General features: G+C 50.1%; 2 protein-coding genes across 8 annotated transcripts; one reads left to right on the top strand and one right to left on the bottom strand.

The window, feature by feature from the left end:
• Positions 1-36,199: 36,199 nt before the first annotated feature.
• Positions 36,200-69,529, bottom strand: DCAKD (dephospho-CoA kinase domain containing). Of its 7 annotated transcripts, none has more exons than XM_055101781.3 (6): positions 69,308-69,529; positions 52,981-53,254; positions 47,648-47,873; positions 47,061-47,264; positions 42,959-43,046; positions 36,200-37,582 (listed from the first exon to the last, which is right to left on the bottom strand). In XM_055101781.3, the coding sequence occupies exons 3-6, from the start codon at positions 47,757-47,759 to the stop codon at positions 37,291-37,293; spliced, it is 696 nt and encodes a 231-aa protein (XP_054957756.2). In that variant the 5' UTR covers positions 47,760-47,873; positions 52,981-53,254; positions 69,308-69,529; the 3' UTR covers positions 36,200-37,290. The 7 variants fall into 7 exon arrangements, with proteins under 7 accessions (XP_054957756.2, XP_054957754.2, XP_054957757.2 ...); XM_055101779.3 differs by lacking the exon at positions 69,308-69,529 and adding an exon at positions 60,159-60,303; XM_055101782.3 differs by lacking the exon at positions 69,308-69,529 and adding an exon at positions 60,159-60,290 and having other exon boundaries at positions 52,981-53,114.
• A 160-nt stretch (positions 69,530-69,689) lies between these two features.
• Positions 69,690-114,425, top strand: NMT1 (N-myristoyltransferase 1). Its single transcript, XM_014341982.5, has 12 exons — positions 69,690-69,880; positions 90,016-90,124; positions 94,902-95,046; positions 102,086-102,204; positions 104,602-104,693; positions 105,538-105,654; positions 106,792-106,962; positions 107,815-107,923; positions 111,348-111,518; positions 112,106-112,273; positions 113,296-113,433; positions 114,056-114,425. Exons 1-12 carry the CDS (start codon positions 69,750-69,752, stop codon positions 114,074-114,076), a joined length of 1,491 nt encoding a protein of 496 aa, XP_014197468.1. The 5' UTR covers positions 69,690-69,749; the 3' UTR covers positions 114,077-114,425.
• The last annotated feature ends 775 nt before the right edge of the window (positions 114,426-115,200 follow it).

Below are 115,200 nucleotides of genomic sequence, written 5' to 3'. Positions count from 1 at the left end.
CGCAGGGGAATGTTTAAGACTCGCTGTCCCCCGAAAGCCTCATTTGAATTTCTAAAGTCTTCAGTCGGCTTCTCCAATGGGGCAGCTGGGTGAGGAAAACGCAGCAGCCGCTTAGAGGGGATTCATTTCCTGTCTGGGTCTCCGCCGCCGCCGCCGTAGATGGGGGAGCTGAACTGACGGAAAGGACTGCTGGCTGCCTGGAAGCTGGGGGGCAGAGGACAGGGAGGCCTTGGCCTGCGTCTGTCCTCTGGTTGGGGCGGGAGGGGGTGCATGCCTGGCTCATGCTCACGTGGGTGAATCTGTGCATTCACTCGGGGGCCTCCATCCTCCATCCTTGTAGCCCAGGTTCTTCCTCGAGGGCCCAGATCAGGGGCCCCTCCAAGGGACCTCTCAGCCCGGGAGCTACTCTATGGGATCCCCCTGCCTAGGGACCCCTCCGCTGGGTCTCTACGCCCAGGGGCCCCCAAACAGTATCTCTCAGAGGCCCAGGCCACCGATCCCTGGGGATGGGGCCTCCTCCCTGGCTGGACCCCCTCACTCCAGGGCAGCCCCCATCCCAGGCCCCCGTGGGAGTCTCTAATTAAAGGGCCGGCACGCCCCTTGGGGACTCATTAGGCCCACTGTGCAGAGAACATTTAATCATTGCTCAGAGCATCGATTGGAAAATCAATTTCTTTGTCTCTCCGCACGCGGCGCTGGAGAAGTGGGGGGAGCGCTGACCTCCTTCTGCTGCCATGTAAAGTGCTGCACATTTAATCAGGGAACAGAAATCAATTAGCCACTTACGAGGCTGGCTTTAGTTACCGAGTCGGCAGGGCCTGCGCTGCAGTTTGACGCTGACAGAAGCGAATCTCAACGCGCTGGGCTGGTCAGCGCCGGCCCGTCCCCACAGCTGTCCAGGGCCCTCGGCTTCTCTTTCCCACGCACTAGCACCTGCCATCTAGAAAGGCCCCCTAGACCCGCCCCACAGAACCCCCGGGAAGGCTCCCAACCCCCCAGCCTCCCTCACTAACCTCCTTTCCTGTGCTCAGTTCTGCCAACCCTGAGAAGCCACCTGGAGACTCAGATGCAAATCTCAGCTGTGCTGCAGAACGCGGAGACGGGTGCCTGTAGTCCCAGCACTTTAGGAGGCCAAGCCTGGCGGATTGCTTGAGGTTAGGAGTTCGAGACCAGCCTTGCCAACATGGTGAAACCCCGTCTCTACAAATAATAAATACAAAAATTAGCCGAGTGTGGTGATGCACACCTGTAATCTCAGCGACTCGGGAAGCTGAGGCACGAGAATCGCTTGAACACAGGAAGTGAGGTTGCAGTGAGCCGGGATCACGCCATTGCATTCCAGCCTGGGCAACAGAGCGAGACTCTGTCTCAAAAAAAAAAAAAAAAAAAAAAATTATATGGACATGGTGTTGCACACTTGTAGTCCCAGATACTGGGGGAGGAGGGATTGCTGAGCTCAGGAGGTCCAGACTGCAGTGAGCCATCATTGAGCCACTGCACTCCAGTCTAGGCAGCAAAGCAAAACCCTGTCTCAAAAATTAATTAAATTACACAAAATAAACACAGACCTCAGCTTTGCTTCCTACTGGCTTCCATGATATCAGTGAAGTTTTGAACTGGACTCTCAAGCACACTTTGCTCATCAAATGGGAATAGTAATAGTTACCTACCTTACCAGCGTGTTCTGGAAATTCAATGTGATCATCTTTATGAAGCTACTACCAAATCGAGCTCAACTGAAGAGAACTTTGAACTCACATCAGCGGGACGGTGCCCTTGCCACCCCACAGTCAGCGAGGGCAGATGAGGGGACAGTGTGTGGGAGTGGGAAGGGGGACCTCTGGCCACTGCTCTCCTTCAGGACAAGGACAGGTGGGCCCAGTGTCCCCCTTTGCCCACTCTCGTTTCCCTACTGCCTCCTGGGGGTTGGGCCGGAAGCCCCTTTGCACCTACTCTCCACCTCCTATTTGTGCACCCCCTATAGCCACGCATGCTGGCTGCTCCCTCACCTGTGACTGTGCACCCCCCCCCAGGCTTTCCAGTGATGTCTCACGCACCCAGAGTTACATACACCCAATTACACAGAGTTGGACGCGGTCTGCACGGCCCATTGCACACAGTTTCGCAGTTTCTCCCACAGTCACAGTCCCAGCTTCCTGGTGCTCACACGCAGCTTCACACACAAGCACCCTCACCCAGTGCCACCCGCATGGGCTCACCCGTGGGCCCCCACCCCACAGAGTTGCACATTGGTGGCACACACGCACGCACACACACACGCACTCACACTGGTTCCGTAATAATATTAGACATGCCATTTCTTTTGCATGACAGTTCCAGTGGAGATGCTCAGAGCTGTCACTTGGATGAAAAATAATGCATAATCCTCATCTTCCTTCCTTCCCTTCCTTTTCTTTCTTCCCTGTTTAATGAGCTCCTAAAAATATTCCTTGCCGTCTCGCCGAGGCTGTGGGCTAAGTATGAGTCGGGCCTCCCCCTCCAACTGTCACCATCCTCGTTGCCTCCCTCAGCCCCCTGAGTGGGATGGGGGGTGAAGCGGTACAGTGAGTCCTGGTGGTTGGTCCAGTGGAGGTCAGGCCAAGGGGCTCTCACCCAGGCCTCCCGAAGATCTCAGAGTCCCACTTGTCCCCTCTCTTGGCTAGCCCACTTGAGCAGGGGATGAGAGAAACAGAGAGACATGGGGGAAGAAAGATAGGCAGGAATCTCCTTTCGGTACCTGACCACTCTCAGCTACCCCTCTGCAGCGCCTGAGCAACTGCACAAGACCAAACTTACCTATCACCCCTTCTACCCCAAGAAGAAAAGGTCCCTCTCCACCCCCTTGCACACCTGGTTCATCCTCCCTCCCAGAACTCAAAGTGAAGGGGAATGGGAAAGACAGTCAGAGCCCCCTCTGACCCCCAGCTTCTCCCAGCACCTTATCTTGGCTCTGTTGGGAAAACTGCAATGCTCAGTTTCCTCCAGTTCATCCTTTAAGCCCCAGATCAAAGTCAACTCCTCCCTGAAGCCTTCCTGATTCACACAGAAGGAGGTATTTGTTCACTGCAGATATCAACACACTTTAATAATAATAAATTTACCAGCCAGGCACGGTGGCTCATGCCTGTAATCCCAGAACTTTGGGAGGCCAAGAAGGGCAGATCACCTGAGGTCAGGAGGTCAAGACCAGCCTGGCCAACATGGTGAAACCCTGTCTCTACGAAAAATACAAAAGTAGCCAGGAGTGGTGGTGCACCCCTGTAGTCCCAGCTACTCGGGAGGGGGAGGTGGAGGTGGAAGCAGGAGAGTCGCTTGAACCCCGGAGGCAGAGGTTGCGGTGAGCCAAGATAGTGCCACTACACTCCAGCCTGGGCGACAGAGCAAGACTCCCTCTCAAAATAAATAATACATAAATAAATAAATTTGCCGAGGAAAGCTATTGTGTGTGGTACCTGGTGGGAACTCCTGTGTGTCGTTTCCTTATTTACGTGAGTCACTCTCACCGGATCTGAGTCCCTCCCAGCTGGGGACCTCACTAGGCCACCTAGCTCTGGCTAAGTGAGAGCTCATATTCCCCGAGCGGTTGGAGGGACAGATGGATGGATTCATGGACAGATGGATGGGAGATGGTGTAGGAGGAGGAGTTCAGGGTCCCGAGTCAGAGGCCTGAATGTTCACCCAGTTCCCGCCAACATTCACTGAGACTTGGGAAAGGCAAAGCTCTCTCTAGGCCTTGGTTTCTCCATCTGTAAAATGAGAGAGCTGGGTCAGGTGGTGTCTGAGAGCTCGGAGGTCTCTTGCAGCTCAGGTAATCTTCATTCTGTGATTCTCTACAGTGTCAAGCAGAGTAAGCCTTTCTAATGCTTTTCACATCCCGCCTTACTGGCTGCAAGGGGCTGGGTGGTATGACGAACAGGACAAGGAGCTCTCTGCACAGCTATCTGGAGCTGTGTTTTCCCAGCCTGTCCTTTGTCTCCTACTTCTTCCATTTTTTTGTTCTAGTCTCCTTAATTCCACTTTTATGACTTCCTTTCATTCTGTTCCTTTTCTTGCTTTTTCTGGGCCCGCATCCTACCCATTAGTAGCTCATAGTGAGCAGCCCCCTCCACCTCCTTTCCTCTGCCTCCCTCTCCCAGCTCCACCTGCTTCAGAAGCCCCCTCCCTGTGGCCTCCCCATCTCATCCCAGCAGCTCCAGTCCCGAAAGGTTAAGCTAATAGAAACTCCTTCCCCATCAGCTGCTCTTGTTTGCTCTACATAATTGCAGGAGAGGGGGGCTGAGATGGGAGGGCCCTCTCAGTGGTTACGAGGTATAGGGATGGGGCTGTGCAGCCTTGTCCCTGGGAAGCGGGGCTGGGGGAAGGTGGTACTTACAGAAATGCAGTGGTAGGCTGTGTGGGAGCTGATCCAATGGGACAAGAATTGGGCAGGCCAGCTGCAGCATAGATGCCTAGAGAAGGGGGAGTGGAGTCCAGAGAGGGGCTACAAAGGAGGAAAATAATCATGACAGTGGCCATAAGTGGCATTTGTCAAGCACGTACTATTTGCCAGGCACTGTATCCAGCACTTTACTGGCGTTGTCTCACTGAATCTTCCCAACAGTCCCAGGAGGCAGGTTCAGCTCTTGTGAACATTATTTTTTTTCTTGCGCCCATTTTACAGGAAACTGAAGCTCCAGGAGGCTAAATCATTGTCTGAAGTCATGTGTTGCTAAATGGCAGAGCCTCAAGCAGAGACTGCTGTCAATCACTCCTGCTCAGAGACGGTCAGGGCTTGCAGGGACCTGGGAGGCCATTGGGTCCAACCCATTCATTGTCCAGAGGGACAGAGGGAGATAGACTTGTCTAAATTCACACAGCAAGTTGTTGACACAACTACGCAGAGAATCCAGGCCTGATACAGAAGGAGTTGTTCATCTTCTGAGCCTAAGTCCCCCTGGAGACTTCCTGTGGATGGGTGCTTGGGTGAAGGGTGGTGATGTAGACAAGGCCAGCCCCAGCTGGAGAAGGCCATGTTGTGCGTGGTGTGTGCACAGTAGAGGGGAGGCCCACCTGGAGAGCTCCACCTGTCTGCCAGGGAGCAGCAGCCCTGGCCTTTTGCTGGGTTGAGTATCTCCAGTAATTCAACAGGAGCCTAGGGGAGCCCAGAGCAGCACACATGGAAGGTGGGGCAGGCTGTGTCACAGTCAGTGGGAGTGAATTTAGGTCAGCCCTGGGAAGTTGGATCAGGAAGTCAGTATGCCTGGGTCTCAGTCCATCACAGCTGCAGACTTGGGGCTGTGCTGGCCTCCACATTCCTGCCTCTCATCTCAGGTCCTGTCTCACTGGCACATCTGCTCCAATCAGGACAGCTTACCTCTTGTTTTCCTCCAAGCAATGGACACTCTCAAGGCAGGTACTTCCTCCCACTTTAGATTTGAGGGCTTCCCAAAGCAAGGACTCTTATCACACTGGAGCTTCGAGGACAGGGATTGAGTCTCCTCCATCAGAGTGGACATTCACCTAAGGCTGAGATTGTGTCTCCCCCATCAGAGGCCCCCTCCAGCCTCTACCCCTGTGATCTAATGGTCACAGCAGCTCCAGCATTGGCTCCATCCTGAAACATCCACCCCACCCCCACCCCATCCCCATCTCACAGCAATGAGTTACCCTGTCCCTTCCCGGCTCCTGCCTGGGGACCCATGAGACTTTCCTTGCAGTGATGTGCTATCAGATGGGTTCAGCTCTGACCAAGCGGCCCCCTTCCCTCTGCCTGGACCCTTAGCAATGGTCGTCAGAGCAGCTACCCTCTGTCACTTCGTGGTGAGCATCCATAAGCCCTTGGCAGGGTATGACCCTTTCCCACCACTCACACCACCAATGGGACCCTCACAACTATATAGTGGCAGGGCTGGGGGAGAGGGGTGCCTCAAAGGCCATCTTTCTTGAGAGGGGGTGTCTTCTAGGCTCTGCTGGGACACACTGCCTCTTGAAGTAGGGAAGCTCTCTCTTATGGAGAATGACGTGCTTTTGGAGAAACTATCCTCAGAGGAAGCCAAAATCCATCTCCCTGTGACTGTCCCATGGAAACCCAATGCTCCCGCTCATCTGCCTGCAACTCTGCAGCTTGCCCAGTGCTGGGTTACTCCCATATCTGCAGCTCACCGCGTGCCCGGGTGCAGGCCCCCAGCTCCCACCAGCACTGCAGGGGGCAGCTGTGAAGGGCCTGGCGGATGAGCAGGCAATCTCATTTGTATTCTGAGTGGCCAGGCTGTGCCATGGCTTTCTCCAAGAGAACCCTATCCTCTCCCTCAGCTCCGTCTTTCAAAACTTCTCCAAGCAGCATCAATAATGGGAATCGATTCATCAATGAGCATCCTGGCCTCTCAGGCCCCATCCCCACTGCGGAGCTTTGCTGCATCCCTAAGTACTTCAGCTTCTTGCCCACTCCATCCCCCATGTCCCATGTAGCACTTCTAGGGACCTGGCCCTGCCTTCCAGCCTGCCAGGATCCCAGGAGACCAAGCCTCCACCTCTGCCTCTGGACAGCTTTACTTTGGCTGAGCAAGGAGGATAGCCTGGGCCTAGAGGAAGACACGAGGGCAGGGAACCTGGGGCTGAGCTCAGAGCTGCTTGAGCCCTTCAGGCCCCATTCAGAGTGGGAGAGGGGGTGTCATGCCTTAGAGATGTGGGGACTGACCCCCTTATCCCAGCCTCCAAACACTGACGACCCAACATCAACCTCTTAACACTACCTAGCCAAGACTGATCATCCACCAAAGTACTGACCACCCACTGACCCAACCCAGCCTCCTAACACTGATGGCCCAGGCCCAGCCAACTGTCTAATGTCTCCCCAACCACCCACTGATCAGCTGGATGGTCCAACAGTACTATGGATGCACAACCAGAACCAACTGCCTGTCATGACCACCCATCACCGAGATCGCTACAATCAACATCCAATAATGACCTTCACTACAGACCTACCCTAATGGACCACCCCAAATTACCTGTCCGTAACCACTCTCCACTGCCCATCTATCCAACAAGGATCCCCCAATCACTGATCATCATGTCACTTCCTGCTGGACCCTTGTATGTCACCAGCAACTCTTCAGATGGCTGCTGGCTACAGCTAGATTTCCCTGGCACTGGCTGGAACTAATCTGAACCTCCTCCAGCTCCTAGGACTTGTCCAGTTGGCCAGTGGTGACGCTGCTGGGTGTCTAGACCTGTCCCTCTCCTTCTCACCAGGCCCTATCGACTCCTACCAGCCAGTACTGCCCAGCTGCACTAGAGTTGGGATGGGAAGAATTTTCTTCACTGCAGAGGAAGGAGGAGAGAGGGGAGGCTGAGGAGGCCCAGAAGGGCAGAGGCTGGGAGCAAGGGGAGGAGGGAACAAGGAGTTAAGAAATGGCCAGGGCAGGTCAGGCACGGTGGCTCATGCCTGTAATCCCAGCACTTTGGGAGGCCGAAGTGGGAGGATCACTTGAGGTCAGGAGTTCGAGACCAGCCTGGCCAACGTGGTAAAACCCTGTCTCTACTAAAAACACAAAAATTAGCTGGGTGTGGTGGCGTATGCCTGTAATCTCAGCTACTCAGGAGGCTGAGGCTGGAGAATTGCTTGAACCTGGGAGGTGGAGGTTGCAATGATCTGAGATCGTGCCATTGCACTCCAGCCTGGGCGACAAGAGCGAAACTCCATCTCAAAAAGAAAGAAAGAAAGGAAGGAAGGAAGGAAGGAAGGAGGGAGGGAGGGAGGGAGGGAGGGAGGGAGGGAGGGAAGGAAGGAAGGAAGGAAAGAAGGAAGGAAGGAAGGAAGGATGGAAGGAAGGAAGGAAGGAAGGGCGGGTCAGGGCAGAAAGGAGGCTGAGAGGTGGGAAGGGGGTGCAGTTCTCAGCATGTCGACCGTGCCTGCTGCCTCGGCCCCTCCTGACCTCCTGGCTGCCCTTGCTTGATGGAAAGCTTCACAGAGACTTGGAGACTCAAGCAGAGCAACAGCTCCTGATCCCCCTTCATCAGGGACTGAGGACCAGGGCCATTCATTAGATGAAGGAGCAGCTGCTCTGGGCCCAGGGACCGAGTGGCAGGAAATCACTCTGTCTCTGGAAGCTGTGGCCTGGCCCCGGCCTCCCAGGTTGGGAGGCTGTCTGTCCACCCTTGTGCTCTGTGGGGCCCACCTGGGGATCTGCATGTGCTAACTGTAATCCCTGCCTGCTGCCAACCTTGGAGCCAGGCCCAGGAGATTCCATATGCCCGAGGAGAAACCGGCTCCTGGACTGACTCTGACTTGCCATGGTCATGTCCCTTCCCCAGGCCTCAGTTTCCCCATCATTCAATGAGGACACTCAGTTCTTTCTCTGAGGAAGGAAGCTGTCTCTGGCTGCCCTGAGGGGGGATCTCTGGGCTCTCTTCATCCTCTCGTGGGCACCACAATAGGCCCCCTGGACTTGTCTGGAGCTGAAACAAGGCTGAGCCCAGTGGCAATGACTTCTGGATTCTGGGTCCTTTATCTGGTCTCTAGCCCCGCTTTGGGAACCCAGGGAGAGTCACCGTCTGCTCGGGTGCTGGACTCACATCACCGGCTGAAGCCGGCGGGGCTCAGGAGCTGGAAGGCTGCTCAGGGCTGCTGGCTCAAGACAGAGGGCGAATGTGGGAAGCACAAAGGGCTTGGGGAGCTGAGTAAATTGGAGATGGGGGAGATGGAAGGCAGGCCAAACATCAAGATACCCACCCTGCTTCCACTGGCCACCTCCAGATGATACGGTGGAAACTCGTAGAGTGATGCAAGGACTGTCCTCTGTCATGAGAACGTTCTGAGTTGGTGGGAAGGAGACAAGATGTCCCAGTGGTTCCTCCCGGCTGCCGGCATCTCTGAGGCTCGGAGTCTAATGCTGACCAGGCAGCAGCTGCCTGCTCTGCTGTTTCCTGCAGGGATGGGGACAAGGGAGATGGATAAGATGTGGCTCCTGATGGATGGGTCCTTTCTACCCAGTGGAGGAGATGGGACTGTTGTCCAAGAAATCACAGGAGTGCAGCATTCATTGAGCCTCTACGTGTAGATACACACACACACACACACACACACACTCAAAGATGGCAGGAGTGAGGTTGCTTGGTATAAACCACAGGAGTTTAAGGAAGGAAGAACTCAGGAGGCTTCAGACAGCTCGGAAGCCTTCAGCAGGAGGCAGGAGTTAGTCTGGGTCTTCAGGACTCCTGGGACACGGCTTCATGGAGAAGAGGGAAGTCATTCCAGGCAGAGGGAACAGCCCGTGCAAAGGCACAGAGAGGGGATGGTGGGAACACGGGCAACAGAACCAACTCGCAGGAGTCAAGGGAGCAGGCAGGATATGGAAGAAGCTGAGGAGGAGTGGTGGTTAGGGGACCTCTCGAATGCCCTTTTATTTTATTTTTACATTTTATTGTTTTGAGATGGAGTCTCCCTTTGTCGCCCAGGCTAGAGTGCAGTGGCGCGATTTCGGCTCACTTCAGCCTCCGCCTCCTGGGTTCAGGAGATTCTCCTGCATCAGCCTCCCGAGTAGCTGGGACTAAGCACGCACCACCATGCCTGGTTAATTTTTATATTTCTAGTAGTGACGGGGTTTCACGATGTTAGTCAGGCTGGTCTCGAACTGCTGACCTCAAATGATCCACCTGCCTCAGCCTCCCAAAGTGCTGGGATTACATGCGTGAGTCATCGCGCCTGGCCTCAAATGCTCTTTTAAGGCATGAAGATTCTTTTCTGATCCCCACATACGAGCATATGGTATGATTGGTTGTGTATGCTAAGGGAGAGATAGGGCAAGATGTTTGAAATACGGGCCATTTTAGAAAAGCAGGCAATTTTGGCAGTGGAACCTTTTACTTTTGCATTTTCCCAGCCCTTCCTAACTTGCAGGTCATACCAGGTGGAGCTGGGGGCCATCTTCCAGGAACGTGCATCCCTAGAGGTGGATAGAGGAGGGGTACCATTTCCACAGGACACAGCCAAGGACCTCGTACCTACATGAGGCGCAGGGCCCTGGGTATCCTGCTTCCTGACTTTGCCTGCCTGCCCTAAACTAAGCTGCCCTTCCCACTTTAGTTCAAAACCAATCCTGTTCTTGCTGGTCCCAGGCCTCCTCTGAACAGGATGGAAATCAATGAACAATTTGCTGCTATTTGTAGATCTCATTTCCCTGCTGGTCCCCCAACCCTGGATGATCCTGACCAAGTTCAGCCCTGCCCACGCTACTCAGTCAGATGCACTGGCACTGTGCCCATCCACTCGGAGCCCAGTGCTCAGTACTGGGGCTGGCCCAGGGGAGCCGCAGCCCAGAGGCCCCTGCAGGGGGCAGGGCTTATCCTTTAGCTGGGACTAGAGGGTATGGATCCCTGAGAGCCTAGAGGAGATAAGGACAAAGCACAGACTCAGGAATCTGAACTGTTAAGAAAACCCTCCAAGGGATTCAAGGGAAGCTGGTGCAAGAATTGCTGGGAAATGAACAGCACTGGCTACTGTCAGCTTCCCTTCCACCTGCCAGCTGTGTGACTTTACTTACCTTCTCTGTGCCTCAGCATCCTCACCTGTGAAATGATGGCACGAAGAGCTCTGGCCTCGTTGAGCCTCTGCCTGGAGGGTTAACAGAGGAAACATAGGCATAGGGCTTAACTCAAAGCCGAGCACTTAACAGGCATTCGTCAATGATTGACAGCAGCAAGTGAGACCAAGGGCCAGGAGCACCAGCACACTGGCCTTCTGCCTAGCCAGCCAGCCCCTCCTGGACACCCTTAGGGTCCCTGGGTGGGTAAGCTTGGTAACCTGTCCTAGAGCAGTGTGCCCATGCTGCACCCAAGGCCCATATTTGTCCCCTGGGTGATGAGCGGGAGAGGCTCCCAGGAGGATGAGCAGGGGTAGGCTTGGCCTCGTGGAGGGAAACAAAACTTTGACTCCCTAGGAGTTCCTGATCTGCCAGTCAGGATGATGCTGTTGAGGAAGCTGTAAGGTGTCGCCTTTAGGAGGGGTCAGGGAGGGGTCCCAGCAGGAGGCTAGACACTTCCAGGAGTGGTCAGTCCCTCAGGTTAGAGGGAAAGCCATACAGAGCCTGGGGTGGTGGGGGCCAGTAAGGCAGAGGGGAGCTGGATGCTTCCTTCCCACTGGGGGTGGGTAGTCAATTCCAAAGAACCACAACCCTTTCTCTTCTTTGATATCTCTCTCTCTCTTTGTTGCCTTGCCTGTATGTATGGTAAAGCTTTCTCTTCTTCAAAGGGGCCCCAGGTGCCCAAGACTCCCTTCCCACTACCTTGAGACACACACAGGGCGTAACAGTTACAAATGTGGAGTTCAGCTCAGCTTGCTTGGTTTCTTTTTTCAACTTTATTGAAGTATAATTTACATACAATAAAATGTACACATTTTAAGTGTTCAGTTTGATGAGTTTTGACAAATTTATAGACACATATAACTACCACTACAATGAAGATATAGGGCATTTGCATCATCCCAAAAAGCTCCCCTGTGCCTCTTCCCCGTAGTTCCCCACCCTTCCCCCAGCCCCCGGCAACCACTGATCTGCTTTCTGTCACTATAGATTAGATTTGTCTTTTCTGGATTTTCATATAAATGGAATTATGTAATATGTACTCTTGGTTTCTGGCTGCTTTAACTGAGCAGAATGTTGATGAGATTCACCCTTGTTTTTATGGTGGTACTTTATTCTTTTTGTTGCTCAGAAGTATCCCATTGTTTGCACATACAACAATCTGGCCACTTGCTGATGGACATTTGTCTTGTTTCCAGGGTTTCAGTTGCTGTGAATGAAGCTACCATGAGCATGTGTGTACACACAAGTCTTTCAGTAAACATATATTTTCATTTTTCTTGGTTAAACACCTGAGAGTAGGATAACCGAATCTTGTGGTTATTGTATGCTTAACTTTTCAAGAAACTGACAAACTGTTTTCTGAAGTAGTTGCACCATTGTACATTTCCATTATCAGCATGTGAGAGTTCCAGTTGCTCCACAAGCTCATCAACACTTACCATGGTCAGTCTTCCAATGGCTGTGCAGTGTATGTAATTGTGGTTTTAATTTGCATTTCCCTGATAATGAATAATACTGAATTTTTTTCATGCACATATTGGCCATTCTATCTCTTCTTTTGACCCTTTTACAATGGGATTGTTTGTCTTCTTCCTATTGAATTGTAAGAGTTTGCTGGATACAAGTTCTTTGTCAGATATATGTATTGCAAATATTTTCTCCCAGGATATGGCTTGTCTTATTTTCTTAGTTGTTTATATCTTGATTCTAGGCTGGGCACGGTGGCTCATGTCTGTAATCCCAGCAAATTAGGAGGCCAAAATGGGTGGATCACCTGAGGTCAGGAGTTCGAGACCAGCCTGGCCCAACATGGTGAAACCCCGTCTCTACTAAAAATACAAAAGTTAGCCGGGCATGGTGGCGCATGCCTGTAATCCCAGCTACTCAGGAGGCTGAGGAGTAGAATTACTTGAGCCCGGGAGGTAGAGTTAGCAGTGAGCCAAGATCGCACCACTGCACTCCAGCCTGGGTAACAAGAGTGAGACTGTCTCAAAAAAAAAGAAAGAAAAAAAAAAAAAATCTTGATTCTATTAGTTCCATGTTGTGCACTCTTGAACAAGTTACTTAGTCTTTCTGACCCTTCATTTCCTTATCAATAAAATGGGTCTAAAAGTACCTAGCATATAGAAGTGTTGTGACATTTAACTCAATTAATATATGTAAAATACCTAAACCCAGAGAAGGTCCTCAACTCGTAGTGGTCATTACTGCTATTATTAGGCTGGTGCAAAAGTAATTTGCTATTAGTTTCAATGACAAAAACTGCAATAACTTTTGCACCAACCTAATATTTTCAGGCAGTTAATGGCTTCTCTTTCCCCTCTCCTGGATCTGGCCCTGATAGGTTGATATTTCTTTTCTGTCCATCTAGCTCCTGAGGATCCCATGGGCAGGCAAGGCAGGGACAGGATGGAAATAGGATGATGACTTAAGTCATCCTGTGCCTATCCTGCCCAGACACACAAATTTGGGAACCACAAGGTACTGAGCCCAGGGGCCCACCATCCTGGAGCCTCAGAGAGAAGGAAAAAGTCTCTGGGACCCCATAGCTCCTACTTGTGGACCCATGCACATTCACAATTCCTTAGTCACAAAGTCTACACAAACATATGTATGCCACCCCATCACACTCTGCCTGGCACCTGCACAAACTCAGACACTTACATGGGAAGAGAAATGCAGCCATCACTCTACTCCCCAACCCCCACTGCCACTGGTCAGGAAGAGCCAGCTTACTGGCCAGACCATGCATAATTCAGAGGTTTGGCCCAAAATAGTTCTATCAGGCCCAGCTTCTCCAGTGGGGGCTAGGGGAGGAGCAGGAGCAGCAAAGGGAGTGGAGAGAGACATCTCAACTTGGAGAAGATCCTAGAGTCTGCCTCCCGCCCTAGGTGCCTGGGCAGAGCCTGGGGGCCAGGGGAACTTCAGAGCAGCCTGAAGCACTCACTTCCCAAGTTCCCTCTCCCCGCCACACATCCCCAAATCCTCCCACCCTGGGGAGACAGGGTCACCCGCAGGCAGCTGGGAGTGCCAACACCTGGCCATTCACACCTGCTGGGGCCTGGAGTCCCCACCTGTGTGTGTCAGGCTCCCCAGCACCTCCCCAGGGCCCAGGCTGAGAGGGACACTGCTGAGTTCTCAGGCATCTTTGTCCCAGGTCTCCTGTCTTCACTTCACCAATCAATCAGTTGATACGTCCACAAATATTTACTGAGCACATGCCCGGGCAAAGCTGGGTCCTAGGACTTCAGAGGGCACCTGGCTGTGCATGGAGAGGCTCAGAACTTGCCAAGGAGGCAGGAAATCCACAGAAAGGACAAAGACTGGGTCAGAGAGGGACAGGCCATGGAGCTAGGGATGCAGGCAGGGAAAGGCTTCCAGCTGAAAGCCTGACTTGAGCTGGGCCTGCCCAGGTGAAGGCCTGGATTCAGAGAGATGGAAAGGCAGGTGGGAGGGACAGGGTCGGCTGGATGGGGGCAGAGGGTCCGAGGCTATCTGGATGTTAGTAAGAAGACTGGCTGATGGAACTGGAGTCATGTGAAGAAGTCATGGGGCAGGACTGGCATGGCCTTCAACCTTTGGTAGTTCAACAAGGATGGGGACTGCACCATATACAACTCCTGGGGGTTTCCCAAGATTCTCCAACGTGATGTTAAGTGCTTTGCTTTGGAGTCAGCCTACTGGGATTCAAATCCCAAAATCACTATGTCATTGCCCCATGACTTTGGGCAAGTGACTTAAGGTGTGTTTCCTTATGTGTTAAATGGGGGTAATAACAGTTTGTACCAGCCGGGTGCAATGGCTTACACCTGTAATTCCAGCACTTTGGGAGGCTGAGGTGGGTGGATCACTTGAGGTCAGAAGTTCAAGACCAGCCTGGCCAACATGGTGAAACCCTGACTCACCAAAAATTAGCCGCGTGTGGTGGCACACGCCTGTAATTCCAGCTACTCGGGAGGCTGAGAGGCTGAGGCAAGAGAATCACTTGAACCGGGGAGGTGGAGGTTGTAGTGAGCCGAGATCGGGCCACTACACGCCAGCCTGGGTGACAAAGCTAGACTCCGTCTCAAAAAAAAAAAAAAAAAAAAAAAAAAAAAAGTCTGCACCTCTTGGCCCTGTCGAAGAGATTAAATAAGAAGTGGACATATATTGGGAGGCTGAGGTGGGCAGATCACCTGAGATCAAGGGTTCGAGCCAACATGGAGAAACCCCATCTCTACTAAAAATACAAAAAAATTAGCCGGGCCTGGTGGCAGATGCCTGTAATCTCAGCTACTCAGGAGGCCGAGGCAGGAGAATTGCTTGAACCCGGGAGATGGAGGTTGCGGTGAGTTGAGATCGTGCCACTGCACTCTGGCCTGGGCAAAAGAGTGAGAGGTCGTCTCAAAAAAATTAATAAATAAAAAGAAGTGCACAAATAGTGCTCGGCTTGCCTCCCACGTTCTTCCCACCTGCGTGGAGACAGACGCAGCAGCACAGAGTGTCTTCAGGACCTGGGTGGCTGACCAGGAGAGAGTGTTACTGCCCAACAGTGAAAAGATGGTGTTGGTGGGCCGGGTGCAGTGGCTCATGCCTGTAATCCCAGCACTTAGGGAAGCTGAGGCGGCGGGTGGATCATGTGAGGCCAGGAGTTTGAGACCAGCCTGGCCAACATGGCGAAACCCCGTCTCTACCTAAAAATACAAAAATTAGCTGAGTTTGGTGGCGCGCACCTGTAGTCCCAGCTACTCAGGAGGCTGAGACACAGGAATCGCTTGATCCCGTGAGGCGGAGGTTGCAGTGAGCTGAGACCACGCCACTGCCCTCCAGCCTGGGCGACAGAATGAGACTCCATCTCAAAAAAAAAAAAAAGAGAGAGAGATGGTGCTGGTGGACAGAAAGCAAGAGGGCCTTCTGACGGAGGAGGTCTTTGAGCTGTGATTTGAGACAAGGTGCCTGATCCAGAACTAGAGGCAATGTGAACTGGTGGGCCCAGTGATATGGGGGCCATGTAATCCGTGGAACACCACACTTTCCATGACACCCTGGGAGTCACAGGAGGGTTTTGGTTTTGCTTTCCTGTGTTTTTTCCCTGCACAGAGTGTGCATGAGGGTTGCTTTGACTCTATGTTCTGAAAGGCTCCTTTTCTCCTCTCCAGCTCGGGCTCCATCCATCTCTTTGGGCCTCTGGCTCAGTCTCTCCATCACTCTGCCTCCACCTCTTTTGGTCTTACTAATTTTGTCTTTCCCTGAGCCCCTTTCTCCCTCTCTTCCTGGTTCCAAGCCTCTCACAGGCTCTGATTCCATCTTCCCCACCTCTCCTTCGCACTCTCTCTCTCTCTCTCTCTCTCTGTCTCTCTCTCTCTCTCTCTCTCTGTCGTCTCTCCAGGGACCTTCGTAAAACTCTGCACTCTCTTCCTGGAGACTGGGGGCAGCTGGGGAGTGGGGATCGGAGTCCCTGCCTCTAGGGGGCCCATGCCCCAGGCCCAGCTCTGTTGATTAGGGCTTTTTTCAGAGGACTGGAGACATCAATGACTGTTACAAGCTTCACCAATGCTGCTAATATTAGCCCAGGAAGGCAGCTCACTGATGGATTAGGAGAAATTAAGAATTCAAATTCTGTAATTCGAATTGGAGGGCTGCTGCTTGCTGACAGCTAATACTTACCCAGAAATTAATGAGTGAAGGAGGGATGGCAGCACTGGTTTTCTTCTTTGACAATACAATTTTCCCCCGTGATCCACACCTTTGAAACCCCCATCTCCAGGCAGGCACTCGCCTGAAGGGCCGGGGTCCTGTTTGTCTCAGATCTTATTTGTGGATCCCAGAAATTCTCGGGAAGTGGCCTTCTCATTCCCAGCTGAGCCCTCTGCATCTGCCTGCTGGTGCCTCAGCATGAGGCCGGCTGGCTCTGGGAGAGGCAAGGTGAAGCTGGAGAAAGGACAGGGTCAGGGCACCGGCAGAGCTTGCTTTCAGTCCCCTCCTGGCTGCGTGTGACCCTGACAAAGGTCTGAACCTGTCTGTAAAATGGAAATTATAATTTCCCGCATTAGGGGATGTTGGAGGCACAGAGGCAAGCATCTCACAGCTACCTTCCTTCCTCTCTCACTGCTTCCCTTTCTCCCTGGGCATTTCTGCTGTTTGGTCCCTCAGAATACCCACCAACCTCCTCTCAGCCAAACCACACTGAGACCTCCTTGAAACTGCCTCCTCCAGGAAGTCTGCCTGGGCTTCGTTCTGTTGAGATTGACTGGCTCCTGAGTGCTCACAGCCTCATTTCTGAACCATCTCTCCTGCTGTCTCAGAGTTTTAGATGATTTCTAAGAAGAGAGTGTCCTGTCTCCCAAACCAGATTGTTATTCTCCTGGAGGTGGCACTGGCCCTGTGCCTCAAACGCTCAATACCTGGCAAATGAATTGAACCAACACCTTCTGTCCTCTTTGAGCCTGCCTCACTGTCCCTTCACCCATGCCCAGTGATGCTTGTTGATGGCCGGTGGGTGCTGGGGCTGGGGTCTGGCCAGTCTTCCCTGCAGTCCTAGTGCCCATGTCTTGGGTGGGGGAGAGGGGTGGGGGGGGAGACACATTCCTGCTGTGAGTAGTACATTCTCCAAAATGGCACCTTTAAGGCATTTTATATATATATATATATATGTTCTCAGTCTGTTGCCCAGGCTGGAGTGTAGTGGTGCCATCACAGCTCATTGCAGCCTTGATCTCCCAGGCTCAAGCAATCCTCCTACTTTAGCCTCCTGAGTAGCTGAGACTATAGGCATGGCTGTACCCAGCTAAATTTTTTTTTCATTTTTTTTTTTTTTTGAGATGGAGTCTTGCTCTGTCACCCAGGATGGTGTGCGGTGGTGAGATATCGGCTCACTGCAACTTGAACTCCTGCCTCAGCCTCCTGAGTAGCTGGGACTACAGGCACGCGCCACCACACCCGGCTAATTTTTGTATTTTTAGTAGAGACGGGGTTTCACCATATTGGCCAGGCTGCTCTCGAACTCCTGACCTCGTGATCTGCCTGCCTCGGCCTCCCAGGCTGCTGGGATCACAAGCATGAGCCACCGCGCCCAGCCACCCAGCTAAATTTTTAAATGTTTTAACTTTTTGTAGAGACTAGGTCTCCTAACACTGCCCAGGCTGGTCTCAAACTCCTGGGAACAAGTGATCCATCAGCCTCAGCCTCCCAAAGTGCTGAGATTACAGGCATGAGCCACCTAAGCGATTTTTTAAAAAAAGTGTTGACTGAGGCAGGAGGATCACTTACGCCCAGGAGTTTGAAGTTACAGTGAGCAATGACTGGGCTACTGCACTCCAGCCTGGGTGACAGAGCAAGACCCTATCTCTAAAAAAATAAGAAATATTTAAAAAGCATTGGCTGGGCACTGTGGCTTATACTTGTAATCCCAGCATTTTGGAAGGCTAAGGTGGGAGGATCACTTGAGCTCAGGAGGTCAAGACTAGCCTGGGCAACATAGTAAGACCCCATTTCTACAAAAAATTTAAAATATTAGCCAGGCATGGTGGTGTGCACCTGTAGTTTCAGCTTCTCAGGAGGCTGAGGCAGGAGAATTGCTTAAACCCAGGAGGTAGAGGCTGCAGTGAACTATGATGGAGCCAATGCACCCAAGCCTGGGTAACACAGCAAGACCTCATTTCTAAACAAAATAAACAATTTTTTAAGAAGTGTTGACATGGTGTTTGTTAAGGTGTGGAGAAAAGGAGTTACAGAGAGCCCTGAGAAAGCCAGACCTCAAGACCATGAAGATGCGTCCTTCCTCCTGGCCCCTCAACCTTTCAGCACACCCCTCCCCTCTCCTTCTGCCCCAATCCCAGGCCCACTCTCGCTCCTGGCACCTGGCTGAGCTCTGGCTCGGGGTGGGGAGGGACATCCTTAGCTGCCAGGCAGATGGGCTGTACAAGGCTCAGCGCCTACAAGCCCCTGCAGAATTGACCACCAAAGAGTTGGTGCTGGACTTCTCTAGCCTCATGGAGAGCCAGAGCACAGGGAGAACCAGTGCAAATGGCTTCCTTCGTTCCTGGGAGGGGTCTTGGGGGTCACCTAGGACCCTCTCTTTGACAGATGGGAAAACCAAAGCTCAGAAAGGTTAGCATATGTTCAAACACCAGTCATCTGTCTAGCAGGGAGAAAGGGTGATCCCAGGAGCAGATAAATCCAAATCCCTTTCAAAGGCCCTCCTGGATCCTGGAAAATCAAATGTTCTTTCCAACTCTGCTTCCTTGGGCTAGTGTTTGAGCAAAAGTCTATTCCAGGTGGGCTGGGACTGGGGGCAGAGGAGGGAAGGAAATTGGCAGGAAAGTAGTTTTCTAAGTGGCTGATGGCTGCTTTGGGCAGGAGACAGGCTGCTAGGAACCTGTTCCCTCCAACCCCCTCCAACCCCCTCCACAACCCACTTGCCTGGGAAGCCTTTCCCCCCACACCCATTTTCTCTTTCCGGCTGAGGCTTACCCTCCATCTACGATGAACGTGGGGGGCCTGGGGAGAGGTAGGGGGCTGGGAAGGAGTCCTGTCTGCCTTTCGAACCTCATGGGCAGGTGGGGCTCCCCTGCCTGACATTCCTATGCTGCTCCCGCCCCCGCGTGGCTCCTCTGATGCCCAAATCGCCTTTTCCCAGATCCAATTAAAACAGCGTTTGGAGCAAGGTTGAAATAATCACATAATAATTTTCTCCAGTAAAGTTACTGGCTGGAGCCCGATTTGAAAGCTGAGCTGGTAATTGAATCTGAGGGGCAGCGACAGAAGAGGAGCTGGGGGGAGTGGTGGAGACTCCTTGTGGGGCCCAGAGGCTCCCGGCTGTGATTACCCCTCCCACCGCTGGTAATAGGTGTTGCAACCCCCTCCTACTGTCCATCTCCATTTCACTCCCTCCCTCTAGTAACAGATGTCTCTTGGGGCTACAGAACTCCCAGACTTCAACAGGAGAACAGGCCCAGAGCCCATGCCATCAGACTTTCTCGGTTCACAGGCCAGACTGGGGAGGCCACATGCCCACAGTCACCCAGAGAGGTCAAGCAAAGCCAGGACTCCAACCCAGGTCTCGGACCCTCCAGCCACTGTTTTTTTTGTTTTTTTTGTTTTTTTTGACAGAATTTTGCTCTGTCGCCCAGGCTGGAGTGCAGTGGCACGATCTCAGCCCACTACAACCTCTGCTTCCCGGGTTCAAGCGATTCTCCTGCCTCAGCCTCCCAAGTAGTTGGAATTACAGGCGCATGCCACCACACCCAGCTAATTTTTGTATTTTTAGTAGAGACGGGGTTCCACCATGTTGACCAGGCTTGTCTCAAACTCCTGATCTCAGGTGATCCACCTGCCTCAGCCTCCCAAAGTGCTGGGATCACAGGTGTGAGCCACTGTGCCTGACCCAGCCACTGCTTTAATCTCCACTTCAGGTTTCCTGACTCCCAGGCCCTCCCCACTCTCTCCTGCTCTGCCCATCTTCCTCCACCATCTCCCAGGATTTCCTGGTCCCACCCTAACCTCTCTCCAGCAGGGAGGGGAAGTGACTATCTGCATGATCTCTGGGCCAGTGGGCTGTGCAGCAGGGGCTCCCTACACATCAACAGCTGACATGCCCAGACTGGGCAGCCCTGCTTGGTCCTCCACCATGTCCTTCCTCTCAGCATTTGACTGGGGGCTGAGACTATCTGCCATGTGTGGCTCATTCATTTCTTCCCTCCTCCCTTTCTTTCCTCCACTCTAAATATTCTTTATGTCCCTACTGCCTGTGAGGCCCTGAGCAGGATCCTCCCGCAATCGGGAGGTATAGACAGAGCAGCAGCTGTGCTCACAGGCCCGTGGCAGAGGTGAGCAAGTTAACACAACAAGAGGGGGCCCTCACCTGCAGCTGGGGGACGGGGCATCCTGGCTGAAGTGACCTCTAAGCTGACATCTCAAAGCTGAAGAGAAGTGCGTGACTCAAGACAAATGCAAAGGCTGGGAAGCAGGAAACGCCCAGGTGTGATCTTGGGCAAGTTGAGGTCTCAGTTTCCTCATCTCTAGAATGAACTCCTGGCTCAGTTTGCCTCGTGAGATTCTGGGGAAGAACGAACATTGAGGTGTCTGTAAGATGGAAAATCCCACTTAACTGATGATCGTTTTTTGTTTTTTTTGAGACAAGATTCTACCCTTGTCAAGGCTGGAGTGCAGTGGTGTAATCACAGCTCACTGCAGCCTCGAACTTCTGGGCTCAAGCAATCCTCCTGCCTCAGCTTCCCCAGTAGCTGGGATTACAAACGTGAGCAACCTTACCTGGCTAATTTTCTTTCTTAAAATTTTGTGTAGACAGGGGTCTTGCTACGTTGCCTGGGCTGGTCTCAAACTACTGGCCTCAAGTGATCCTCCCACCTCAGCCTCCCAAGGTTGAGGATTAAGGCGTGATTAAGTGCTGGAATTACAGGAGTGACCCATTGTGCCCAGCCAATGATTGTTGCTAATGGAGGGCATTTGTCCCCTATCCCAGACAAGGGACAGAGTCTGGGGGCGGGGTGGGTCAGTGGTCGGGGTGGTGAGGGAGGCCGGAGGTGGGAGGAATGGGAATCGAGGACTTGCTCTGCAGAGTCCTTGTGGCTATTCGAGACTGGAAGCCAGCAGCTGGATGGGGGCGTTTTCTCACCACATGGCTGGGAGTTGTGGGGATGGAAGAAACCATAGGGTTTGGCCGGGTGCGGTGGTTCACACCTGTAATCCTAGCACTTTGGGAGGCTGAGGCAGGTGGATCACCTGAGGTCATGAGTTGGAGACCAGCCTGGCCAACATGGTGAAACCCCGTCTCTACTAAAAATAAAAACCAGCTGGGCGTGGTGGCGCGTGCCTGTAATCCCAGCTACTCGGGAGGCTGAGGCAGGAGGATCGCTTGAACCTGGGAGATGGAGGTTGCAGTAAGCCAAGATCGCAGCATTGCACTCCAGCCTGGGCGACAGAGCAAAGAAACCACAGGGTTGGTGGCTGCTGGCAGGGCTAAGTCTGGTTCCTCTGGCCAGTGCCCAGCTTCCCCACGCTCACTATCCTCTGGGCCTGGGGCACGCTAAGCCCCAGGAGTCAAGGTGGGACTCTGAAGGGATCTACTCCCCTCCCTGCACCTCTCAGCCAATCAATGTCTGCTCTGCCCTCCCTGACTTCAGCAGAGTTGGTGCCAGATCCTGGAACTCACTGATTGGTTGAGGGAGCAACCCCTCTGCCCACCCCTCACCATGGAGGCTCTTGGAGAGACCTAGCCATGGGCAAGCTTTGTGCCCTGCAAATGGCTCAGTGGTACCAACCACTGAGCTGCCTGACCCTGGGCCCTCATAAGACCATGTCTGCAGCCTCAGTGGCCTTCTGGGCACGGCTGGCCTCCTGGTCAGCAGCTGTAGGGGTGAGTCACGGCTCTCATTAGAGCTTAATTAATCAATTGAGCTAATCAGACAGCTGTGATGTGCTGTGGTTGCAGATGGGGGGGAGAGGGAGAGAGTTGGAGCGTGAGGGACTGGTAAGGCGAGCTGGGGCTGGCAGGGCCTGGAGTGGTGGCAGGGCCTGGAGTGGCAACAGAGCCTGGTGGGTTGGCAAGGGAGGAGGGCGCTGGAAAGGAGGATGAATGATCCTGACAAAGGCCCGTGATAGGCTGCTCTGAAAGGTGACCTTGGCAAGGTGCCAGAGACCGAGGCTGGGGGAGGAGGAAGCAGTACCTCTCCCACCTCCAGCTTCCTCTCTCATTTTTTATCTTGTTAAGTGTGTCTCCAAAGCTTTTTGAAATCCTCCACTGAATGGGATGGTAAAAGGAGACAAAGACAAAAAAAGGTAGGTCCTCACATTCCCAGTGATCCCAGTCTGATGGGGGAGGCCAGAGGTCTACTGGCAGCACAGACAGAGACCCAGACTAAGAGATGGAGACAGAGACACGATGTCTCTCCAGGTGAGCTGCTCAGGCTTGGACATCTGGACTGGGTGGATGGGGAGGAGCCAGAGGGACCAGAGCCAAGGGTAGGCGGGAGTCCAGTAAGAATATTGGGAGGAGGGGAGCGCCTGAGCGGGTTTTACAATGTGATGTGCAAAATCTTGTTTCATCTATTTTTTTCTCACATCTGACCTTGGTGTTACCTTGGGGTGGGGAGCGAGCAGGGCAGGAAGTGCAATGGTGGGAAATGGATTCCGAGAGGACTCATGGACAGCCGGGATAGCTCTGCCCTCCAGGGGCTTCCATTTCCAGAGGCTTACCGGGAGTCTGAGGCTGTGAGAGAGAAAGATCCAGGGCCTGGGACATGCAAGGGGCTACGGGAGATGGATCAGAGGAGGGCAAGCATTTCTGATGAGGCTACCTGGCAAGGATTCCTCCCAGAAGAGGTGGCATTTGAGCCAGGTCTTTCAGAATGGATGGATTTCAATCAGCAGAATTGGGTGTGGAGAGGAAGAAGGATGTTGCAGGAGGAGAAACGGCCCAGGCAAAGGCAGAGAGGCTGGACAGCCTTAGGCAGGGCCAGTTGGCACAGCAAGTTGGGCCGGAAACAAGGTTACTGTTTGTGTCAGGTGGAAAGAGCTTGATGGTGAAGGGCTCTTGGAATCCCAAACCAAGGAGTTTGAAAGGGAATTTGGTAGACACTAGGAATCACTGTAAGTCTCTAACTGGGAAGAATAGGCTGAAAGTAGCTGTACAGAGAGGATGTCTATGGAAACAGTTCTTTGTAGGATGGAACCAAGAAGGAAGAAACCTGAAACAAGAAGAAAGAAATGGCAGGTGTGGTGACTCACACCTGTCATCCCAGCACTTTGGGAGGCTGAGGTAGGCAGATCACGAGGTCAGGAGTTCAAGACCAGCCTGGCCAACATAGCGAAACCCTGTCTCTACTAAAAATACAAAAATTAGCCGGGCATGGTGGCACATGCCTGTAGTCCCAGCTACTCGGGAGGCCGAGGCAGGAGAATCGCTTGAACCTGGGAGGTGGAGGTTGTGGTGGCCAAGATTATGCCACTGCGCTCTAGCCTGGGCAACAGAGTAAGACTCTATCTCAAAAAAAAAAAAAAAAAAAAAAAAAAGAAGAAGAAGAAGAAAGAAAGAAAGGCCGGGCGCGGTGGCTCATGCCTGTAATCCCAGCATTTTGGGAGGCCAAGGCGGGCGGATCACTTGAGGTTGGGAGTTCGAGACCAGCCTGACCAACATGGAGAAACCCTGTCTCTACTAAAAAATACAAAAGTAGGCAAGCATGGTGGTGCATGCCTGTAATCCCAGCTACTCAGGAGGCTGAGGCAGGAGGATCGCTTGAACCTGGGAGGGGGGAGGTTGCAGTGAGCCGAGATTGTGCCATTGCACTCCAGCCTGGGCAACAAGAGCAAAACTCCGTTTCAAAAAAAAAAGAAAGGCCAAGTGCAGTGGCTCACACCTGTCATCACAACACTTTGGGAGGCAGAGGTGGGAGAATTACTTGAGGCCAGGAGTCCAAGGTCAGCCTGGGCAACATTGAGAAGCCCCATCTGCAAAAAAAAAGAAAAAAAATTAGCTCGCTGTGCTAATGCACTACAGGTGCATGCACCTGTAGTCCTAGTTACTTGCGAGGCTGAGGAGGGAGGATCACTTGAGTCCAGCAGTTGTAGACTGCAGTGAGCTATGACCATGCCACTGTACTCCATCCTGGGTGACAGAGCAAGACCCTGTGTAAAAATAAATACATAAATAAGTAAAAGAAGAGGCTGGGCCAGGTGGCTCACACCTATAATCCCAGCACTTTGTGAGGCTGATGCAGGCAGATCACTTGAGCCCAGGAGTTTGAGACCAGCCTGGGTAACGTGGCAAAATCTGGTCTCTACCAAAAATACAAAAAATTAGCTGGATGTGGTGTTGCGTGCCTAGGGTCCCAGCTACTTGGGAGGCTGAGGTGGAAGGATCTCTTGAGCCCAGGATGTTGAGGCTGCCATGAGCCATGTTTGTGCCACTGCACTCCAGCCTGGGTGACTGAGGGAGATCCTGTCTAAAAATAAATAAATAAATAAATAAATAAATAAATAAATAAATAAATAAATTTAAATCCCAGATCTATCCCTTAGTTGCAGTCTGCAAAAGAAATAACTGAGGGGCTGGGCACCTCAAAGTGTAATCCTAGCACTTTGGGAGGCTGAGGCAGGTTGATCACCTGAGGTCAGGAGTTCAAGACCAGCCTGGCCAACATGGCAAAACCCCGTCTCTACTAAAAATACAAAAATTAGCCGGGTATGGTGGTTTGACTATAATCCAGCTTCTCCGGAGGCTGAGGCAGGAGAATCGCTTGAATTCTGGGGGCGGAGGTTGCAGTGAGCCAAGATTGCGCCACTTCACTCCAGCCTGGAAAGAGTGAAACTCAAAAACAAAAACAAAAAAAAAGATATAACTGAGGGCTCACTGTGGCTCTCGGGACCTGGCAGGTGGGCTGGGGGCTTGGTCCTGGGGTAGCCTGGTGCTTCTCTCCACACTCCTCCCCAGGCAGGGCAATTGTGCAGCTAGGACAGGGAAGACCAGTGGGAAGTAGGGGCTGGGACCACTTGGGCACAAGATCAGCTGGCCCAGGTGTGAGATTCAGGTTTCCAGGTCCCCTTCCCTGGCTCCCAGCATCAGCAGAAAATGTCAGACTAGACCCACGAGGGCCTCCCAGCCAGCACTCGGCTGCCTTTGCATTGCCCTGAAATAGCCCTGTCCACTCCTTCCCACAAACCCTCGCGCCTAGAGCAGCTGAGAAGGAGGTCCTGGGTATCCTGGCCCCACCCCAGCGTGTCCAGCTCACCCACTGCTGGATGTGCTGTGTGGCTCTCAGAAAATCACACCCTTTCTGGGCCGCCCATCCTACCCTCTTTCTCCAGCCTCCCACTGAAGTTGGAGGGCCCCTGCAGACCCTGGGAGCACAGCCAGCAATAGCCAACCAAGGGAGGGGCGGCCTCAAAAGGGGCTCCCTCCCTCCCTCCTCACTTTCTCTTTTCCTCGCGCACGTTCATGGCTTACAAGCATACTGTCTTTGTATAAGAAACCTTTTTACAGCCTTTAAAGCAGGGTTGATCACAGCTATTCCCATTTGAGTGATGGTGCAGTTCCAAGAGGGGCCTTACCTTAGATGCTACAGCCAGAAGACTGGGCACTGACTGGGAATGAGAAGTTCCCAAGCCCAGCTGTCAGGCTCTTCCCTCCAAACCAGCTGCTCTAGTTGCCAGGAGACTCTGGAAAGGAGAGCTCAGTGTCTGCCCCAGCCCGGCCCCTATCCTGGCGAAGTGGCCATTAGTCTGCCTCCCCCAGAGAGCCCCTGCTGGGGCACTGTAATGCCTCAGAGGCCAGAAAGTTGCTCCCACCCCCAGCAAAAGGGGGGCTCTGCCTTGTATTTCTCAGGGGCTCACTTCACCTTCTGCCTCCAGAGGTCCCTCCTCACTATCACGGGGAGGGGGCAGGGGTCGGGGCAGAAGCTCCTATCCTGTGGGCTTCTCATTCCAGATCTGTGCTGGCCCAGTGCGGTAGCTCCCGCCACATGTGGCTTCAGGGCACCTGGAATGTGGCTAGTGCCACATGCTGAAATGATATTTTAGATATATTGGGTTAAGTTAAAAAATATTATTTGAGGCCGGGCGCAGTGGCTCACACCTGTAATCTCAGCATTTTGGGAGGCCAAGGTGGGTGGATCACCTGAGGTCAGGAGTTTGAGATCAGCCTGACCAACATGAAGAAACCCCATCTCTACTAAAAATAGAAAATTAGCCAGGCATGGTGGTGCATGCCTGTAATCCCAGCTACTCGGGAAGCTGAGGCAGGAGAATCACTTGAACCTGGGAGGTGGAGATTCCAGTGAGCCAAAACTGCACCATTGCACTCCAGCCTGGACAACAAGAATGAAACTGTCTCAAAAAATATATATAATATATAATATTATATATAATATATAATATTATATATTATATATAATATATAATATTATATATTATATATAATATATAATATTATATATTATATATTATATATAATATATAATATTATATATAATATATAATATTATATATAATATATTATATTATATTAATTATATGTAATATTATATATAATATATAATATTATATTAATTATATGTAATATTATATATAATATTATATATAATATATAATATATAATATATATTATATAATATTATATATAATATATTATATAAAATATATATTATATATTATATAAAATATATAATATATTATATAATATATATTATATATTATATAATATATATATTATATAATATATATTATATAATATATATTATATATAATATTATATAATATATATTATATATTATATATTATATATTATATTATATAATATATATTATATTATATATATTATATTATTGTATATTATATATTATATTATATATTGTATATATTATATATTATATTATATATTGTATATATTATATATTATATTATATATTGTATATATAATATACTATATATAATATGTAATATACAATATTATATATATTATATAATATTATATATTATATATAATATTATATTATATATAATATTATATATTATATATAATATTATATATTATATATAATATTATATTATATATTATATATTATATATAATATTATATATTATATATATTATATATTATATATATTATATAATATATAATATTATATATAATATTATATATTATATAATATATAATATATATAATATATATTATATATATTTAATTTGAATTAATTTGAAGTGTTTCTTTTTACCTTTTTTTTTTTTTTTTTTTTAGACAGGGTCTCACTCTGTTGCCTAGAGTGCAGCAGTGCAATCACAGCTCACTGCAGCTTCGACCTCCTAGGCTCAAGTGATCCTCTCAGCTCAGCCTCTCATGTAGCTGAGACTACGGTATGTGCCACCACTCCTGGCTACTTTTTTTGTAGACGTGACATATCCCTATGTTGCCCAGGCTGGTCTTGAACTGATCCTCCTGCCTCAGCCTCCCAAAGTGTTGGGATTACAGGCGTGAACACCGTGCCTGGCCTGTTTTTACTTTTTTAAATGTGACTATTAGAACATTTAACAGTACATTGGCCGGGTGCGGTGCTTCACGCCTGTAATCCCAGCACTTTGGGAGGCCGAGGCAGGCGGATCATGAGGTCAAGAGATGGAGACCATTCTGGCCAACATGGTGAAACCCCGTCTCTACTAAAAGTTCAAAAATAAGCAGAGCGTGGCAGTGCTCGCCTGTAGTCCCAGCTACTCAGAAGGCTGAGGCAGGAGAATTGCTTGAACCCGGGAGGCAGAGGTTGCAGTGAGCCGAGATCACACCACTGCACTCCAGCCTGGCAACAGAGCGAGACTCCGTCTCAAAAAAAAAAACAAAAACAGTACATTGGCCTGGCATGGTGGCTCATGCCTGTAATCCCAGCACTTTGGGAGGCCAAGGTGGGTGGATCACCTGAGGTTGGGAGTTCGAGACCAGCCTGACCAATATGGAGAAACCCCATCTCTATGAAAAATACAAAATTAGCTGGGCGTGGTGGCGTATGCCTGTAATCCCAGCTACTTGGGAGGCTGAGGCAGGAGAATTACTTGAACCCAGGAGGCAGAGGTGTGGTGAGTGGAGGTTGCGCCATTGTACTCCAGCCTGGGCAACAAGAGCGAAACTCCGTCAACAACAACAACAACAACAACAACAACAACAACAATAAAAGAACATTTAACAGTACATATATGGGCTGGGTGCAGGGGCTCATTCCTGTAATCTCAACACTTTGGGAGACTGAGGTGGGAGGATCACTTGAGGCCAGGAATTTGAAACCAGTCCGGGCAACATAGTGAGAGCCCCATCTCTACAAAAAATACAAACAAATAAACAAGCAAAAAATCCCCCAAAACTAGCCAGGTGCTCAGGAGGCTAAGCTGAGAGGATTGTTTGAGCCCAGGAGGTTGAGGCTGTAATAAGCTATGATTGTGCCGCTGCACTGCAGCCTGGGCCACAGAGGGAGACCTTGTCTCTTAAACAAATTAGTTGAAAAAAATTTTTTTAAGTGTATATGTGGCTTACAGTATATTTCTAGTGGGCAGGGCTCCCCAGATAGCAATAGCCCCTCAGCCCTGTCCAGTGTTTTGTATAATCTCTTTTAAAAACTCTGAGACCAGTGGGGTGAGGGCCACCTGCCTCTATTTTACAGACAGGGAAGGTGAGACTCTATGAGGTCAGATGACTTGGTCAAGGTCATATAGCCAGGAAGGGGTGGAGGCCCAGGTTTTCCTGACTCTAGATCTGAGACAATCCAGAGAGACGTCCCTGCTTCCCCATGGGCATTGACCCACACTGGATCACTCACTACACCCAGCCCCTCCTGCAGCCACTGCCCCCTCCCCACACTCCAGGAATCTTCCACTAGAAACAGCCCCCTGACAAATCCCATTAAGACAAATGCCTCTTGGGCCTCTGTTGAAGCCGAAGTCTGATTTGAGTTAGACTCTGGCCTACGATTCCCCGTCAAAGCTGCTGCCTTCACCCTGCAACTAAAGCCATGGCTCCTTTGTACCTGCTGCCACTCACACACATCAGGGTAGAAGAAGCAATGGCCACTGCTCCCTGGGACATGCCCATTTCTCTCCCACCCATACTCCTCCACCTGGGTTCCGCCTTATCTAGCTACTCCTTGAAGATGGGCATATTCAGTGATTCTAGGGGACTGTTTCTTTAATTTCCCCCCCGTCTGTCCCTGGAACGTGATAAAAATACCCAGCATTGATCTTTTTTTCTTCCCTTTCTGCCAGGATAATGTTTACCCAGGTGTCAATCAGGAGAAGAATTTGGCTTCCTAATTTCTCTTCTCCTCCCTGGGGGCCGCACATCTCCCCGCCTCGCATGGACACTGAGCTGGAATCAAGGTTACTAATAATCCCCCAGCACACACAGACACCGAAAGCACATATATTAAAGTCACATATTGATTTATATTTTCGGGTCCCTCTGCCTTTCTGCCCAGCCTCAGCCTTTCTCTTTGCCAAGGAGAAAAAAGAATTACACAGCTATATTTTTCGCCAAGATGTTTAGTGTAAAGAGCATTGTGTCTGAAGGTAATTCCCGCTCTCCCACCCTCTTTGCGGGTATTTTAAAAAAATAGTGTGGCATTGCCTATCCATATGCATTTATCTTTTTGCTGTTCGTTCTTTCAATTTTCCCTGAGGGTACCAAAGAGAGATTTAAGGTAGACTGTCAGAAGGTCTTCCTGGCTTGACAAATGGTGGGCTGCCATCTCCAAAGAGGCTGGTTGTTTCGCCAGCAGAGATAATCCTATTGCAGGTAGGGGTGGAGTGGGTAAGAGTGAGTGTAGAAGGCAGGGCAATGGATTCAGCAGCCTCTAGAGGTCACCCCAGGCTGGGTGGGGTGACTCATGCCTGTAATCCCAGCATTTTGGGAGGTCGAGGCGGGAGCATCACTTGAGGCCAGGAGTTTGAAACCAGCCTGGGCAACATGGTAAGACCCTGTCTCTAAAAAAAAAAAAAAAGAAAAAAATTAGCCACGCATGGTGGTGCACATCTGTAATCCTAGCTATTCGGGAGAGTCACCTGGGCCTAGAAGTTCAAGGTTACAGTGAGCTATGATGGCTCTGCTGCACTCTCATTTGGGCTACAGTGAAACCCTGTCTCTAAAAAAATAAAAAATAATAATAAAAGGCCGGGCACAGTGGCTCACACCTGTAATCCCAGCATTTTGGGAGGTCGAGGTGGGCAGATCACGAGGTCAGGAGATCAAGACTATCTTGGCCAACATGGTGAAACCCTGTTTCTACTAAAATACAAAAAATTAGCCAGGCGTGGTGGTGCACACCTGTAGTCCCAGCTATTCTGGAGGCTGAGGCAGGGGAATCGCTTGAACCCAGGAGGCAGAGGTTGCAGTGAGCCGAGATCGCACCACTGCACTCCAGCCTGGTGACAGGGCAAGACTCTGCCTCAAAATAAATACATAAATAAATAAATAATAATAAAAGAGATTACCCACCAGTTCAAATAGCACCTCATAATTACTGGCTGTGGTCCCATTTCACAGGTGGGAAAATCAAGGAGTGAGTTTGCTTCCCATTGGCAGGGAACTGAGGCTCTGGATTCCATATCAACCTTGCCTTTCCACCTGGATTCAGGATTTGATGGGAAAATAACTTTCCTCCAGGTGGGGCTGACTCCTGCACTGAGACCCTGGGGGCGGGACAGCTGGGGGGTAGTGCTGGCAGAGGAGGAGCCTCATTCTTTAAAAAGGGCTCTCAAAGCACTAAGCCTGAGGCTCACAATCTTCCCCTAACCTCTCCTCCCACCCAGAGGCCCTGTCACTCTGGCAGAGCAGACAGTTAAAAATGTCAGGCTAGGCATTTGACTCCAGTTCCCTCGGGGGCTCTTGGGATGGGAGCAGTGTTGAGCATGGGAAAGGAGACTCCCACACAAACTTGGCCCCATCTTCTTCATGCTGGTTGTGAGTTTCCTCCCCTCTCCCATACTTCATTTGCTCCTCACAAATGCTCTGGGAGGTAGAGGGTGTCAGCCGCATTTTACACATGGGAAAACTGAAGTTAAGTACTTGACTAGCAACATGTAGCCAGGAGAAGGCAAAGCCTCAACTACAGCCCAGCTGTCCTGATTCCCCCCTGCCACAAGGCTGGCCTCCTGGTACTCAGCTTGGCAAGGGTCAGGAGCCCTTGGTGACCTTTTTCAGATCCCTCCGGCCTCCTTGCCTGGCTGCGGCCTTGGGATCATGGCTCTCTCACTCTCCACCCCTGGTGCTGGAAAAGCGGCTTCTCTTTTGGTTGTGCCCAGATGCACTTGGGCTGGGGGTCAGGACTTTCCCTGATGGAGTTTGAACAGGGTCCTGGGGCCTGTCCAGCCCCTGCCAGAGACTCTGGGGATGCTGGCTGTCTGCTGCTTTCCCTTTGGTATTTTTCAGTGGCTTGGTTGAGTCGCCTCGAACTCACTGTCTCTCATTTCATTCTAGAGCCTATTTTAACCCCTAGCAGGGTGAGAACTAATATCTGTGGAAAGTCACTGTGTGCCAGCCCTGGGCAGGGTGCTGTCCCTCCATGCTGTTGACCCCACAAGGTGAAGGTTGAGCCCCCATGTTATGGGGGACTCCGAGGCTCAGGGAGCATAAGTAACTTCCCCAAGGTCACCCAGCGGGTAAGGGGAGTTCCTATGACGGGGCCTGGTCTTCCTGACCCCAAGTCCTTGCTTTGAGCTCGCTCCACCCATCTGCTGTCTCCGTCAGACAAGCCAGGTCGGGGCAGGGGCCAGACAGCGCAGGGCGCAGAGGGAATCAGCAACAAGGACCCTCCCGGGGAACTTTTCCCATTGAAAATCTGTTCCCTCGCGGCCACGGGTGATGTATGGCTGGAGCTGATGAAAAACGTGCAGTGGAATGGAGGAGGGCGGCGAGGGCGGCGAGGGCGGCGCGGGCGGCCCGGGCGGGGGCAGCGTGGCATTGAGATTCTGCGGGGCGCGGGGGGCGGCGAGGGCCCTGACACTGGCGGGGTAATTGATCTGGAGGTGCCAATTTGCAGCAACTAAATATTTGGTTTCTGCCTTTGCCCGCTCCGCGCTCTGCTCAAACAAACTTCAATTAAAAGCGAAAAGCGAGGGGTGGGGAGGCGGCTCGCCCGGGTCCCTGCGGCCCGATCGATGGCGCGGAGCCCGCGGGCTGGCGAGCGCGGCGCGCCGGGCGGGGACACGGCGGACGTGGGCCGGGCGGGCGCCCTCTTCCGGATCGCCGAGCACCGGGCGCCCGGCCCGCGGGAGGCAGCGCCCGAGGGTGGGATGGCGGAGGCGGTGCTAGGAGCCCGGGAGCCGCGGCTTTAGCTCAGCTCAGCTGAGCGGAGGGGTGGCCACCGTGTGCCAAGCGGGGGTCACACACAGGGCCAACCCCAACACCTCCACCGCGGAGTGTGAGCCTGTGTACTAGGCTAGAGAACCCGGGGAAGGAGACGTCGCGGGGCGCTGACCCTGTTCTCCCTATGCACCTCTCCAAACAAACTTTGAAGATGACCTTGTTGTTCGGTGCAATCACTCAGGTCTTTCCTGAGCGCCACTGGGTGCTGGGTGCACTGGGCTCCAAAGCCAGTCTCCTCTTCCATGTCTGTCCACCCCTTTACTCTTGGATTGGCAAAAGAGCTGCCAGTGAATCCATCCCAGGACCCAACCTTGGAGGGGTCTGAAGGGGAGGGCTTGGAATTGGGAGAAGAGCAGTGAGATCCTGGGGGGTTGGAGAGGGGTCCTGGGAGGTGGCCACAGCTTGGAGCAGAGGAGGAGATCATTGGGTCACAGTTGCCTTTTTTGGGGTTCAAGACAAACAGCAACAATAGTCATTCACTGGGTGAAGTTAGCCCACAGGGAAGTTTCTCTTCCTCAAGAATCTTCCAGTCCTTTGAGGGTAGAGGGGAAGGGCTGGGAAGAAGAGCTCACCACTGTGCGACAGGCAGAGCATCTCTGGTCAGCCGGGTAGGGCAGCCTGGGGCACAGGAACAGTTCTGGGAGAGATGTGATGGGAGGAGGTGGGGCTGGCAAAGAGGCATCCAGGTCGGCATAGAAGGCAGAGGTAGATTCAGATCCAAGGAAAGAGGAGGGGAGCTGGGGTCCTTTCATCTGAGTGAAATTTTCTTGAGGGCGAGGCAGGAGCTGAGGCAGAGGAGCTGGGAAGGTGAGGGAGGGGGCCCTTGGCCTTTCCCACATTTCTGTGCCCCACCTTCCGGTGTGGAAGACTTACTCCTTCACCAGATGAGGCTGCTGCTAGTTCACTCAGCTGTGGGCTGTGGCCCCTTTCCTCCCCCCTCCCTGTCGACCCCTTCCCCTGTCCTCCTAGGTACCCCTTGGCCCACAGCGGGCTGTTAGAGCACAGGTCTTGCTTGTGTGGACCCTAGCCTCCAGGCCCTCAGATGCCCACTCCTTGGTGCATAGGGCTCTGGGAGAGGGTGGTCCTGCTATCTCGGCTTCTATCCCTTTTGACACTAAGATGCCTCGCTTTCCGGACCCTCAACCACACTCAACTCCCAGCTCTGTCTCTCTTAGTGGCTTGGGGCACCAATCTCCCCATCACACAGAAGTTGGATCCAGAGCTCCGCATGAGGCTGAGGATGAGCCTAGGGCTGGCCTGCCCCTAGGAGCCTCCCCCACCCCCCACCCCTCAGGGGTGGGGGGCTGCAGCACTCCCAGCCTTCTGCCTGAAGCCCGTTCCCAGCCTGCAAGCTGGGCGCCTGCTCCCTTGAATTCCCTCCCTCCCTCTCCCTTCCAGAGCGCTGAGCTGTGGAGCAGAATGATTTCCTGTAATTGGCCAGCAATCCGGCCGCCCGACTTGTTCTATCGACATGCTGGTTAGCTGGAAATTGTATTGGAATCTAAGTGACTGGGAGCGGAGGGGAAGGTGGGGAGCAAAGAGAGGCGGTTTGGGTCCCAGCTGGGTGCAGCCTCAGCTCTGCAGGTGGGATGAGGAACCACCAGCCATGTCTCTCCTGGAAGGAGCAGGAAAGCAACCTATAGCACCACATCACCTCCTTCCTTTTGCTCCTTCTCTCCCACCATGTCCGGGGGTCTCCCTGCCTACTCCTATATGCCCCCATGGCCTGAAGTCATCACTGCCATCGCATTCCCCCTCCTGCTCTGAGACTGTTTCCTTCTGACCTAAAGTGCCTTGGTGAGAACTAGGGGCGCTCAGCAGCGCGCCTATCCTGCTCCCATTCAATTTCTAGCCATGGAGGCTCATCATGGAAGGTCCTAAACCTTTCCCTGCCTCTGCCCTGCCCCCCATGAGGAGAGAGAGAGAATGAACATTTGAAGAAGAGTTGTCAATTACTAAAGAGCCAAAGTGTATAATGGGGGCAGTGCAGATAGCCGGAGGAGCACTGTACTGGGAGTCAAGAAGCTTGGTGGTTATACCTGTTGGCTACTTAGGCCCCTTGGCTCAACCTCTGAGCCTCTGTAAAATTCTGGACCTGTCTGCCTCACACAGCTGGGAGATTTCAAGGGGATAACTGGAACGTGCTTTGTAAACTGTGAAACTGCGAATGACCCTCGGGCCAGTCGGGCCTGGGGGTGGGGGTGTTTTAGAGGCCTGCCTGCGCCCTTCGTCCCCCGCCCAGAAGGCGTGTGCGTCTTCACCCTCGCTGGTGTCTTATTGCTCCGCTCCGGGTGCTAAGGCCCAAAGTGAGGGAACGGAACGCGGAGGCTGCAGGGTCCCGTCGCCGTCGCGGTGGGTGGGCAGGGGACACGCCCTTTGGCACCCAGGGCCCGCAGCCCAGGCTCAGAGGACGTGGGCGAACAACGCACCTTTTGAGTTAGCGCTCAGGGTCAGGCAGAGCCTCCGCGCCCACCTGGCCCGCGCTCCCGCGGCAGCTGCTCGGCAGGAGTCTGAGGCCGCCCGCGGCCTGGGAGGAGGAAGATTAGGCCGCTCGGCGAGCGCCCGCCGCGGAGGCCCGGCCCAGCCCGGGAGGGTGCTGCCACCTGCCGGCCGAACGGCAGGCCGCCGGCTCGGGCGCGGGCCTGGGTCCCGGAGGCCCGACCTCTGCAGTTGCTGAGCGGCCTCAACTTCAAGTCCCCTTCGGAGAAAGTAGTCCTTCTTTTAAGGCCGTCTTGGACCCCCAAGGCCGGGAAGGGGATCCTGGGGCAAGGAGGCAAAAGGAGCTGGAGAGGGAGCTCTGGCGAGGCCCGGGCAGGGCAGGGCTGAATTCGAGGTTTCTCCACACCTGCCATGCTCTGACATTCCTGCTTCAAACCCAGCTCACTGGGTCAGGGAAGAAGTTAATTCTCTGGAACTTTACAGTTTGCTAAGGGTTTTCAGTGTCCTCCACTATGAAGCCTAACGATGTATGAGTAGAAACTAAAGGCAGGAAGTCACATGGCAAGCGGAGCCGGAATGCGAGCCCAAGGCCCAACCCCAGGCTCCAGCTCCTCCTGACAAGAGGCTCAGGGCACAGGAGAGAGTTCAGAAGCCTGGCTCTGCAACCTGGACCAAATCCATCTTTCTGAGCCTGGGATGGAAATAATCAGTGTTATGTTAACTATAGGGTCTTACACATCCAGCAGTGCCTGGCATGCTGCCAATACTAGGAAGTGCCATTTCCTCAATTATTGGGGTGATAGGGCACTGTGGGGGTCCATACCTTCCCTCTCCTTTCCCCGTCCTGGCGGATCGCACCAAACCGAGGAAGTGGCAGGCTCCTGCCACCCTCATCCTGCCTGGCCACCCACCCGGCAGCCCACCACTGCCTTACCCGGCCCTTCTTTGCCCCTTAGGGGTTTGCAGCAAGTTAATGAGCTAGACTCAGCACAAGCGGCTCTGGGAAAGGGGGCACTAAGTATGGCCACCACAGCGTTTGCATCCGTCACACTCATTTCTAGCCTTAATAGGCTTCTGGCTGCAGGATCAACCCATCAGCAAGTCTGCAGGCCCTGGCAGGGAAGGCTTATGTCTGCGCTGGTCTAATTGGGTTGGGGAAGGCAGATGGGGAGGCGGGGCAAGAAGGTGTGACGCTGCCTCAGCCCTCTACCCACCTCCCACAAAGGTGCCTCGGGCCTGGCTGCAGTCCTCCTGGGACCCAGGGAGAAGCCTGATGGCAAGTGTACCTTCTGGGGCCCTCACCTCCCCCTGAGCTCCGGGAGGACTCCAGCCCAGTGTGGGAAGAAGCCAAGTCTGGGAATCTTGGTTGGTCTGGGGCATTTCAGATCAACACACTTTATTAAACACCAACAGCGGGCCAGGCTCTGCACTAAGAACACAGAGATGAATAAGACACTGTCCCTGTCCCTAGAGGGCTTACAGTCTAGTAGGAAAAACCAGGCAAGTTTCAGCTAATTACTGTACTGTTGGATTAAGGTAAAATGTTGAGGGGGAGTTGGTATCCTAGACCACCTAACCCAGCCTGGGGCTTTAGACAGTGCCTGAACTGAGAGCTAGTTGTAGGTTAAAAAAAAAAAAAAAAAAGGAAGAAGAAATAAAAGAAAATAAAAGGTATCCCAGGCCAGGAGCAGCAGGTTGAAGGCACAGAGGCAAGAAACAGCAAGGATGGTGTACACGGAATACCAAGAGGTCCAGGCGGGAAGTAGGGGTGGCAGGCAATAAGCAGGATGTGGGAGCACTACACAAACCCTACGTGGGGAGAGGGGTCTCCCAGAAGAGGCTGGTCCTGCCTGGCTACAGCGTTACCCACGAGAGAATCCTTGCTGCTTGCTGGCAGCAAGCCATACTGGGGTCCTGGGCCTTCAGTATCAAAAATCTCAACCTAGGGGAGGGCCTTGTTGACTCTGTTTGAACATGGAAACCCTTGGTCCAACATGATTTCCCGTGGTCCACTGAGGAGGTTTAGGCCATAATGGGGTAGGTGCTTAGAGAGGATTCAAGCCCAGTGAACCCTTGGCCTCCCAGCTCTGAGGAGGGCCACAGAGCCAGTATTCCCTACCCCCACCCACAGAAATGTATAGCAGTCTCTGACTGTTGCTTTCACACACCATCACGGTTGCTGTTCTGTAGGTGCTGCTCAGGGAAGGTGGGAAGGACAGCAGGCTATTTCTTGACCTCAAATAGGATACACTCCACAGACGGGATGGCCTGGCACAGAGGCCCAGCCCTGATTCGGAGAGTCCGTGTTTTTGTGTGTGTGTGTGTGTGTGTGTGTGTGTGTGTGTGTGTGTGTGTGTGTGTGTGTGGAGGGGGCTGAGAGGAAACAGGATGTGTTACCTGGCTTCAGCCTCCAAGGAGATAGATGGAGGCCTGGGGCTCCCTGCCTTGAGTGCCCCACTAGGCGTAAGGCAGAAGGTAGCGGGTGAGCAGGTAGAGGAGGCTGGCAATGGCAGCGAGCCCTGTGAGGACCCCAAGCCTCAGCGGCAGGTACTCCAGGGAGCGCTCCAGCTCAGCGTGCAAGAGGATGACCTGGCGTTTGGTGACACTCCACTCGCCCGAGTTGTCTAGGACATGGCGGGCCATGCGGGCCTTGTCTGTCAGGGGCAGCTGGGCATTGATGCGGGCCTCTGCGTCCTTGCGGTTCAGGCTGTTCCGCCGCATCAGTCGTGCCAGCTGTGTGTCCCGGTCGCTAAGGATAGGGCAAAAGGGCACTGTAGGTCCTGCCTCCCTCTCACCCCAAGTTACAGGGATAGGCAGCCCTGCCAGGCCCAGCCCGAAACAGAGAGCATGGGGACTGGATCTTCCCTCCAACCCTACCCTGCTCTGGGCTACTTAGGGTCCCACAGCCAGGGAGGGAGGCTTGGAAGCTCACTGGCTGCCTCCCACCCCACTCCACTCACTGTGAGGAACCCAGAGCTCTATGGGCTACGAAAGCCCCTTAATACAAACAAGGGGGGAACTTTGGCCACAGCTCTTTTTTTTTTTTTTTTTTTTTTTTGCCATCTGGGGTCTCTTTGCTTTGCTACTAGACCTGACATTCCCCAGTCATAAGGTGGGAAGATTTCATCACCTGGAACCAGCTACATCCTGGATCCCTGGATGGGTGACCTTTACTGAAAGGCCTATGCCTATGAGCTAGATGCTTCCTGCAGTTCCCCTGGGGGCCTGGGCCTTCAGTATCAAAAATATCTCCTTGGGCCATCACAGAGACCCCCTCTCCTTGCTGCTATACCCCTCCCCTGAACATTTAGAGTAAAAGGATTGTGCTAAGATGGTATCTCTTGTGCTTAATGCCACTGATGATGTGGGACAGACAAGCCCAAGGTGCTTCAAAGAGGATCAAGGACATGAGAACTGGTCCCCCTTAGTTGTGGGACAGGATTCAGCACTGCAGATTAGGTCGGACAATATCAAGTCTCCCAACTCCAAGAGAAATTCAAAGAATACCTCCTTCACCCACCCTGAGGTCACCATCTGGGTCCTTCCTCAGGAAACTTCCTCTCTTGCCTTGGGCTACAGTCAGTCCTCTGGAGCGGGGTTACCTCTAACACCCCTCTAGCTCTAAGAGCTACTTCAGCCCCTCAGTGAGGACAAGAGCACAAGGGGTTGCAGCAGCTGTTTTCTACCATTTGGGGTCTTTCTGCCTTGTCACGAGGCCTGAGTTTTCCCAGTTATAAAATGGAAGGGTTTGATCACTACATTTTGGTTCCTTCTTTTTTTTTTTTTTCCTGAGACAGTCTCGCTCTGTCGCCCAGGCTGGAGTGCAGTGGCGTGATCTTGGCTCACTGCAACCTCTACCCTCCAGGTTCAAATGATTCTCCTGCCTCAGCCTCCTGAGTAGCTGGGATTACTGGCATGCGCCACCAAGCTCAGCTAATTTTTGTATTATTATGATTATTATTTTTTGAGACGGAGTCTCGCTTGCCCAGGCTGGAGTGAAGTGGCACAATCTCTGCTCACTGTAGCCTCTGTCTCTTGGGATCAAGAGGTCTTCCTGCCTCAGCCTCCCAAGTAGCTGGGATTACAGGCGTGCAACACCATGCCCAGCTAATTTTTGTATTTTTAGTAGAGACGGGATTTCACCATGTTGGCCAGGCTGGTCTTGAACTCCTGACCTCAGGTGATCCACCCGCCTTGGCCTCCCAAAGTGCTGGGATTACAGGCATAAGCCACCGAGCCTGGACTTTTTTTTTTTTTTTTTTCTTTTTTTGAGATGGAGTCTTGCTCTTTCACCTAGGCTGGAGCGCAGTGGTGCGATCTCGGCTCACTGCAACCTCCGCCTCCCAGGTTCACGCCATTCTCCTGCCTCAGCCTCCCAAGTAACTGGGACTATAGGCGCCCGCCACCACACCTGGCTAATTTTTTGATTTTTAGTAGAGATGGGGTTTCACCATGTTAGCCAGGATGGTCTCGGTCTCCTGACCTTGTGATCTGCCTGCCTCGGCCTCCCAAAGTGCTGGATTACAGGTGTGAGCCACCGCGCCTGGCTTTTTTATTTTTAAATAAATATAGAGACGAGGTCTTGCTGTGTTGCCTACACTGGTCTCAAACTCCTGGGCTTAAGTGATCCTCCTACCTTGGCAGTTTGGTCCCTTCTTAGGGATTCTGGGAAGCAGACCAAGGGAGGCCAAAAACAAATGCAGCCACTTGCCATGAAAATGAATTATACGAGCTATAGATTTCCTCTGTTATGGGGTCAGTGTACTGTGGCCATTGTGGGGCCAATACCCACCTCGCTGAGAACAAGGACTAAATCCAGCCTTCATCAGGGAGACCACATATCTGTGGGTGGGAGAATCTAGTGTGAGATTAGAGATGGCCTGGGGCTCCCAGTAGGTGCACATCCTCCTGAAGGTGTGGCCCAGACCACAGAGCCTCCTGGATGTGGGGCAGCACCTCCGACAACCCTTCCTGGGGCTCAGAAATGGTCCCATTCTAGTTAGTCTAAGACTTGGTACAATTTGTTGTAATAGGATTTTTACCCACTTATTCCACAATTGACAAATTTTTCAAAAACATGAAATTGGCTGGGCACAGTGGCTCATGCCTATAATCCCAGCACTTTGGTAGGCCGAGGAGGAGGATCATTGAGCCCAGGAGCTTGAGACCAGCCTGGGCCACACAGCAAGACCCAATCTCTACAAAAAATAAAAAAATTAGTCAGATGTGATGCTGCATGCCTGCAATCCCAGCTACTCAAGAGGCTGAGGTGGAAGACTGCTTGAGCCCAGGAGTTTGAGGCTATAGTAAGCTGTGATTGTGCCACTGCACTCTAGCCTGAGTGACAAAGTGACACCCTGTCTCAAAAAAAAGAAACCAGCATGAAATCATGTTTCGGTATAATCACACTTCAGGAGATGTCCTAAGTAATTTCAAATGCACCAGGGGTAGTCTTTCAGTTAAAGAAATCCACAAGGGAGTCCTTATTTTTGTAAAGCCTAGATCCCTTTGGTGAAAAGCATCACCACCTCTCTGGCATCTCTCAAGAGTTATACACCCACACCCACTGAAAGCAGGGCATGAGTGGCACCCAGGACTCTGGCAAAGGCTCCTCTGGCCGGTGAGTGGGGCTGAAGGTCTCCTGGAGAGCACACACAATCAACAAAGCCCCACTCACCCACCAAAACCCATGGCCACCTCTGCTCTCGGCAAACAGACCAACGTCAAAGAACAGCACAGGAAGGGCCAGGCGCAGTGGCTCATGCCTGTAATCCCAGCACTTTGGGAGGCCGAGACAGGTAGATCACAAGGTCAGGAGTTCAAGACCAGCCTGACCAACATGGTGAAACCCTGTCTCTACTAAAAATACAAAACTTAGCCGGGCATGGTGGCGTGCGCCTGTAATCCCAGCTAATCAGGAGGCTGAGGCAGGAGAATCACTTGAACCTGGGAGGCAGAGGTTGCAGTGAGCTGAGATCGCGCCACTGTACTCCACCTTGGGTGACAGAGTGAGACTCCATCTCAATTAAAAAAAAAAAAAAAGCAAAGCACAGGAAGGACCAATGGCCAGAGGTGGGCGCGGAGTCATCTGGCGAATGCACATGCAGTTGTCGGCCCCTGCTGTCTTCTCATCTACACTCTAAGATCCTTTTTTTTTTTTTGAGATGGAGTCTCGCTCTGTCGCCCAGGCTGGAGTGCAGTGGTGCGATCTCAGCTCACTCCAAGCTCCGCCTCCCAGGTTCACACCATTCTCCTGTCTCAGCCTCCCGAGTAGCTGGGACTACAGGCGCCCACCATCATGCCCAGCTAATTTTTTTTGTATTTTTAGTAGAGACAGGGTTTAACCGTGTTAGCCAGGATGGTCGCGATCTTCTGACCTCATGATCCGCCCACCTCGGCCTCCCAAAGTGCTGGGATTACAGGTATGAGCCACCACGCCCGGCCTTTTTTTTTTTTTTTGAGACGGAGTTTCATTCTTGTTGCCCAGGCTGGAGTGCAATGGTACGATCTTGGCTCATTGCAACCTCTGCCTCCTGGGTTCAAGCGATTCTCCTGCCTCAGCCTCCCAAGTAGCTGGGATTACAGGCATGCACCACCATGCCTGGCTAATTTTTGTATTTTTAGTAGAGATGGGGTTTCTCCATGTTGGTCACACCGCTCTCGAACTCCTGACCTCAGGTGATCCACCTGCCTCGGCCTCCCAAAGTGCTGGGATTATAGGCACGAGCCACTGCACCCAGCCTTTTTTTTGAGATGGAGTTTTGCTCACTCTTGTCGCCCAGGCTGGAGTGCAATGGTGCAATCTCTGCTCACTGCAACTTCCACCTCCTGGGTTCAAGCGATTCTCTGGCCTCAGCCTCCCAAGCGGCTGAGATTACAGGTGCCCGCCACAACACCCGGCTAGTTTTTATATTTTTAGTAGAGATGGGGTTTCACCATGTTGGCCAGGCTGGTCTCGAACTCCTGACCTCAGGTAATCCACCCACCTCGGCCTCCCAAAGTGCTGGGATTACAGGCGTGAGCCACTGCACCCGGCCTCTAAGATCCTTTAAAAAAAATGTTTTTATCCCTAAATACAAAGCTCCAATCGTGCTACTAAGGCAAAGAGAATTCCAGGTCTTCGTGGGGTTTGCCTGACCTTAGTTAGCCTCACAAACAGGGAATGAAGAACCCAAAGAGGCTGCAGGTTTACTCACATAAGGCAGCACGGCCCAGTGCGGGAGCTGAGAGGATGCCTGCGTCCCTGCACTGGGCTCAAGGGATTCAGACTGGGCTTTAAACAACAGCCCATGGGGACCCAGGGGGAAAGGCAGGGGGATTTTCAGGGCACTGAGCACTCCAGGCTCCGCCTCCAGCGTGCTGGGAGCCTCCAATGCCTTAGGCCCTTGAGGGCCAACCTATGCCCAAAATACCAGCAGAGCCAAGTGCCCACCTATGTGTCTGCTGTACTTGTGGGTGGCATCCGGGAAGCTTCTGGGTAGCAGAGATACCCTGCGGACTCATCTACTCTCACCCCACTGGAATAGGGACTCATTTTCCCCCCACAGGTTGATTCTCCTGTTTGTCAAACCTGGATTCTGGTTGGCTCCATGTCCTGGGGAATTCTGAGAACAAAGTGCCTTCCTTAGCTGGGCTGACAGTCCCTTCCACGAAACCTTCTGTTCGTAACAGGTGTTGCCAAAGGGTGACCCTGGACACATTCTGTAACTGCCCCCTCTTTAATTTTATCTTCAGTAATAGGAATATCAACACCTGTCCTGACCACCTCCCACTGAGAGGTAAACTGTGCAAAGTAATAAAGGTGCTACAGGAGGAAGAAGGAGCCACTGAGTGACAGTGGCCCAGGGCGAGGCCAGGCATCTGGGCTGAAGTGCCTGCAATGGTCAGCAGGGGGAGCGCTCCCCAAACACTAGAGAAGCCCGCAGGCTGTCCCTTCCCACACCTGCCCCCAGGACTATCCGCGTCAGGCACAAAGGTTGGCTTCTACAGACCCTGAGCACTGCTGCCCAAACCCCCATGCCTCTTGGCCACCCCGTGGGGAAAGGGCAAAGTGCAAAATGATGTGGGCTGTTTCCCAGATACCCCCATGGTCCTCCCTTCCAGCCAGGGCATGCTACACACTCACCAGTATACTACCACGGTGTGCTTCATGTACTTGAGCAACTTCTTGGTCTCAAACAGCAGGGGGATATCCAGAATCACGTAGCGGTATCCTGGGGAGAGGTTGGAAATCCCCCAAGTTCAATTCTGCAAGCGCACACTGAGGACTGATGATATGCTGGGCCCCACCGTCCAGAGCGCCCAGCAGAGGGGCAGGCCTTCCAAGGACACACATACCCTGCACACTGGCCGGTTCCAATGCCGTGCAGAACAGAAGGCTGCAGAAAATCATTTCTGGATAGCTGATCAGGGAAGACCTTGTAGAAGGGCTGGCACTTGTGCTGGCCTTGAAAAGTGGGGGGCAGGTCTTTTGATACTTGAAAATGAGAAGGTGAAGGTGAGGATTCCACGAATGAGAACCACCACAGCACAGGGAGAGGGAGGCTCTACTGTGCGGGCTGAAGCAGAGGCCTCAGGCCGTGCCGTGTGAGGCAAGGAGGTGATCAGGGCAGGCACTAAGGGTTTAGTTCACCTTGATCTTAAATCTCAAGTTGTTATTTCTCAGAAACAAACAAACAAACAAAACAACCAAAAGATAGGTTCTCCCCAAAGAGCCAGGTGCAGGCCCAGCCCTGCTGACAAGAGCCAAGGTGGGCTGTCTCTACCAACTCTCCATGAGAGGCTCACGTGGGGGCGGCAGCAGCAGAAAGAAGCTGCTTCTCCCATCAGAGGCAGACCTACAGCCAGGGTAAGGCCTGGATCTGGAGGCAGAGGGGGCAGTTATGCCTAAAACTGTATTACACTCCTGCAGTGTAAAAGGCACTGGCTGGACCTCCCACCACAAGCCAAGGCCAGTCAAGGGCAGCACCCCCACCAACTGTGAGTGAGCACATCCGTAGGCTGCTGTGGGCTACACGCTCCTCGTTCTTTTTAGGTCAGTGACCCCTGTGCATGTGTACAAAGCTGGGAGGGCTCCAGGAGAGCAAGAAGGGTAAGAGACAGGAAAATGCTTCTCTGCCCAGAGACCCCTGGCCTGGCTGGGGCAGGAGACTGCACCCCTGGAGCATCCCACTCCAAACACTTCCAAGCACAGAACCAGACACACATCACACCAATTCCAGGGGTGTCACGGGAAACTTGCACTCAAAGTGATGCAGGGACAATGGCGGTGGGGGGTTGGCAATCTCAGCTGCTTGGTTTCCTGTTCCCCAAGACCTGCTGCTCAGGAAGCCCAAGAGAAGCCCACAGTTGAACAAGGGAGTTAAAACCATGGGCTCTGATGACACACCTTGGTTGGTAGCCCCCCCACTTCCCCACCATGTGACCTTGGGCCCCCTTTTGTGTAAACCTCATCTGTGTAAATGAGTAAAAAGAATACCTACTTCACAGGATGATGGTAAAGATGAAATGAGCCTTGAAAATATGTGAACCATGCAGTACTACTCCTTCACCAGTCCCTCGCTAGGTGCCCCAAAATGATAGTTACTGTTGCAGGGGGAGGCCAACAGTGTGGTGCGCCTCCCTAACTTGGAGCAGAAGCCAAGACTAGATCCTCTCCGGGCCTCTTATCTCTCTTTCCTGTTCAGCTCCCATCACTTCCTCTCCCCTTGCTGTCCTTTCTCCGGCCCCTCTGGGGAGTACGTGGTCAGCTATTTGGTTCACCAGCAAAGGGCTATTCAGCTGTCACATCCCTCCTGTCTGATAAGCTCTGCAAACCATCCTGACTCTATTAAGACATCCGTCTGCCTACACAGAGAAGTCCCCAACAGCTGGTGATCTTATCTGACGTTTGATTATACCAACTTTGACAGTTGTATTTGTTATACTCATCAGGGAAAAACTGGGACTGTGGAAGCCACAGCTGTCGTCCCCATTTTTCACCTTATCGAGCTCAAAAGGGCTCTCTGGCTTTTATTTAAGTGGTGGTGGTTGGGGAGGCGGGAGGCTGGGTGGATGACACAGTGAAAGAGCTTTGGAGCTGGTGACATTATCCGATGTTTAATTTCAGAAGGGGAGAGCCACTGCCGCCTCGAAGCCCTGCAGATATACCGGTAACTGGCATGGGAGAGAATGCAGAAAGGGCAGGAATGAAAGGCAGATGACTTCACTCTGGGTGGGGGACGGGAAGGACACTGGCACAACATAGGAGGCAGCACAAAGAGTCCAGAGGGAGGACTCTTCTTGAGGGAGGCAGGGAGGAGGCCTGCGGCGTGGTGCTGAGATGGAGCGCACACGCTGGTTCAGCAGAGAAGATGCGGGAGCCAGCTCCAGCCCGGATGGGAGGGGGTTGGGGTCAGCATCATGGATGTCTGTCGAGTCATCCCTCTTTTGGAGGGAGGTATTGGCCACAGGGGGATGAGGGTGGGGGGAGGTTGCTCACTCAAGGCATGACAGAATAAGGGGCTTGGCCATGGTCACAGTGTAAAAGGCTCCCCAAGCCAGGCACAGTGGCTCACGCTTGTATTCCCAGCACTTTGGGAGGGCGAGGCAGGCATATCATGAGGTCAGGAGTTTGAGACCAGCCTGGCCAATATAGTGAAACCCGATCTCTACTAAAAATACAAAAGTTAGCCAGGTTTGGTGGCATGTTCCTGTAGTCCCAGCTACTCGGGAGGCTGAGGGCAGAAGAATCGCTTGAACCCGGGAAGGGAGGTTGCAGTGAGCCAAGATCGCTCCACTGCACTCCAGCCTGGGTGACAGAGCGAGACTCCATCTCAAAAAAAAAAAGGCTCCCCTATACCCTCGTGGAAGGAGAGTCTCAGTGTAGTGACTGAGAGTGGGGTGACAGGCAACCAGGCCTTCAACTGGGAGGCCCAGGCTGGAGGCCACATGTGCCAAAGGCTGGCATGCAAATCTCCAGCAGCCCTAGGCCAGCCTCTTGCCAGATCCCAAGCCACCGCCCTCTGTTCTCCCTCCCACTTCTGGTGACTGACCCCAACCTGTAAAGTAAGCATCAGGCCACCCCTGTGCAATGCTGTCCTGAAGAACATGGCTTAGGCCAGGTGTGGTGGCTCATGCCTGTAATCCCAGCACTTTGGGAGGACAAGGTGGGAGGATTGCTTGAGGCCAGGAGTTTGAGACCACTTTGGCCAGCATAGTGAGACCCCATCTCTAAAAATAAAATAAAATAAAATAAAATAAAAAAGAACAGGGCTTGAACCATGGCATATAGCTTGGAAGAAGGTTCTTGCCAACTGGCCCCAGGCCTCTGATTTCAAATACTCCCCTTCCCCTACCCACCCTGGCCATCTTGGTCCCTTCCCAATTTCCAGTCTACAAACTTGCTTTCCCAAATGGCTCAGCCAGAACCAAACCTGCCCCTGACTGCAGTTTACATGTGTGATTAACTGACAGTCACTGACCTGGACCCTCAGTCTTCCTAACATGCTCACGTTGGATTTTTTCTTTTTTTTGAGACGGAGTCTTGCTCTGTTGCCCAGACAGTCTGAGTATAGGGTGCAATCTTGGTTCACTGCAACCTCCACCTCCCAGGTTAAAGCGATTCTCCCGCCTCAGCCTCCCGAGTAGCTGGGATTACAGGTGCACACCACCATGCCCAGCTAATTTTTGTATTTTTAGTAGGGACGGGGTTTCACCATGTTGGCCAGGCTGGTCTCAAACTCCTGACCTCAAGTGATCTGCCTGCCTCGGCCTCCCAAAGTGCTGGGATTACAGGCATGAGCCACTGTGCCCAGCCTCATGTTGGATTATTATCCCCGCTGCACAGATGAAAAAATGAGCTGAGGGCGAGATCACTCAATGAAGTCACACAGCTAGAAAGTCAGGGTTGGGATTTGAACTCAGATCTATGGCTCCATTATTCACCAGCTCTTATTACTCCCATCCCTACTAGAAAAACCAACTTACTTCCTGGGCTCATGGCTCGAAAGCCTCATGTGTCTCTTCTCGTTAAACTGTCAGCCTCCTTAAGAGCTGAGGGAACGTGCTTCTTTCCTCTGGGGCTGGTACGGGGCTCTGCGTGGAGGGGATGCCAGTAAGCAGTATGAACTCATCAGCTGGGATAACCAGCTCCCCTACCCTGGCCAAACTTTCTGCAGAGGAGAAGGGCCCTGGCCCTGGAAGGAGAGGGTGTTGCCCCCAACCCTGCCCCAGGCCCTGGCACTTACCCCGGAGGAAGTACTTGAACGTCTCCTTCATCATCTCCTTGCGGATCTCGGGGTGGGTGATGGCGTTGAGCAGTTGCCGCCGGTCAGGCTGGTTAAAGATCAGGTCCCCCAGGACCTTGCGATTTATGTCGCCGTTCTCCAGCAAGACCTCAGTGCCGAAGACCTCTACGATGCGCCGGTGGGCAGGGTATCCTGGCTGCACGACTGTGGCAGGAGGAAGAAGCTAGGTCACTCCCTGAAGCCTCAGGGCCAGTCAGAGGACCTCAGTGACCAGGGGCAAAATGATGGGGGAACTCGGGTGCTTCTTTCAGGTGGAGCAAAAGCAAAATGAGGGTAGAGAAAGCAGTGAAGGAAAAGAGCAGAGTGTACAGGATCCCTTGTGCTGGTAATGGGGTACAGCTGGGGGGTTTCTAAAAAGAGAAAATAGAAGAGCAGAGAAGGCAAGCACGGGGCAGAGACAGAAGTCAGACCAGGGTCAACAGGAGCCTTCCCCTCCTCTGAGACTTATAAAAAAAGGAGGCATGGCAGAAGGCCGGAAGCGCGGGGAGCTGCTGTGCACGGCCCCCCAACCTGCCCCTCCAACTCACCGTGCCGGGCCATCACGTCCACGTCAATCACCGCACAGCCCAGCTGCTGGAACACCTGGATCACTGAGCTCTTGCCTGAGGCAATGCCCCCTGTCAGGCCCACCAGAAACATCTTCCACGAAAGAGAGCTGTCCGCGAGACTACGGAGCCAGGAGCTACAGAATCACTGGAGAGCAGGGCAAGTGTGGCCGATGGGGGCGGTCCACCAGAGGAGTGCCAGAAGGACCTGCTTGGGAGAGGCCAGCGGGACTGATCAGTTTGGGCCAAAATAATTGGGAGAGAGGAGGCAAAGGAAGTAAAGGGAGACAGCTTGGCTGGGGAGGGACATGCCCTGAGCTTGGGGTGCTCTGGGGCCATCTGGAGAGGAGAAACCCTCCAGGAAAGGCCTCCAGTATTTTAAAAACACTCGCAAAGAAGGCAAATGTGGCCAGGAGTGGTGGCTCACACCTGTAATCCCAGCACTTTGGGAGGCCAAGGTGGGTGGATCACCTGAGGTCAGGAGTTTGAGACCAGCCTGGCCAACATGGTGAAACCCCATCTCTACTAAAAATACAAAAATTAGCTGGGCGTGGTGGCGTGCACCTAGAATTCCAGTTACTCAGAAGGCTGTGGCAGGAGGATCGCTTGAACCTGGGAGGTGGAGGTTGCGGTAAGCTGAGATCCCACCACTGCACTGCAGCCTGGGTGACAGAGCCAGATTCCTTCTAAAAAAAAAAAAAAAAAAAAAAAAAAGCAAACGAACACTATAAATTCAGCAATCAAAAGCTGAACAGGCAGGGCAAGGTCAGGTGCTGTTAGGCAGCATGCTTCCTGGACGAGGCAGGATCCCCTTGGAGGCCAACTTCCTAGAGGAAGGAGACACCTGTCTCTCTGTGGTGGACCCACAGCACTCTTCAGATGCCCACTGGTCCCCCTGGCCTTTACTTTCTAGTCTAGGAGACCGAGGCTCAAAGGAAAGAAATGGCCTGCCTGCAGCCATCCACGGAAGTTGCAAGAGAGACCACAAATAGAGTCCAGGTGCCTGGGCCCTCTTTTGCCCCAAGGCCTCCTCCCCACAGAAGGTCCCATGGATCACTTCCCCTTGAACGCCAGCACTAGGACTGCCTGGGTAGCTGATATAGATGGAGACGCACAATCCTCTTGGCCCAGATGGGGAACTGAGCCGCAAGCAGTGGCTCGGCAGCCACTAAGCCCGAGGTTTAGAAAAGTACCACTCTTGCCAAGAAGGAATGTGAGGGAAAGGCCAGGAGGCTGGGCGATGCTGGTGGTGTGACTTTGAGCTGGCGTCGTGGTTTGTGGCGTCCTCAGACCAAGCAGCGGCAGCACGGCACAAAGGTTGGGGCATGGCTTCTTCACACCCAGCTCCTCCACTCACATGTGCTGCAACCCCGGGCAAGCTGCTTGCCTCCCTGAACCTCAGTTTTCTCATCCATAAAATGAGGTTTAGGATCATAAGACTGCCTTGGCTGGGCATAGTGGCTCACGCCTGTAATCCCAGCACTTTGGGAGGCCGAGGCAGGCAGATCATGAGGTGAGGAGATCGAGACCATCCTGGCTAACACGGTAAAACCCTGTCTCTACTAAAAATACAAAAAATTAGCCAGGCCTGGTGGCGGGCGCCTGCAGTCCCAGCTACTCGGGAGGCTGAGGCAGGAGAATCGCTTGAACCCAGGAGGCGGAGGTTGCAGTGAGCGGAGATTGCGCCCCTGCACCCCAGCCTGGGTGACAGAGCGAGACTCCGTCTCAGAGAAAAAAAAAAAAGAAAAAGAAAATGCATCTGCAGTCCATGGTATGTTGCTTGATAAATGGTAAATATCCCAAAAATGGAAGTGAGGATAGTGATACAGGGTGAAAAGTAGGAGTTACAGTTCCACTGCAAGGCATAGAAAGGAAAAAAAAAAAAAGACTTTCATGAAATCATGTCCCTATTCCTCCAACCTCAGACTATCACACCATAAACTTTTAAAGAGTCATGGTGCATTTTCTGGAGTAAATGAGGTTACCATGTCTTGGACTTTGTTCCCAGGCTGGAAGTAATTAAATCAAAGGCCAGGTCTCTCCCGCCCTTCCTTCAGCCTCAAATCACTTCTCCAGGACTGTAAAATCTGCCATAGGACTTTTTTTGTTGCCGTTAAGCAGCAGATTTACTGTCCTAATTACACTTTGCTTGAGCTTACACTGAAATGAGTTTGCCTCCCGTGAGGACACACCAAATGACAGGGGAGGCAGCTGCTTGGATGTGGCTGAGTTGGTGCCTGGCTTGGGGCAGCAGGGGACCAACCTAGAAATTGAAATCTGCCACTGCTCATTCTCACCCCGGAAAGCCAGAGGTGGAGAGAGGAAACTATCCACCACGGAGTCATCATCCAAATGGAGAGACCTAGCTACATTATTCAACTATTTAACAATCATTTCTAGGCCACGCACGGTGTTCACACCTGTAATCCCAGTGCTTTGGGAGGTTGAGGCAGGAGGATTGCCTGAGACCAGGAGTTCGAGGCCAGCCTGGGCAATACAGCAAGGCTCTCTCTCTATTAAAAAAAATAATAATTTCTCCTCCATCTCTCTGAGGCTGGTGATCTCCCTCTAGGTCACAAAAAGGACAGGGTTCAGTTGTAAAAACAAACAAACAAAACAAACAAACAAACAAAATGTCAGCCACTCAGCTGAAGCTTTGAAATAGAAAATCTAGAAAGAACTTTTTTTTTTTTTTTGAGATGGAATTTCACTCTTGTCGTTGCCCAGGCTAGAGTGCAATGGCGCATCTCAGCTCACTGCAACCTCCGCCTCTCAGGTTCAAGCGATTCTCCTGCCTCAGACTCCCAAGTAGTTGGGATCGCATGCAGCCGTCACCATGCCCAGCTAATTTTTGTATTTTTAGTAGACATGGGGTTTTGCCAGGTTGGCCATGGCTGGTCTCGAACTCCTGACCTCAGGTGATCCACCCACCTCAGCCTCCCAAAGTACTGGGATTACAGGCGTAAACCACCACACCAAGCTTCAAGAGCTTTTTTTTTTTTTTTTGAGACAGAGTCTCGCTCTGTTGCCCAGGCTGGAGTGCAGTGGTGTGATCTCGGCTCACTGCAAGCTCTGCCTCCTGGGTTCACGCCATTCTCCTGCCTCAAACTCCCAAATGGCTGGGATTACAGGTGCCCACCACCACGCCCAGCTAATTTTTTTGTATTTTTAGTAGAGATGGGGTTTCACCATGTTGGCCAGGCTGGTCTCAAACTCCTGACCTCAGGTGATCCACCCACCTTGGCCTCCCAAAGTGCTGGGATTACAGGTGTGAGCCACCTTCTTCCCTTGGGACAGCTCAGGACTTATGTTGGAGGCAAATTCTGTTCCTTCTCATCTCCCATTCAACAGCCCCGCCCCTGCGTGTGCCAGGCCAGGACCTGGCTCCCTCGGCTTGCAGCCCCTGTCCTCCTCCCCTTGCCGCCTCTCAGGATTTCACACTGGGGCCGCCTGACTAGCCAGACAGAACTGCTTTCCTAAGGGGGTGTATCTGTTTTGCACCAATGATCAATATAATCATTCATGAAAACGAGTCATTTCCTGCCTTGGGACCCAATTATTTCTCGAGGAACCAGTGGTTGCAAAAATATATTGTTTTCCAGTTAACTATTAAGTGCTATTTTTATATACGGCTTCCCCACTCCTAATCTTTCATTATTGGTGAGAGGTTGCTGTTTAAACCTTCAAGTCCAAGTTCTCTTCGTGGGCTAGGCCCATTAAGCCGCCACCTCCTCCAGGCTGCCAGTTACCTGGAGAGAGCCACAAGGAAAGGAGCTGGCGTCTGCCTCCCTCTGCGTCCTCCCTGCTCCCTTTGCCAACACCAAGGGAGGGGACAGGTCTCTCTTCTCTACTTGAGCACTCTCTAAGCACAAACCATCACTCCAGCTTTCATGAATGAGCAGGGAGGCTGTTTGGACTGGACTACTTTGTTGCCATTTATGCAAAAAAAGGATCACAGGGACTGCACATTCTCAGAGGGTTCAGAGTCAAAGGGACCTTGGTTGGGATTAGCTCTGTCCCTTAACTAGCTGTATGGCTGTAGGCAATTTAATTCAGCATCCTGAGCTTCTCTTTCCTTGAGTATAAAATAGGATTTGCGCTTGAACCTGGGAGGCAGAGGTTGCAGTGAGCTGAGATCGCGCCACTGCACTCCAGCCTGGGTGACAGAGTGAGACTCTGTCTCCAAAAAAAAAAAGATTTGTAATGACTACTCATGGGGTCGTGTCAGGATTAAATGAGGTGACAACATAGGTCACAGTCACCTCATCTTCCCCAACTCAGTGTGTGACATGTCACAGCCACTGCAGTCTACTCCATTTGTAGTGTGATGGGTTACTTAAGGGTGTATGTATGTCCGCCACTTGAACCCTGCAGGCTGGGCGGTAAGCCAAGGCCATGGTGCCCAGCTGAGGAGCACGTGTCCCTGAGAACCCAAACATCCTAGGGCATAGCTGGGCACATACCAAGGAAAATAGTCTCATCACACACACAGGAGGCAAAGAGCCAGAAAATTAGCTTAAAGGCAGCCTGGAGACGGGAGGCGGCACGGATGCCCAGAGCTGTCCTGCTGCCACCGAGGAGTGCCCTCCATTTAAGTCCTAATACGTTCACCTACTCACCAAGCTGGACTTGTTCGAATCATTCTTTGGTCTCTCGGCTCCCTCCAGATTTGGGGGAATGTTTTTCTATACAATTCTGGGTTTTTCTCGTAACTCCGTTTCCCTAAACAGTACCTCCCTCCTCCCTCCTTCCACTTGTATAGGCCAAAAGCCTCGGAATCCTCCTGGCCTCTCTCACACCCTCCATCCAACCCGCAGTGCCCGGCCAGCACTACCTCCCACCTGCACAGCCCACAAGGAGCCCCCGGTGCATGAGCGCCACCATGTCGCTGCTGAACCCCGGCAGCAGCCTCTGAGCCATTTCCTGCTGCACCTTTGCTCCAAAGTTAGGAACAAACTTTGTTTGCTCCTAACAAAGCAGCTAGTGTGATCCTTTGAAATGCAAGTCAGATCATGTCAGGCCTCTGCTCACAGCCGTCTAACAGTTCCCATCTCAGTGGGTACAAGCCAAGTCCATGGAGAGTCCTACAGAAGCCTCATGAAAGAGGCCATCTATGTCCTCCCAGCATCTCCAACCACTCCCCCCTACATCTCTGCCCTCAGGCCTGTGTCCCAATGTCCCCACAGTCCCAGACAAGGCTCTTCCCCAGAGGGCTGCCCCATTCACTCCCTTCTCTGCCCAATCGTCCCCCCATCAGAGACTGTCAGGTCCTGTCCCGCTGAACCCAACCCCCGTCTGGAACTGGCTGGAATCACCTTAAAAGCTGTGGCAAGCGGCTGGGTGCGGTGGCTGACGCCTGTAATCCCAACACTTTCGGAGGCTGAGGCAGGCGGGTCACCTGAGGTCAGGAGTTCGGGACCAGCCTGGCCAACATAGCAAAATCCTGTCTCTACTAAAAATACAAAAATTAGCCAGGTGTGGTGGCACGTGCCTGTAGTCCCAGCTACTCAGGAGGCTGAGGCAGGACAATCACTTGAACCTAGAAGGCAGAGGTTGCAGTGAGCCGAGATTGCGCCATTGCACTCTAGCCTGGGAAACAGAGAGAGACTCCATCAATAAATAAATAAATAAATAAATAAATAAATAAATAAATAAAAGCTGTGGCAGAAGAGTTCCCACAAGGGAATGCCCTAAACTGTCCCAAGACAAGGCCAGTTGGGATTCTAAAGAAAGAACCACTAATCGCCAGGGTGATCAGTCCAAAGCATTTATAAGCATTCATTAGGGGAACTTCCTTACAGAGTGGGCTGCACCACTGCTCTCAATGGACAGCGAGAGAAATGAGGTGTTCTACCTAGGTATGTCGACAGCAAGAGGGTCAGGGCATGGAGTTTATATGAAGGTTTAAGGAATTTGGCTCAGGGCCAGGGCCAGTTTCTTTCAGTATTTTGGGCAACAACCTAGATACCTTTATCTAGATACCTAGATATCTATAGGCACCTTTATCTAGGTATCTAGATATCTATAGGCACCTTTATCTAGGTATCTAGATATCTATAGGCACCTTTATCTAGGTATCTAGGTGCCTGGGAATGTTCAAGGACCCAGTTTGGATTCAACCCTGCAGCTAGCTGGATCACAGCCTAGTCAGGACACGGACAGAAAGCAGGGGAACTGGGGACCTTACAGAGAAACTGTCCCCAAATATATAAAACAGCACCCCTGCTTTATCCTGTAGCCTCCTTTTCTTCACAGCGCTGACCAACGTGTCACCACCCAACACATTACTTGGCTTTGTGTTGATATCTTGCAATCTGCCTCTCTCTAAATCTGGGTACTGCTGTATCCAAGGTGCCAAAAACAGGGCCTGACAAGTAGGCCCTTAAAAGATACTTGTTAGCCAGGCACAGTGGCTCACATCTGTAATCCCAGCACTTTGGGAGGCCGAGGCAGATGGATCACTTGAGGTCAGGAGTTCAAGACCATCCTGGCCAATATGGTGAAACCCTGTCTCTATTAAAAATACAAAAGTTAGCCGGGCGTGGTGGCGTGTGCCTGTAGTCCCAGCTACTTGGGAAGCTGAAGAAGGAGAATCACTTGAACCCGGGAGGGGGAGGTTGCAGTGAGCAGAGATCGCACCACTGCGCACCAGCCTGAGCAACAGAGCAAGACTCTGTCTCAAAAAAAAAAAAAAAGATACTTGTTGAATTAATACATAAACCATGCAGCAAAATATTCAGCTCATGGGCAAGCTGGAACTCAACATTAACTTTTTTTGTTTTTGTTTTTGAGACGGAGCCTTGCTCTGTTGCCCAGGCTGGAATGCAATGGTGCGGTTTTGGCTTACTGCAACCTCTACCTCCTGGGTTAAAGCGATTCTCCTGCCCCAGCCTCCCGAGTAGCTGGATTACAGCTACTGCCACCAAGCCCAGCTAATTTTTTTTGTATTTTTAGTAGAGATGGGATTTCACCACGTTGGCCAGGCTGGTTTCGAACTCCTGACCTCAAGTGATCCGCTTGCCTCGGCCTCCCAAAGTGCTAGGATTACAGGCGTGAGCCACTGTGCCTGGCAACATCAACTATTCTAAAATGAGAATCACAAAACCTTTCCACATTACTTCCCACCTCCACATTCCTGGACTGACAATATATTGGGCTAAAAGATGAGGAAAATGTGGGAGAGAGTGCCTAGGAAGGTGAGTTTCCCAGCAGGCGGAACTAGAGTGTAAGAGCAGCACTTTCTCAAAGTGAGGAAATGGAAGTTAAAAGAAGTTCTGGCTGGGCACGGCGGCTCACGCCTGCCTGTAATCCCAGCACTTTGGGAGGCCAAGGAGGGCTGATCACGAGGTCAGGAATTTGAGACCAGCCTGGCCAATATGGTGAAACCCCATCTCTACTAAAAATACAAAAATTAGCCAGGCGTGGTGGTGCGTGCCTGTAGTCCCAGCTACTCGGGAGGCTGAGGAAGAAGAATCGCTTAAACCTGGGAGGTGGAGGTTGCAGTGAGCCGAGATCGTGCCATTGCATTCCAGCCTGGGCGACAGAGCGAGATTCCATCTCAAAAAAAAAAAAAAAAAGCAGCTCTATGTTTGCCCACAGTAGTGCCAGGTGGCCTACACACAGGAGAATGAGAACACTTAGGTGATGCGTGAAGATTTTGTGAGAGGCACAAAGGTAGAGTTTCAGCGTCATAAATTTCCAACTCAATTCCCACTGGCTCTCCTACCCAGCTCCTCCTTCACACTCACCCATCTCCCATGTTTCAGAGAAAGGCATAACCATCCACCCATGCTAAATCATACTGAGGTGAGGTGCACGGTCCCACAGGGTGAAAATCCCCTGGGCACCAGAAAGGGCAATTCAAAAGGTCAGTATTCATGCTAAGAAAGTGACTGCCTACAGTGACTAAGGAACAAATCCTTGCATGAGTCAGGTGGTTTCTAAACCTTGGCCTTCAAGAAAGTTAAAGGAGGACCTAAAAGAACTGTGGACTGACAGATTATTAATAATTGAATGTGATTTTTCGGCCCATAATTCAGAAGGTGTTCAAAGAACTGAGTGATATTGCTGAAAAAAAAAAGCCTTCAACTCCTGTGTATTTAATTTACATGAAGAAACTTTTTCAATGGTTACAGCCAAAGAAAAAAAAAAAGCACTCTGCTCACTCTAGTAAATATACAAATAAACATGGATAGATACATGAGGTTTAAAAAGCTCCACCCAGCTTATTTTTTTCGAGGCAGAGTCTTACTCCATTGTCTAGGCTGGAATGCAGTGGTGTGATCACAGCTCAGTGAAGTTTCAACCCTCCTGGGCTCAGGTGATCCTGCCACTTCAGCCTCCCAAGTAGCTGGGACTACAGGCATGCACCAACATGCTCGGCTAATTTTTAAAAATTTTTTGTAGAGATGAGGTTTTGCTGGGTTGCCCTGGCTAGTCTCTTTTTTTTTTTTTTTTTTGAGATGGAGTCTCACCCTGTTGCCCAGGCTGGAATGCAGTGGCGCGATCTTGGCTCACTGCAACCTCCAGCTCCCGGTTCAAATGATTCTCCTGCCTCAGCCTCCCCAGTAGCTGGGATTACAGGCGCATGCCACCACACCCAGCTAATTTTTGTATCTTTAGTACAGACGGGGTTTCGCCATGTTGGTCAGGCTGGTCTTGAACTTGTGACCTTGTGATCCGCCCACCTTGGCCTCCCAAAGTGCTGGGATTACAGGCGTGAGCCACCGCGTCTGGCCCCTGGCTAGTCTCAAACACCTGAGCTCAAGTAATCTGCCTGCTTTGGCCTCCCAAAATGTTGAGACTACAAGCATAAGCCACCACGCCCGGCCCACTTAGCTTATTAAGAGAAATACTCAAATAAAACTTTGTTAACGTTGTTTTTATCAATTGTGTATTTTATAATTGTGACAACTCAATCCAAAAGAAACATTTAATACTCATGATAACACAATTTTTAAAAAGTTTTAATTTTGTATGTATTTTTGTTACAGAGAAATATGATGATAAACCAAAGGCTTTCAGGCATAAAATGTATTATTACATGGTCAGGCACAGTATCTCATGCATATAATCCCAGCACTTTGGGAAGTCAAGGCAGGAGGATCACTTGAGCCCAGGAGTTCAAGACCAGCCTGGGCAACATAGTGAGACTCTGTCTCTACAAAAAAATGAAAAAAAAAAAAAAATTAGCTGGAATCCCAGCACTCTGGGAGGCAGATCACTTGAGGCCAGGAGTTTGAGACCAGCCTGCCTGGCCAATATGGCGAAAGCCCATCTCTACTAATAATACAAAAATTAGGCCAGGCGTGGTGGCTCATGCCTGTAATCCCAGCACTTTGGGAGGCCGAGGAGGGCGGATCACGAGGTCAGGAGTTTGAGACCTGCCTGGCTAATATGGTGAAACCCCGTCTCTACTAAAAATACAAAAATAGCCAGGCATGGTGGTACATGCCCATAGTCCCAGCTACTCAGGAGGCTGAGGCAGAAGAATCGCTTGAAACTGGGAGGAAGAGGTTGCAGTAAGCCGAGATCGTGCCACTGCACTCCAGCCTGGGTGACAGAGTGAGACTCCATCTCAAAGAAAAACAAAACAAAAATTAGTCAGGTGTGGTGGCATGCACCTGTAATCCCAGCTACTCAGGAGGCTGAGGCTTGAGAAGCATTTGAACCTAGGAGGTAGAGGCTGCAGTGAGCCAAGACTGCGCCACTGCACTCCAGCCTGGGTGACAGAGTGAGACAGACTCTGTCTCAAAAAGAAAGAAAGAACCATAAAAATAGCCAACCAGCAGCCCTCAGGGCTGTTCTGCCTATGGTGTAGCCATTCTTTATTCCATTATTTTCCTAATAATCTTGCTTTCATTTGGAAAAAAAAAATTGGCTGAGCATGGTGGCGAAAGCCTGCAGTCCCAGCTACTGGGGAAGCTAAGGTGGGAGTATTGCTTGAGCCCAAGAGGTCAAGGCTGCAGTGAGCTGTGATCCCGCCACTGCACTACAGCCTGGGTGACAGAGACCCTGTCTCAAAAAAACAAAAACTATTACATTAGAAAAAACTTCTGTGAGGAAACAAAGTGGAAATATGAGTTCAAGAAGGAAAAAGGGCCAAGCATGGTGGCTTACACCTCTAATCCCAGCACTTTTGGAGGCTGAGATGCAAGGATCACTTGAGACCAGGAGTCAGCCGGGGCAACATAGCAAGACCTCGTCTCTACTAAAAATAAAAAGAAAAATCAGCCATATGTGGTGACAGACACCTGTACTCTTAGTTACTTTGGTGGCTAAGGTGGGAGGATTGAGCTCAGCAGGTCAAGGGTGCAGTAACCAGTGACTGCCACTGCACTCCAGCTTGAGCAACAGAGCAAGATCCCATCTCGGAAAAAAAAAAGGAAAAAAAGAACGATTTGAAATTTCGATGGTTAAATAAAAAGTGGTTCTTTTCTTTTTTTTTTTCAAAAGACGAGGGAAATCAAATCAAATGGTACATATTTAGACTTCACTGCAGGTTTAAATGAGGATTTTAACAGCTTTATTTTAAAATATCAACATTCACAATTAACCAGAACTTTTATCCTCTGTAATCTTCAAAATAAAAATGTGAAAGTTTCAATCTAAAGCTATCAATCTAAAACTGTGCCAGCAGGTAATTTTCTTTTTCTTTTCCATTTTTTTTTTTTTTTTTTGAAACAGAGTCTTGCTCTTGTCACCCAGGCTGGAGTGCAGTGGCATGATCTCAGCTCACTGCAACCTCTGCTTCCTGAGTTCAAGTGATTCTCCTACCTCGACCTCCTGAGTAGCTGGGATTGCAGGCACCCGCCACCACACCCAGCTAACTTTTTTGTATTTTTAGTAGAGATGGAGTTTCACCATGTTGGCCAGGCTGGTCTCAAACTCCTGACCTCAGGTGATCTGCCTGCCTCAGCCTCCCAAAATACTGGGATTACCAGGCGTGAGCCACCGCGCTCGGCCTCCCAGCAGGTAATTTTTTCTTTCTTTCTTTTTTTTTTGAGAAGGAGTCTCACTCTCTTGCCCAGGCTGGAGTGCAGTGGCACGATCTCGGCTCACTGCAACCTCAGCCTCCCGGGTTCAAGCGATTTTTCTGCCTCAGCCTCCCGAGTAGCTGGGACTACAGGCATGCACCACCATGTCCGGCTAATTTTTTTGCATTTTTAGTTGACACGGGGGTTTCACCATGTTGACCAGGCTGGTCTCGAACTCCTAACCTCGGGTGATCCACCCTCCTCAACCTACCAAAGCGCTGGGATTACAGGCGTGAGCCACCGTGCCCGGCCCAGCGGGTAATTTTCAAAACAAAGCTAAGCTCGTGGCTTGCCTGCCTTCAGCTATCAGCCCTCTTCTTCTCTCCTTAAGGTACAGGCACCAAGAGGGGCTCAGAGACCCTTTAAACGTTATTTACCAAGGGGACAGATTCAGACCTTGGTGAAGACAAGGATTTGGTGGGAATTTAGGGCCCTGCTGAGACAAAAACCACCCGAACCCGTCTGTCCACTTTCTATCCATCTACCAGATCTCTAGCATTTCACCCCTTTCCCCAGGCCTTTGCCAGCACTGTGCCACACCAACTCAATCTTAATTTATTCAGGTAAAATGAGCACTCTCCCTCCTGCAAAAACAAACACGTTTAAGACATAAAACACATTCAAAGGCTTCCATTTCCTCACCGTTAGAATTGAGACTTAATGTCAAAGTTCACTCGGGTAGTTTGAATCATTTTCCCACAACTAAGGGAGAGTGAAAAATCTTTGAAAACTCTGTAAGCAAACACCTGAAATGCCAACGCCTCCTTTGCGGAGCTGGGGAAGGAAGAGACGGGTGGCCGGATGGCCTCCCTCACTAGTTGGTGGGCGTGAGATCCACGCCGCCCCAGTCCCGGGGGCCTTCACTAAAACCTTAACTGTCTGGCCTCCCAGGGGAGAGGGAAGCGGAGGAGAGGGGTCTGAAAATCGGAGATGATCACTCAGCTCAACAGTAAAGCACTTTATACCCACCCTATGGGACAGATACTGTAGCTTTATTCCCATTTTTCAGATGAGCAAACTTGGGATCGGAAAGATACCCCAAGGTCACACAACTGAAGTGGCAGAAGCTAGATTCAAGAATCAATCGGCCCGCAAAGTTCTAAAGGGCAGTGGCTTTGGTCTGATCCTGAGTTTGAATCCACAATCTCCAGCCCTTTCTAGCTGTAAACCTTCCTGCGCGTCCTCAGCCGTAAAACAGAGGAAATAACACCTTGCTTGGCAGGGTTGCTGTCAAGACAATGGGCCGTGGATATAAAAGCACTTGCCTTAGTGCTGGCCGCATACGATGCACTCAATACATCGTAACTCAGGCTTTCAAAAGAGGCCCGTACGCCCCACTAGGCCGCGAAATTGGGGCGCCCGGGGCGGTGGCAGCCCCGCGTAGCAGCCGCGGCCAGGGCCCGCCCCCTCCCCGGGGCCCGGCCGGCTCTCACCGGCCCGCGCGGCGCGCTACGTACCCAGCGCCTCCGACCTGGCCCAGGCCTCCGCCTCTAGCCCAATCTCCGCAACGCTTACAGGCCGGCTCAGCGGGCGAGGCGGGACCTCGGGAGCGCGCGCCTGCGGACCGGACGTCCGGCCAGCAGGCGGGACCGGGAGAGGTTGGACGGGCGGGGCCGGGAGAGGTTGGGCGGGGCCGGGAGAGGTTGGGCGGGGCCGGGAGAGGTTGGGCGGGGCCGGGAGAGGTTGGGCGGGCGGGCGGACGGACGCGGGAGAGGTTGGGCGGGCGGGCGGACGGACGCGGGAGAGGTTGGGCGGGCGGACGGACGCGGGAGAGGTTGGGCGGACGGACGCGGGAGAGGTTGGGCGGGGAGAGCTCGGCCCCGGAGCACGGCACAGAGGTCCCCCCCAACCCCCGACCCGGAGCCATAAATTTTCCTTTCCCCGGAGCCGGGAAGGAGAGGGAGAGAGAGGAGAGGGGCAAAACTGCAGGGTCCTAACTTAGGATATAAAGCTCGGCCACTCACTACTTGTGCAGCCTTGGCAGTGGTGATCATGAGCACTTTCCACCTGCCAGGTCCTAAGAGCACTTTGTGGGATTATCTCAGCCCGCACAGTCCGCAGGGTGGATACTATCATCATCCCCATTTTACACAACAGGAAACTATGTTTAGCGGTTAATCCATTTGCCCTCTCATACAAAGTCATGTGATTGCAGAGCCCGCATCCTGTCCATACAAGCCTAGCAAGCCACTCAGCCTCTCATCCTGTCTCCTCTCAAAGTGGGGATAATCGCAGCCGTGCAGTGTTGTTGAAAGAATACATAAAAGCCGGGCACGGTGGCTCACACCTGTAATCTCAGCACTTTGGGAGGATCACTTGAGCCCAGGAGTTCGAGACCAGCCTAAACAAGAGTGAGACTAACCCCCGATCTCTACAAAAAAAAACCAAACAAACAAACTAGCCAGGCATGGTGACAGTGTGGTCTCAGCTACTCGGGAGGCTGAGGCAGGAGGATGGCTTGAGCCCAGGAGGTCAAGGCTGCAGAGAGCCATGATGGTACCACAGCACTCCAGCCTGGGCAACAAAACGAGACCTTGCCTCAAAAAAAATAAAGCATCTAGGCCGGGCGCTGTGGCTCACGCCTGTAATCCCAGCACTTTGGGAGGCCAAGGCGGGTGGATCAACTGAGGTCAGGAGTTTGAGACCAGCCTGGCCAACATGGCAAAATCCCGTCTCTACTAAAAATACAAAATTAGCCGGGCGTGGTGGTGAATGCCTGTAATCCCAGCTACACGGGAGGCTGAGGCAGGAGGACTGCTTGAACCCAGGAGGTGGAGGTTGCAGTGAGCCCAAGATCCGGTCACTGCACTCCAGCCTGGGAGACTACAGCAAGACTCTGTCTCCAGTTAAAAAAAAAAACAACAACAACAAAAAAACTAGTTATCTAGTTATGCCTCACATATAGCAGGAAGTTGTTTTTGTTTTTTTTTTTTTTGGTTGGTTGGTTTTTTTGTTTGTTTGTTTGTTTTCTGAGACAGAGTTTCGCTCTATTGCCCAGGCTGGGGTGCAGTGGCGGGATCTTGGCTCACTGCAGCCTCTGCCTCCCAGGTTCAAGCGATTCTCCTGCCACAGCTTCCCGAGTAGCTGGGACTAGAGGTGTGCGCCACCACATCCAGCTAATTTGTTTTGCTTTTGAGATGGAGTTTTGCTCTTGTTGCCCAGGCTGGAGTGCAGTGGCATGATCTCGGCTCACCGCAACCTCTACCTCCCAGGTTCAAGCGATTCTCCTGCCTCAGCCTCCCAAGTAGCTAGGATTACAGGCATGTACCACCACACTCGGCTAATTTTGTATTTTTAGTAGAGATGGGGTTTCACCACGTTGGCCGGGCTGGTCTGGAACTCCTGACCTAGGTGATCCACCCACCTCGGCCTCCCAAAGTGCTAGGATTACAGGCGTCAGCCACCATGCCCAGCACATCTGGCTAATTTTTGTATTTCTAGTAGAGATGGGGTTTGGCATGTTAGCCAGGCTGGTCTCAAACTCCTGACCTCAGGTGATCCACCCACCTCGGCCTCCCAAAGTGCTGGGATTATAGACATGAGCCACGGTGCCTCACCAGCAGGAAGTTTTTAATTAACACCTACCCTGTCTCCCTTCCCTTTCCTTAAACTGTATCTCTATTCTCTACTTCCTTTCAGGTAGGAATCTTGCCTATCTACTACTACAATACCCAGTGCCCTGCACAGTAGGGATTCAGTATATTGAGGAATTAAGTAATTTAACATCTTTCTCAGATCACCTGAGTCCCTGAAAGCTTTCTTCCTGACTTCAACAGTCAAGGAGACCTACTGCCATCACCCAATAAATAGGATTCCATCTTGTGTCCAAAAGGGCCATTTGGTCCAAACACCCTGCCAGTATTTGAATCTCTTCCACATTATCTCTGCCATGTATACATGTACATGTCCCATGTTGGGGAACTCACTGCCACTCAAGACAGTTTTATTTATTTATTTTTTTTGAGACAGAGTCTGGCTCTGTTGCCTAGGCTGGAGTACAATGGCGTGATCTCAGCTCACTGCAACCTCCGCCTCCCGGGTTGAAGTGATTCTCCTGCCTCAGCTTCCCTAGTAGCTGGGATTACAGGTGCCTGCCACCATGCCAGGCTAATTTTTACATTTTTAGTAGAGATGGGGTTTCACCATGCTGGCCATGCTGGTCTCGAACTCCCGACCTCAGGCGATCTGCCTGCCTCAGCCTCCCAAAGTGCTGGGATTACAGGTGTGAGCCACCACACCTGGCTGACAGTTGTTATTTTTTCAAGTCCAGTCTTGGCAGTTAGAAAGTTCTTTCTTAGGCAGTATCTCTCCTAGTTTTAAACCGTGGGGCCATACAGAACAAATCTAATTCTATTTTATAGAGCCAGATTTAATGGCTCAATTCCCTTCCTTGATCAAAAATGTATAGCTAACCTAATCCCGTGGTTCTCACCCTTTTCCCTACTCCTGACACATCCAAGGGATACCCAGACTCCCACCAGTAATCATGGCTGGCCAAGACAGGGATAGGAACAGGCCTGGCCTGTCCCCCCAAATTATCTGGATCTTCCTGGGACACAGTGTTAGGAAACCCTCCAGATGACCCTACTTTTCTCAGATACTGCCTTACAGTGTTATAACTATTCATGTACAAGTGAGAGCCTTGTCTTCCAAGGAGGTATCCTTGTGGTCCAATTTGCCAAAAGCAGCTGCACCTCTGCCCCAGGAAGATCCCATAGGAAAGGGTGAAGGGCTGCTACAGGGCCTTCAACCCAGGCACCTCCTCCATAATGAAACTTGGGCTTTGGAGTTTCCATGTGATGCCATCAAGGGCTTTTTCAGCTCAAATATATGTCTTTCATGATTCAGGATGGCAATAAGAAACTTTGAGCTGGCTGTAGCTACTTACACAATCTCATTTCATCCTGAGAGTGGCCTGCATCTCAGTCACCTCTGTGTCCTTAGCATTTAGCATGATGCCTGGAATACAGTTCTGCTTCTCATTTTGTTTGATGAACAACCCTGAGTCCATTAGAGATGACTCCTTTGGCTCCTGGTTTTAAATTTATTTTCTGTACGTTTATTTATTTATTTATTTATTTATTTATTTATTTATTTATTTTTGAGACAGGGTCTCACTCTGTTACCCAGGTTAGTGCAGTGGCACGATCTTGGCTCACTGCGACCTCTGCCTCCCAGGCTCAAGTGATCCTCCCATCTCAGCCTCCCACTGAATAGCTGGAACCACAGGCACACACTCCTCACTTTCTAAGCTCCAGTCCTAAGTCATATCATTCTCATTGCCATACCTCAAAAGCACCCAAGTCTCAGGCACCTGGACTTTCTACCTAGAAGATCCACCCCAGTTTGTTTACTGTCCTGATGAACATTCAGCTAAGCCATCATGTCCCCCCAGGATCTCCTGCCCCGGGTTAAGGCTCCTGCCTCTGGACAGCCTGTGCTCCCCACTTTCTTAGGCACTGTGCTAGAACTGTTCTACCCCTGACTCTCCAGTTCCTGCCATAGAGGCTGACAAGTCATCAGTGTTCCCGAGGTTGGAATAAATGAATCACAATCTATCTCATGGCTTCGTAGGTCCACCAGAAGAAAGGTTATCTCTGGCCAGGCACAGTGGCTCACACCTGTACTCCCAGCACTTTGGGAGGCCAAGGCGGGGGATCACCTGAGGTCAGGAGTTTGAGACTAGCCTGGCCAACATGGTGAAACCCCTTCTCTACTAAAAATACAAAAAATTAGCCAGGCATGGTGGCTCGCACCTGTAATCCCAGCTACTCAGGAGGCTGAGGCAGGAGAATCGCTTGAACTCAGGAGGCAGAGGTTGCAGTGAGCAGAGATCGCACCATTGCACTCCAGCCTAGGCAACAAGAGCAAAGCTCTGTCTCAAAAAAAAAAAAAAGGAGGTTATCTCTGACATGCTGGAAGTACAGCAAAGGCCTTGATCTGTGATGGACATCATGAAGAAAGCTTTTCTTTGGTTATCATAGTAGTAATGCTGACTTCCTGGGAAGGGAAATAATAATTAAGTGGGTATTAATTCTGTCCTAGACACTTTTAGGGCTCTCTATGTAAGTCTTATTTTATAGATAATGACATCAAAGCTCAGAGGTTAAGTGACTTGCCTAAGGTCATTCATTGAGTCAGAGGCAGAGCCAGGATTTAGAACCCAGGGAGTCACACTCTGCCTGCACTCTTTTTTATATATATATTTTTTTCCCAAGACAGAGTCTTGCTCTGTCACCCAGGTTGGAGTGCAATGGTGCGATCTCGGCTCACTGCAACCTCCACTTCCCGGGTTCAAGCAATTCTCCCTGCCTCAGCCTCCCGAGTAGCTGGGATTACAGGCGTCCACCACTGTGCCCAGCTAAATTTTATATTTTTAGTAGAGACGGGGTTTCACCATGTTGGCCAGGCTGGTCTCAAACTCCTGACCTCAGGTGATCCGCCTGCCTTGGCCTCCCAAAGTGCTGGGATTATAGGCATGAGCCACCGTGCCTGGCCCTTTTTCCTTTGAGACAGAGCCTCGCTCTGTCGCCCAGGCTGGAGTGCGGTGGCGTGATCTCCGCTCACTGCAAGCTCCGCCTCCCTGGTTTACACCATTCTCCTGCCTCAGCCTACCAAGTAGCTGGGACTACAGACGCCCGCCACCACGTCTGGCTAATTTTTTGTATTTTCAGTAGAGACAGGGTTTCACCATGTTAGCCAGGATGGTCTCGATCCCCTGACCTCATGATCTGCCCGCCTTGGCCTCCCAAAGTGCTGGGATTACAGGCGTGAGCCACTGCGCCTGGCCCTTTTTTCCTATTTATATAGAGATGGGGCCTTGCCATGTTGTCCAGGCTGGAGTGCAGTGGCATGATCCTGGATTCCAGCGATCCTCCCACCTCAGCCTCCCAAGTAGCTAGAACCATAGGTGCATGCCACAATGCCACGCTAATTTTTGTATTTTTTTTAGAGACAGGGTCCTCTATGTTGCCCAGGCGGGTCTCACACTCCTGGGCTCAAGTGATCCACCCATCTCAGCCTCCCAAAGTGTTGGGATTACAGGCATGAGCCACCTCACCCAGCTATATTTCTGCATAACTCCATAAGGCAGAACCGGGCCAGCTTTTCACAAACCAAAATTGTTTCAAAGTGGAAAGCTCTCGGCTGGGCGCAGTGGCTCATGCCTGTAATCCCAGCACTTCGGGAGGCCGAGGCAGGCGGATTGCCTGAGCTCAGGAGTTGGAGACCAGCCTGGGCAACACGGTGAAACCCCGTCTCTACTAAAATACAAAAAATTAGCTGGGCATGGCGGTGTGTGCCTGTAATCCCAGCTACTCGGGAGGTTGAGGCAGGAGAACTGCTTGAATCCAGGAGGCAGAGGTTGCAGTGAGCCGAGATAGTGCCACTGCACTCCAGCCTGGGCAACAGAGTGCGACTCCATCTCAAAAAAAAAAAAAAACAGTAATTCAGGCCAGGTGCAGTGTCTCACACCTGTAATCTCAGCACTTTGGGAGAGCGAGGTGGGCGGATCACCTGAGGTCAGGAGTTCGAGACCAGCCTGGCCAACGTGGTGAAACCCTGTCTCTACTAAAAGTACAAAAATTAGCTGGGCGTGGTGGCAGGCACCTGTAATCCTAGCTACTTGGGAGGCTGAGGCAGGAGAATCGCTTAAACCTGGAAGGCAGAGTTTGCAGTGAGTCGAGATTGTGCCACTGCACTCCAACTTAGGTGACAGTGAGATTCCGTCTCAAAAAAAAAAAAAAAAAAAAGCCTGGGCGTGGTGGCTCACACCTGTAATTCCAGCACTTTGGGAGGCCGAGGCGGGTGGATTACCTGAGGTCAGGAGTTTAAGACCAGCCTGGCCAACGTGGTGAAACCCCATCTCTACTGTAAGTACAAAAATTAGCCAGGCATGGGGGTGCGCACCTGTAGTCCCAGCTACCGGGGAGGCTGAGGTGGAAGGATCACTTGAATCCAGGAGGCAGAGGTTGCAGCAAGCCGAGATTGCGCCACTGCACTCCAGCGTAGGCGACAGAGCGAGACTCAGTCTCAAAAATAATAATAAATAAAAATAACACACACAATATCTTTTTATCTTTTATTTTATTATTGTAATCCCAAAGTGCTGGGATTACAGGCATGAGCCACCACGCCCAGCCTACTTTTTATTTTTTTTGAGACAGAGTCCCACTTTGTCACCCAGGCTGGAGTGCAGTGGCAGAATCCTGGCTTACTGCAACCTCCGCCTCCCAGGTTCAAAAGATTCTCGCGTCTCAGCCTCCCAAGTAGCTGGGATTATAGGCGCCCACCACTAAGCCCAGCTAATTTTTTTGTATTTTCAGTAGAGACGGGGTTTTGCCACGTTGGCCAGGCTGGTCTCGAACTCCTGACCTCAGGTGATCCACCCACCTCGGCTTCCCAAAGTGCTGGGATTACTGGCATGAGCCCCAGCGCCTGGCCTGGCTTTATTATTATTCTTCTTACCTCTGACCCCCCCTTCCCTGCAGCTGCAAATAGGGCAATCGCGTGGAACAGCAGTCTTAGACCCCGGAGAGTTGAGTGTGGTGACAGCTCTCAGACTGAGTGGGCATCTTTGACTGCCTTCCAAAGTCAAATATAAATGACTGAGGATTATCTGCTGCTTTGGATCATAATTACTTATGCTTATGCCACTGATATAAAAACAGAGTTGAGTCGGCCGGGCGCGGTGGCTCACGCCTGTAATCCCAACACTTTGGGAGGCCGAGGCGGGCAGATCACGCGGTCAGGAGATCGAGCCCATCCTGGCTAACACGGTGAAACCCCGTCTCTACTAAAATTACAAAAAATTAGCCGGGTGAGGTGGCGGGCACCTGTAGTCCCAGCTACTTGGGAGGCTGAGGTAGGAGAATGGCGTGAACCCGGGAGGCAGAGCTTGCAGTGAGCCAAAATCGCGCCACTGCACTCCAGCCTGGGTGACAGAGCAAGAGAGCGAGACTCCGTCTCAGAAAAAAAAAAAGAAAGAAACAGAGTTGACTATATTTAGTTCTGTGTTTTATTTGTGTTTTCTTTCCCTGAGTCAGATGGGAACTGTTTCTTCCCGCCCTGCCATTCTTCCCGTGTTGAGATCTTTCCCAAAGGCAAAGATCATTTCCCTTTTTGGCCATGGAGCACTCTGATGGTAAGAATTAGTCCTCTCATCACCCACCACACTCAACCCGAATAGGAAATTTCCAAGAATGGGAACCATGTCTTTGGGCACTTAGGTGAGATTACTCAATCAAAAGAGTGAGACTCAGGGACTGAAACATTCAATCAAGGTTAAAAACAGATTAAAATGTGGCAGTTACCTTTTTTCCCCGATATAGAATACGCACTGGAGTCACAGTTACCTTTTAGTAACTGATTTCCTTGAGTGAACAGTGTATCAGAAAATGGGACTTTTATGGTGGCAAAGAATTCAGAGGGCCTGGGGCACACAGATCTGGATTTGTATACCGATTTGCCACTTAACCAGCTATGTGACTGTGCAATTTACCAACCTCTCAGGGCCACATTTTTTCATCTGTCAAAAAGGTCAATATGGCCAGGTATGGTGGCTCACACCTCTAATCCCAGCACTTTGGGAGGCCGAAATGGGCAGATCACGAGGTCAGGAGTTCGAGACCAGCCTGATCAACATGGTGAAACCCCATCTCTACTAAAAATACAAAAATTAGCCAGGTGTGGTGGCATGCGCCTTTAATCCCAGCTACTCAGGAGGCCGAGGCAAGAGAATCGCTTGAACCCAGGAGGCGAAGGTTGCAGTGAGCCGAGATCGCACCACTACACTCCAGCCTGGGAGTCAGAGAGAGACTCCGTCTCAAAACAAAACAAAACAAAACAAAGGTTGAATAATAATAATAGGACCTATATTGTAGACTTGTTGAGAGGATTAAATGAGATAATGTACGAAAGGCCTTACTACAGAGTCTGGCACTTATTAAAGAAAGAGTTGATGTGGGCTGGGTGCCGTGGCTCACGTCTGTAATCCCAGCACTTTGCGGGGTTGGGGTAGGAAGATCCTTAGAGGCCAGGAGTTCGAGACCAGCCTGGGCAACAAGGCGAGACCCTCGTCTCTACAAAAAATATAAAAATTAGCCGGGTGTGGTGGCTCATGCCTGTAGTCCTAGGTACTTGGGAGGCTGAGGTGGGAGGATACCTTGATTGCAGTGAGCTGTGATCTTGAGCCATTGCGCTCCAGCCTGGGCGACAGAAGGCGGCCGTATTTAAAAAAAAAAAAAAGAAAGAAAGAAAAGAAAAGAAAAAAAGGGTCGTTGTGGAAAATTCTTGTGGGGAATTAAAGGGACCACGTGTGCGCGAAAGAGCTTGGCGAAGATAAGTACCTGGAGGCCAAGATGAGGCGGCGAGCCCTGCCTCCCTAGCAGTGTGGTCTCCTGGCTTAGGGTCAGTGCTTCGCACAAAAAAATCCACTGCCTCTCATGAGACCTTGAACTGCCAATGACCGCAGGTTGCCCAGACTCCCGAGTGAGGAAGGCGGCCAGGAGTCAACTAGGCTTCTTGGGGAAAAGCCCACTCCAAGAAGGCCTGGGGCATTCCGGCTCCAGGCAGGTAGCACCCGCGGGCCTCAGGCCCTTTCACTTACCCGGGAAAGGTAACGGTCCTTAACGGCAGCCAACAACGGCTCCCAGCGGCCCAGGCACTGGCAAGGGCAGGCTGAAATCAAACCTCGGATTTTGGAACCTCCACGCCTGAAACCCTAAACCAGCATCGAACTACAACTCCCAGCATGCCAGGCGGCCGCCCGGTTCCCAAGGGTCGGTCCCACCAACCTTGCGCCCCTTCTTTCCTCAAAGCGTGGCCGAATGCCTAGGCTTCCGGGTATTAGTGGCCCCGCCTCTTAATCCGACCGGAGCCGTCCCTCGTGATTCCTGGGTATTGTAGTCAGTTTCCTGGGAAAGAGTCGCTCCTAGTGGCAGCTCGCTTCGCCAGAAAAACTACAAAACCCAGAATGCAGCGCAAATTCCCCTTGTCCAATAGGAACCCCCCATGTAGCGGGGCGCGGAGCCCTGCTCTCGCAACTCAAGATGGCGGACGAGAGTGAGACAGCAGTGAAGCCGCCGGCACCTCCGCTGCCGCAGATGATGGAAGGGAACGGGAACGGCCATGAGCACTGCAGCGATTGCGAGAATGAGGAGGACAACAGCTACAACCGGGGGTAACGAAATCCTCGGAGTCCAATTCCCGTCCAGCCTCCCACAGCCTGGGTCTCTGGGGTGCGGGGAAGTCACCGGGAGCTTAGTCTAGCCCCACCCTCATGTTCTTATTGGCTAAGTCACTAGGATCCTGCCTGGCGATTGGTTATTGCCTTTGTCATTTACCAAGGGTGGGTGCTCTGGATATTAAGGGCCGGAGACGTTCAGTACTTTTATTATATAAAAGTTCTATGTAGTGTTCCACTCGTGTGCTTCAGGCCATTCCTGGGAAAAGAGCATGTTGGACGATGGTTTTCGATGGTACAACACAGGACAGTCTAGTAACAGTACAGTTCAAAGGGAACGTTACTTATAGACGTGTTGTTTGAACAACGTGACTAGCAATAAACGAATCATAAAACATTTCGCAGCAGTTCACCCTCAGTGAGGAAACTCATCAGACTATACAAACTGTATATATAATTATATTGTAAAATATCACTACCAGAGAATCCCAAAATATAAACTCACCTTATAAACCTATGTAATTAACGGTATGGTAATGCTTTGATTTACATAGTTTCCATTGCTCCAAATAATCCATAAGTATCCTGAACGATATATTAATATAATTAAGTCTTCGAACATCTTTGCCTTGTTACCTTTGCAGAGCAGCCCCAGGCTTCAAGAAATGAGCGATGTTGTTTCTTGGAGAGTATTTGGAATCCTCGGGCTCCATACTGCCTATCCTGTACTTTAGGGTCTTGCCATTAGTTACTATTTGTTCCTAGGGATGAAGAAACGCACCAGGCATTTGAATGTTGAATTCTTTTCCCAAATTAGTTTTTACTTCTGTAAGCCACAGCTTATTCATCTTTCTTCACATGGTTAGTGCCTGGCACTGGCACTCACGCTGTCTCTCCCCATCTTCCTGTCTATATTTGTAGATATATTTTTAAACTGAAAGTCGTGAGAGATTTTTGGGTGTATAACTTGCTGAGTCTGAGGTAGTCTGATTTTCGTAGCCAGCTTGTTATTCGCAGTATTGGTGGCAGTGCAGATATAAAGGTATAAAGACCAAGGACTGCGTAGAAGAGATGGTCCCACAAGATTATAGTACATATTTTTATTGTATCCTTTCTATGTTTAGGTATGCTTAGATACACAAATACTTACCATTGTATTATAGTTGCCTGCAGTACTCAGTAACATGCAGCAGCCTATTGCTCCTAGGCTACAAACCTGTATAGCATGTTACTGTAAGGTACACCATATAGCCTAGGCATTTAGTAGGCTATACCATCTAGATTTGTGTAAGTACACCCTATAATGTCGGCAAGACAAAAATCACCTAACCATGCATTTCCCAGCACATATCCCTGACGTTCAGTGAAGCATGACTGTATTTAAGTGGTTTATAATCTGCTTGTGGTAAATCTTAGGTTAAAAGATCTAGCTTTTATGTTCTTCAGCCGGCATTAAAAATCACAGGAAGGGCCGGGCATGGTGGCTCATGCCTGTAATCCCAGTACTTTGGGAGGCAGATCACAAGGTCAGGAGATCGAGACCATCCTGGCTAACACTGTGAAATCCCGTCTCTACTAAAAATACAAAAAATTTAGCCAGGCGTGGTGGCGGGCGCCTGTAGTCCCAACTACTCGGGAGGCTGAGGCAGGAGAATGGCGTGAACCCCGGAGGCAGAGCTTGCAGTGAGCTGAGATCACGCCACTGCACTCCAGCCTGGGCGACAGAGCGAGACTCCGACTCAAAAAAAAAAAAAAAAAAAATCACAGGAAGAAAGTAGAGGAATAGGAAGCTTGCCAAATTTAGTTTTTATAAGACTGTTCTGTTGCTGTAACTCACAACAGAGCTAATGTAATAAAAGTCTTCTTTTGAAGTTTGATATTCCTAAAAATGGAAGAGCTGAGAAAGAGGAAGTAGGAACAGGAAGAAGGGAAAGTGAAGCTCTCCTGAGTAGAGATCTGAATCACAGATGAGAGTTGGTGAATGTGAAAGTCATTCCAGAAGTGAAAGTGTGGCATTTTCTTTGCTCTTTTTGTAGTTGCTTTTATTTTTATCTTCTTAACTGTTGTCCTGACCAGTGTCCTTAGGTTTGTGCCCTATAATCTGTGAATCACTTTTCAAAACTGTGTGCCAGAAAGTTATTTTATTGGCCTGGCGTGGTAGCTCACACCTGTAATCCCAGCACTTTGGGAGGCCGAGGCAGGTGGATCACTTGAGGTCAGGAGTTCGAGAACAGCCTGGCCAACATGGTGAAACCCCGTCTCCACTAAAAATACAAAATTTAGCTGGGCATGGTGGCGTACGCCTATAGTCCCAGCTACTCCGGAGACTGAGGGAGGAGAATCACTTGAACCTGGGAGGTGGAGGCTGCAGTGAGTTGAGATTGCATCACTGCACTCCAGCCTGGGCAATAGAGCGAAACCCTGTCTCAGAAAAAAAAGTGGCACACAGTGGCTCATGCCTGTAATCCCATCACTCTGGGAGGCCGAGGCAGGTGGATCACGAGGTCAAGAGATTGAGACCATCCTGGCTAACATGGTGAAACCCCGTCTCTATTAAAAATAGAAAAATTAGCTGGGCATGGTGGCGCATACCTGTAGTCCCAGCTACTCGGGAGGCTGAGGCAGGAGAATCACTCGAACCCGGGAGGCGGAGGTTGCAGTGAGCTGAGATCGCGCCACTGCACACCAGCTTGGCAACAGAGCGAGACTCCATCTCAAAAAAATATATAAATAAAATTATTTTATTTGTAGTAGAAGTAAGTGATAACCTTAAAAACTTTGACAGTTTGCAGTGGTGTTTCTGTGCATGGTTATGGTCTGGGTGAAAAAATTAGGTTTATTAGCATCCCAAATCTAAAGATCTGTGAAAATGAGTTTGGAGGTAGCAGGTGAAAAACCAAGGGCCTAGTCTGGAGGAGAGAGTCTAATTCTGGCACTAAGAATCTGGGGTAGAGTCAACATTTTTCCATGAACTTTAAGAGGAAATGGTTTTGGGGAGAAGCAGCAATTTGGGAAAATGCAGCACGGCACAGTAGAAAAGCATGGACTTTGGAATAATTTAAATCTGGTCTGAGGCCAGGCGGGGTGGCGCACGTCTGTAATCCCAGCACTTTGGGAGGCTGAGGTGGGCGGATCGCTTGTGGTCAGGAGTTTGAGACCAGCCTGGCCAGCATAGTGGAACCTCATCTCTACTAAAAATACAAAAATTAGCTGGGCATGATGGCAGGCGCCTGTAATCCTAGCTACTCGGGAGGCTGAGGCAGGAGAATCACTTGAAAACAGGAGGCAGAGGTTGCACTGAGCTGAGATCTCTCCAGTGCACTCATCCTGGGCGACAGAGCAAGGCTCTGATCTCAAAATCTCATCTCAAAGCTTGGCTCTGACACTTAACAGTTCTGTGACCTTGGGAAAGGTACTTAACTCAGAGTTGTAGGGATTAATGAGATAACATCTGGAATGCACTCCTTTTCCTCCCTCCTCCTCTTTCTTCAGATCGTCCCTAACCTCCCAGCTTGCCCCTCTGCTCTTATCACATACTGTATTGTAGCTTTTATCGTAACAATAGTTATAATAACAATAAATATAACTACATGTTTAGTAATTTTTCTTAATGTGTCTGGTACCTGTCTCATCTGACAGTAAGGTGCATGTAAACAGGATTGTGTCTTCAAAATGCCTAGCACTTAGTGGGCATTAATGAGTATTTGCTGTATGAATGAATGGCAGATATTAAAGTGCCTAGCCCAGTATTAGTGGAGTTTCATCTCCCCTCACCAAGTGAGAGGATGTCAGATTTTTCTTACATACACATTTTCTCTCCCCAAATAATTCTCATTGTAAGCCTTACTACAGTTTTTATGAAATACCTACAGAGGCAGGGCATGGTGGCTCACACCTGTAATCCCAGCACTTTGGGAGGCTAAGGCAGGTGGGATCATGAGGTCAGGAGATCGAGACCATCGTGCCTAACACAGTGAAACCCCATCTCTAATAAAAATACAAAAAATTAGCCGGGTGTGGTGGCACGTGCCTGTAGTCCCAGCTACTCGGGAGGCTGAGGCAGGAGAATGGTGTGACCCTGTGAGGCGGAGCTTGCAGTGAGCCGAGATTGCGCCATTGCACTCCAGCCTGGGCGACAGAGCCAGACTCTGTCTCAAAAAAAAAAAAAAAAAAGAAATACCTACAGAAACCAGGAAGCTCCAATTTGCTGTGGAGCTTTCCACTGTTGTGTGCTTTCCACTGTGTTTTGCTTCTTGAAATGTTTTTTGTCTTAATATTATTTAAAATGTTCTCAAAAATCATGTAAAAATTGACAGAGAAGTTTTCCTTTCAATGCTAGAGAGTCTAAAATGTGTAATATATAATAAAGGTTAATGATAGTTCAAGCTAACCCTTATTCTCCTGGGCCTTTTTTTTTTTTTTTTAAAGAGACTGTCTTGCTATGTTGCCCAGACTAGTCTCAAACTCCTGGGTTCAAGTGATCCTCCTGCCTTAGCCTCCCAAAGTGCTGGGATTGTAAGCATGAGCCACCACACCCAGCCTCCTGCCCCTTTTTTTCAGGAACTAAAGTCATAGTACTCTATGCTAATAAAATGAGCTAAATTCATGTACTGGATTCTGTTGCCCGGGCTGGAGTGCTGTGGCGCGATCTTGGCTCACTGCAGCCTCTGCCTCCCGGGTTCAAGAAATTCTCCTGCCTCAGCCTCCTGAGTAGCTGGGACTACAGGAGCACACTGCCACACCCGGCTAATTTTTCATATTTTAGTAGAGACAGGGTTTCACCGTGTTGCCCAGGCTGGTCTTGAGCTCCTGAGCTCAGGCAATCCACCTGCCTTGGCCTCCGAAAGTGCTAGGATTACAGGTGTGAGCCACCACGCCCGGCCAGTTGTATTAGTTACTTATGTCTCTTCGTATATGAATTTAGTTCTTGACTTTTCTGGTCTTGTGTTTCCTCCGTAATTAAATCAGCATAAACATTTGGTGAATATAAAACTTCATGTGGTTGTGTGTAGTGGCTCATGCCTGTAATCTCAGCACTTTGGGAGGCTGAGGCAGAAAAATCACTTGAGCTCAGGAGTTCGAGACCAGCCTGGGCAACATGGTGAGACCCCATCTCTATAAATAAAAACAAAAAAGACCCAAACCCTTCATGTATACATATAGGTATACATGCATACATATGCAGTGTGTATGGGTGCGTCTCTTCAGTTTTTCTATTTAAAAATTTTTTAATTTAATTTTAAAATTATTGTTATTACTTTGGAAACAGGGCCTCGCTCTGTTGTCCAGGCTATAGTACAGTGGTGTGATCATGGCTTACTGCAGCCTTTGACCTGGGCTCAAGCGATCCTCCCACCTCAGCCTCCCAAGTAGCTAGGACTGTAGACATGCACCATCATCCCTGGCTAATTTTCTTTTTAAAAAGTTTCTGTAGAGATGGGGTCTCACTATTTAGCCCAGGCTGGTCTCAAACTGCTGGCCTCAAGTGATGCTGCCACCTTGGCCTCCCAAACTGCTGGGATTGTGGGCATAAGCTCCTGCATCCAGCTGGTTTTGTTTGTTTTTTTACTGCACTCAATTTCCCCCAGTTACGTGCCTAGCGTAATTATCCTGAACAGTTGAGAGGAGAGTCAGATAAGATAACCTTTATGCAGCATCCCCCTGTAGTTTGTGATTCATCTATATGGTTTAATTTGAATTTTTTTTTTTTAATGAGAGTCTTTCCAAGAAGTATTGCCAAAGAATAAATTTCATCAGTTGGCAGATTTTAATTTGGGGGTAATAAGTGAAGTTTGTCTGAGTGTTTTGGAACAAAAAAGAACTTTTAGACTATTGTGTTCTAGGAATCTTTTGGAATTTATTTTGCAGTGTCTTCAGTGTCATTGAGATCCTGGTAAGCATGGGTCAAGAGCCCTCTGACAAGAGGTGTCTCATCTCCATCCTGTTCTCTTACTCCTTGGGACAGGTTAACATGGATTCTTTATAAGTTCTCCTCATTTCCTGGTTGTGAGATACTATCCCTTATGAAAACTTAGGAGGAGAGAAAAGTCTTTCTGAAAATAAATTCCATAAAGCTAGCCTCACTTGTTTTTGTTTTTTTCTTCAGCTTCTCCAAGAGTCGTTCTTTCCCTATTTATTTGATGGCTTATAGCTGCAGCTAGCTCTTGGAAATAAGAAATCTTTTTAGTTCCTTTTTAATTTCTCCCTTCAACTTTTGGTTTTTCAAAACTAGATCAAAGCAGAATGGAAAGAGAAACCTCATCACTGATATCAAATAAGTGTTCTAATTTTGTTTCCCAATTAAATGGCAATTAAAAAGAAACTAATCAAGAGCTGCTTCAAAGAGAAGAGACTGGAAAGCAGAAGAAATGGAAAGTAAATGAGAGCCTATTTCAGGGACTCGCTGCTCATGGCAAAGCAGTTTTGCTGATTTTTCACATTGTTCAACTAATATGCTCACGCTAAAATTCCCCAGCTTTACTAAGTTGGCAGTTAACCCTTTCCCTATAGAGCCCATAGATTTATGAGCCATACATTTAGTAACTTCAGGAGGATGCTTCTTTAACTCTTTCTCTTCAGCTTTTTATCTGAAATCTCTACCCTTCAGGCCTCTCTTCCAATTCCTCAAAGAAGATGTCCTTGTGATTGTTACATTTAAGGGACAAAAATATGGTGTTCTCTATTGAGAGCGCCAAAAATACTAAACCGGAATTCCTCCATAGGCTCAGTATTTGCCTCAAAAATGTCCCAGCACTTTGAGAGGCTGAAGTGGGCAGATCACTTGAGGTCAGGAGTTCGAGACCAGCCGGGCCAACATGGCAAAACCCCATCTCTACTAAAAATACAAAAATTAGCTGGGCGTGGTGGCACACACCTGTAGTCCCAGCTACATGGGAGGCTGAGACAAGAGAATCACTTGAACCCGGGAGGCAGAGGTTGCAGTGAGCCCAGATGGCGCCATTGCACTTCAGTCTGGGCGATGGAGAGAGCCTCCATCTCAAAAAAATAAACAGAACAACAACTTTCTAGAGCTGCTCTCTTGAGAGACAACTGAGGAGTCACTATGGTTAAGTGTTTAGTAAATGTTACTATTATTACTACGTAGTGGGCATTGTGCTAAGCCCTTTACGTGGATTATATCCTCCACGATTTCACTTATAAAGACTTTAGCGATTTTTGTTTGTTTCTTTCTTTTTTTGAGACAGAGTCTCACTCTGTCGCCCAGGCTGGAGTACAGCGGCACGATCTTAGCTCACTACAACCTCTGCCTTACAGGTTCAAGCAATTCTTGTGTCTTAACCTCCCAAATAGCTGGGATCACAGGTGTGCACCACCATTCCCGGCTAATTTCTGTATTTTTAATAGAGACACGGTTTTGCCATGTTGGTCAACCTGGTCTCGAACTCCTGGCCTCAAGCAATCCACCTGCCTTGGCCTCCCAAAGTGCTGGGATTATTACAGGCGTGAGCCACCATGCCTGGACTTTAGTTTTTTGGTTTTTTGGGTTTTTTTGAGACAGAGTCTCACTCTGTCGCCCAGGCTGGAGTGCAGTGGCGCGATCTCGGCTCACTGCAACCTCTGCCACCCAGGTGCAAGCGACTCTCCTGCGTCAGCGTCCTAAGTAGCTGGGATTACAGGTGCCTGCCACCGTGCCTAACTAACTTTTGTAGTTTTAGTAGAGATGGGGTTTCACCATCTTGGCCAGGCTGGTCTTGAACTCCTGACCTCATGATCCATCCGCCTTGTCCTCCCAAAGTGCTGGGATTACAGGCATGAGCCACCATGCCTGGCCAGACTTTATTTTTTATTATTTATTTATTTATTTATTTATTTATTTTTGAGACAGAGTCTTGCTCTGTTGCCCAGGCTGGAGTGCAGTGGCGTGATCTTGGCTCACCACAACCTCCACCTCCCAGGTTCCAGTGATTCTCCTGCCTCAGCCTCCTGGATAGCTGGGACTACAGGCACATGCCACCATGCCCAGCTGATTTTTGTATTTTTGTAGAGATGGGGTTTCACCATCTTGGCCAGGCTGGTCTTGGAACTCCTAATCTCGTGATCTGCCCACCTCAGCCTCCCAAAGTGCTGGGATTACAGGCATGAGCCACCACTGCGCCCAGCCAGACTTTAGTTTTTATAGTGAGGCTTGAGATTTGCATCTCCACTGGTCTCTTTGACATCTCAGAGGATCCATTCTGAACTTGCTAGATTTCTTTCCCCTGCTGAATTGAGTTCTGCATCTTGAGTCTGCAGCAGTGTGAATCCTATCTTTGGCTCCATTTAACAGCCTATGGACGTTCCCAAACTTGGGACCCAGTTTGTCTCTCCATGATAGACAAATATTTTTTTCAGAAGTCATTCTAATTGCACCACTGCACTCCAGCCTGGCAACAGTGAGACTCCATCTCAAAAAAAAAAAAAAGTCATTCTAGTGGGTGAGATTTCTGCCAGCATTGAGCCACTGCTCAACATATTCTTGATAATGGTCTCTGAACAGCATTTGATTTTACCTTGGAGTTGCAAAGTCAAAGTCTAACTCGCCAAACAAACTCAGTGTGGAATATACACATTTGTCTCATTCCGGTTTTAAGGAGTTTAGTATACCAGAGCTTTTGTGACCTCTAAAAAGCAGTTATCGTCCATGACAAGAATTGGCTTGTTCACCCTCAGTACTCTGGCTTACTGTCCCAGGGAGGGCCGAGGGTGGCAGCAAAAGTGGTCTTTTGTAATCCCTTTTTATAACCTGCTGTTCTCTTCACAGACCTCCCAGGGTACCTTTTTTTTTTTTTTTTTTTTGTGAGATGGAGTCTCACTCTTTCACCCAGGCTGGAGTGCAGTGGCGTAATCTCGGCTCACTGCAACCTCTGCCTCCTGGGTTCAAACGATTCTCTTGCCTCAGCCTCTCAAGTAGCTGGGATTACAGGCACCCGCCACCATGCCCAGCTAATTTTTGTTTTTTATTTTTGAGACAGAGTCTCGCTCTGTCGCCCAGGCTGGAGTACAGTGGCGTGGTCTTGGCTCACTGCAAGCTCCGTCTCCTGGGCTCATGCCATTCTTCTGCCTCAGCCTCCTGGGTAGCTGGGACTATAGTCGCCTGTCACCACGCCCAGCTAATTTTTTGTATTTTTAGTAGAGACAGGGTTTCACCGTATTAGCCAGGATGGTCTCGATCTCCTGACCTCATGATCCGCCCGCCTCGGCCTCCCTAAGAGCTGGAATTACAGGCGTGAGCCACTGCGCCTGGCCAATTTTTGTATTTTTTAGTAGAGAAGGGTTTCGCTATGTTGGCCAGGCTTGTCTCGAGCTCCAGACCTTAGGTGATCTGCCCGCCTTGGCCTCCCAAAGTGCTGGGATTACAGGCATGAGTCACTGTGCCCAGCCCCAGGGTACCTTGATGGCAGTACTAAAGTGTTTTTATTTTTCCCATCATTTGGGGTTCACAAGCAGTTTTTGATATAACTAATTGGTGGGAATGTGCGGAGTTGGGGGTATTGCACTGAGTGATCCTTAGCCGCAGAAGTACAGAGACTAGACAGCTGATACTGATTCATGCCATGTCATTTCCTTCTGGGCATCTTTGCCATTTCATTCACCTCTCTTTGGTCTTTCTGAGTACTAATAGGATTATTAGTGAACTTACCATACTTCAAGAGTTAATTGATTTGCAAAAGGATTTCCTGATGTCTAAAAGTAGAATCAAAAGGATATTAGAGGTTAGAGTTTATTTTAATAAGTTTCTCTGGAATATTTGAATTTCTGCCCAAAAAATTCATTTTTTATTTGAGGCAAGGTTTCACTCTGTCACCCAGATCGTAGTGCCATGGCGCAGTCCTCCTACTTCAGCCTCCCGAGTGACTGGGACTACAGGCTAATTTTTTTGTCTGTGTGTGTAGAGACAAGATCTCACTATGTTGCCCAGGCTGATCTCTAACTCCTGTCTTTTTTTTTTTCAGTGGTAGAAAACAAGTGGTGGCTGGTCCAAGTGCAGTGGTGTTTACGACTAATTTGTCATAACCAGCTATAGATTTCTTTGTTCCTTTTCCACTCCCACTGCTTCACTTGACTAGCCTTTGAAAAATAAAAGTAAAAAGCAAGTGGCCATGAGATCTGAGAGCTATAGTGAAAAAGAAAAGTGGCCAAATTTGTGAATTTTATTTCCCAAACTTTTTTTTCTTATGTTGTAAACCTGTGGTCTGTGTTTAAGACATTGAAACCATTAGAAGTAGTTACAGTAGAGCTTTTTTGTTTGTGCTTTATTTACTTATTAGAGATGGGGTCTCACTTTGTCACCCAGGATGGAGTACAGTGGCTATTCACAAGCGTGGTCGTGGGGCACTACTACATCGTGAGACTCCTGGGCTCAAGAGATCCTCCCGCCTCAGCTTCCTGAGTAGCTGGGACTACAAGTTCACACCACCACACCTGGCTGGCCTGTTTTAACTTCTCAAGGAGTAGGACAGAGCCTAAGGAGAGAGAAGACAATGAATAAGAAAATTAGGGCTGGACGTGGTAGCTCACATCTGTAATCCCAGCATTTTGGGAAGTTGAGGCAGGTGGATAGCTTGAGTCCAGGAATTCAAGACCAGCCTGGGCAACATAGAGAAACTCTGTCTCTACAAAACATATAAAAATTAGCCAGGTATGGTGGCGTACGCCTGTAGTCCCAGCTACTCAGGAGGCTGAGGTGAGATGATCGCTTGAACCTGGGAGGTTGAGGCTGCAGTGAGCCATGATTGTGCCACTGCACTCCAGCCTGGGTAACAGAGTAAGAAACTGTCTTTAAAAAAAAAAAAAAAACTCAGTATTTTTTTATTTGAGATGGAGTCTCACTCAGGCTGGAGTGCAGTGGTGTGATCTCAGCTCACTGCAACCTCCCCCTCCCAGGTTCAAGCGATTCTTCTGCCTCAGCCTCCCAAGTAGCTGGGATTACAGGCGTGTACCACCACCACACCTGGCTAATTTTTCTATTTTTTTAGTAGAGATGGGGTTTTGCCATGTTGGCCAGGCTGATCTGAAACTCCTGACCTCAGCTGATCCACCCACCTTGGTCTCCCAAAGTGCTGGGATTACAGGTGTGAGCCACCGCACCTGGCCAATTTTTTTTTTTTTTTGAGACGGAGTCTCTCTCTGTTGCCCAGGCTGTAGTGCAGTGGCGCGATCTCAGCTCACTGCAAGCTCCGCCTCCCGGGTTCACGCCATTCTCCTGCCTCAGCCTCCCGAGTAGCTGGGACTACAGGCGCCCGCCACGATGCCTGGCTAAGTTTTTGCATTTTTAGTAGAGACGGGGTTTCACCATGTTAGCCAGATGGTCTCGATCTCCTGACCTCGTGATCCACCCGCCTCGGCCTCCCAAAGTGCTGGGATTACAGGCGTGAGCCACCGCGCCTGGCCTATTTTTTTTAATAAAAAACAGAAAGTTGATAATTTAAAATCCCAATCAGTAGCTCAAGAGCACAGCATTTCCATTGCTCTCATAGAATATTAACACAGCTGTCCTGTGCAAACAGAACTGAAGATGTTTTGCTGACCCTCTTTTGGGCTCTAGCTTTTCAAGGTCTTATTTTAGTCTATTATGCCTGTAAAGCATCAGTCAAGCATATAATTGTTGAACTGTTAACTGTGTGCTCAGCACAACTAGAGGCGCTGTGGGAAACAGCTGTATAAGATGTAGTCTGGCCGGGCGCGGTGGCTCACACCCATAATCCCAGCACTGTAGGAGGCTGAGGCAGATCACTTGAGGCCAGGAGTTCGAGACCAGCCTGGCCAACATGGTGAAACCCTGTCTCTACTAAAAATACAAAAATTAGCCGGGCATGGTGGCACATGCCTGAAATCCCAGTTTCTCAGGAGGCTAAGGAAGAGAATCGCTTGAACCCAGGAGGCGGAGGTTGCAGTGAGCCAAGATGACGCCACTGCACTCCAGCCTGGGCAACAGAGCAAGACTCTGTCTCAAAAAAAAAAAAGATGTAGTCCCTATTCTTAGGAAATTGTTAATGTCATTGGGAAACCAAGAAAGCAATATATTATTATATATTAAGTGTTTTAGGAGATTATAGTTTTAAAACAGGCAGACATCAGAGAACTGGAATAGTCAGAGCTGACTTTCTGGATAAAACATGACTCACTTTCCTCATTACTTCTAATGCTTGCTCCTCTCAAACACCAAAGCTGTGTTCTATAGCCCAGTGTGAGGAAACAATATTCTCTTGGCTTTGGAGGATTCTCAAATCAATTCTTATAGGGAACGAAGCCATAGCCTTTGGGGGGAAATGGCCCCAAGCCAAGTCTTTAGAGATTGATGGCTCCTCCCTAGATGCTAGTTGGTTGGTTGATAACCAATTTGCCTCACATCTCTGGGCCTTAGTTTCCTCATCTGTAAACAACAAGTTAAGCCAGATGGTTCTGAGATTCCAGTGTTGGAAGCTCAGCTTCCCCTCCCCTACGATAGAGCTTTTTCTTCCCAGGCATGCAGTTTTGAGTGGATTGCATCATCCAGTAAGACTGAGAGGAGGCCCACATGTGGACCCTCGCTGCTCCTGTTGTCTAGAAGTTCCTCTTCTCCTGCCGTTCATCTGCCAGCTTACCCTTACCTCCCACCCGCTCACATACCCAGCATTGTGCTCTATTTCTAGAAATAAGTACTGAAGTTCGTTTTCCATCTCCTCCCCAAGGTCTGAATTTATACAGGAGCATCCTTAGGATGTCTTACATCTTTGAACTTGTAACATTTTGGTCTTCGTTAAAAGATGACTTTTTTTTTTTTTGAGACAGAGTCTCGCTCAGTCGCCCAGGCCGGAGTGCAGTGGCTGGATCTCCGCTCACTGCAAGCTCCGCCTCCTGGGTTCACGCCATTCTCCTGCCTCAGCCTCCCGAGTAGCTGGGACTACAGGCGCCCACCACCACGCCCAGCTAATTTTTTTGTATTGTTTTTTAGTAGAGACGGGGTTTCACCATGTTAGCCAGGATGGTCGCGATCTCCTGACCTCGTGATCTGCCCACCTCGGCCTCCCAAAGTGCTGGTATTACAGGCGTGAGCCATCGCGCCCGGCCGAGATGACATTTCTTGATTGCTTTTCTGCTCTGTTCCTGGATCTTTTATTCTAATTCACCCTGTATTTGCTAGGTTGGTCATTGATGACTTCTTGAGTTGATCAACTTTAGAATGTAAGTCTCACAATTTTTGTATGAACTGCCATCTGCCTTCTGGGGGAGGAGGCACTTCTGTCGCTGCACCAAGGCAAACTTTACTGAATTCTCTACTCTTTATTTTGGAACCAGGTGAAACAAGTTGGACTTTGGTTTGCTGTATTCTAAGATTCTGGTTCTGGCCAATCTCAGTTTGAAATAAGGTGACTGGCAGCTTAGATCTGTGAGAGATTTCTGTTTCAGTGTGCCGAATCGCAGCATGCCCTAGGATTCCCACCCAGTGGGTGTGGACTTCAAATCCCTTTAAAAAGGATGCCAGCCAGGCACGGTGGCTCATTCCCATAATCCCAGCACTTTGAGAGGCCAAGGCAGGAGGATTGCTTGAGCCCAGGAGTTTGAGCCCAGCCTAAAATTAGCCAGGCATGGTGGTGCACACCTGTAGCCCCAATTACTCAGGATGCTGAAGCAGGAGGATTGCTTGAGCCAGGAGTTGGAGGCAGCAGTGAGCCATGATCGTGCCACTGCACTCCAGCCTGGGTGACAGAGCAAGACCCTGTCTCAAAAATGAACAAACAGCTAGGTGCGGTGGCTCACGCCTGTAATCCTAGCACATTGGGAGGCTGAGGTGAGTGGATCACTTGAGGTCAGGAGTCCAAGACCAGACTGGCCAACATGGTGAAACCCCGTCTCTACTAAAAATATAAAAATTAGCTGGGCCTGATGGTGGGCGCCTGTAATCCCAGCTACTCAGGAGGCCGAGGTGTGAGAATTTGCTTGAACCTGGGAGGTGGAGGTTGCAGTGAGCCGAGATCACACCACTGCACTAGAGGCTGGGCAACAGAGCGAGATTCTTGTCTTAAAAAAAAAAAAAAAATGGCTGGGCGCGGTGGCTCACGCCTGTAATCCCAGCACTTTGGGAGGCCGAGGCTGGCAGATCATGAGGTCAGGAGTTCGAGACCAGCCTGGCCAACATGGTGAAACCCCGTCTCTACTAAAACTACGAAAAATTAGCCGGGCATGGTGGTAGTCCCAGCTACTCAGGAGGCTGAGGCAGGAGAATCGCTGAACCCAGGAGGCGGAGGTTGCAGTGAGCTGAGAACACGGCACTGCGCTCCAGGCTGGCAACAGAGCAAGACTCCGTCTCAAAACAAAAAAAAAAAAAAAAAAAGAGGCCAGGCACAGCGGCTCACGCCTGTAATCCTAGCACTTTGAGCGGCCGAGGCAGGCAGATCACCTGAAGTCAGGAGTTCAAGACCAGCCTGACCAACATGGTGAGACCTCATCTCTACTAAAAATACACAGATTAGCTGGGTATGGTGGTATGTGCCTGTATTCCCAGCTACCCAGGAGGCTGAGGCAGAAGAATCACTGGAACCTGTGATGAGGAGGCTGCAGTGAGCCAAGATTGTGCCATTGCACTCCAGCCTGGGCGACAGAGCGAGACTCCATCTCAAAAACAAAAAACATGAATCAAGAAACAAACAAAAAATGATGCCAAATTCCTGGAGAAGGATTAGCCTGGCTTCTGTGGGGTCCTCTAGTTTTGTTTTCCCTTAGTCCAAATTGAGGCCATTCTTCTGTGAAGTGGCGTTGGCTTGCTAGGATGCTTTTTGAAGTTCTACTCTCAAGGCCTCTGAGCTTGGTTCCCTATGAATAATTAAAATTATTATAATTACCATGAAAGCTAACTGGAGTGGGCTCCTTGGAAGTCTGGTTTTGCTGAATTGGTTGTCTTCTGTTTGGGGGTGTTGACTGTAAGACTGTGTACTCATAATGTGTCCTCACGGATGGGGCTCAATACTTGGTAGCTCAGTGAAAATGACTCATTAAAGAAAAAAAAAAAAAAGTGGCCGGGCACGGTGGCTCATGCCTGTAATCATAGTACTTTGGGAAGCTGAGGCAGGTGAATCACCTGAGGTCAGGAGTTTGAGACCAGACTGACCAACTTGGTGAGACCCTGTCTCTACTAAAAATACAAAAATTAGCTGGGTGTGATGGCACATGCTTATAATCCCAACTACTTGGGAGGCTGAGGCAGGAGAATCCCTTGAATCTAGGAGGCGGAGGCTGCAGTGAGCTGAGATCGTGCCATTGCACTCCAGCCTGGGCAACAAGAGTGAAACTCTGTCTCAAAAAAAAAAAGAAAAGAAAAAACAACTTCCCTGTGTTCTTCAGCCATGTGCTTGATGTACAAGTTGAAACAGGATTTTTGCTCAGTAACTGGCTGCTTGTACAAATTCAAGCCAATATAAAGAAAATGAAATTTGCTCTCTGATTTTAATTTCGGTCTTGGAGATTTCTAGATACTTGTATTGGCAATGCATAAAGCAGAACAAGAGTTCAGCCCAAGATCCTTCCACAAAAATTGGGTTCATGAGGTGATAGCTACATGGAAGTATCTCCGCTAAATAGCAAGAACAAAGGCAGGAAGGTAGTTTTTACAGTGATTTTGCGTATTTGTAAAGACTTTTAAAGTTGGAAGAAGTAATTATTTTCCTTCCCCATGTGAAATTATGTTTAGTAAGTATCCAGTTGGTTAATCTACAGCAGTTCTTCACCTTACCTTTTTGATTCTTTCTTTTGTAGAATTATAAAAAGTTATTCTTACGGTGATTCATATTACCATAATTTGTTCCAAAAGCTGTTATGAATAAGAATTTATATTATAAATTGTATCCAACAATGGGACACTGCTTTGTGTCCTAATATCAGCCAGGTCTTGTTTGTTTGTTTTTTGAGATGGAGTTTTGCTCTTCTTGCCCAGGCTGTAGTACAGTGGTGCAATCTTGGCTTACCACAATCTTCACCTCCCAGGTTCAAGTGATTCTCCTGCCTCAGCCTCCCGAGTAGCTGGGATTACAGGCATGTGCCACCACGCCCGGCTAATTTTGTATTTTTAGTAGAGACAGGGTTTCTCCTTATTGGTCAGGCTGGTCTCGAACTCCCGACCTCAGGTGATCCGCCTGCCTTGGCCTCCCGAAGTGCTGGGATTACAGGCGTGAGCCACCGCACCCAGCCTATGAGCCAGTTTTTAAATCTTATAATGCTTCACATAATCCTGAGACTGAAGTGAAAATATCTGGAGTAGGAAAACCACAGAGTTGTCCTAGGCTGCAGATGGTCCTGTGTGCAATAACAAAATTGAGTTACTAAGAAGAAGAAGTTATCTTTAGGCCATAAATGACTTTATGGTTTCTGTTGTTTGCCATGGCCTTGGGGGTTTTGCTGAGCATCTGGTTTTAAGGAAGTTACCTTATTTCCCCTTTGAATGTTCTCAGTCTTCCTTCCATGTTAATGCCTTCTGGGTCTCATTAATATCATACCAAGTAGGTGTACTTGCATCTAGACTTCATGACCTTATGCTTGGACTAAAGGAACCTTCAGACTTAACTGGATCTCTCCCTGTCACAGTCTTTCTGCATCAGGGGCACTGAGAGGCCCGGCCAGATGGAAGCTGCAGGAGGCAAGAGTGGACAGCGTAAGTGGGAAATGAGGGTGATAGGCCTAGGGAAAAATTGGGCTTGATACCTTCCAAGTTAAGAAGCTGCTGTTACTCTAGGATTTCAAGCATGGGGGGGACACATGGAAAGCCATTTTCACAGAGGTGAGTCCCACAGCTATATAGAGTTCAGGTGATGCAGAAAGATTGTGAAGGCAAAGAGATCCAGAAAAGGCTGGAGGTAACTTAAGTCCAAGGGTAAGGTCATGAAGTCTGGATGTGAGCATTCCTCCCAGGAACAGGAAGAGATAGGAGAATCTGAAGACATTCTGTGAAGAGAATTGGCAGCATGTGATTTCAGATCACTTTCTCCCTGTATATATATATATATACACAGTATCTGTCTGTGAGATGATAGTAATATTCATAATAACTCCAAGGCATTTTGAGACCCTGAAGTCTTTCTGAATTATAAATTGTATTTAACATAATGTTAATGGAAAATTGTATTTTATATTGTTTTAATTCTTGGGGGTTTTGGTGTTTTTTTGTTTGTTTGTTTGTTTGTTTTGAGACAGTGTCTGGCTGTATTGCCCAGGCTGGAGTATAGTTGTGCGATTTTAGCTCACTCTAGGCTCCTCCTCCCAGGCTTCAAGCCAACCTCTCAACTCAGCCTCCCCAGTAGTTGGGACTACAAGTGTGCACCACCACACCTGGCTAATTTTTGGATTTGTGTTAGAGACGGGGTTTCGCCATGTTGCACAGGCTGGTCTCAAACTCCTGAGCTCAAGTGATCCGCCTGCCTTGGCCTCCCAAAGTGTTGGGATTACAGGCATGACCCACCGTGCTGGGCCTTTCAATTATTTGAAAATTGATTATCTAAAATATACAGTTAAAATTACCTCTGCGTTTAGCTGATTCTACGGATTAGGATTCACTGTACTCAGGTTGGACTCCTAATTTTGACTTTTCTTTTTTTCTTTTCTTTTTCTTTTTTTTTTTTTTTTCCCCCAAGATGGAGTCTTGCTCTGTCGCCCAGAGCTGGAGTGCAATGGCATGATATTGGCTCACTGCAACCACCGCCTCCCGGGTTCAAGCAATTCTCCTGCCTCAGCCTCCCAAGTAGCTGGGATTACAGGCGCATGCCTCCACGCCTGGCTAATTTTGTATTTTTAGTAGAGACGGGGTTTCACCATGTGGGTCAGGCTGGTCTCGAACTCCTGACCTCATGATCTGTCCGCCGCGGCTTCCCAAAGTGCTGGGATTACAGGCATAAGCCACCGCGCCCAGCCAATTTTGAGTTTTCAGTGTGGCTAAGAGGCTGAGCATGGTGGCTCACACCTGTAATCCCAGCACTTTGGGAGTTCAAGGCAGCAGGATCACTCAAACCTAGAGTTTGAGACCAGCCTGGGTAACATAGGGAGACCCCTGTCTCTATTTTTTAATTTAATAAAACATTAATGAGGCTAAGAAACTTTTTGCTTCATTCATTGGGTGTGTCATGTAGGGGAAAGCAGCACAAGGAAGTCCCCTTGATCACGTGCACACATGCACACGTGCATACACACAGACATGTTTCTTTTATTTATTTATTTAATTTATTTATTTTTATTTTTTGAGACGGAGTCTCACTCTGTCGCCCAGGCTGGAGTGCAGTGGTGCAATCTCGGCTCACTGCAAGCTCCGCCTCCCAGGTTCACGCCATTCTTCTACCTCAGCTTCCCAAGTAGCTGGGACTATAGGCGCCTGCCACCACGCCTGGCTAATTTTTTGTATTTTTAGTAGAGACGGTGTTTTACCATTTAGCCAGAATGGTCTCAATCTCCTGACCTAGTGATCCGCCCGCCTCGGCCTCCCAAAGTACTGGGATTACAGGCGTGAGCCACTGCGCCCGGCCACATGTTTCTTGTAATCTCTCCATGGCAGGAGTAACTGGGTGCTATTGTTGTTTTAGTTTCCCAAGATTCCTAATGCTGGGTTTTGCCAGTGGTGATCCCTCAGTCTGAGCTTGCCGACAGTTGTCCTCAATCCTGCAGATCTGATTTAGGCATTTCTTTTTTTTTTTTCCCTTTGTTTTTTTTGAGACGGAGTTTCGCTCTTGTTTCCCAGGCTGGAGTGCTGTGGCGCAATCTTGGCTCACAACAACCTCCGCCTCCCGGGTTCAAGCGATTCTCCTGCCTTAGCCTCCCGAGTAGCTGGGATTACAGGCATGCGCCACCATGCCCGGCTTATTTTGTATTTTTAATAGAGACGGGCTTTCTCCATGTTGGTCAGGCTGGTCTCGAACTCTGCACTTCAGGTGATCCGCCTGCCTTGGCCTCCCAAAGTGCTGAGATTACAGGTGTGAGCCACCACGCCCAGCCTTTTCCTTTTTTTTTTTTTTTTTTTTTGAGACAGAGTCTCGCTTTGTCACCCAGGCTGAAATGCAGTGGCATGATCTCGGCTCACTGCAAGCTCTACCTCCCAGGTTCACACCATTCTCCTGCCTCAGCCTCCCGAGTAGCTGGGACTACAGGCGCCCGCCACCGTGCCCGGCTAATTTTTTTGTATTTTTAGTAGAGATGGGGTTTCAACATGTTAGCCAGGATGGTCTTGATCTCCTGACCTCATGATCCGCCCGCCTTGGCCTCCCAAAGTGCTGAGATTACAGGTGTGAGCCACTGCGCATAGCTGCCTTTTCCTTTTTTTGAGACAAGGTCTGTCTCTGTCATACAGGCTGGAGTGCAATGACGTGATCTCAACTCACTGCAACCTCCACCTCCCGGGTTCAAGCAGTTCTCCTGCCTCGTCCTCCTGAGTAGCTGGGACTACAGGCATGTGCCACCAGGCCCCAGCTAATGTTTATATTTTTAGTAGAAACAGGGTTTTGCCATGTTGGCCAGTCTGGCCTTAAACTCCTGACCTCAAGTGATCCACCTGCCTCGGCCTCCCAAAGTGTTGAGATTACAGGTGTGAGCTACCACGCCTGGCTGATTTGGGCATTTCTCATGATTGACCATTTTGGACACAGATTGTGGCAATGTTAATGTGCCTTTTTCCTCATCCCTCACTCCCTTTTCATACTGTCTTGTGCTCCAGATCCAGCTGGGGAAAATCATGAAACCTAATACATTTGGGAGGTGGAGGAAGGAAGGGCAAAGCATTCCAGAAAGCCCATCACTGCCTTTTGGCTGTCATCCTTTTACATTCAGAGTTCAAGGAAGTATTGTGGTATGAATGCCTTGTTAACAATTATCATTCGTCTTTGGTGCCATTACCCTGGCAATATAAAGAAAATAAGCAACATAAAAGCAAGAACGGAAAAGGCCCTTTCACACAAATAGGACATCCCTTGCCCAGCACTCCCTCCCTGAAAGCCGAGGGGGCGTGAGTCAGGAGGAGTGCTGGTGTCCTCCAAATGCCCTTTCTGGACCTGCGTTCTTCAGCCTGCTTCTGAAGCCAACAGGCTTGATTAAGGAAGGTCTGGCTCCACAGAAAGCTCTTTGTCAGGGGTAGCACAAAACAGATTTTTTTTAAACCCTGCATTAGTATTTACTTTTTGTTACAGTGGTTTGAGTCCAGCCAATGACACTGGAGCCAAAAAGAAGAAAAAGAAACAAAAAAAGAAGAAAGAAAAAGGCAGTGAGACAGATTCAGCCCAGGATCAGCCTGTGAAGGTAACAAGGAGGTTCTGTTTTTTGTGACTGAGTCACTTTTTCACATGAGAGAGTTTTGAGGTGAATGTATAGGATCAACTTGGATTGACGTTCTCCACTGGTATTACTTCAAGATGGAAGAGTTGGATCCCAGTGCTGTCCTCTGCTGCCCTAGACCTAGGTGATGAAACTGCTCTCAGTACCCTAAAAGACACAGCAGGTCAGACACTGACTCCCAAGCATGGTGCCCATCAGAATGGACAGGTGCATACTGCATGTGCTGCTGTGCCAGTGCCCTGGGGAGCTACGTGTGACAGCCCCTGGCGCCTAGAGCAGTGGTTCTCTGTCTTAAGTCCCCACCGCTCTGACAATGAAAGGCCCCCCCTTTCTTTTTGAGACAGAGTCTTACTCTGTTGCCCAGGCTAGAGTGTAGTTCATGATTATAGCTCACTGCAACCTCCACTCCTGGGCTCAAGTGATCCTCCCACCTCAGCCTCCCAAGTAGCTGGGACTGCAGGTGCATGCCACCACACCTGTCCAGTTTTTTGTTTTTTTTTTTTTAATTTTTTGTAAAGATGGAGTCTCACTATGTTACCCAAGCTGGGTCTTGAACTCCTGGGCTCAAGCAATCCTCCTGCCCTAGCCTCCCAAAGTGCTGGGATTACAAGCGTGAGCCACTGCATTCAGCCAAAGACTTCTTCTTAAGACCTTTATATATTTGCAAACATTCTCTTAATGCCATAGTCATTATAATGAAAGCCATGAGTCCCACAGAGTCTTTCTGAGTTCTACTCCATGAGAACCACTGGCCTAAGGCTTACAACCTGAGAGTGATGCGCTGGCATGAAACCCAGAGATATGGGTAAGGATTGTTTTGTTTCTTAAATAAAACAACATTACAAAATAGAACAATTGCAGGTAAGTGTTGTCTTCTTCAAAGCAGGCTGACAGAGGCAGGGGGACAACTCAAACATATTCATAATTCACCTTTTAAAACTGCCTCTGAGACCAGGGGTGGTGGTTTATGCCTGTAATCCCAGCACTTTGGGAGGCCAAGGCGGGTGGATCACCTGACGTCAGGAGTTCAAGACCACCCTGGCCAACATGGTAAAACCCTGTCTCTGCTAAAAATATAAAAAATTAGTTGGGCGTGGTGGCAGGCGCCTGTAATCCCAGCTACTTGGGAGGACAAGGCAGGAGAATCGCTTGAACCCAGGAGGCAGAGGTTGAAGTGAGCTGAGATCACGCCACTGCACTCCAGCCTGGGCAATAGAGTGAGACTCTGTCTCAAAAAATAAAAATTAAGTGGCCAGGCATGGTGGCTCACGCTTGTAATCTCAGCACTTTGGGAGGCCAAGGCGGGTGGATCACGAGGTCAGGAATTTGAGACCAGCCTGGCCAACATGGTGAAACCCTGCCTCTACTGAAGATACAAAAAAAAATTAGCCGGGCGTGGTGGCATGCACCTGTAATCTCAGCTACTCAGGAGGCTGAGACAGGAGAATCACTTGAACCCAGGCGGCAGAGGTTGCAGTGAGCCGAGATCACGCCATTGCACTTCAGCCTGGGCGAAAGGGTGAGACTTTGTCTCAAAAAAAAAAAAAAAAAAAATTTAAAAAAAATTTAAAAAAAGGAACTGCCTCTGAAACAGTTTATAAGCCTCGCAAAAATCCATACTCATTCCAATATACCCACACTTTGCTGTATGCCTCAAATGTTATGCCTCAGCTTGAATCTGCTACCTTATTGAGATATGACTTCAAGTAATTTTTTTACTATTTCCAATATAAAACCCGCTATGAAAAAAATACCATTATTATTTAATACCATGTTGCACTTCATTTAAATTAGCTCCAAACCATCACCATCCCTACAAGGTAGGTAGGGGTCTTCCCTTTTTATTCATTTAATTTATTTTTGAGACTCTGTCATTCAGGTTGGAGTGCAGAAGTACGAACATGGCTGACCGCAGCCTCAACCTCCTGGGCTCAAGCAATCTTCCCACCTCAGCCTCCTGAGTAGCCGGGACTACAGGTGTGCACCACGACACCCAGCTAATTTTTTTATTATTTGTAGACATGGGGTCTCCCTGCATTACTCAGGTTGATCTCTAACTCCGGCTCAAGAGATCTGCCTGCCATGGCCTCCTAAATTGCTGAGATTACAGGAGTGAGCCATCACACATGGCCGAGAATTTATTTAATAAACTGCAAGGGGAAGAAAATTAAAATGCCACTTCCCAGGCCTAAGCAATATGAACATATTGGTTTATATTCTTTCTTTCCTTTATAATCTAAGTGAAAAACAGAAAACTAAATAAAAATATTAGAAGAAAATGTATGTAGTTTTATTAACCTAAGTCTGACATAGGACCCAGAAGCCATAAAACAGAAATTGACAAATTTAAAACTTTGTAGAAGTCAAAAGATAAACAATAATCTGGGAAAATATTTGCAACATATGTATTAGTTTAAAATAATTGAATGAATAGGCAGTTCAGAAAGAAAAAATGTGTAATCAGTAAATAATAAGATGGTTAAAGTCATAATGGAAGAAATGACCATTAAAGCAATAATTATTTCTCTTAGATTGGCATAGATTAAGGCTTGGTAAACTTTTTTTTTTTTTTTGCGAGACGGAGTCTCGCTCTGTCGCCCAAGCTAGAGTGCAGTGGCGCAGTCTTGGCTCACTGCCAGCTCCGCCTCCTGGGTTCACGCCATTCTCCTGCCTCAGCCTCCCGAGTAGCTGGGACTACAGGCGCCCGTGACCACACTGGCTAATTTTTTGTATTTTTAGTAGGGACGGGGTTTCACTGTGTTAGCCAGGATGGTCTCGATCTCCTGACCTCGTGATCCACCCGCCTCGACCTCCCAAAGTGCTGGGATTACAGGCGTGAGCCACCGCGCCCGGCCACTTTTTTTTTTTTAAATAGGGACAGGGGTCTCACTATATTGCCCAGGCTGGCCTTGAACTCCTGGGCTTAAGCAGTCCTCCCGCCTCAGCCTCCCAAAGTGCTGGGATTACAGGTGTGAGCCACCAAGCTCAGCTGAGGCTTGGTAAATCTAATGGTGAGGGTCAGGAGCTACTCTCATACACTGTTCGTTGGATTACTGATAGTCTCTTTTTAGAGAGCAAATTGATGATAAATCATTTCAAAAGTGCATACCTTTTGACCCAGCAGGCCTCTTTCTTAACTTCATCCTACAGAAATATATATCCCAGTGGGTAAAAATAGATGTATAAGAAAATTTATGCTGGGTGTGGTGGCCTGTAATCCCAGCATTTTGGGAGGCTGAGTTGGGCAGATCGCTTGAGCCCAGGAGTTTGAGGCCAGCCCAGGCAACATAGTGAGACCCCGTCTCGACAAAAAAACAAACAAAAAAATTACCTGGGCCTGGTGGCACACGCCTATAGTCCCAGCTACTCAAGAGGCTGAAGTGGGAGAATCCCTTCAGCCCATGAGGTTGAAGCCGCAGTAAGCCATGATTGTGCCACTGCACTCCAGCCTGGGCAACAGAGCGAGACCCTGTCTCAAAAAAAAAAAGAAATTCACTGCAACATTGTTGTATTACTAAAGAACAAAATCACCAAAATGCCCATGAGTAGGGGGCTGGCTAAATATACTGTGGTCCATACATACAGTGGACTTGGTAGAATGGGTAGGTCCATGTGTTTTCACCTGGAAAGGTCTCTAAGACAGTCTTTAAAGAGCAGTTTGTACGATAATATTATATGATCCAATTTTAGTTTTTGAAAAGTGTGTGTGCATTTGGAACTTGTATGCAAAAAAGTCTGGAATTATATTTGCCTCTTCTCACCTTCCCAAGTGAAGACTATTGATCACAAAGATTATATTTGGGGGATGGGATTGTTGGGTGTTTACTTTCTATGTGTCTTACACATTTCTGCATTGTTTGAAATTTACATTGAGCATGTATTACTTTTGCCATCAAACAACATAAGACTAATAAGGGGAGAAACCCTGCGGGCAGCACCCACCCATCATATAGCTCATTGTCAACCACTTTTTCTCTGGTTGTAATGACCTCTGGGATTAGGACAGAGGAACCAAACCCCTTCTTTGAATTGTACCCTTTAACTCTTTTTTTTTTTTTTTTTCTTTTTTGAGATGGATTCTCGCTCTGTCACCCAGGCTGGAGTGCAGTGGTGTGATCTTAGCTTACTGCAACATCTGCCTCCCAGGTTCAAGCAATTCTCGTGTCTCAGCCTCCTGAGTAGCTGGAATTACAGGGACACGCCGCCATGCCTGGCTCATTTTTTGTATTTTAGTAGAGACAGGGTTTCACCGTGTTGCCCAGGCTGGTCTTGAACTCCTGAGCTCAGGCAGTCCACCTCCGTCGGCCTCCCAAAGTGCTGAGATTACAGGCATGAGCCACTGCGCCCAGCACTCTTTTTTTTTTTTTTTTTTTTTGAGACGGAGTCTAGCTTTGTCGCCCAGGCTGGAGTGCAATGGCGCCATCTCGGTTCACTGCATCCTCCGCCTCCCAGGTTCAAGTGATTCTCCTGCCTCAGCCTCCCAAAATAGCTAGGATTACAGGTGCCCGCCACCACGCCTGGCTAATTTTTGTATTTTTAGTAGAGACAGGGTTTCACCATGTTGGTCAGGTGGGTCTCGAACTCCTAACCTCAAGTGATCCGCCCGCCTTGGCCTCCCAAAGTGTTGGGATTACAGGCATGAGCCACTGCACCCAGCTCCCCTTAACTCTTGAACTCATAATTAATCAAAAGTCTTACTAACATAATGGGCCTTTTCTCTCCCCAACTTTGTCTTGTCCAGATGAACTCTTTGCCAGCAGAGAGGATCCAGGAAATACAGAAGGCCATTGAGCTGTTCTCAGTGGGTCAGGGACCTGCCAAAACCATGGAGGAGGCTAGCAAGCGAAGCTACCAGTTCTGGGATACGCAGCCCGTCCCCAAGCTGGGTATGTACATGCTTGCTTTCTTTGCCAGGTCAGGGGCGAGGGATCTGCCTCAGCTGTGCCTTCATGAGGGTTTCATGCTGAATTACTGTAGGGAGGGCAGTAGAGTCCTGGAGTTCCTTGGTAGTTGTTTTCAGAGGGTGGTTTTTAAAAATGCAGCATAAAGACTATCATTCAGAGACCTTACCATTTTATAGCAGCACACCTTGAGAACAAATAATGATTCTTGCCAACAGCACTGGCTCACACCTGTAATCTCAGCACTTTGGGAGGCCGAGGTGGGAGGATTGTTTGAGCCCAAAAGTTCGAGACCAGCCTGGGCAACATGGTGAGACCTTGTTTCCACAAAAAGTAAAAAAAAAAAAAAATAGCTAGGCATAGTGACATGCACCTGTAGTCCCAGCTACTCAGGAGGCTGAGGTGGGAAGATCACTTGAACCTGGGAGGTCAAGGCGGCAGTGAGCTGAGATCACGCCACCGCACTCCAGCCTATGCGACAGGAGTGAGACCCCCAACTCAAAAAACGAACAAACCAAAAAACCCAAAAAAAAAAAAAAAACAAAACTATTGGCACATGAAGAGTGGGAATGTCTGCCCAGAGGTCTTTTTTCCACTTAGGTTTATAGAGACTTTGTCTTGTTTGTCTGGGCACATGTTTATTCCCGGAATGGGCAAAGTCCCCAGCCTCTTCCCCTTTGTCTCCTAGCCAATGCATGCTTACTAAATGCAAAGTGGTTTGAGATTTTGCTTAGCAGTGATGGTTCAACAACAGGAATACCATATATAGATTTCATTAGCACCCCTTAAAAAAGCTATAATGAACTGCTAAAGGGGTGGAATAGGCAGAATATCTAAAAGGATTCTGGAAGGGACTGGATCCTGTTAGACGTGCCTGCCAAGACTGAGCCAAGCCAACCTTGATGGCTGACTTCAGGACTCAGCTGACAAAGTTTCTGAAGTGGTTGTAACATGATTCTGGACCCATTGGTGGCCTAGTTCCTGTTTTCTTTGTGACTGGGAAAGTAAGTATGTTGAAAAAAACATATTCCAACACCAAATGTAAATGACTTTCAGCTTGTCCACATTACTGCTCCCCTCCAGAAACACAATGAGACTTCACTAGTACGTTCGGTGCAGAGGAGGAGGGTGGGGCAGGGCCAGACAGGGTAGGGCCAAAGACTGGTGAGGGGAGGAAGGCAGCTGTGCCCAAGGAGATTTGTTTGCTGCAGAGGTTGGGAGCAGCTAATCCATGAGGCCTGCAGACCTGCAGGATGCGCATTGCCTAATTGCTAGTAGAAATGCAGTTTGTCGGGCCCCACCCCAAAGCTGCAGAATCAGAACTGCCAGAGGATTTCTGTCCACTTTGAAAGTTTGAGAAGCTCTGCTCTAGAGCGGATGCAGTTCTTAGAAGCTTGGTCACAATAGAAGCAAGCTGAGGAGGTGCATCCCCACAGGTGAGGGAGAGCAGAGCACTGCCCAGGTGGACAAGAGGGGTGCTGATTCCCCCATCACCGTGTGTGTTTGGCTGCCCTCATCGGCCAGGTCCCAGGCCCACTGGCTAAGCCCTCCAGCAAGGCTTTGGGCCACAGGGTAGGGTCCCAGTGACCAGTTTCTCGCTGAGGAGCAGGAAAGATGCAGAGAGCCACACATCTCACCTCTGAATGAAATCCCTGATGAGGTGTTGTGTGGTGGCTGCCATGTATCTTGGCTCTGTTTTCAGATGGCATTTTGGAGTTTTGGTTTGATTTTATTTTTCCTGAGGAATTTGCAAATGAGTAACCTTGCTACATTCTTCACAGATAGTGGCACTTGGGAAAGAGGCAGATTGAGGCTGGGCGCAGTGGCTCACGCCTGTAATCCCAGCACTTTGGGAGGCCGAGGCAGGCGGATGACCTGAGGTCAGGAGTTCGAGACCAGCCTGGCCAACATGGTAAAACCTCGTCTCTACTAAAAATACAAAAACTAGCTGGGCTGGTGGCACGGGCCTGTGATCCCAGCTACTTGAGAGTCTGAGGTGGGAGAATCACTTGAACCTAGGAGACAGAGGTTGCAGTAAGCTGAGATCGCACCACTGCACTCCAGCCTGGGCAGCAGAGCAAGAATGCATCTCAAAAATGAATTAAAAAAAAAAAAAAAAGAGGCAGCTTGGGATTAATTTGCTTCTGTTCCTCTTCAGCCCAGCATACTTTGTTTTCCTTTCACCTGTAAATGTAGAAAGTGCTTCAGTTTAGTTCTCAGAAAACTCAAGAGAAAACCACACAGTTGCTCATACGGGCCCTGACACTTTGAGGAAGGAGGGACAAGGTCTGGTTTTATTTCTTCTGGCTTTGCCTTCTGTGCAGTGTGTGGTGTCGGACTCCATGGAAGAGCAGTCACCCTGAGCATCTGACTAGTCTGCCTTTGAGGTCCAGGGTCAGTCAAGCCCCAGTTAGATTCCTTTGTTTGTGTCAGCCTGTAAAAAGTGCCACCTTGGCAGGCGTGTTAGCCTGCATGGCTGAGGCGTCACCCTAGTTCTGAGTTTTCTCAGGGGTGGTGGTACCTACAGCTTCTTGCCCTAATTTTTTTTTCACTTAATTGGAGGACTAATGATTATAAATCTCGTGCATATCAGCTGCACTGTGTTTTTACAGTACTCTCCACCTTCTTGGGAGAGTTTTAATTAGATGGTATTCCACTAAAGAAACCTACAAGTCTCTCTTATTTATTTATTTATTTATTTATGAGACAGAGTCTCACTCTGTCGCCCAGGCTGGAGTGCAGTGGCGTGATCTCGGCTCACTGCAACCTCTGCCTCCCAGGTTCAAGCAATTCTCTGCCTCAGCCTCCCGAGTAGTTGGGATTACAGGCGCCCACCACCACGCCCGGCTAATTTTTGTATTTTTAGTAGAGACAGGGTTTCACCATCTTGGCCAGGCTGGTCTTGAACTCCTGACCTCGTGATCCACGTGCCTTGGCCTCCCAAAGTGCTAGGATTACAGGCATGAGCTACCGCACCCGGCCCTCTCTTTTATTTTCTTGAGATAGGATCTCGCTCTGCTGCCCAGGCTGGAGTGCAGTGGTATGATCATGGCTCACTGCAGCCTTGATCTCCTGGGCTCAAGCAATCCTCCCACCTTAGCCTCCTGAGTAGCTGGGACTACAGGTGCCTGCCACATGCCTGGCTAATTTTTAAATTTTTTGTGGAGACATGGTTTCACTATGTTGACCAGGCTGGTCTCAAACTCCTAGGCTCAAGCTGTCCTCCTGTCTTAGCCTCCCAAAGTGCTGGGATTATAGGCGTGAGCCACTGCACCTGACTGAGACCTGCAATTCTTTAGAAGCTTAAAATTATCCTAGGTTTACCATGGAAAGGCCTTCTTAGGCCGGGTGTAGTGGCTCAATGCCTGTAATCCCAGCATTTTGGGAGGCCAAGGCAGGAGGATTGCTTGAGCCCAGCAGCTCAAGACCAGCCTGGACAACAGGGAAAGACCTCGTCTCTACAAAAAAATTTAAAAATTAGCCAGACATGGTAGCACATGCCTGTGGTCCCAGTTTCTCAGGAGACTGAGGTGGGAGGATCGTTTGAGTCCTGGAGGTCGAGGCTGTAGTGAGCCATGATCGTGCCACTGCACTCTAGCCTGGGTGACAAAGCGAGTCCCTGTCTCAAAGATTAAAAAATAAATAAATAAAAATGAAAGGCCTTCTTAGCAGAAGTGTTTTAGTCTGTGTAACAACTGTAAGAGCCGCAGATGAACTTTTGATCCCCCACTTCAGATCATGTCATTCTTCTTTTTAAAGTCACCCCTTTCCCACTCATGTCAATGGAAGCAGTATCCTTTTCTGTCTTTGGTCAGTGGAATGCAGTGTGGCCACTCTGTTTTAAAAAGTCACTATCAAAGGGAGGATGTGCACTCACCTGGTTTCCATGGGTCCCAGAGAGAAGCTTCCCCTCTCTTTTTCCTCTCCTTGGCCTTTGTTTGGTTTAATGTTTTCCGCATCTCTGACATTCTCATTTCTCCGAAGTCCTTCACAGTTGCACCGCATTGCTTAGTTTTGGGTCTTTGATGTTTGATGTCATGGAGAGAATTTTGAGGGAAGAGTGTGCAGAAAGAAACCCATTGAAAGCTCAGGGTTTTCTTTAAACTTCCAGATTCTTTTAAAGCAAGTTCGAAGTGTCATCCTTAGTCATTTATTGGTTCATGTTGGCCTTGAGAGAATCAGCTGCATTCTTGCTGTGCTCTGCAGAGCAGCCTTCCACCCCTGCTCAGCAGGAGGTACTCAAAGGCCGTTGTAAGGGAGAAGGCAGGCTGCTCCCCACAGAGCAGGACAAGCAGAGGCCATGATGCTGGCACCACACCGAGGACAGCACAGGAGCCTTGGGCTGCTTCTTGGCATCGAGGGCACTCCACAGTGGGAGTCTAGTAAAAGTGGCTACTCCCTTTTCAGTGTTTCCTGTAGCTCTACTTTTTCACACCCACCCTGCCCCACATAGTCCACCTGCAGCCTGGCTGATTCCTAATTATCCTTGAGGTCTTGTCGTTAGATATTTCCTCTGAGAGGTCTTTCCTGACACACACACACACACACACACACGTCCCCTGACACACACACACACACGTCCCATAGCACCCTGTACTTCATTCTTACTGGCCCTCACCATGCCGGGTAGCATGTGCATCCTTGCTCGTCTCTTTGGTGTCCATGATGGTGAGGACCTGTGTCTGTTTCATTCGCCAGCCCCTGCCACGGAACTGGCACATTCTAGGATTCAGTGAACACTTGGTGAAGAAGTGAGTGAATGGAAGTGCCTGTTGCGTGTAGGACCTAGTAGCCAGCCTAAATGAGAAGATTTAGCCTTGAGGTTATTTTAGTACAGTAGGGAAGACCATCAGTATTCTTGGCCATGGAAATAATTCAGAGGGAAAAAAAGAAGGTTCTGAAGTGTATAGGAAAAGGTATAAATTCAATACAAGTTGGGAAATTAGCACCTAGATAAGACTAGAGGGTCTGGCCCTCAGTTTTGTAGGCTCAAAAATGTTTTTTTAATATACATAGCTGTCAGTTGGAAGCGGATTGACTTAAACAAATTCACAAGAGCTACTTTATGAATAATCAAATGGTGGGTTTTGGCTGGGCGCCGTGGCTCATGCTATAATCCCAGCATTTTGGGAGGCCAAGGCAGGAGGATCACTTGAGTCTAGGAGTTTGAGACCAGCCTGGGCAACAGTGAGACCTCATCTCTATGAAAAATAAAATTAGCCAGGCGTAGTGGCGCATGCCTGTAGTCCCAACCACTCGAGAGGCTGAGATGGGAGGATCGTTTGGGCCTAGGAGGTCGAGGCTGTAGTGAACCAAGGTTACGCCACTGCATTCCAGCCTGGGCAACAGAGCAAGACCCCATCTCGCCGGTCATGAGTTTCCTAACTAGGGAAGAAAAATATGACTTCTCTCCCAAGCAAACCTGTTGGGAAGCCTGATTACCAACAGAGCAGGCTGCTTCCCTGGTGTGTGTCCCTGCACTTTCCAGATCCTGACCTGCAGCACGTGGATAATGACTCATTTATTTACTATTTCCCCAGAAGATGGTATGTCTCATGAGGACAGGGACTTGGTCCTTTTTCCTGCTGTACACTAGGGGCTGGCATGGTCACTGAGTCACTGGTGCACGGTTGGTGCTCAGTAATGTGTCTGATGGAAGAGGGTGAGATGATCAGTGCCAGCGGTGGTGTCGTGTGCTGCAGCCTGATGCAGCCCTTTCCACCACACTTGCCCCACAGATTATCATTCTGGGAAGGTCTAGAGCTTCCTGTTACATGTTAGAATGAAACGTTTGGACTTTGGGAGGCCGAGGCAGGTGGATCACTTGAGGCCAGGGGTTTGAAACCAGCCTGGCCAACATGGTGAAACTCCATCTCTACTAAAAAAAAAAAAAAAAAAACACCAAAATTAGCCAGCGTGGTGGCGGACACCTGTAATTCCAGCCACTCGGGAGTCTGAGGCAGGAGAATTGCTTGAACCAGGGAGGTGAAGGTTGCAGTGAGCCAAGATCGCACCACCGTACTCCAACCCGGGTGACAGAATGAGACTGTCTCAAAAAAAAAAAAAAGAAAAGAAAAAAAAATATTTGGGATCAGGAGTCTGAAAGTCAGTAAAAGCATGAATTGAGTGCCTAGTCTATACAGAGCCCTTTGCTAGGAACACTGTTACTGGGTTGGTCCCTTTTGAAGACTCCATTTTCCAAAATGCACTAAACATTGCATTCTTCCCAGTGTAAACATGAGTGAGCCCATTGTAGAACCGAAATCATCCCAAGGGCCAGAATTCAGTGTTGAATCTCTCAGCATATATGAGTCCGATTGAGCTCTGGATAGGAATGAGGGCTGTGTCTTTGGAGCACTCCCCACATGCTCCCACAGAGGAGGGGCCTATCCTGCTCAGGGAGGGGATGTTGTGTCAGGGTGACTTCCCGGCAGCACTGTGTAGACTTGGTGATTCAGCCCAAAGGCACTTGCAGGACTCTAAACACTGAGGGCCTGAGTTGGCAGTAGCAGTTAACTGGCTCACGCTGCTGAAAGCCAAGGCTGGCAGGGCCACGATTGAGCCTGGCGCCTAGAAGCCATCATCTGGTTCAGAAATGGGCCCAGTACATTGTTGTTGCTGTTGACACAAAAGCAGCCTTGTTGTGACTCCCTACAAACCCATCCAGACTGATGGGCCTGGGCCAGGGCCCTGACAGCACTCTTTACACCAACCAGGAGGCAGGAAGCCAAATTACTAAAGATAAATGTCTGTCATTCAGTGACCCAAGGGAGATTTAAATGGATTTCCAAAACACGAACCACCTTGGATCCCAGTGATTGTCCTGAGGTTTTGCCATGAATTGGCCCTCAGTTAGGGGCTAAGGGTAGCTGGAAAGATGGTTTGCAGTTGCCAAGCACAGAATGTTCTTCAGATAGAGGGCTCCTAGGGACAGGAGGAATTTGCTCTGGTTGAGTTTTGAACTGAGCCCTTTACTGCCCCGAGGGGGCAAAGGGTGAGGCTCACAGCTGTGCTCTTCTTTCAGGCGAAGTGGTGAACACCCATGGCCCCGTGGAGCCTGACAAGGACAATATCCGCCAGGAGCCCTACACCCTGCCCCAGGGCTTCACCTGGGATGCTTTGGACCTGGGCGATCGTGGTGTGGTGAGTGGGCCCTCAGAAGGTTACACCTGCGGGTAGGAGCCACTTTCACAGTAAGCCCTGCAGTCTCACCTAGACCCGTTTACTCGAGCCCTAGAGAGCTGAGCCAAGGAGGTCTGAACAGACTCCCGTCTGTAACTTCCTGGGGCATGGCCAAGACTCCACATAAATAGCTCTTAGCTTTTCTGGCAGGTTGGAAGTTAACCTCTGTAGGTCCCCGATGTGGATACCTGTTTTTCATTTATTCTTTTTTGTTCATTCATTTCCTTATTTTCTTTCTAGTCTGTCTCCTGACTGGAGCAGCTGGGGCTGCTAAATGAGGCCCTGTCCTCCCCTTTCCACCCCGGCCACCCAGAGCCCCTTGTTTTGACCTGAGGGATTTATTTCCCTTATAAAGAATGATGAAAATGTCGCTGGTCGTGGTGGCTCACGCCTGTAATCCCACCGTTTTGGGAGGCTGAGGCAGGCGGATCATGAGGTCAGGAGTTTGAGACCAGTCTGACCAACATAATAAAACCCCATTTCTACTAAAAATACAAAAAATTAGCCAGGTGTGGTGGTGTACGCCTGTATCCCAGCTACTCGGGAGGCTGAGGCAGGAGAACCTCGTGAACCTGGGAGGGGGATGTTGTAGTGAACTGAGATCTCACCATTGCACTCCAGCCCAGGTGACAGTGCGAGACTCTGTCTCAGAAAAAAAAAAAAAAATGTCAACAGAATTTTTTTTTTTTTTTGAGATGGAGTCTCGCTCTGTTGCCCAGGCTGGAGTGCAGTGACACCATCTCAGTTCACTGCAGTCTCTGCCTCCTGGGTTCAAGCGATTCTCCTGCCTCAGCCTCCCGAGTAGCTGGGATTACAGGTGAGTGCCACCGCGCCCAGCTAATTTTTATATTTTTAGAAAAGATGGTGTTTCACCATGTTGGCCAGGCTGGTTTCGAACTCCTGACCTCAGGTGATCCGCCCATCTTGGCCTCCCAAAGTGCTGGGATTACAGGCAATGAGCCACTAGGCCTGGCTTTTTTTTTTTTTTTTTTTTTTTGAGACAGAGTCTGGTTCTGTTGCCCAGGCTGGAGTGCAGTGGCGCGATCTTGGCTTACCCCAACCTCCACCTTCCAGGTTCAAGTGATTCTCCTGCCTCAGCCTCCCAAGTAGCTGAGATTACAACCATCTGTCACCATGCATGGATAATTTTTGTATTTTTAGTAGAGATGGGGTTTCACTGTGTTGGCCAGTCTGGTCTCGAACTCCTGACCTCATGATCCACCCGTCTCGGCCTCCCAAAGTGCTGGGATTACAGGCATGAGCCACTGCGCCCAGTCTTTTTTTTTTTTGAGATGGAGTCTTACTCTGTTGCTCAGACTGGAGTGCAATGGCACAATCTTGGCTCACTGCAACCTCCACCTCCTGTGTTCAAGCAATTCTCCTGCCTCAGCCTCCCCAGTGGCTGGGATTACAGGTGTCTGTCACCACGCCAGGCTAATTTTTTTATTTTTTAGTAGAGATGGGGTTTCACCACATTGGCCAGGCTGGTCTTAAACTTCTGACCTCAGGTGATCCACCCACCTCAGCCTCCCAAAGTGCTGGGATTACAGGCTTGAGCCACCACACCGGGCCAACAGAATTTTTTAATACCAAAGTTGGGCCAGCAGATGGAGATAGCTAAGAAGGCAGAAAAAGGCCTTTGTGGCTGGGTGTGGTGGCTCACACCTGTAATTCCAACAATTTGGGAGTCTAAGGTGGGAAGATCGATTGAGCCCAGGAGTTCAAAATCAATCAGCCGGGTCAATATAGTGAGACTGCCCCCCCTACAAAAGAAAAAAATTTAATAATTAGCCGGACATGGTAGTATGCACCAGTAGTCTCAGCTACCCAGGAGGCTGAAGTAGGAGGATCGCTTGAAACCAGGAGTTGGAGGCTGCAGTGAGCCATGATCACACCAGTGCACTCCAGCCTGGGTAACAGAGTGAGACTCTATCTTGAAAAGAAAGGAAAAAAGGCCTTTGTTTGGGCCAGATGGTAAAAAATCAGACAAGGTGGGAAACAGCAGTGACTCTCCGTGGTAATTCCTTGACTAGCTTCGAGAGTCGTCCCTCTATAGCACTTCACAGAAGTTGAGACCAGTGGCTCTCCATTGTTGATGGCACAGAGTGATGAAGTGGTTGGTTAGTTAGGTGGCATTCTCGGTCTGCCACTCTACCACGTGATGGCTCAGTTTTCTACTATAACTAGGGTGTTTGCTCCAAGAGTTCCTACCATGCCAGGGGGCAGAAGGATTTGTGAGACTCCACGTCGTTTTTGGTAGTTTGCTTCATCCTTCTGAAAAGCCTAGAGCCCCAGGGTATTGGAGTTGGTCTACTACCTGGCAGAATACCTCCAAGTGAGCTGCTTATTTCTTTACAGCTAAAAGAACTGTACACCCTCCTGAATGAGAACTATGTGGAAGATGATGACAACATGTTCCGATTTGATTATTCCCCAGAGTTTCTTTTGTGGTAAGTTGTAGGGGCTTTCTTGAGGTTCTTGAGAGGAAGGCATAGAGCAGATCCACCAGAGGGCACCAGAGTTTTCATCCCTGCCAGGGGCCAACCTTTGAATGGCAAATTAGTGTGTCATTTTTGAGTTCCTGCATCTGAAGGACACTTGCTTTCATTAGCACTTAGAATTGCAGCCTTGTTTAAGACAATTGACTGGGTGAGGGAGACCTTCGTAGAGCTGGTACCCAGGGAAGAGGTATTCATTGTCTGGTGACTTTATATAAGAAAGGAAGGGGCATGAGACCTACTAAGACTGAAAGAAAAGAAGGCACATTTTCTATCTAGTTCCTGAGCATGCTCAGTTGTATAGCCTTGCCTGGCTGAGCCATCCACCTGCCCAGGCCACGTTTAATATCCAGGAAGAGAGAGGCATGGGCCGAAATGGAGAGGGACTACCTGAAAGGGAAGGAAGAATTTGTACCAGAAAGAGGGAGACAGGATACCAGAGCTCCAGGGTTGCCACAGTCAGCTCTCAACCATGGGACCCACTGGCCTCTGAACCAAAGATGCCAGTACCTTGGTTCAAGCTGTCAAAGTGAACACACAGAAATTGGATCAGGCATGAAATCCTCAGTATGATAACCTTGGGTTGGATGAGTAACTAGGCCAAATGGGATGAGCAGCCAGAAATGGTGATGGCTCGATTCTGTGTGTCCAGGAGGGCTTGGCCCTAAAGAGAATCCAGCTATTAACCCTCAGGGAGGTGGTAGCACCAGGTCCGAACCAAATTTGGCTGTGGAGCCCAAGCGGCTTGTCCAGCCTGCCGGCAAGCAGCACAACCACCCCAGCCTCTCTTTTCCAGGGCTCTCCGGCCACCCGGCTGGCTCCCCCAGTGGCACTGTGGGGTTCGAGTGGTCTCAAGTCGGAAATTGGTTGGGTTCATTAGCGCCATCCCAGCAAACATCCATATCTATGACACGTAAGCACCTGCACCTACCCCCACCCCCCACAACACCGCCATCCTGCTTGGTCTGGGAGGGAGGAGAAAAAGGCTGCACAATGTGCCCCATGAAAGGAAGAGGGAAGGTTTCAGGAAGGGAGGATGCCCAGGTGCGGGGACTGCAGATTCATCCTAGGAACCACCTGTTCTGCTCAGAGTCCCAGCCAGCTCCCTTGTTTGTGGCCCAGGTTGGAAGGAGCCCACCCTGAGGCCTGGTGTGCCTGCTCAGCAGAGGCTTGTTTTTGTTTTTGTTTATTATTTTTTACATTTTATAGAGGCAAGGTCTTGCTATGTTGCCCACGCTAGTCTCAAACTCCTGAGCTCAAGTGATCCACTCACCTCTGCCTCCCAAGAGTGTTGGGAATATAGACGTGAGCCATTGTGCCTGGCCAGAGGCTTTTCTTAGTCTCACTCTGTTGCCCGGGCTGGAGTGCAGTGGTGCGATCTTGGTTCACTGCAAGCTCCACCTCCAGGGTTCAAACGATTCTCCTGCCTCAGCCTCCCAAGTAGCTGGGATTACAGGCATGCGCCACCACACCTGGCTAATCAGAGGCTCATTTTTGAACGCCTGTACCAGTCACACATGGAAGCACTTGAACAGCAGCAGAAATGGGCCAGAGCCAGTGTGACCCAGATTCAGATGGTCCTTGGGGCCTGTGATCTCTGCTCTTCATTTTCCCTGGAAGTGTTGAAACCATCTGCCTGCCACAGTCTTCAGGGCTTATTACCAGCTGTGTTCTTGAGGGAATCAGAACCCTTGAAACCCTAGAATTGCCTTGACCTGCCCCGTGGGCTCCCTGTGCTGCTTCCCTGCATGCTAAAGGTGGGATTCCCCAGCCAACTCCTAGGGACTCATCAGGGAGATGCTGGTGGTACCTTCAAATAAAGGTGTTTGCTTGGGTCCCACCTTCCTTTGGAAATAGATTCTGTTGAAGTGAGGCAGGCTCCTTGCCTGGTGGAGTGTGGTGGGGAGTCCCAGTACTGAGTGCAGGTGGCAGCTAAAAGTACACCCGTGCTGCAGACCTGGTCCTTCTAGGTGTGGCTGCACGTGCTTGATGGGATCACCATTCCCTTCCCTGTTAAAAACCTTGTCACCTGGATTTTTCCCCCTCTTAGAGAGAAGAAGATGGTAGAGATCAACTTCTTGTGTGTCCACAAGAAGCTGCGTTCCAAGAGGGTGGCTCCAGTTCTGATCCGAGAGATCACCAGGCGGGTTCACCTGGAGGGCATCTTCCAAGCAGTTTACACTGCCGGGGTGGTACTACCAAAGCCCGTTGGCACCTGCAGGTAAAACTGTCTTCCTGTAAGGCCCCAAAAATACGGGTGTCTGCACTGTAGTTGAGGAGCATGTGACACTGTGAGTCACAGCTCCGCCCTTAGCATCCCACCTCTGGCGTATCTGGTAAGGCGGGCACTTGGTGCCTGCAGGAGCCAGATGGGGAGCATGGAGAGGGCGGGAGGGTTGTAGGGATGGCAGACTGGCAAGTCCCTGCCTTGTCTGGAGGGCTCTTGGTGTCTGCTGGCTGCTGCCATTTGGAGATGGTGGGGGGCGGTACTGGTGGTTTGTTTTTGTTTTTAGGGATGAGCCCAAATCTGGATTTTTATGGGAAATGTCCTAAAGTTTTAAATGGTTGGCTCAAATTGTTTTGAATATTGTGTGCACCAAATAGAGCAAGTCAGCTATGTGATCTAAGGGCAACCTCTGCCTTAGAAAGTTGTTTAAAACAATTGAATAATCTCTCCCTAGAGAACTTTAAAAGTAAAAACACCAGGTGTGAAAGCAGAAGGGGAGGAGGGAGGAGGGTGAGTGCCTCTGCCATCATCTTCTGGGCATGACTACAGTCCTTTTCCGTTGACTTGATTCTAGGAGTGAGGATTGGTCTCCCCAGACAACCGCTGTAGCAAAGGAATAGTTTTTGAAATTGAGCAAGAAAAATAGGGAGAAAGAAAATCCAGGAGGAGCTTTGGCAGCACTCACTGTGGGGAGGGGGAGGCTGGAGAGCAGGGTGACACCACTGACTCCAGAGGCACCTGATGTGTCTCTCACGCCACCTGCTGGCCAGCTGGGGTCTCCCTGCCATTGTCCTTGTAATAGGGATTGGCCAGAACCCTGAGGACAGGACATTTGTGTCCCCACAGGTATTGGCATCGGTCCCTAAACCCACGGAAGCTGATTGAAGTGAAGTTCTCCCACCTGAGCAGAAATATGACCATGCAGCGCACCATGAAGCTCTACCGACTGCCAGAGGCCAGTGCTGCCCCGGGTGGTGGGCAGGGGGCAGAGAGGGCAAGGAGAGCCTGGCTGTCAGCAGGAGAGAAGGGCTCTGGGTGGAGAGGGAGCTTTCTCCTACTGGAAAAGCGAACCAGCCCATAGTCTTCAGATTTCCTGGACTTTCTATTTCTGTTATCTGAAGCAGGATTTTATTTTAGTTTAACTTTCTCAGTTCCTCTGAGTCTGTGCCTGGACTAGCTTCTCTGCCATCTGTTGAAAGGCTCAGAGAACACCTATTCTCTGTAATTTTAGCCTAAGTAAAGCATAAATAGAATGATGAATCCACTTAGTGAACCTTCATACACACGGCAGCGCGTTCCAAAGCCCAGTGCAGATGCACTACAGGGTCTGTGACGCCCCTCTCCCAGGTCAGGTAAAGGGTGACCTGAGCTTGTGAGGGATCCCCGATTTCTAATCCCAATTTCCCCACCCAGATTTGGCTGAAGGACTGGGCAACCTTAAAGTGAGCTGCTTTTCTGTTCTGCGTCTCAGTTTTCCTAGTTTCCCAAAGAAACAAATGCTCCAACTGTGGCTGGCTTCAGGTAGGGATTCTTTTTTTTTTTTTTTTTGAGACAGGGTCTCATTCTGTTGCCCAGGCTGGAGTGCAGTGGCACAGTCACAGCTCACTGCAGCCTCGACCTCCCAGACTCAAGTGATTCTCCCACCTCAGCCTCCCAAGTAGCTGGGACTACAGGCGTGTGCCGCCATGCCCGGCCAATTTTTGTTTTTATAGAAACGGGGTTTTGCTGCCAGGCGCAGTGGCTCACACCTGTAATCCCAGCACTTTGGGAGGCTGAGGTGGGCAGATCACGAGGTCAGGAGATCAAGACCATCCTGGCTAACACGGTGAAACCCCGTCTCTAGTAAAAATACAAAAAATTAGCCAGTCGTGGTGTGGCGGGTGCCTGTAGTCCCAGCTACTTGGGAGGCTGAGGCAGGAGAATGGCATGAACCCGGGAGGTGGAGCTTGCAGTGAGCCAAGATCACGCCATTGCACTCCAGCCTAGGCGACAGAGCGAGACTCCGTCTCAAAATAAAAGAAGGCTGGGCGTGGTGGCTCATGCCTGTAATCCCAGCACTTTGGGAGGCCAAGGCAGGCGGATCACGAGGTCAGGAGATCGAGACCATCCTGGCCAACACGGTGAAACCCTGTCTCTAATAAAAATACAAAAAAATTAGCTGGTCGTGGCGTGGCGGGCACCTGTAGTCCCAGCTACTTGGGAGGCTGAGGCAGGAGAATGGCATGAACCTGGGAGGCGGAGCTTGCAGTGAGCCAAGATCGCACCACTGCACTCCAGCCTAGGCAACAGAGCAAGACTCCGTCTCAAAAAAAAAAAAAAAAAAAGAAGGCCAGGCGCGGTGGCTCACACCTGTAATCCCAGCACTTTGGGAGGCCTAGGCGGGTGGATCACGAGGTCAGGAGATCGAGACCATCCTGGCTAACATGGTGAAACCCCGTCTCTACTAAAAATACAAAAAAAAATTAGCCGGGCGTGGTGGTGGGCGCCTGTAGTCCCAGCTACTCAGGAGGCTGAGGCAGGAGAATGGCGTGAACCCGGGAGGCGGAGCTTGCAGTGAGCTGAGATAGCGCCATTGCACTCCAGCCTGGCCGACAGAGCGAGACTCTATCTCAAAAACAACAACAACAACAAAAAAAGGATTTTGCCATGTTGCCCAGGCTCATCTGAATTCCTGGGCTCAAGTGATCCACCCACCTCAGCTTCTCAAAGTGCTGGGATTACAGGCACGAGCCACTGTGCCCATCCCAGTAGGGATTCTTAAAATCCCTTCTCAGGCCGGCGGTGGCTCACGCCTATAATCCCAGCACTTTGGCAGGACAAGGCGGGTGGATCACGAGGTCAAGAGATTGAGACCATCCTGCCAACATGGTGAAACCCTGTCTCTACTAAAAACACAAAAATTAGCTGGGTGTGGTATGTGCCTGTAATCCCAGCTACTTGGGAAGCTGAGGCAGCAGAGTCGCTTGAACCTGGGAGGCAGAGGTTGCAGCGAGCCGAGATCGCACCATTGGACTCCAGCCTGGCGACAGAGCAAGACTCCGTCGCAAAAAAAAAAAAAAAAAAAAAGGGGGGGAAAGAAAGAAAAAATCTCTTCTCTTTCCTCAGAGTGCTTCTTCCTATTGGTCATCAGTGCACACAGTCACTGCGTTCCTGCTGACATGAGGCTGCCTGCCTGGACTCCTCAGCCTCTAAACAGGATTGATCACTCTGAAATCAGGCTAATCCACCTAGTGATTGGGGTCATTAGTGTCCCATCTTGAGAGACTGCTGCAGTACCGTTAGACACTGCCAAAAGCACAGGCTTGGGGGACTGTGGTATGTCTTCTCCCTTCTGTTCTCATGACAGATCTGCCTTGCATTCTAGGCCGGTGGGCAGGCAGGCAGAGAGCATTCTTAGAGTGCTGCAGCAGCAGAAGAATGTCTCACCCATGTCTGGGTGGAAACCCCAGCATGGCTGTGTTTTCAGTCCAGGATTTGAGGTATCATTGTGGGAGCTGCCATGTAGAATGAGGTCATTGAGTGTTCCCCTAAAGAGACGAGGATTTAGCAAGGAATTTTAGAGGCTGGAGGTTCTAGAACTGAAGTTTTAAAAGCAATTCCTGCACTGGGAAGCATTGTGTCAGGCACTGACTGAGGCCTGTAAACTGTGACACCACCCTGTTTGCAGATTGCCCCAAGCCCACCTTTGTGTATCTGAGCCTCTGGGGATGTTCTACCAGCCCCGGTATTTGCTCCACAGGATCACATGGTTTCATTCCACTGAAGCATTTTTCTAGCAAAAGCAGCTGCCAGGTGGGACGCTGACTGGGGATAAAATCCTGGGAGTATGCTGCTTTTCTTCTGAATTTAACCCACAGCCATGTCTCTCTGGGAAGTACTGGTGTAATAGTGTCTGGGTGGGCAGACCCTGGCTGGGCCCTGGGGTCTGTCCGCGAAGTGCTCTAAGTCTAGCAGAGAAAGAGCAGTGAGTGTGGGATGGCATCAGTCACAGTTCAGTGAGAAGCCTGTGAGGACTGTTGGGCTGCGTGGGCAGAAGGTACAGCTAGAAAGGCCCACCTGGCCCAAGGGTAGAAATTCTTGTCCTCTGGGGTGGGGAGTTTGAAACAAGGGTGGAGCATGAAGGTTGTGTTTTCTTAGAGAGTCAGCCTGGGGCCATGTAGATGGTTGATTGATGTAGCAGTCTGAGTCTGCCTGGACTAGGAGGGAAAGGGCCAGAAGATACGGAAGAGGCAGGCCCTGTGCCTGAGGAGATATGCACGGGGGTGCAGGGAGCCGCTGAATGACCAGGGATTCTCTCTTGAGGGCCTGATCTGTCCTTGCCATGGATAGATCCAGGGTAATCAGCTCATCTCACTCCATGTCTTCTGTCTTGCCTCCAGACTCCCAAGACAGCTGGGCTGCGACCAATGGAAACAAAGGACATTCCAGTAGTGCACCAGCTCCTCACCAGGTACTTGAAGCAATTTCACCTTACGCCCGTCATGAGCCAGGAGGAGGTGGAGCACTGGTTCTACCCCCAGGAGAATATCATCGACACTTTCGTGGTGGAGGTGAGTCAGGGAGTGGTGTTCCAGGTCTCTAACGCGTTCCCAGAGAGGCACCCCCCTGAGTGGCCGGGTTCCCAGGGCTCGAGTGTTGGCACCTTAGACTTCCTTGACCATCCGTGTTTGGTCCTCCCTAAAAACAGGGAGTTGGTGCTTGAATTTGCTGAAAAGATACCTCTGGATCTGGCTTGAGCCCTTCTCCCCCTCTGCCCCACTTTGATAACACAAAATAGAAAGAACTGAGCCCCGCTTAATCCTTCAGGAAAGCCTGCAATTCCCTGCCTGTCCCAGCTTAACCCAGTGCTGACCAGACATAGGAGACACAGTCTGGGGGGATGTGAGCTGCAAGAAGAGGTCCCTGGCGGTGCCCATGCTGGGAAAGAGGTCTGGCAGGTTCAGCCCACGATCACGGCTCTGTCCTCAAGTGCCCTGAGCAAATGTCCCTCCTCCTCCCCACATGTCCTGTTGCAGTTTCCACCCATTTATCTAGAGGGGCAGAGCTGACTGAAGGTGGAGTGAGAGAAACATTTTGTTCCCGGGCCGCAGTGCCACTGTGCATGCTTGACATTGCCTCTTTATTGCCTTCCCTTCAGAACGCAAACGGAGAGGTGACGGATTTCCTGAGCTTTTATACGCTGCCCTCCACCATCATGAACCATCCAACCCACAAGAGTCTCAAAGCTGCTTATTCTTTCTACAACGTTCACACCCAGACCCCTCTTCTAGACCTCATGAGCGACGCCCTTGTCCTCGCCAAAATGGTGAGGAGCAGACCGGGGGTCTCTGGAGATGTGCGGGGAAGGGGCAGTGGAGCCATGGTGAGCACAGCTCCCGGGACGCAGCCTCCCATGGGCTGGAGGCTCTGAGTCCTCCTCATCTGTTCTGCTTAGGCAGGGTTCCCGCAGTTTTTAGCCAGAAACTCAAAACTTGGAGGGAACAAGGAGCATCCGAAGTGAAGGCATTGAACTCCTCCTGATTCATTTCAGTGAGTTTCGTTCTCACAGGAGGCGCCACCAAGGAGCCTGAATAGCCAGGCCTTCCCTGGGAGGACAGGGCTTCTCCTCACAGCTTTCCCAGCGTGGGAAAGGGGTGATTGCTGTCTGTCGTGGTGAGTCATTGGAGCGTCCAACTGCCAGCAGCGGATGGCGAGCCCGTCTGTCAGTGCTTTGCTGTGGGTTCTGGTAACCTGTGCCCAGCCCAGCCCAGCCTGCTGTGGGTTCTGGTAACCTGTGCCCAGCCCAGCCCAGCCTGCTGTGGGCAATCTGGTCCCTGCCCTGTGAGAGCTTCTGCTCCAGTTGGTGAGGTTTAGGAAGCATCTTCACAGTCTCCAAGCAACACAGCAGGTGTCATACAACATGAGGTGCACTGAGGGCCTGAGAGTTGGGGCATCCATGGAGTAAGGAAGCAACACAAACCCCACGTAGCTGACCAGAGCCAGCTTCTCAGAGGAACGGGCTGAGGGTTTGGACTCCAGAGAGGACTGTGGAAATTACTAGAGTTTCAGGGAGGCATAACCAGGAATAGCAAGAGCCCCGGCCTGGACACCGAGTACATATGTGTACACTCCGAGGGACACTGGGCAGAGGCCAGGCTGGAGGGGGCGCTCAGAGTGTCCTGAGAACCACCCGGAGAGCGGGGATTAACGTGGAAGCAGCGGAGCTTCTGAGGGAACCTTGTTCTTGTGGCTGCCCACAGGACAGCTTTGAAATGGCAGCAAAGGGGTAGGAAGGAGGCTGTCCCCACCTGTCCTCACCTGTTCTTGTTTGTCCCTGCTGCTTTGCAGAAAGGGTTTGATGTGTTCAATGCACTGGATCTCATGGAGAACAAAACCTTCCTGGAGAAGCTCAAGTTTGGCATAGGGGACGGCAACCTGCAGTATTACCTTTACAATTGGAAATGCCCCAGCATGGGGGCAGAGAAGGTAGGCGACGCACAGCCAGAGTCCAGGCCGCCCGGCCCAGGGTGTCCATGTCTCCAACAGAAACCGGGCCATGGGTTGAGGAGACAGCCGCAGTCTGGGTCCTTGTTACCTCGAGTTGAACCTTTGAAAATGCCCTCCCTCTGCTGGCCAGACCAGCAGGTCAGCGTTCCCATCTCAGCAACTGGTGTGAGGATGGCAGAGGGGACAGAGCCACACAGTAGCACGAAGATAATCTCCAATGAGGCCTTCCCACTTGAGGGAACCGTGGAAGTTGAGTTGCCCACGGTTTGCCAGGAGGGTAGGGCTGGGGGAACTCTGAGGAGGTTTCCTCTCCTGAGCTGCTGCCCTCTTCTGGCATGACACTTTCTTAGCCCTTCCTCCCCCAGTGCCACAGGGGACATAGGGGTGAGCTGGAGCGTGGGCCAGTTTTCCCTGGGAGGTCTGATGGACGTGTGAACCCTGGTGTGGAGGTTGAGTGTGGGGCCGGCTGGGTGTGAGTCTGCTCCCACAGCACAGGCGGTGGACCCGGGCCCAGCCACTTGGAACTTCAGGGATAGGGGGTGTGGGAGAGTCTTTGGGCCACTGTCAACTCAGCTCTGCCTCTCCCTGTTGGCTTTCCTAGGTTGGACTGGTGCTACAATAACCAGTCACCAGTGTGATTCTGGATAAAGCCACTGAAAATTCGAACCAGGAAATGGAACCCCACCACTGTTGGTCCAATTTTCACACATGTGAGAATCCCTGGCAAAGGGAGCAGAACTGAACCGGCTTTACCAAACCGCCAGCGAACTTGACAATTGTATTGCGATGGCGTGGGCTGCGTGACGTGGGCTGCGTGATGTCACCTCCGGTCGTGTCTCTGGTCTCCGTGTTTTCCAGTTAATTACATCCTCATGCAGCCGTGATCAAGGGAGTGTAACTGCTGAAAACTAGCTCGTGATTGGCATATAATGGAGTTAACGGGTGAATAATAAAAGTATATATATATATTATATATATATAAATATTTTAAATATCTTTCATGTTCCAAATGTACAAGGATGTTTGGTCTTTAATGAAAAGCTGAATCCAGATCATTCCTCAGAATGAGGACCCGAGGACAGTGGCAGACAGACGCGTTGGCACAGTTCATGGTTTCCTCCAGAGGAGACATTGGCTTATCATGGGGAAAAAGAGGATCTGGAGAACCTCATCCAGCTCCCCTTCTGAATCAGCTGGGATGACTGGCTTTGAGAAGGAAGGGAAGATGGAACAGGCTCAGATCTCATGGGATGGCACGTGGAGCTCTTGGCTGGGGCTGACCCTGGGCAGGGACTTTCCTGCAGGGCCAGACCTGCCTGCATTCTGAGACAAAGCAATGGACGGTCCGCAGAAGCAGACCTTATTGATTGAGTCCTTTCTTCCATCCCCTTGGCCTGCTCCCTGTAGGAAGTCATCCTGCCAACTGATTTAAAAGGGCTCTTTAGCCAGTTGTTGCCAACCTTATAGGGATGAGTCCCCTGTGAGATTTTGCTTTTCCACTGCCTGGGATGATGCAGTTTGAAGAGGCCCTTGGACCTCCTTGTAACATCAGGGACCTTTGGAGACTATTATCAGTGTAAGCCTTGCTTAGCTCATCTTAGAGCAAAGAGCCAGCACCCTGATGTCCCTGGGGTGGCTAGGCAGGAGTGGCGTGGGGCCAATACCCAGACCCCTTCAGCCACCAGCCCCTGGCCTGTGCCTTCCAACCCATTAGCCATTTCTTGTGCCCCTTTCCAAGATACAGCC

This window comes from Pan paniscus, chromosome 19 (assembly GCF_029289425.2).
Source record: "Pan paniscus chromosome 19, NHGRI_mPanPan1-v2.0_pri, whole genome shotgun sequence".
Classification (NCBI taxonomy): Eukaryota; Metazoa; Chordata; class Mammalia; order Primates; family Hominidae; genus Pan; species Pan paniscus.
This window is presented reverse-complemented; position numbering and strand designations above follow the sequence as displayed.

What these genes read in the sequence shown, in the direction of transcription:
- DCAKD (XM_055101781.3), bottom strand. Translation starts at nt 47,759, where the DNA reads ATGTTTCTGGTGGGCCTGACAGGGGGCATTGCCTCAGGCAAGAGCTCA. An exon ending in GTTCAAGTACTTCCTCCGGG is followed by an intron (nt 43,047 to 47,060) that starts GTAAGTGCCAGG and finishes ACCTCTCCCCAG; the next exon opens with GATACCGCTACGTGATTCTG. An exon ending in CACACCGTGGTAGTATACTG is followed by an intron (nt 37,583 to 42,958) that starts GTGAGTGTGTAG and finishes CCCTATCCTTAG; the next exon opens with CGACCGGGACACACAGCTGG.
- NMT1 (XM_014341982.5), top strand. Translation starts at nt 69,750, where the DNA reads ATGGCGGACGAGAGTGAGACAGCAGTGAAGCCGCCGGCACCTCCGCTG. An exon ending in CCCAGGATCAGCCTGTGAAG is followed by an intron (nt 90,125 to 94,901) that starts GTAACAAGGAGG and finishes TGTCTTGTCCAG; the next exon opens with ATGAACTCTTTGCCAGCAGA. An exon ending in AGCTCTACCGACTGCCAGAG is followed by an intron (nt 107,924 to 111,347) that starts GCCAGTGCTGCC and finishes TCTTGCCTCCAG; the next exon opens with ACTCCCAAGACAGCTGGGCT.